Below are 142,579 nucleotides of genomic sequence, written 5' to 3'. Positions count from 1 at the left end.
TATATATATATATATATATATATATATATATATATATATATATATGTATATATATATATATATATATATATATATATATATATATATATATATATATATATATACATATATATATATATATATATATATATATACAATATATAGAAACAAATAAAGAACAAAAAATTGTTTATCAAGGTTTAATTTAGAAAGTTGCAGCAATTTTGCAGTTTTAAGTTTGTTTGTATTGTCCTTGCTGCTTAATTCATGTGGTGTAATCATTGAAGATATATTAGAAAACATGATTAATTTTTGCAATTGAGTGAAATCTTCATGTACGTAAATTCATTAGACACAAAGCGACAATATTTGAAGCATTTTTGTTGATGTTAACGATGGCTTACAGTTAACAAAAATCTCATATGCAAAGGGAGAAGAAAATACAAACCCCACATAGAAATGATCTGAGCAAAATTTGTTGCTTTATAAATAATATTTATTTTATTTATTTATTTGGTTATTGACAATTTTCTGGTTTAGTGGATGTCTCGTTGAGTTGTTCCAACTTGAACAATACATGCCCAGTGGAGGCTCTCTTGGTTTTCTTGAGGAGCAGTGGTTTCAATCATTTATTTAATTATCTTTAAAGCTGTGTACTGACTCATGCACATCAGTCAGTAAACAGCTTTTAAATTGCTTCCGTGCAGGAAGTGAAGAAATCTGTGCTGGAACAAAACATAAAAGCAGAAGTGATAAGCGATATAGCCATGTGTTAAGTTTAGAGCCTTGTACTCCGCTTCTGTTTGCAGTTTTCTTTATCTGGACTCCCTCTCTTTCCTTCACACCCTTCCTTGCTCTGCCCCTTCCCTGCACTTCTTTTAAAGTGCAGTGGAGCACGATGGGCTGTTTCAGGGGGGCTCATGCTACCATGGAGAAGCTTAGCGCGACACAGGTTAGGACGTTTGAGGCATTTTCTTTCATTTCTTTCTTTTTTTTTTCTCCCCCACTTTCTCTCTCCGGTTCACTTCCAAGCTTACTGGGGGAGAATAAAAAGCAGCCCAGATCAAACAAAGAGAGCAAAAAGAGGAGGAAGGACGGCCCCGGTAATGGCTCTGTGAGTGTAACGCTAAACTAAGGGTGAACCAGTAATGACGGAAAAAAGTCCTGGAGCGTGTGGCAGAACAGATGGAAGTATACGGCGCATCCCAAAAGGCGCTATGCTTTATATTGAGACAGAATGTGACACTAACCAAAGGCAGTGGATGATTGTGGAGGGTATATTTTACAAATACAATTTTGGAGAGTGTTGAGTGCATTTTTATTTTTTATTTTTATTGCTTGGTGTGTTTTTAGGGTAGCGTCCCTACCAAATTGGCATCTATGCCCAGTCTTCATTGCAAAACAGCATAAGCTCATTAAAAATGTGTAGGGAGCCTGTATTGACAACAGTTTCCAAATCTTGAATGTTCATCTTGTTGTAGCTTTATTAAAGTTATTGCTTCACTGAAAGGTGAACCTCTGCTTCAGTTTAATATTCACAATGGAGATGTGTCTAGGGTGACAAGCATAGAGCTGGGTTTGTTTCTCTAAGTTTTATTTACAGGACTCACAGTAAAGGGGATTGAAAACATTTGTGCAACTTTTTTTTTGTGAACACTTTGAAACCATGTGTCATTTTCCTTCCACTTTTCAGTTATATGCTCTTGTGATGAGATATCACATCAAATCCAAATAAAATACAATCCGAAACGTTCAGGGAGTCTGAATAGTTTTACAAGGCTTTGTAGATCAGATGGTAGTTGCTAAGTTCATGAGGTAAGAATGTGATCATAGTTGTTTTCTTTCATACTGTTGTTACTAAGGAGACATGTCTCATTCCTGTGCCTATGCCCATGCTTGTGCGACAGGCACCCGTCTTTCTGCGTCTGCCTCTCTCTCGCTCTGCCTGTTATTGTCTCATGTATACCGGTAGGTGTGTGTGAATGAGCAGAGTGAGATGAAGGCTCCACATAGGCACATAGCTCACACACCCTGTCAGACGTCTCGTTTACTCTGTGAGTGGCAGGCGTCTTGCTAAAAAACCCCGTGGCCCGTTTCAAAACAAATGGAAATCAACAAGCAGGGGCAGATTCTCCATGTTTAGATTACTGAGGTCGAGTCAGAAGGGTCTCGCTATTTGCTCCGCACTGATTGTGCACACAGGAGCAGTGGCCTTCCATTGTGGTCATTTAAAATGAGGAGGGGGGCTATTTGAACTCTAATCTCCACAGGTGAAAGCCATTTATTTCTGCACGCTTCGCTGTAAAATAAAATTAAAGCTGCCTCCTTACACAATACCTTTGGGGAATTCCTCGATAAGATTAGGACTGTGCGAAGCGGCACAGACGCAGAAATACCGAGTCGGACTCTGGAGCTGATTGAGATCAGTGCAGAGAAGTTTGGGGAAAAGGCACGTAGCTCACCGCCACATCTGCATGTCTGAGGAAGACGGGAACACCTGGATGTGAGATTCTTTTTGTCTAAGAAAGATAACATTCAGGAATTTTCAGATTATCTACATTCAGTTTTCCACACATTGCTTCTGTTTGACAGGATGCACACACACTGCAACAAATCTTAGCTTACCACAACTACCAATAGATGCATTTGTCCTTCATAAAGTAGCAGCTTTTCACTTTGTGTTTGCAAGCCACTGGCGGCTTAGCCACTGGAGGTATGCTGGCCTCTCGTCCAGCTGTAGTCCAATGCTAATAGAATTAAAACGGATTAAAGGCTTTTTAAGCACGCCTAAGTTATGGCTCTCCTCTGTTGGTGTATTTTAAACCTCCCAAAGTACTGACAGTCAGAAAGCGCATTAACGGCAACTATTAGGACTGAATGGGGGTAAATTGTGTCCTAATACAAGTTTGTGACCCAGGATTTCAACAATTCTTCTTCCCTTGTCTCTGATTATTAGGGATTAGGATCTACTGACTCAAAGAGAAACATGAAAGATCACTTCAGGTAGTCAAAATGCTAACCTTGTGACAAAAGAAAAATATCCTTATTTATTTATTTAGAGAGATTTAACTCATTTCTTTATTATAAATTTGTACATAAAAGGGGACTTTTAATGCTGTACTTTTAACTCTGTATTATCGCAGTTTAGAAATTTTTCACATTTTTATGTTATAACTTCAAACTTCTGTGTGTTTTATTGGAATTTTATATGAAAGACAAACTGTGACGAAGGATTCGTGGTTTTCTAACTAATTTACCTGATTGCTAAATCCACTAAAGAGAATTTTCCCCATAGAATAACATATCCACCACCATCTTTCAGAATGATAGCAGTGTTTTTAGGATGATCTGCAGGTAACTTCAGAAAGTACAGGTCCTTCTCAAAATATTAGTATATTGTGATAAAGTTCATTATTTTCCATAATGTAATGATAAAAATTGAATATTCATATATTTTAGATTCATTGCACACTAACTGAAATATTTCAGGTCTTTTATTGTCTTAAAACGGATGATTTTGGCATACAGCTCATGAAAACCCCAAATTCCTGCCTCACAAAATTAGTAATAATGAACTTTATCACAATATGCTAATATTTTGAGAAGGACCTGTACTCACAAGGTGAAGATTAAAATTGCAGATTTCTCTGGCCGCAGAGTGTTGCCAGCCGCCTATTACCAACCACCCATTACAACCAGAATGACATTGGGAATATTTCCCACAAAAATAGACAAAACACTGAGACACAAGACATTTTGGTTTAACTCACTTGTGTACGTAAATGCAGGCTGCTTCACCTCACATTTATCAGCACACATCTACCATTTAGTGTCTTCCACAAATCAATGAGGATTTAGGTACTGGTTCATTTTCAGAAGGTGGGGTCGGGCTGGCACAGGTTACAGTGGTTTCCAAAGCTGCAACTAATCAATTATGTAATTTTGTTGAGATTAAGACTCATCACATCAGAGTGATTCTTAATGGTTATCCCTGCTAAACTTGAAGCTTAACCTCAAGGTTTTCTTATCTGCTCACAAGTGGATGACAGCGTCATGGGCCATGTCTTACTGAGGCCGTAAGAAAAACAGCTTCAGTTTTGGGGGGATATGAGAGTAAAGGGGCTGAATACCAAAGCACATCAAATTTCCCTATAGTAAAAAAGCAGGAAACATACAATTTTGCATATATTTTTTTTAAGTTATAGGCCACAGTTTACTTCCTCTTCCATCTCCAAGGTGGCTGTGACATGCTCTGTTTTGCATCTCCCTCAGGTTCTTTTAACAGACTCTCTAATGAAGCTGGTTTTGTAGCCACTATGTAGCCACAATGAGTTACACAGGGAACAAGCTGGATTCAGCCAAGTTTCAGGAAATCCTTGGATAAAATATCATGGAATTGTGGGAAAGCAGAAACTTGAGCATCACTGGATCTCCAAAGAGGACAGGAAGTCCACCAAGGCTTAGCTAAAGCCGAAGTCCCGGAAAACTCCAGATTAGTCATCATGTTTGAAGCTTAGTGAATTGGTGACATTTCTAAAGTTTGTAGCACACAAATCAAAGTATTTAAATGAATCAGAGGTCTTTACAAATGAGGAATAAGTTAATATTCCTTATATTACCGCCAGTAGCTGGTTTCAGGCTATGAATCACGTGTGCAGCAGGTCATAGCCTCAGAAAAGTTCTCTATTAATAAAAATATTTGGTTTAAAGCAGTTGAATAATTCTCAGACTACAGTAATCACTAAACATGACAGTTTGATGTTTGTTTTGTAGAAACAACTTTGAAGTATGAGTAATCTTGGATGTGTTGAGCTATTTAAACTGCTCTTGCTTGATTTAGAAAGAAGTTAGTTTGTGTATTTTACCATTAAGCCTAATTTGCAGTGTCATTTCTAGTGTGACCGTAACAGTGTTGATCTGTCTGCAGACATCATCACTATACAAATCACTGCACTGATGGAAACTACTACTAGCTTCAACTTCTTAAATATTACACTGCAGGACACATTTAAATATGTCATAAGTTGCAATAACAGGCTGAACCACACCTTTCTTTAGAACACATCTGTTAAGTTGTTAAATTGTGCCGTACTTGTTTGTTACACCATCATGTTTACAAAATATGACCAAAGAGACAAAGCCATCTGCTAAAATGCTTAGAACTGCCATTGTTCAGTTTCCTGCTGCAGGAAAGTGTCACCAGTTGAACACTTTGCCATCTGGAACTCACACAAACAGACTAACAAGGTGATAACAAGTCAGTGCCTGTTAAACAATAAATTTTAAGTTTTTCTTAAGGTATAAATTATGGTGTTGATGTGTTGTTGGGTGGTTGTAAAAAGTTGCTTTCTTCTTGCAGATTTGATGCTACATAAAACATATATATATGTATTCACATAACTAGCTTTTAAATGTCATACATTCACCTTTGGGAGGATTGATGTGTTGAAAGGTTGCATTAGGCTTATCTGATGAGAGCTCACAACACAGTGTGTTTCTTTTAGCATCAAGCTGAATGGTTTAGAGCAGCTTGAGCTTACTTACCTGCGCCTTGTCTAAATAGAAAACTAACCATTCCCTCCCGACCTGCTCTCCCTGTTAACCACGAAACAATATAAATCCTGTTCACTTTCAGAAACCTTTCCAAGAAACTATAAACCTGACATATAAAGTTGTGACTCATAATCATGGCAAGTGCTGTGGACTTTGACATGACGTCGTGGGGTAAAACAAATTTATTTATCAGGAAGTAAACAAGAGACGTTGTCAGTAGAGATACCAGACCGTTTTGTTTCTGTCATGCAGGCAAAGCCAAATAAGAGATATTTACTGTACGTTGAGCCATAACTTACATCTTGCTGACAGAAGGCTGAAAAAAAAAAAAAAAAAAAATCTTTGGAATGAAAACATCAGTCAAGACGTGTGAGGTGTCTGAGGCAACCGCTGAGAAAAGGAGGGAGGTGTATCCTGGGTTCCAAGGTCAACAAGCTAAACCTCCTGCAGCCCACTGTTTCACGTGTGGTGGTAATATAATAGTGACAGGACACTCATGCAGTGTGTTAACCCCTGCTGGGGGATCAAGAAAACACACAACTTATCAATTGTGCTCCTTAAAAGGTGGAATGTTTATGCGGCTCACATGTTGGGCCTGAGGAGTTGTTTTCACTGCAAATACGGAGCTCAAAGAAACAACAGTTTGTACAAAACCTACAAGATAAGTTAAGAACAAGACATTTGTTTCGAAGGACTCTTCAGATACATTTCCCTGCAAAAGTGTTTACACCCTTTGAACATTTTTCTCAATTTGTAACGTTGCAACCAAAAACTTTAGAGTCTTTTCTTTGAATTTTGCAGAATAACTCAAAGTAGCCTCACAGCTACAACATCACCCAAGCTCAGTCATTTTGGATGGAGGACCATTTGTTTTAAAATCTGGTCACAGATTGTAAATTGGATTTTGGTCTGGACTTTGACTGGGCCATTTCTGACATTCCACGGCAGCTCTTAACCTTTTAGTCTCATTGTCCTGCTGGAAGGCTAACAGGTCTTCCTCTTGTATTTAGCTCCATTCTGTGTCTTATGAAGAATTCCCCCAGCATGTTGCTGCCATCACCATGTTTCACTGTGGAGATGTTTTGTTCAGAGTGGTGTGCAGCGTGAGTTATCCACCACACATGGTATTTTCGCATGCAGCCAGGATTTTGTATTCTGAAAACCTTGAGGTGTGCAGGCATAAATGCTAGACTGCCATAAATAAACATTTGTTTTACTCATGAAGCTAGGAATTTGGCACATTTTGTATTCCATGATGTGCATTTAATGTGCATTAAGTATGCTTTTAGCTTATCTTAAATACTTCGATGAGCACAGACACAGCAGAAAAATATTTCTTATTATCTAAATTATACTAAGTATTGAGCGGCATTATTACAACCCCCAGTAAATCTGTCAAATAACACTATCCATTTTCATCCTTGTCTCTTGCATTATTTGTCTCTTAGTGTTTATTTAGCATAAATTATCTTCTATTTGCTTTGGTTATGTAAGACACCAACTCCGTCAACACCCTGTTGTTGACAGGTAATGATCATGGCTGTGAAAAATCTAGAAGAATGATGGCACTGACAGGGAGAAGGGAACCACATACCTGGTTACCTGTCTAGACACAGAGCAGGTGGTGGGGGAAAAAAATAGCACACTCCAAAGATGTTCCTGACAAATTGACTCAAGTTTGTTGCAAATTATTGTTGCTTACAGGGGCCTGACACTTTTGATCAGAGGTGTTAGTAATAAGGTGGAACAGTCGGCCCTGTCCTGAAACTTAGACACCTAAAAGTGTACGCTTCCGTTGAAGACATTAACCAACTCACCTGTGTGTTCTTACTACACATAAGAAGGTCGGCAGTGAAAATCACCTACTGATCTGTTGGTTGGACTTAGGGTGAAGTAGCCTGAATGTTGCTGTTGTGTTTTCTGCTTTCTTCCTTTTTTGGCTTTTCAGGTCACTGTTGCACACATCAATCAGCTTTAAGACATTTTGTTTATTTAAAATGATGCGTTCAAGTGTGAACAGCTGCACTGAGGCTACCATAAAAGCATATGACGCTGATGAATGTGCTTAAGCCTTACATTCTCCACTGCAACTCTTCTTCCAGTAGGACAGGCTTTTCTCAGGACTCTGTTGCAAAACAGAGAGAACATTGCATGCAAAGAGCAGCTCATAAACAAAATCAGCCAGTTGGGTAATTTGATTTGAATTTCTTGCATACTTTCTCAGGAGCACACTAACAGTAAAGCACATGCTACTGCTTGTAAAAGCGGCTGTGTGTGTGAATCGGTTGCGTTGTGTGTGCTATCGTGTAGGGGTGAGCATGCAGCATTCAGCATTCGCTCCACATATGAGGCACCGGGAAGAGCAAAAAAGGGAGTTTGTCAAAACGAAACTCATTGTTTCTTGGGTATTATCCTTCACAATGCATGGTTAAATCGGAGAGGAAGGATTGCTGTAACAAGACACGCTGGACCTGGTTTTACCCGGCCCTGTGCTGGGACTCAGAACATCAGGAGGGAAAATAGTGAGGAGAGCATAAAGGAGAAACACAAGGGGAAAAGAGAGCAAAGAGAAGACAAAGTGGAGTGGGAGAGGAATTGGGAGAGGAGCCAGAAGAGAGATGAAGTATACAGATAAAAACAGAAGTTGAATTTGAGGCCATGTTTCAAACGGAGAGCTTTGTTTTCTGACAGAGATCCCTCTCAGGAGATGGAGCTGGAAAACAGATTATAGTAATAAAAGCCATCCAAGTTGCACAATGTGTACCTCAGCACCATGTGAACTGAAGCTGTTGTGCATCAAGCTGTACTGTGCTGTGACAGAGCTGTAAAAGCTTAATGAAGCCTTACTGAAGCTTTCTGTTTGAACGCTCATATACATTCTCTCAGGTAGATGGCTGCAAACATCTGTCAGAAATTTTAATATTTAGCTTTGGAAGAGACTTGCTTTTGTTTATTAGCTTTCTTTTTATAGGAAATTCACAGGGGGATCAAGTTGCTGCGCTCAGATGAAGCAGACTCTATATAAGGGAGCTGTGGTTTCGAAAGAACTTTAAGATTTGTGAACAGCAGAAAATGTGGATGAGTTCAGGGCCATAATACTCTGAGAAACACCTCGATTTACAATAAGTCCACAAGAGCTTCTACTCGAGCACCCGTGAAATTAAAACAGGCCCAACTTGGTGATTTACATGTTCAGTTTTGTGGGTGCAGATGAACAAAAATGTCAGTGTGTGTTGGTGTTGGCATGCTTTCTCTGCTGGCAGCGGGTAGAAGTCCTTTTGTGATCTCAAACTGTTAACGCCGGGGGTTTTAGGTTTCCTAATGAGCCAACTGGAGAGACTGGAGTTCTGTAACTATCCCAGCACCATTTGCGTTTCACTAAGCTCCGTTGGTCTGGTGCTCAGAATGACAAACACCCGTTGCCATTTAGCTTTATCTCCCCAACTGCCAAAACCACTCCAATTCCCAGTTTTGTCACTTTGAAGGTTGAGTGATGGTTGAAAATCTGAAACACAAAATTAATGTTAATTTTGCTGTGCAAGCTGTAGCAGTTCTGGAAATTTTAGCATAATACAGTTTCCTTAGTCTGGTTTAATAAGCTTAATCTAAAGAGAAGACTGCAACAAGTAACATTTTTTCAGACATTCTCAGGATTTTAGGGAATCTTCCAGTAACCTCTCACAACCTGCAGACTACTAATTTTACAATTAAGTTATGCAACACCTATGACTTATAAAATGAACCAACTTACCAAGATTTATTTAACCCCCCTGGACAAATACTGTAAAGCAAGGGTATCAGTGAAGGAAATGAAAGCTATTTAGCTATTTTGTTACATAAAGGGCAGCAGTTGTATGGATACACAGTGAAAAATGTGTTTTTATGCTGGAAGCTAAGTGCTAAATGAACTTAATTTATTTAGAGCTCTTCTAGTCTTACTGACCATTCAAAGCACTTTACACTATGCATCCAGTTGCATTCACAAACTGTAGTGTCCAGATTTCAAGACAAATATTGGATTGCAAAACTTGTTTTTCCTCACTCATTTCATCATGTCAAACATAAAAACAACATCAGGTTTGTGCAATAGTATGCACAGCTCTTTTCTATCACAAATATTTTTGGTTAAACTTTAAAATGGTGGTTGAGAGCTCCATGGTTATATTTATTTACAGTCTGGGGTTTAGTTTTATCAGTGTTGGGCTGTCTTAACAATTTGTGGTGAAGCAATATTTTAGACGAGTGGTAAACACCACATTTTGGGGTGAGACTTTAAACGATCTCAAAATGTTTGAGTCAAATCATCAAGAACTTGCATATAAAGTTTTACTTACTTATGTAAGTAAGACTAAATAAATAATAAATTATTTTAATGCTACATAAATAAGTCTGCATTAAAAGGTTCAGTTTAGATTTTGTGCCTAGAAAAGGCTTTTATATAGATTGAACTTTTTCATTTTTTTCCCCATTGCAGATAAACCTGCAGTGAATCTTACAAGGGATTTATGTGACCAACACAAAGTGGTGCATAATTGTGAAGTAAAAGTAAAATACTACATGGTTTTTGAAGGTTTTTAAAAACTGAAATCTGACAAGTGTCAGATTTCATACTACAAATCATCCTACAAATCAATTCTTAATGGACTAACCTTCTGGTGCAATTACAGCTCAGGTTTTTTGACTGTAATTGCATCCAAAAAACCTGCAATTACAGGTTTTTGTCTCAATTATTTCTGCAGAGAAAAGGTCAACTAATTAGAGCTTTTCCCAAATACCTTGAGAAGAGCTTTAGTTATTCCAGAGTTTTTCTCGTCAAAAATAATTGTCCATTCCACTTTGAAAAATTGCTCAAACTTTAAACAGATTGAATCAATGATATTAATGTTCAAGTGTTGCTAGCGATTCTAAATTAGATTTAGGTTTTGACTGGGCCACTTTTACATCTGAACATGCTTAGATTTAAATTGTTCCATTTGATTTCTTTGTATATGTTAAAGCTGTTGGAAAATAACCTTCTACCTGAGGGTCAAATATTTTACAGTCTTTACCAAGTTTACCATGCATCTAACCCTAACCCTTTAATCAAATTGCATTGACCCAAAATGGTTTCCCCTTACATGCACAACTGTTCTAATGTGGTCATCTTTTTCATACCTTGTCTCGCTGAATGACAATAAAATCATCAAGAAAGGAGAATAAATTTCTTTGACCTTCATCACTTGAATTATTTATGCTCATGCAACACGGACACTTGGCATTAGCATTTGGAAGCCTGCTTCTGATATGACCTTGATATTATTATTTAAGAGTCAGAAGAAGGTAAAAGAGAAAGCTGAAGGAACCAAGTGGAAGAAGCCCATGTTGTCAAGGAGACAGAAAAAACCCCAAACTGAGTTACACAGATTGTCTTCTGTCTTTTCTCAGTGGACCAGAAAAGATGCAATCTAAGTGATGCGTACCGGACCATAGAAACTTCTGCTCTATCTTTGCTGTGAGCACATGCACTTGTGGGTGGGTTTCTGGAAAAAAAGAAACAACACTGGACTCAATGAGTACTAAGAGAAGAAATATCTACTGACTATACACATTTCCCTGAAGGGTGTAGAAATACAAATACAGCATCAATTTAATCATTACTGATTTAGATTTGTCCTACTATCTGATAAAACATGCCACAAGCATATACAATCCGTTCTGCTAAACAACATATGTAAGCAGCCACAGGGTTTACATCTTTGACCTTGTTTCTATGTTTCTGACCCACATGACAAGGGCCTCCTCTTGTGTCTGGTGTGTAAAACAGCAAGAAAATTAGAAAGCAAACCGTCCATTCCACTCTGCTATCAAAACATCAGCGGCGTACACTATACACATACCAGTATAAGTTTTCAGTGCTTTCTGGGATTCATCTTCTTGGTGATCTGCTATCTGTGTAAAACTGTGCTGTCATAGCTGACCAAGAATGGCCAAGTTAATATAATTTCCAAAGGTGGCAGTAAAACCCTTCAGGTTAGCAAACCAACGAGGAAGAGTTTTTTTTTCTTTAAGATCACTTCCTGAAAAAGCTTGAGAGAAGTAAACATGACCTTCAGAATATTTGGCAAGATTTCTGTCCTAATCTTGTTCGTACGGATCCTACAGATATATGCGGCATCAGGTAAGAGTTGGAACTTCAGAAATTATGAAATTACTTCAGAAACAACCTGATTTTGACTTGTTTGTTGTTTGATAATGTAATAATTCCTACTGCGTCATGAGATTACTTCCTGTTTTTATTCTGACTTTTTCTCAACCATTTTTTTTTTTTTCTTACAGAATGCAAATCAAAAAACATAACCTGCACTGAAATCCGTGTTGCTGAGGGATTTAGATATGAACATGAATGCCCAGAAGGAAGTGAGATTGCTCTTGAACGAAACAATAAGGTGCGGCTATGTTTATTTCAGCTCCATTTTAGTCCATGTTCTGATTTTAAAATTACTTTTTTCAGAGATATTATAATATTTATCACATCTTGAAAGAGGAAGTGAAAACTATACCCGATCAGGCTCCTTGTATATTATGGGATACAGTGTAACCCTTAAGTTGTCATGATGACCTCATAGGCCTATTGACTTACATGTAATATTTTTGAGGATGATAGTTAAGGGGTTAAAATGTGGCACTGAGGTTCTGGACACTTACTTTTTATGTTTGAATCATTGTGAAGCAGTTTGTAATTTTAACATCTATAATAGGTGCTATATGAATAAATTTACTGTCTTATTTGAAAGTTTCCTTTTTTCTTTCGCAGATGAATTTCGGTTCTGCTGATCTACGCAAACAGTTGTTTAACTTTTTGCCACCAGTAGTGAAAATGGATAACCATTCAGTGATCACAGAAGACTGCCAGGATCTTAACATTACATGCACACTTACTACTGTAAGTTCATTTTAATCATAGCCTTTGAGAATGGGGACTAAGTATCCTAATCAAGTTTATTTTTCTACAGGAAAACCTCAAAAAACTAGCCGGAGAAAAGTGCGTGAATTTCAAATCCATCCCTGGTGAGTTCCAGAAAATACTTCTTATTACAACAAAGTTCAATAAAAAAATATTACACTATCTTTAGCGATGTAATTATAAACATATGACTTCTTAATTTCAAGCAGAGAATTTTCCACCAGGCAATCCAAGTGTGAGTCCTGGGCCACCAATCCAGGATCAAAGAAACCTTGGATGTGAGTGAAAGCAAAATATCTGACTTTGTGTTTCTTCTTTTGATCTGTTCAACATTTTTCCCCTTTTTCTGTCACCTATAGGGATTGCAGTTCTGGTGATCCTACTTGTTATCTTTGGACTAATCTCTCACTACTGCTCGAAAAACCATAAGAGGTGAGTCAATTTCTAAATCAGTAAACTGAATAAGTTTTTTATGTTTGTTTTACAAAAGAAGATCTTTATTTTTGTAAAGCCATTGTCTTAGCATTACAAATGTAACACTTGTAGTAGCTTCCTGAAGGCCATAAATTACAAATTGTGTTAGAAATTTACATTTCAGTTTCAGCTCAAATAATGAAGTCAGGTCTTTTTTTTTTAACTAAACAGGCAAAACATTACAAAACATATCAAAGCGTTTCAAATCTAAGTTTTATTTTCATGTCCATGCTCAGGTTTCACATCTCAGCACAGTGAGGAAAAAACCCTCTGCTGCTTCCTTTTTTTCTTATGAGCATTAATTCATTCTCACTTCTATTAGAATTCTCCTTGAGAACTGCCATCTTGAATCACCGCCGCTGCCATCTGTACTGTATGTCAAGGGAAAATTACTTCCAAACGGCTGCTGTGTTGATCTCACTGCATAAAATACATTTAGAATAAATACAAGTAGGCGCAGGAGTAGGACTGTTTTTCATTGCAACCTGTAGATCATAAAAACCAAATGTCAAATTTTAAAAATTGAGGAGATGGGCCCTAACTGAATCCACTCATTCATATATTTATAACCCAGGGCTAATAATTGATTAGTGGATTTTCTTAAGGAATCAACAAAATGTTGTGATCTTTTTCAGAGGTGTGATAGTCAACTGTCTCCAAAGGTAGGCCATATTCTTAGCATGTTTCACCACTTTTGTCTAAATTTAAGAAATATACTACAATCAGTAATTGCTGTAGTTACTGAAGAAAGGGAATTTCTATCTTTAAATTGAGTTACATCCCTTACCAAAGTTATACTTTACTAGTTCGGTTTACTTATTTTAGCCATTAATGCTTTTCAACTTCCTCTTAAGAAACCAAGAAGGAAGTGGATTCCCAATAGTTCAAACAGGAGATTTAGAGGGACAAAACAATGCTGATGTCAGGTAAGCTGACATTGGAAACTAATTTCAGAGGAGATCAGTGAAGGTAGGAACTAACTTGTTCATTCTGGACATTATAGGAATGGAGAAGATCCACGTGGATGTGGTGAAAATGACCGAGACGCACTTCAAAGTGTTATGAGGTTAGACTGATGCCTTTGCAGTTGACCCCCTTTTTCTTACCTTGTTTGTCAGGATTGACAGAATGTGTCTGTAAGCTCATAAACATCATGGAGTCTGGACTTTAATCTGCTAAAAGCTATTGATTCTTTAGGTGATGCCAAAGCTCCTCAGATACCCGTTTCCTGAAAACGTTCACTTAACTCCAAAGGGATTATTAAAATTTGTCACATTTGCAATTTTGTTTAAACTGATGTGTCACTTTACCTGCACAGCTTCTGAGCAAGCTGTTTATGCATTACTAAATTATGTTTAATATCTGCATTATAGTGGAAACAAGGGATTTCCCAACACCACCACTCCGTCTGATCACAATCCAATGAACGGGTGCGCTTTAAATACCATAATGTGTTTATTATTGATTCCTTTATTTATAGCTTGACAGCCTGACCTGAAAATAACTATTGTGTGTGTCAGCTTTAGGAAGATGAATGAGGAGCCAGGCGGAATAAATGGAACTAAAGGACGAGGAAATACGAGGTATGTTTTAAGTGAACAGATAGTTAGCATCTATAAAATCTGTAAAATGTAAATATATCCAACTATTATTTCACTGTGGCTCAGAATGTGACAGAGAAACGCAAGTAAGCTACAAAGGAATAAGTTTAGCTGCATGTGAGAGGAAAAAATAACAGTGTGAAACAGAATGAAAAGCAAAACGAGATAAAATAGCCGACCATGATGAACAAATCTGAAACATTTTGATGTGGTCAAACAAAATGACCTGTTGTTCTCACACCTTGTTGTGTTTCTGTTTCTGCCTGATAAATGATAATTGGCGACTACCTCACTGTGATCAGGGAGCTGAATGGTGGAGGGGCTGCTGCTCGTCATCACACTGAAGAACAACCACTGCTGCCAGATCAGCGGTGAGGCTCCCACTCGCCGTGTTGTTGCACCTTCAAATGTGTGACCAAAGAGAAACCTAAGACATGTGCCAGTTTTTAGTCTGCCACACATGTTTTCCTGATTTGGCCCTGCTGCTCTTCAAGATTCCAAGAGGGAAATTTAAGTGCTTCTTTCCACCCTGCCAGTATCACACAGACTAGTTTAAACTTTTGAACTTCTTATCTCTGCTTAGAAAAATTCTGAATACCGCATGTCGCTTTTATTTTGCATCTCAAATCTCAGTTGCATTTTGTGTTTGTCTCCAGAACTGCCAAAGGAGATTTCAACAGGTCTTATGTTGCTGTGACGTTGGTGAACGAGCTTAGCTCCAACCTGGAACCAGTCACCAGATGCTCTGCAACACCAGTAAGTCAAGAAATCTTTATATTAATGTTTTAATGTAAAAATGTTCCTGCTTTGTTGTTTTCTACCTAAATGTTTTATTTATTTATTTATTTATTTATTTTTTGCAGGATGCTGACGTGGAGTCAACATACTCTGAGAAACCAACAAATTAATTATAATAGATAAATATGATATACTATATATGTATAATGCATATAAATAATAATAATAATAATAATAATAATAATAATAATAATAATAATAATAATAATAATAATAATATCCCTGTCACTATGTGAGATATTTCCTGACATAACCTTTAGGCTTAAGTTATTTTATAAATTTCACACACACCTTTTGTCTTTGAAAAAAAATCTTTAATAATCAAAAGATGTGTGTCAAATTTGTCTTGGAAACAAATTTAAGCATTTAAATGTTTCTTGTTTCTTTATATTCGTACAATTTGGAAATTGTAACTATCTCAACAACCGTATCAGGTATCTTACCCTGGTTGTCATGGCAATTATCAATATGATTTTCATGCAAGAAAATCTTGACTGTTGAACTTAACCAAAGGAGTGGGTGAACTACATACATGTCAGGAATATGTCACATATGAGGGCTAGAGAAAAATGTATGTCACTATATAAAACATATTATGAATATGTATAGCTAAACTAAAGATATTTTAAAGATAAATATTTTGGTATTGCATTTCAGTTAAACTCAATATCTTATACTCCTGGCAGATTTGAATAGTCGCATTTCTTCTCAATGAAAGGAATAATATTTTAGACCCAGATTCCTGACATAAATCCAATAGGTAAAGATTAGGGTGATGGCAGAGAGGCCCCCAATCTTAAAGACTTGGAGCTCCTCACCAAAACGCAAATTGTAAAAATACCAGCAGAAAAAAGCCAAAAATCTGGTTATGCAAAAAATTCATAAGAATGGCTTTGTTACTGTAACGGTTTTTACAATTGCAAATCACTTTTACCGGCTGTTTAAAAAAAAAACAAAAAAAACACATGAATTAATATTTTAAAATCGATCTTCCTTTTATATTGTTATAGGGGATGTCCGCCTCTTTTACTGTCAGAAACCTTTTGATTAAATGAACATAATAAAATTATTTTACACATAAATCTGCCAGGTTAATAATTATGTATGTATGTACAGTAAGTATGTATTCTGTATCACAGCTACAAATTAATTATACACAATAATCCTTACAAATTTGCCTATGTTGTCATTTTTTAAATTTTTTTCTGATAAATATTAATTTACATTTGTAATGCAAATCCCGCATTTATATATTTTAGATTAATTAAGTTGTGAGGCATTTTTTTGTTTGTGACTGTATCGTTCTATCTCAATTAGTTTTATTTCATCCATTATCACTTTTATTGCTGTAATCTCTTGCCTTTCAAATCTTAAATAAATTTGTTTTCTAATGGATCTCACTGCTTGTTTATCTCCATTATTCACCGTTTTGTTACACTGCAGTTTTTACCACCAGGTGGCAGTAAAGAGTCATGCGCCGTGAAGCACTGAGGAACATGGTCAACACTGATTCGCCTTTTATAGCTTTGATTGAGTTATGCAAATGAAATTGTGTTTTTATTCCGGATTGCAGAAGAATCTCAAACTGATTTCGGATTTCTATCATCACTCACTGGGAAAGTAACAACATGCTTTTGTTGGAGGAAAAAAAAATTAATAAAATAAATAAAATCCCCATCACAGTGCAGTTGATTGGCTATTGTGTGATCCCTCTGTGCAATCAGGGATTGTGTTTGGGTTGGTCTCTGTATTCTTGTACTGTAAAGTGCTCAGGCCTAATCGATAAAGGGGCTGGAAGTGTGCCACACATCACTTGGTAATTCAAGTGTTAAATGCTGTATGTCACAGGCTGGTTGCTCCTGTGGCTTGATGTATGGTAGTAATTACATTCATACACAAACACATGAGGGCTCATGCTGAACTTAATACATCTCCTCTCTATCTCCTGGGATCTGCTGACAGTCGCTGTGAGCCCCGGTTTGTCAACGTCTGACTCTATTTTAAGCTTCCCTAAATGTGCAGTGACCTTGAAAAAGCCCCTTTTTTACTTTGAGATAGTTTGAATGCCAGGAAGTGAGCATGGCAGGGGTTGCAGGCTTTGTTGCTCATGTCGAATTTTTTTTTTTTTTTGCAAGAAGGTGCTACAGTTGCACTGGTGAAAAGAGGGTGATTGAATGGTCAATGCCTCCAAGCCTAGTCTCTGAGGGAGTGTCAGGGAAAGGACATGAACAAGGCTGGCCTGATGCATGGATAGGTGCAAAACATACAGTTCATCTTTACTATGTAGTAAGGTAAAATGTTTGATTGCATGTGGGTTGTTTTTTTTTACATATGTTTGGTTGCAGCTAATTTTTAGACTTCAGTGAATTAGCTATTGATCGTCCAGCTAAGAAATAAAATGCAGTGAGAGCTGAACTCCAATCAAAGAGTGAAGATATGGGCGAAGGAAAGCTGCAATACATATGATTTAATGAGCCATTCCTAACTGATCTAGCTGATCATAATTTTTTATTCTTACCCCGGAGAGTGCTGCTGTGTACTACCTTGGCAAATGGCACACAAATGGTGTTGCAATGAGAAATCAGTAATCTGCACTCACAGTGCAGTTATTAAAAGATTACATGAGGGATCACACCACACAGTATGATTAATTAACCTTGACTGATGCTTTAGAAAGCCGAACACAGCAGAGTAATTATCCCCACAGGTCTGTGTGTACCTATACAAACATATATGAGATGCTCTGAAAGCGCCACGATAGCTTTCACTCAGGGTTATTTTTGTTAAGCAAAGCTCTGCTCAACCTTCCCTTCAGGAGCCAAAAGCTGCCTGACATTTTCCCCAATGTGCTTCTCTTTATGTGTCTATGATCACTTTCCAGTGTGTGCTTTGCACACAGATCATTGTTTGAGTATAATCCTCATCCCTACCACCTGGTCAAATCTGCCTATGCATGCTGTGTGGCTCATAGGCGTGCTGACTCAGGAAGGAAATGAGCTGCTTGGCTTCAGTACGCCATAACCCACGGTATTCCAGCGAACAGCACAATGCAGTTTGGGCCGGCTGAAAAGGCCAATGAATTAAACATAACCTCTGGGTGTAAAGATAACTTTTCAAATCCAGTTCGCATTGTGAGACGGGGATATTAAAGTTAATTTTAATACAGAATTGCAGAGAATTAATTATGACTTTGGGTGATTATTACCTTTTTATCACTCTGGCACATAACAAGCACACAAGCAATTAGGGTGCATCAGCTCGCGACTACATCCATATTAGCACAAAATATTTTACACCTTTAGACCACCTCCAAAAACATCCCTCAAGCATCACGAGTGAATATTATTATATATTTTTTATTATCGTGTTCTGAAGCAAGGTCGCTCTGACCTGCAATAATAGAAACCCTCTCAGAAAACTGTCCCTTTGGCCCAGACTGCTTTCAAAGGAAAGACTGTGAGGAGGAAATGGTCAGTAGTATGCAATCGGATTCAGAAATATATTCAAAATCATGTTAAAAAGGAAATATTAAAAAGGATCTTAAATATAGATCCACATTAAGTTTAAAACTAGGTAAGCACTTGACACTCCATTTATTTAACAAAAAATGCTAACACAGAGCTGCAGAATGTCAAGAATAACTGATATCCTGTGAAGAAATCATCATCATTATGACCTGATCAGCCTCTCACATGCTGGCTGCGGAGCGATTCTAGCTTGGTGCACTTCAATGCCGCTGAAAATCAGTTCGCACCACCCTCTAAAGGTCTAATTCCAGAATATTAATTAAAGTCTGGACTTTGAGTGGGTCATTTGCAACACCTTGTTTGTTTTCTTTCCAAGCCATTCTGTGGGAGATCTGTGGCTGTGTTTGGAATAACTGTCCTGTTGCATGACCCAATTTCAGCTAAGTCTCAGCTGCTGGGCAGATGGCCTCAAATTTGACTAGAGCACTTACTTTTGCAGAGACTTTAGGGATTCAGACTGTTTGATTATAGCCAACATGGAACGACAAGTGCAATGGTATGATGTTTTGTGTTTGGTGAAATGTTTGTTTTTTCTGTCCTCTGGACAATTTCCTAGAATTCGTATAGTTTGTTTAAATGCAACTTTGGAAATACAAGCTGTGCTACTGTTTTCTGTCCCAAATGAAAAGCCTTTCCCTTTTCACTAATTTCCACTATTCTTTATTTGCACTATAACGATCTGTAACAGTTGACCTTCAAACAGAAGCTGCTAGAGATTTAGCTTAGAAGTCTAAATATAGGATGAACTTGCTGTGATGTCCATGGGTATTAGGTATTTCAGCTATCTTGAATGTTCCCAATTAATTAATAATGTTGCTGATGAAAGGATAACAACCGCAGATTGGAAGGAAATTACCTCATAATCTTCCTCATATTGACGAGATGCAGCATTTGTTTTTCTCCGAGACCAATGGTGGCATGTTCCCTCTTTGACTTTGTGTTGTCATTTAGAAAAGCAAACCACCAAAATTGCTTTCATGGAGGCACTTATGCCCTCTAATGATCACTTAATTAAGTGCTTTTGATTAGCATGACCTGGCTGCTACTTACCCATTTATGGAAAACTGAAAGAGTGTGGTTATTTCTCACATCCTGCTGTGGAATTGAATATGTTATGTGTTGTGCAACTGAGGATATGGTTACCTAATGTTATAAACTGAACCAGACCAGATTATTTAAAAAAAAAATGTATTTCTTGGTATGCAAAACCTTAGATTTAAAGAAATCTAAGGTTCGCACCACGCTTACTTTACTTACTTTACTTACTTTTTAACATGATTGTACATATTCACACAAATTTCCCACACACAGAAGACACAATGCCCTAGAAACATTGCTATCTATAGAATCCCACTGCACCCTAGTGCTCATACCTTCTGTCATCATGAGAACAAACTAAACTTATTCTATGCATTTAAGCATTACCTGCATATTTAATAAAGATCCAGATATAATACAAGCATGAACTCATGCCTTCAACTCTGGTGACATCCATTCCCAATTAACAGATTCTGAAATCAAAGTGTAAAAAAACTGATAATTATGTCTGATGACAGGAATAATTATCACTGACAAGTGAAAATCCTGTTTAAACCTTTTTAGTCAGCTATTTTCTGACCCAGATTTTTACAGTGTTCATGAAGCAGGGGTTTCACTGTTATTTCTAAGTTACACAATGTGGAGAATTTTTTTTTTCAGTCATATCTAAATTTAACATACATTTAAATATTGCATAAAGATACTCTGAGTACATACAAAAAGCTGAAAGGAAAAAAAATAAAGAAAATAAGGGAAACAATCCTTTGGCAGCAATTTTTCGTTAAATCTGATAATGGTTGTGCCAACCTTGGTGTAAACGTTTGTGTTAACTAGCAACGCTTTTAGGAATTACTGTGGGGAAAACATGGCCCACTTGCAATTCAGCTTAACTGAATACTTTTTGAATGTAAATATGTTTGTCTAGACTCCAAAATCTTTGTTTCATTCTGGAGACATTTAGAGGCGGACTTGGGTCAGCAGGTGAGCTTCGGATCATAGTTCTGCTGCATAACCCAAAGCGTTTGTGAGTTTATAGTGACAAGCTGCTGACTGGATGGTCTTGCTTCAGGATTTTCTGGCAGAATTCAAGTTTCCATCAATTACAGCATGTCATCCAGGAGTCAGACCATCACACAACCACCAACAAGTTTAGGAGTTGCTATGATGCTCTCTTTCTGAAATACTGTTCATTATCACTCAATTTAAACAGGGCACCTTCCAAAATACTCCATGTCTCTTTAGTCCATGTAATGTTATACTAAAGTTATTGGGCCTCATAACAATCCTTTTGGAGGGGAAATACCTGAGAGTGCTTTATGTTATTTTTGGTCAGCAGTGGTTTCAGTCTTGAAAATCTCCCATGAATGTAGATTTTGCCCCGTCTCTTTCTTATTGTTAGGTCTTGAACACCCTGAGGTCTGCAGTGCTTTAGATGTTGTTCTGGATTCTTCTTTGTTATTCTGAAATAGTCTTTATTGTGCTCTTGGTGTAATTCTGTTCAGCAATATTCTGAAGTGCCTTTGAATTAATTTTAGAAATGGGGCAATGTGTTTCTGTTTATACTTTTCCTAATCCAGGTTGTCAGGTTCCAGTTAGGTGAATTCTTGATATTACAGTTGAGACAATAATCAACTGAGGTGTAGCTAACCACAATCTAGTTGATCACAAGTAATTCATGATTTCACAAGGGACACAATTATTTTTTAACACAGAACCAAGGTGGTGTCAAAGGCCTTTTTTTCTCATTGGAAATTACAGTTTCATTTCAATAGTACTTTTTGTATTTACCCAAGTTTTCTTAGTCTGCTTTTAAAATTTGTTTAGTGATCTGAGACATGCAACTTTTACAAAAGGCAAACAAAAGAAAGACATAAGGGGAAATACTTTTTCACAGCACTGCATATAAATAATCAGTCCACTATTGCATCTGAACATTTTCAGAGGGATGATTGTTTGTTCACAGAGCCTCCTAATGAAGCTCTTTGAATTATTCAAAAATAAAAAAATGTCTTCTTAATGCAGATGATCAAAACTGTTGTGTGTACAACAGAGATGTTCTCCCAAGTCAAGCTTTCAAATCTTTTGCTGTAAATCCAAGTCAGGTCTAAAATCAAATGGGTAAAATTAACATTCCTAAATCACATGGCAAGAGTTTCTGTTGATCATAAATTTAAATGATTAATCTCAAATCCTTATATTAAACTAATGTACCTCTTGAATGTGTTTGGCTTTTCCAAAAAACAGACAAAAGGAGCAAAAATAATTTTAGAAATGCATCTGCTAATAGTAAACGCTGAAAGAACATGCTGAACGTCTGCAAAAGGAGGGAGTTTAGTGAGGTCCCAAAATTAAGCACAGCAGCAACTGAGATTACTATGTATGTGGTGAAAACAGAACAAAACGAGGAGAACGTAAATATCATTATCAGGACGCATTGGTGGGTGCAGGAATAAAAGTATGAAGCACAGGAACAAGAAGACCTGACTGACAAGTTAGCGACCCTCAAGAAATTATTCATATTTTGCTTAGAAACGATCTGGAGGATTATAATCCTGTCTGGGAGACATATCATTGTCATCATCATGAACGTAAAATGTTTGTAACTATTTAATAGCTCATGATACCTGCTGAATAAATCAAGCAAGTCCTTAAACAAGAGAAAAGGCACATCTGTGTCAGAGCTTATTTACTGTGTCCTACTTACTGTAAATGCTGCTCAACGGTAAAAACTGATAAACTCAGTGGCAACAAACCATCACCATACTTTCTGTGTGCAATATTGACAAGCAGTCATCTGTAAATCATGCACTAACACAGAAGGGAGAATAATAGTCATTAAATCAAATGTTACACACTTAATGGCTGACTGTGAGCCTCTGATTGCATGAATCTTTTCATGAGACTCAGGCCTCCAGTTCCAATCAAGTCTTCACACCACAAGTTAAGCCTCAAGTCTTTGTGACTCAAGTGCAGCTTGAGCCTCGAGGCAGATTTGAATTTCCAGTCATTTCTGATCACTTAACAAAGAACCAAGTTTAGATTGTAAAACTGATTATTAAACAGCAACTTTTCTTAACACAAACATTAGTGTTCACGTTCTTTTAAAAAACAACAGAGAAGCTAAAGGAAACACAATTTGGCAGGCATGAAATATCTTGTTAACACCAAAACTGTGATTTCAGAAGGAAAGGTACTCTAACAAAGTGAGTAATCAGTGGCTTCACAAAAAGGAAAAATATTCCAGTGAGAACAGAAAGCGTTGAAGGTTAAACTGGAAAAAAATGTTTTAAAAAAATTCAATGTAACAGACTCAAAAAAAGCTTTCAGACCTTTTCTTTAAACTGTTTCATGACATTCTGTTTCATTGGCAGCAAAATTTAAGGAAATGACATCTATATATCTAATATGCTGCTGCTCTAGTTTTGTAAACATTACACTATAAAACCCAGACCCATTACTCTTCCCACTTCAGTTTATAAAAGTAGTTTAGTGGATGAAATATATGTTATTTATAAATCTGTAAAAGACATGTTTGATCTAGTTTTGACCTTTATGTGATAAACTGAGCTCATAAAACAACTCAAAAGCCACCAGCTGTGTTTGTGCCACTCTATACAGCAAGATTAAACTCTGTCTCAAACCTATTGTTGGTAACAATGTTAACATTTCTGTTGACATTTAATGTAGCCAGAAATCAATGAGAAAATCACCAGTTTATATTTGTTTTTGAAAAACAAAGGGAAAGATACACAAACTCTTCTGTAATTAATTTTATCATGTGGCAGTGGATTTGTTTTCAAATATTTCTAAGAAGTCGTGTAAGTGACCAAACATCATCTAGCTCATTTTCTTAGTAACAATTTGTTGTGGTGAATTATCTGGATATCAGGCATGTCAGCTTGTTTATTTTAATCCAAAAACAAAAGAGAAAATATATTTTAGAGCCAGTTAAATCTTGAGAATGTGAAATATAAATTGGTAACTGTTAATCTTTCCATTGTTTTTTTCAAAGCAGCTGGGTGATTTTTATTATGGCCAAAACAACATATTATTGTGAAAAAACTAAATGCAAACCAAAGGTGGGTGGTACCTGGTTGCATTTAGTTACATTTAGTAATATTTTGAAGTAACACTACTCTTACTTGACTAAAGTTTCTGACTACTCTACCCAGCCTGAGCTACTTCACTGAAGGACAAGCAAACACATTTTAACCCAAAATGCACCAGACGAGTAATACTTTTGCGTCTGGTAAGACCTCTGGTTTGTAAGCAAACTACATTATTCTAATAAAATTTTTCTATCTGCTGAAACTGTTGAGTCATTAGGAGGTCAAGTGAATATACAGTAAACAGTGGACATTGTCACTCAAAGTACTTTGCACTGTTCTAACACCAACTGTAGGTATTGACTTTAAAGGTTTTATGCTGTGGAAAATTCAGATTTGGAAATTAATGTTTATTCAGCTCAAATGTCTTATTTTGTAATATTATTTGCAAATTTAAAAAAAAATAATTTTATTATTCTGTGTATCAGAACCTGCACACAATTTCATATTTTGTCTGTATGATACACCAGTACTTTTTACTAAATATTCTTTTTTCCATTCTCATTTGATTGATTTGTTTGTTGTTCTTTTTTAGATGACTATTACCACAAGTGGCAAATTACAGGTAGGGTGGGTTTGTTAGAGAGTGCTTTTAATTTCATGGGTAGGGTGTTTATTAGACCTCCAGTTATTCTCAGGATATTTTAAAGCATATTCTCAGCTGTCTGGTATTCTCTTTCCCTCTTTTGAGAACACATTTCTTGATGACAGAAATTAAAATAAATCTAACTGCAATAAGATACAAGCCATAATTCTTTTTATTTAATGTTGACATACTGTATGTCTTTTAATATCTGATCTTCATAAGGGTCACAACCACTTGGCTCAATACCTGGCGGGATTTAGTTCTCCGTTTCTAAATACCACCCGACTCATCAGGGCACCTTGCCTTTACACTTTAGGTCATTTTGACAGCATTCTGATGTTGTCCCTGGTTTGTCTTTGCTTAGGCCACGCAGACGGTAATGTCTGTGTGGATAAGGGTCAGCTGTGTGTGCACACAGTACAGTCTGGTGAAATCCCAATCTAATTAAAGACAAATCAATCCCACGGCTGTCTCTGCTTAGCTGCAGCACTTGGAAATCTCTGTGTCAACATCCTGGGATCCTACAGTTCTAACTATTAAAGCGCACATGTTAACTTTGACATTAGCATTGAATGGGAAACGCATTAGACACCTGCAAACAAAGACCAAAAACAAGAGGATGGAGAACGGTGAATTCTCTGTGGTAAATTAGCTCCCACAGAGTTATTATTGTAATCAGAGGTTTGGAGGCTTATGAACGGCAGTGAAACTCCCATTGCGTGAGACACTACCAGACTCTGTCCAACAGCGTGGGCTGCACACCTTCTGCAGCATAATCACTATCATTTACCGGAGCGACGCCCTCCTCTGTTTATTGAAATATTAATCTGGGATAAACAAAGCTTTCAACAAAACAAATTAACACTCACAAAGAGGTGCTGTTCTAATGCAGTCTATCGAGATAGATATTAAAATGCAGATGAGTTTAACAGGAAAAGAAGCAGCGCCACAAGAATTAACGTAAGCAGACCCCAGGTGATACAAATTCCTATTTTCCTTTGAGGGGATAGTTGGGGGTCATCAGTGCAGTGTTTCTCTGCTGAGATCAGCATCAAATACAGCAAATGAAAGATGGTTATAATGAGAAAAAGAGGGATTAAGGTAATGATGGCAATCATTTGTTTCCAATTACTACTACAGCTGTGGAATAACTTGTTCTTGCTCCAGTCCTGCATTCAAAAAATACATTCAGTGGTCTTCATTGCTGTGCCACAGGATCTCCACTTCAGCAGTCCATCACCATGGCAAACCAGACCACAAGAGCAGATCTAATTTTTAAAACCTGTAATCACTGAGAGTTCACAAGTTCAGTTGCATATCCAGGTCATGTTTAATCAAAAGAGTACCGCAGACATTCCCCCTACAGCTCAAGTGATGATACCAGTGGCTCCTTTTTTAGCTTCATTTTCCTCCACAGCCAGTACAATGGTACTTAGGTGAGTAATTAGAATAACCTGAAGAAATAGTAGCAAATCCTTGTAATCCCTTGTCTTTATCTGTCTTTAACCCTCTCTCTCTTTCAGCCCCAGGAGCCGCAGCTAAAAGCTGTCCTTTGGGTTCTCTTTAGAAGTGGGACACTAAGGTCCCAGCCAAATGTCACACTGTGGTAGACGCGTCTGTCTTCTCTTCAAATTGTGTCATCGCACCACATGCTCTTTTTTTAACTTGCTGCAGGTTTAAAAGGATATAGTTTAAAAAAAGAACATAGCGATTAAGTCAGTAGAAACAGAAAATCCAAAACATATGTACACTTCTGGAAAAAAAAAAAAACATAAAAGAAGGCAGACATTTTTAAAAGGTCAAATGGGTTTTAACGATTGACAGGAACCCTTTGAAGCATTTATCATTTGATGGCTAATTTTGCTTCACATCAGGTGGCATATTAGAAATATTCCTCCCAATCAGTCAATCTGGTTTGTCATTTTCATCTTCTAGCGGTACCTCCTGTCTCTCTAGGCACTCTGACTCTTCCCGTCCTCCTCCTCACTCATGACCACAACTGTAAGAACAATATCCGTCTGAAGAGGAGGAGTAATGGCAACTTTCACAGATGAGTATCTCGCCTTGTGTGATTTGCATTCAATTCTTGTCACGGATAAGAAAAGCCTGTTGAAGTTGTGCGCACGATACAGTCTCACACTTAGAAAAAAAAAAAAAAAATCTGACACAGCACATTCACACTTACATGCACACGCACACATGCTCACTGGAAAATAATGAGTTGTCACATAAGGCTCTGGAGTAATGCTGAAACTATCTTTAAGAAACAGCAAAATGCAATATTCTCTGACAGCAAAACAAATGTCATTATTTTACATGCTAAAACCCATGTTAAAAGTATTTCATCTGGTTAAATTTTCCAAATAATACAAGAGCCAAACTGAATCACTTAATGGATGCAGTTGGTCACCACACAACGCTTCGATGTGCTGGTGAGGCACAGAATGACATTTGACAACATCTATCTCGCTTGCCCCACAGCACTATCTCCCCACTGCTTTTGGAAATTCAGCCTATAAAATGTCGAAGGTTAAAAATTAACATGTGATGGATTTTAATCACATAAAAAAATTGTGCCAGTACATTTTTTGTTTGATTTGTTTCCCTTTTAGATATGAAAAATAAAAAATAAAAATCTTCATCACATCCTAATCACTCTCGCTTTTTTGTCTGATTTTCTCTCTCCATTGAATAGAAAAGGAATTTCATGGCAAAAAAAAAAAAAAGAAAAAAGGAAAGAGTGAGAGATTACGGTCCGGGGGAGAGAGATAGATAGAGTGTTTCATCCAGGTCACAAAGCATTTTTATTCTTTTCCTTCAACAATTTGTTGTAGTACAAGAAGTAATTTTCATAGTATTTATTATTTTTGTTGCTTTTGATCATCTGGTGTTTGTATTTACATAATAGGAATAAAGTATTCATGTGTGGTTTTCTATGTACATGGTTATACCAACTGTCGCTCAGTGTGTCTGTGACGTCTGCAGTCCTGTTTGCCACAAGAACACACAGATAGTCCGTTTCACTCTAGGCTCTAACAGCAAAGTACAAGGGAAGTGGGGCAGCAATGTGCACTTGCAGCCCCGGGATTTAGAAACTGAATACTCTCTTTAAACAACAACAAGGCAGTCATTTAACGTTTCAAAGGCCTAAAGCAAACGAACACAGAGAACAGCGGAGAGCGTCGCCCAGTCTTATGGGTGTAGGCTCTCCAGCTCTGGATGGGTGATACAGCACCTCCTCAGTCTCTGTCTCCACCTGTACTCCACTTCTGTACACTTGTGATTCACAGCGAGACTAAATGAAGGCAACTACACTGAATCAGCTCCCACTGGCTGCTTGGAACAAAAGCTTTTGCTCCCTTTTACTTAAATGGAGTATTGTCTTTGCTTTTTTTTTTTTTTGATGTTCAGAAACAAGCACTTCAGGATGCGTGAGTGTGTGTGTGACAGAGAGAGAGAGAAAGAGAACAAGTGTGTGTGTGGACGCGTGTGTGTGTGTATTTGCCTTGTAAATATTCTAGTTTCTGTTCTGGCTCAATAAAAGATATTTTTGGCAACGATGAAGAGCTTTCTGTGAGACATTTTAGGTAATAATAGTGTACAATATTCCCTGTCTGCACAGCTAACTACCCCTATCAAATGATGACTTTAAAAAAAAGAACCCTAGATGGTAAGAAAAGGAAATGAGACAAAATATAAAACAATATCCTCATCTACTGAGGCAGGTCTGAACACATAAATTTCTTTTAACAAAGTTTGAAAGTTCTGAAATATCCAAAGGTAAAGGGGGGAGTGGATTGGTACATTCAGAGTGCTGGACTTGGCCTTAGGGTACCAAAAACTGGGGTCGCACAGAGGTATCAAAAGCTCTGATGAAAAACACCCATCACTCATATCCAGACGATGGGGGAGAGTTGACGATAAAGGCTGCATCAGCAGAGTCAGCTTTGACTCCCCCAGAAGCTCAGTCAGTTTTCTCATATGTAAGTTAAATAAAAGTCAAGAGAAATAAAGGCAACCAAATAAGCAGAGAGTGGAGACACATGAGAAAGAGACCGCTCAAAGGAGGCTTTGGCCGTTACGACAGTTTCCAGCAGCCTCCTTGAGACTCCAGTCACAGGCTGGTGACCAGTTGCATCTGTCCGTCTCCCTCAGTGTGGGCGGGCTCCTGAGCCTGGAGTCCCTCCCCGCTGGGTCTTTGAGGTGGGGCCTGATAGAAGGTCTGCATGGGGGCCCCACGAGAACCGAGAGCAGGCCTCCCAGAGCTGTAGTACAGCTCTTCAGGTGGCTGAGCTGAACGCGGCACGACCTCTAGCGGCTCAGGACTGCTGTCGGGGTAGGGAGAGTCCCGCAGGTTGGTAATGCTGGTGTACAGGGAGTCGTGGGCAGGTGAGTCTGGCGCTCGATTGTCTCCCTGCTCACCACCACTCTGACCACTGTTGCCGAGGCTCTCTGTAAGGTCAGCCGTGTAGCTCTCTGACTCCTCTGGATCACTCTGGTAGAGGACCGACTGGGCGCGCTGCAACAGCAGGGGTTCTTCCAGAGCTTTATAAAGCAGCTCTACATCCTGAGGTGTTCTTTGCCGTCCGTCACTCAGAAACTCATCGTCCTCGTCCATGCTGATGGAAGGCTCTTGTCCGCCTGCAGTTGTTCCCCGACCCACTCCGCAGTGAGGATGTCCCCTAACTAGACTGGCATACGTTCTGTCCCCTGCGTCAGTTCCACCTCCTGCAGGTCCTCCGCCTACACCGCCTCGCAGGTTGTTATGGACAAGCTCAGAGATGATCATTTTCTCAAAGGCTGCGGCATCAGAGAGGTTTCGCCGGGTGCCTCCGCCTCCCAGGGTTTCTGAACTACGAGGGTTGAAAATGGGTGGAGGAGTGTCTCCGCCATTAAGAAAGTCACAGCTGCCGCCACCTCCACCCGCTGGCCCACTTCGCATGGAGTAGCTGTTGTTGAAGTTACCATTTAGCGGAAGGGTCTCCATTCCACAAGGGTCACGGGGCTTAGAAAGTGTACTCTCTGCATCCAAAACAGGCAAACAGATTTAGCATTATTTTTTTATGGTGACATTTCAGATAAATACATAAAAAAACAAAATCAGGGAAATATTAATTATACTTACTTGGGTCACGGAAAGTTCCTATACATCCCAAAGAAAAGCATGTGGAGCGAACAGACAAAATGAGTGAGAGAATCTCTTGGATAAAACAAAAAGAGCCATTTTAAATCTAAGAGAAGTGAAACAACTGATGGCATGAATGCACTACAGTCTGTTTACATCTTTGTCTGAATATTCCCAACTTTGAACAAATATAACAACATCTTCTGTGTCGCTTTCACATATTTCTGTTAGGATAAGTTGGAGAAGACACACACAAGGTATTAAATTTGCCTATATCCCTCTTAAACATGCCTCATAACCACGATGCTTAAATTTTCATGGTTTACTGTTACCTATTCTAGCACATTTCAAGCTTAAAAGAAGGCAGATCCCTAATTTTCAGTGTTTACTTCAAAGAATAAAACATTAAGCTCAACGTCTTTTCCTGACTTTGCTTAGGGCTGTGTTTGAACAGTCTTCTGCATATTTAGACTTTAGACACCCACCACTTGCTTTGTGCTGAAAAGAGCCTTGAATAAAACAATAACAAAACAACCATTTCCAACTTTTTTAAGTGACTAAGTTCTTCAGCACATAAGAAATGATCTTTGGCTCCCAAACCTCCTCAATTTCTACAGGAGAAGCATGCAATGCTAGAGCTGACAGACTGGAGGGAAGACAGGCAGGAAAAGCATTGTAACACACTATAACAAAATGCTTCTTGCTAACTCTAACCAACAGTTTCACACACACATTCAAGGCCTTTATTTAAGTTAGATTAAATGAGGAGGTGAAGTTCAGGGTTAGCCTAGAACTGTAGCGACTGTGCCGTGAATTTTTTCATACCAGAAAAGTATGTTGTGCATTTCCAATCTGTCCAGTTTGCCCTGTAGTTCCTAAGTAACAACAGGGCAAACAGTAAGTGGATTTTACTTGTTCCTAAGTAAAATTCACTGCAATCAATTGCCTTCAGCTTCAACTAAGTGAAATAGTAACAGTTAAATAATAACCTTCGGTAAGCTATTCATCGTCTGGTCGACATGAACAATATACACATATTAGGGGGATTTACAGAGTAAAATTACTTACAGGGTTAGTAGAAACCTTTTTATAAAAAAAAAATTATGAGAACCTCCTGGAAATACTGCAAAAATATGATTTAATATAACACATTTTGAGCTGTTAAGAGCTGTGTTATTTTTTTCCAAAATATCATATTAGCTTTTTGATCTCAGGAACAACAACATCTATAACTCTTGTAGCTACTTTTTATCAGCATACATCCAAGCACCGAGTTGGGTTCTGGTAACCTTGAACCCACCCAATTCCTACATCTTTGAAAATTGTTAGTAAAATATACAGTGGTACATAATTTACCTGAGTTTTTAAATTTTTTTTTTGAAGTGGCAATTATTTCATGAACTATACCCCACAAAGAAAAAAACTATGATTTCTTCACAGCAAAGGAAAAGCCACAGTTGGCTGGAAAGCATAAAGTGTGTTCATACTTAAATTTTAATGGCATAGTTTGACTTTAATCAACGGTCTTCTTTGGTGGCGGCGTGGGTAATTAAACATTCTAATGAAGTGCTCACTACGTTCCCTACTACTCTTTTTCAGAAAATGACTTGGCTGCTAGGCCTGTGGCTATCAGGCTTGATACATTGTACAGAGAGGTCCTAAAATATTTAACAGGAGCTCCTCCTCAAACTTTCACATTAAACCACCAGGAGTGATGCACAGCGGTTGCAAACTAAGTCATGAACCAGCAGCACCAAGTCACAGTTTTCATTTAATATTGTAAATATCTGCACATTTGACTAAATCTGTGACTAAAGGCATCCAAAAAGAGGAGAGCAGTTCCCATGATGAACACACATATGACTGACCGTCATCCAGATGGACCCCCCCCCCCCACAGTGATGATTTGATCCCTTTCTATGGACACCATGATTCGAGCCAACTATTTTTGCTGCTCAGGAACAGGAAAACCTTCCTAAAAAAAGCTGGCAGTCACAGCTGTAGCTAAACTTCTAATCAATTTGTGGCTGTTCTCGTGAAGATTCAAGATCTGACCAGATGGCTGGTTAGGCTGTAGGCACTGTTTGGCTCTGTTCTGCTCAGCCTAGTGAATCCGTCTGACAGCTACATAGTCTGGGGAAAGGAAAAACCCACACACACATACAAGGGGAAGGCTCCCACACACACACACATAAACCCTCAACAGCAGCGAGTGTGCATCTACTATGTCAAACTACTGACAGCAAGAACGACGGCGAGTTGAGCTCATATTGTGCTCTCAAGATTGTCCACACAGACTGAGGTGTTCATGAGGAGCTAACCTGTGGAGTTGAAGACTCCAGGTGAGGGGGGGGTGAAGCTTTCAGCCAGCAGAGTGTTGTAGGGTGATGTACCAGAGCGGGTCTGTAACACCGGGTTTGTCAGAAGGTGGTTGCCCATGGTCGCTGCAAAGCGCAAACATTTGAAAAAATTAGCATAACCATAAACATCACTGTAAATTTACCCTAAATGCATGCACACAGAAACAGAGCACCCAGTAGGTGTGCCACTGAAATTCAGACTCTAATAGCATCTGAAATCAGAAGAATAGTTACTATTTATTCAGATGGGGTTATTTTCTCATGCCATTTCTTTATAGAGTAAAACATTTCGCAGTATTCCCTTCAGTTTTTTCGTCTGCTGATTGTAACCTTTGAGCGAAAAGGAAAGAAAAAAAAATTGAGAGGAAGGGCACTGTTTGGGGGATTGTTTTTCTTTTCTTCCCCTTCCACCTTTGGTTCATGACGATGTAGTCAGATGGGGGGAGAACAGTAATGCATGCCATTATGTAGGCTACGGGTGCAGTCATGGAAACACAGTTAATTTCACAGTGAAATGTGAATGCCACTACAAGACAAATATAATTCAAAGAAATGGCACACTGAGACTGTTGTATAATGCCCATGTATGGCTCCAGCCTGAGGCAACTCGAACAGAAATGCCATGAAATTAAAAATAGGACAGCATGACGGAGAGTCGTCCAAGGCAAAGTGCAACCTTCAGGTCCCCTGCCTACCGTTCATCACAAAGCGAGGAAGAAGGGGATTCTAAAAAAGCAGTGAAAAAATGCACTCACACACAGCTATTTATTTGTCATTTCCCCTCCTGCTACACTTCCTCTGTCCATCTTTCTGGCAGGCTGCACAAGCCTGTCTCCTGTTCATTCTCTGGCTTGCGTTGCTGCGATAAATCCACCAACTTTTTCTCAGTTCCTCGCGCCAGGATTTTTTCAAGCATCACCAAATTAGTCGGGATTAGCTGTCTGTGCGTACCTCCTTATGGGAATATCTTGTAGAGAATTAAAGAAAGTAGCTCAAAGTGTAAAGAAAAGTAGGGCAAGGGGAAGCATGGGATGCTCTCAGTCTGTGTATAATACGTTGTTTTTTTCTGGACAGATTACTATTGTCAGGAAGAGACTCTGGTTCATACGGAAGTGCACAGAAGAAATCAAAGAGATCTTAGATGGCAGCGATAACACATCTCTCCTCCAGACTCAGCCCTGTAATTATTTCTCCATGATACAGTCTTACACTATGCATGTCTCCCCAGATGCCTTCCTCTTTAACTTTCTGCCAAACTTCTCTCAGCCGCACGGAAAATAAAGGCTTCACAGCTCATTTGTTTGTATTTGACAGCACATCATGAAGTGATCCACATAGTACGTCTCCTCCAGGTCTGGTGATTGCTCTATTGCGACAAAAAAAAAAACTCTCCAGAAACCAGCAAACCGAGCCACACAAAGACACAGACTGACATAGACACCTCTCATCTATCTATCTCGCTCGCAACACACCTCGTCCTCACCCCCTGCCTTGCTCCTGTCTCTCTCCTCAATTAGAATAATTACCCCCTGTTCGCTCACACGCTAATCAGTTCATTAAAAACAAAATGGATGAAATTAGCATAGAGAGTGATGGCTGATTTAGCAACTGCCTCAGTGTCATGATCAACACCGACCCTCCCCACCTTAAAAAACGAGTCTGGAACCTGAGCCAACCTAGATCATCTCGGTGCCACTGATTGCAGCTGCAGTGACGCCGCCATTTGCAAAAGGCTGCGATAATCAGCGATGCTGGCGTTTTATGTGTCTTTGTTATGCCGGGCTGAAAAATTCTCTCAACTTTAGTTAGGAGGACTTTATAGGAAACTAATTTAGTCAACTTGAAGGAAGAAGACTATTGGAAGCAGGTTTCAAAGTGTTTCTGGTACCAGTAAGAGTTTTATTTGGTAGGTTAGAGATGCTATTGACTTCAAAATTGGATTACTTTGTAGATTACTTACTCAGGTAAGCTGTGGCATCAAAATGATTCCAACTTTGGATACTAAGGGGTCTAAAGTTGTTTTTAAAAGTACCATCCATACCATGGAGTACGGTTAGCATTACTCCAAATCCTAGTTGAAAGTGAAACTCATCTACCTAATTTGTTGTTTCCAATTTTTTGCTCTCCACTCACATTGAACTTGTATGAATTACAGCCTTTTCTTAACTAAATCAAAAAAGAGGTTGTACATGACAATCACAGCAAATCAGCAGTTTCTGAAAATCTCAGAGCAGCCTGTTGGACAACTACAATCCAATCATGTCATGTGCAATGTCACTTAAATCACTTATCTTCTCCATTCTGACATCTCAATATATATGTTGCCACTCCTGTGGCAACATCTCAATAAATTTAGCCTTCTGAATTTAAAAGGCTAACTTTATTGAGATGTTGTCACATGAGTGGCTGGTTCAATATTTGTTTTGAACAATTAAACAAGTGAGTGAAAAATAGTCTGCTGCTGAAGACCAACTATATGTAGGTTCACCCAGATCTGTTTTTAGCACTAGTGGCCTTTATTCACTTATAGCTTGACAGGAAGAGCAGAAGACGTGGAAGAACATGCAGTAAATGGCCCGGGGCCGGGAATCAAACCTGGGATAGCTGCGTTGAGGACTGTAGCCTCTGTGTATGCTGCACTTGTTTTACCACTGAACCATCTGATACTCTCACCTAAATCCGTTTTGACACAACATCGTGCATTTCAGTTTGTATCAATTAAAAGTCAGTTTAAAGATGAATTTGTTTGTTTCGAGATGCAACTCTTTTCAGTGCTGCCATCATATCAGTGTCAGAGGAATTTGTGTTTATACAACCCTAAAAGGAATAAAGAGGACAGAAGTCAACCACTTCACTATGCCTCTTAAATCAACTGCAAAGAAAATACGTTTAAAGAGAGGCAATGTTCAACGATTTTTTTATGTTGTAATCTTGTTGCATTTTGGCGAGAGTATGTCAAAGCCATTCCAACATTGCCTCAGGAAACAAGATAAACAGGTAAAAAAGCAACATAAAAAGCCTCCTTCCAGAGCAGAAAGAAGCCAAGCTCCATATATTTCAGCTGTTGCTTTGGGACATTACTGACTTGCAGTAGCTGTGAGCATCACCTAACTGAAACACAGCAGGTTGCGAAACTTACCATCCAAAGAGGAAGTCTTTGACCATCTGTTTAAACTTTTGCTGCTAATAATCACTATTTGCAAATTGCATCACTAAATAACCTTATAGCAACACTAGAAAAGCATGAGCACACATTTCATCATCCTGCATACAGGAGTGTGAACACATTTACAGTGAATTACAATATTTTTTCCTCTGCTGTGTCCACTCTTGGTCAGTTCTGTGTTAATGCATTTGTGTTTGTAAGTATTTAAGTGTGAATAATTCAAAGGAAGTGAAAGAGCGAGGGTCTCACCACGGTTGAGCGTCGGAGTGCTGTTGATATCTCCTGCCATGAATGAGGATTCTGTCTGCTTTCGAACCGTGTCGTTCCACATCCTACGGATTCGACTCTGGGGCCAAAGCAGAATGCAGTGAGTGGCAGATGACACACATTTGTCCCATTTACATGATGCAGGCCATAAAGCAAAGGTTAATAGGCCAAATTAAATTACAGTGGTGGCCAGTCCTAATGGCGTACCGTCAGTCTTCTGTCATTGTTTAGAAAACGGCAATATTCCCTTGAATAAATAAAATAAAACTGAAGTAATTATTTTTTGGACCTAAAGAGGAATGTTCAATGGTCAGCACTCAGCTAGAAACTACAGAAAAGGCCCAAAATGTAGGTGTAGTGATGGACCCAACCTTGAACCTGGAAAGACACATAAAGACAATTACAAAGTCGGCCTTCTATCACCTGAATAACATTTCTAGAATTAAAGGGTTCATATCCCAGCAGATCTTGAGAAACTCATCCATGTGTTTATCTTTAATCACATTGATTACTGCAACCAACTCCATGAAAAGCCCATCAGAAAGCCTCGGCTGATCCAGAATGCTGCTGCTTGTGCTCTCATGAAAACTACAAAAATGGAGAGCCAGTTCACCCCAGTTCTAAAGTTTTTACACTGACTTGCTGTAGCTCAGAGAATAGACCTTAAAATGCTTTCTTGTTTTATAAGCCAACTTTGGCTTGGCACCAAAACACACTAAAGACTTTTTGTTCTTGTAGCAACCTTCCAGATCACTCGGGTTTTCTAGTTCTGGTTTCCAAATAATTGTTTCTTTTTTCATTCAAACCAACTTGGCCCTGTGTAAAAGAATAATCACTGTTTTTGTTAAATCATGAATTGCCTATTATAACTAATGATTTTTGTGGTTCCACACACAGGCCTGGTTACTTTCTGACCTGTATAATCAAGAAATCACATTAACAGAACCTTTCTGACAGACTCATTGCCAGCTATTGTAAATGCTTGCTGCCAGGGGTGGCAGAACTAGTTATTAAGTTTAGGGGGCAATTACATTTTCACATAGGGCTTGACTGGTTCGGCTTCTTTTCCCTTAAGAAATTAAATCATTATTTAAAAACTGAGGTTTGTGTTTACTCAGGTTATTTTTGTGTAATATTAAACACTCTGATGATTTGTTAAATTTAAATCCGTAAGGTATGGTCCGAATATGTATCCAGAGGACACATTGTATATACAATATGCTGTAGCTAGATTTTTGTAAATCAGTGTAAGCTGATCAGCTGTAATCAAATCCAGGAGGCTTCGTGTGATCTACAAAGAACAATAGACAAGCATGTCAGACAAAAGAGATTCGGGCTTGGAGTAAAGAGGCGTGCAACTTTGCCACATTATCATGGTGGGTTAATGAGCTCTTGATGCGCAAGATGTGATTGCAGTAGCTGATACAATTGTTGCATGTTATTACATTTTGGAAACGCTTGTTTGTTGATTGTAAAGAATACTCGGCCATGTTTGTTTGTGTCTCATGTGTCTCTCCAAAGATCACAGCATGAACAGGATTTCAGCAACTCCTCTGTGATGGTTTCTGCATCTATATAAATACAGGAGCTTCTAAAGATATCTTTAAATGAGTCATCTCTGATGTACAGCACTGATCTGCCAACACTTTCCTGAAAGGCAACAGTGAAACTTTCAAAACAAATTGTGAATATGCAAGCGGATCAAACAGGATTGTTTATTTGTAATGATGCAAATGGTGATGTAACACTCTTTATTCCCCTGTCCTACAGAACAAATGTATTACCGCGGTGTCATTTTAAATTTATATATCTTGATATATAAATTACTGGAAAAAGTAAGTTATTCACCAGAAAACAATCTGTGAATCACAGGTATTGGTAAATAATCTAACCTCTGCACATACAACACTTTATGTTTCCAAATCGTACATAACGGAGCTCTTTGTAGCATTATTCTTAAATAATGCTAAAATGATTTAGCATTATTTATTTAACAATGACTCTATTGAATAAAATTTTTATCTTTTTTTTAAAAATAAAAAGATTTTTATTCAAATTACTCAAATGAATAAAATAGTCATTTAAATAAAAATCTTTTTATCTTTATACTCCACAGAAAAAAAACCAAATAGATGTAAAGTCATTTTGCAGCAAAGACAGATTTCCTTCGCATTTCCTCAATGAGAAACACAATTCGATTATCCAAAAGGTGTGTAAAGACGTGTGTCGGGGTGGTTTTGTGAGTGAGTCTGTCTGGTCTGCACCTGTCTGTGGGCCGCTGCATGGCGAGCTTGGCTGCCGCTGTAGTAGCGGTTGTTGGCGCGCAGGCCGGAGTTCTTCAGGGAGCCGTGGGAGCTGTTGGTGGAGGAGCGGCTGCAACAGTAGGAGTGACGCAGACATTTACTGTACTCCTTATGAACCTGCAAGAAGGAATAAAAACAACACCAGCAAGGTGAGCGAGTTGAAGGAATGATTCATAAACTGAAAAATATAGTTTCAAAAGGCTGTATGCAAGTTGGGTATTTCATTCAGCAATTTAAAAATGTACCAAATGCAATGCATCTAAGCATGCACGATGAATTTTAATTATTTATGCCACTGGACTTAAGAGTTTCTTTATATAATTATTAATTAAAGTACCCTGTTATTATCTAGGCTTTGGTTGGATGAAGTGACACCAAACTCATATACACTGTGCTTACTAAAATTATATATATATATATATATATATACCTGTATATAGCATGTTAACATTTTCATTATGTAATCAGTGTCATAATCGCTATACTACTTTGCAGAAGAAGTCAAACCCATTTAACATTTTCACTGCACAACCACACACTTTTATTTATTTTTTTATTATTTCATGTTATGACCTACAAAAAATAATTCATATTTCTTAAGTGGAAGAACCACCTTCCAATGCAAACAGCTGCAAGTCGTTTCAGGTATCTTTCTAGCAGCTTGGTATGTTTAAAAACAGACTTGTTTGTCCTTTTCTTTTTAAAACAGACTGATCATGATGCTGCCACCACTATGCTTCAACACAGGGATGGTGTGATGTTCAGTGTAAGTTTTCTATATTTCATTTTTGTTACATCAGATCAGAGCAACTGCTACAGCATGTTTGTTGTGTTCAATGGATGGCTTGTGCATAACTGTAATTATGACAGAAACGTGATTCATTTGAGGCCAGATTTATGGAGTACGTGATTAATACTTGACTTTTGACAGATTTCTTGGTGTTTATAATAATGCTTGCTAATGTTCTCCAGAGAATCAAATTACTGATGATAGGTGACTTCTGAAGGCAACTGTGCTTGCACTGAATTTTATTTTGTATAATTATTATTTGAGTATCAAAGTGGAGGAGGCTAATACAAATTGGCACAATACTTTTGTATTTGTAAAATATTTAGCTAACATCCAGAATATAAAATCTTTCTTTCATTTCACATTAATGCTCTTATAAGTAGGTCTATAATGTAACAATTCCAACAACAGCAAAATATGAACACATTTAAGAAATATGGATATTTTTACTAGACTTTAAGCGATTTGTTTTGTACCTTCTTCTGCAGGGCACAGTGGAAGATAAAGATGAACATTCCCTGGAAGGCATTGAAGGTGGTGAACAGGTAGGCCATGATTACTGTGTTCTCATTAATAAAGAGGAGGCCAAAGGCCCAAGTTAGCCCAAGCAAGAACAGCAGAGCAATGGCCCCAAGAGCCCACGACCTGAGAGAATTGGACAAAAACCGGAAAATAAGAGCTCATCCTAGGGTAGTGTTCAACAGAAATACTGATTCAGGTTATTTAATAACTAGAACTAACTTTATGTTATCCAGACGACTCGAATCTGGCTTGAGTGCTGAAGAATTGCGAATCATTTTATGGAGCGTGATCATGAGGAAAATGAGGTTGAGCTACAAACACATGATAAAAGAAGTTAACAAATCCTGTCCGCAAATGTATTTGCATTGTGTAGTTTCCCAAAATAAAAGGATCCCTCACGAGTACTCTTGATTCGAAAAACTGAAGTGTAAAGAATAGTGTTTGACAAGCTAATACCATAATAACAAATGACACAGGTCCAATGAAGCTCCAGATGAAGTAGTTATCCACTCGCAGCCAGCATCTGGAGTGGCACAGAGGAGAGAGTTATATGCGGCTAAGCTCAGGAACAAACATACAGACACACCAAGTCATGTGCACGCATAAAAACACACACACACTGGCAGGCATGCGCACATTACATCCCTGTCTCAGCGGATTATGTTATAAAGGCTAATAATCGGGCTTCGGCTAAGTGTACTCAGAAAACCCGGTCTGTGGGGAGGCACGAGAGCCACTCACACAGCACTGCATATTACATTTCCAGCTGGGGGAATAACATAATCCTACTTCTCAATCTGCAGGTGCAAAAGGCCTGTCTTCACACGTACGCTTTCTTGGTCCCATAGCTCCTGTAGTCTATGGCTGCCGAGATGCCCACCACCAGCGCGGGGAAGCAGTAGCCGCACAGATAGTAGTACTTTTTGCGTGAGTACTCGCTCTCAAAGACCTCCACGAGCATGAGATACAGTTGCACACCCTCCAGACACATCCAGGAGAAGGCAGCCAAGAAGAAAAAATGGAGAAGGCCAGCAAAGATGGGACAGACGATCTGAGGGCAGCGATAAGGAAGAAGGACGACAGAAGAGGAGAGGAATGAAAGAAAAAAAAAAATTAGGGCGAAGTAAGAGGAATCATTGAGATTAAGACATTTAACCAAGCGAAAAACAAGGAGAGGACAGAACAGGGTCACTATCAGGTACCGAACACAAAAAAGAGGGGAAAAAGGAAAAGCTGCCCCTCGGTGACTGGTACTGCGCATATCATTGAGAGGTAATTTATTACCTTGTCTAGTAAAGGTTTTATAGAGTAAATTAATGACACAATGCCTCAGCTTCAATTTCACAGTAATTCAGTGGGAAAAAAGTTTGTAAAATCACCTGAGTTGTGCTGTAAATGTCATTCTCAAGTTAATTATGCATAGAAACTAACCTGACCTTTTGACTCTGTCTAATTTACAACATATAAGCAAGTAAATTGAGTACTAAAGGAGGCTTCATAACGCCAAAAAAAATAGGACACGTGTTTAATTACCAAGGGGGGAAAAAAACAACAAAATCATGCGTAAAAATCTATAAAAAGGAGGTGAGGTAGGAAGCTCTTTGGCTGGAAAACTCACATGATATTCCGTCTTGTCGATACCGATGAGGAAAAGCAGCTCGGCGATAAAGAGGTTGATGCAGAGGTTCTTGTGGATTGTGTTGCGGTCAGTCTGCAGACCCCTCAGGAAGCAGAAAGTGGAGATGCAGATGGCCAGACACACCAGGGAGATGACGATGCCCACCCAGGTGATGACGAACAGGATCAGTTCGTGCATTCGACCCTAGCGGATTAAAAAGCGACAGAGAAAATAAACAGGTGTAAGGAGTGTTGAAAGGAAAACGGTGGGGGTGTCGGATTAGAAGCAAACAATTTCCCCATGTCACAAAAAAACCCCAGAAAAAAATAGAATGTTGTGAAGGAAGAATAGTGGGACAGGAGATAAGCAGCAGAAACAAAAGAGGGAAGGATGGAAAGAGGGGGAAGAGGAGAGAAAGAGCCAAATTGCCTTATTTAATATTTGTAAATATATGCACAGAGCTAAAATGTGAAGACAAAAGACAAGACATTCTGAAAAAAACATGACATTTAAATTCATGTGAATGTCAGCTAGAAGTACTGGGACATGAATTTGTAAGCTGTTGCCTCCCTGAATGTCAGCGTGAAAGAAGAAAAAGACAAAATTCAAAACAAAGAGCTTGTCAGCCTTGAGAAGGGAACATTATTGTGCATGTGTGTGTGAGGGTGTGTGACTGAGTGAGTGCTAATGCTCACGCGAATGAATGTCAGCATAAATTAACCCACTTCCATTTTAAATGTGTGTCTATGTGCCACGCCCTCGCTGCCTTACATCCGCCTCGTGGTGAGCCATCAGCACGGCGAAGTTGGTGAGGTGGCTGCAGGAGCACGTGGTGTGTGTGCCGTTGGTGTCCAGCAGCCTGCAGCCCTGCGACGACCACTGACCCGTCATGGAGCGCTCAGAGTAGTTCCAAAACGAGCAATTCGGAGTGTAGTAATTCTTGTTCTGCAGAAAAGATGGGCATCAAACGGTGGTCATCAAATGTGTTCATTTTTTTAGACAATCGTAACCTGAGTAAACATAAAAATATGATTTTAAATGACGGTTTTAAATAAGGGCAATTATCCAAAACAATCACCTCCAACAGTATGCAAAAAACCCCCAAAACCTAATAACTGGTTGTGTCGCCTGCTGGCTGCAACGATGCTATCAAGTGTTTGTAATGAGTGTTTCACATCTCTGTGAAGGACTTTTGGCTCATTTCCCTTTGCAGGACAATTTTAATTTAGTCACAACAAATAGTTTTAAAACATGAACTGGTGTATTTGAAGTCAATCAAAATTGACTTCAATATTGATTGACTTTTTTTTTCTTGAGACACTCGAATGTGAACTTCCTGGCATGGTTTTGATTATTGTTTGACTGTAGGAGAATTTTTCTTTTTATGACACATTTAGTTAGTTTGACCTCAGATGTAAAGGCATGCACTGTCTTTAAAAAATTTGGTCTTGTGAGTCATAAAATCAGAAAACAATTTTATGGTTTTCTGAGACTTTTCCAGGCATATTTTTGCTCTTTCTCTCCTTTTTCTGACTTTTAAACAAACATGGGTGTTAACCAAAGCAAATAAGATCTCCAATGCTTTACATGTTTTTTGTCGAGTCACCTGCAAGCTTTTATTTTGGTAAGTCAGACAGCACTTTGAAGGTTCACAAAGTTTTTCACAAAGTCTCCTTTAGTGTATAATTGTGGTTCGCTGAAGTCCCAAATTTTTAAAAATGGCTTTGTAAGTATTCCGGACTGATGTGAATGAATTTGGGTCTTATCTCTCCTTAAATGTCTCAGATCAATGTTTTGCTGTTTGGGATTTGTAATCCTACTTCATGTCTAAAATATTCTATTTGAATAATTTCTTAGTAATCAGGCCTGAATGTGGCCAGTGAAATTGAACTCAGCTTCCATATAATAGTTAACAGTTAACTCATGATTTAACAAGGACAAAAGTCCAGAATGATTTGGATAACATTTCTTCTTCAATACATGACAACAGCATTTGAAAATTTCAGCTTTTGTTTGACGACTTAAACCATTTAAATATGACCCCCCCCCACTCCCCCCCCAAAACAAAGAAATAATGCTACCTGAAGATGTTTGAGCGTGAAGATGACCGGCTGAGTGAGAAACACTCTGCTGGACTCTTTGTTGATGGAGGCGGCGATTACATGGGAGTTGACCGCTAGTCGTTTCCTCTCATAGTTCGATCCCTCCATTTCTATTTTCACCGTAGCATTCTCAGTGGACAAGAAAGATCCCAAATTTTTGTACAGAATGAACACCACTTTTACTTGTCCTGCAAAAGATTACATGAGAGCGCAAGAAATTAATAATAAGGTGTGAAAACGACCATAGTTATTTAAAAAGGGGAGCTGCACGAAACCATGAGGGAGGAAGTAAAATAGAGAAATGAGGGCATGATATGGAAACAGCAGCAAAAATGGCAGAGACAGAGAGCAGAGAGTGACGGAGTGAGTGAAAGGGAGATGGAGAGAGGGAGTTAGTGAAGGTTAGAATGATGGTAAGGACCGTTTCATTTTGACTGGTGCAAGAGAGCGAGATTTAATGTGGAGGGCAATGGAACATTCATCCCTCAAGCATTCACAGATCTCTTATTATTCCATATGAATATTTCATGTGGGTTTGTTTCAATCATTCTAATCTCGTTCCCACTGCAGAATCTAGCGGAGGCAGAAAACAGAGGGAGGGTAGGGATGGGGGGGCTGCTGAATGAGGAGGGGAGAGAGAAAGGATGATGCAGTGGGAAGGGGGGAGGTGGAAACAAGAGAGATGTGACACGGGGATAAGATGGTGGAAAGACTAAGCAAGGCAATGAGGAAAAGAATGGAGAGAGAGTGCTGAGATAGCTGTGCCAAGCTGGGGCCGATTGTAATCTACACGCCTCCCCAGCTATTCTATTAAGACTGCTGTTAAGAAACCATCAAGAAAAGAAATTGTCTCAGCGCTTTTGTTAATCTGATTAGGCTGTTATTATGAACCAATAACTTAGTCAACTGCATGCAGATTGTTTTAAGATTGCACAAAAATGCAAATGAAAACATAAGCGAGTGAGCTGCTGAGGACAGTGCAGTCTTTCAGACGTAGGGCGCGAGGAAGAGGAGGAGTGAAGGCCGCTGACCATTGCGACTGTACTGCTTGATGGTGGAGGCTGACAGCTGAATGGTGCTGTCGCTGGCATAATTCTGTGGGAATGACAAGTCCTGAAGGTCCATTTCTGTGTTGACGACGTGCACCTCCAGATCTGGTGGTGAAAAGACAGAGCCGTGAACCTGAGGCAGAGCTTCACCCGGTGGATCGGAGTCCATCACTGTCCATAAAACAAACAAAACTTTTCTCTCACCGACGCTGGGGGCTCGGTCGGAGAAGCGGTTCCCATACATGTTGTTGGCCAGGAGGAAAGCTCCTTTTTCCAGGACATCCAGGAGCATGGTGGCGGTGTGAGCCTGCTCTGTGCTGTTCATGTCCTGCCAAGAGTCCAGCGCCTCAGGACGGAGCAAGTTGTCCACCGTCTGAACAACCGCCTGGAGCAGAAACATGTCATATGCGTAGACTATATTATCAAAAATGTCTTACTTTTGTATTAAGAGGACTTACAGAAGTCAAAATTCCAACAACAACAATAACAACAGGGTTATAGTGACTACAAATAACTATTGGTGACCAGAACAAGATAATTGCGGTCAATTACAAGAATGTTTTTTTCTGACGAATATTCTAAGACATATTTTTTTACTTATCTAGTGCCCAATACCTATACACTAACAGCTCACGTCATCAACGACAGTATTCATGTGGAAATTGGTTCTAAGAGAAGACTAATTTCCATTTCCTTGAGGCGTTTCATATTGAAGTCAGAGAAAGAAGCAGAAAGTTAAAGATCAACAAATAACAGAAAATTCATTGATTCTCTACTTGATCTTTTTGAACAGTTCCGATTAATCTGTTATCTGTGAGGAAATCTCACAGTCAAGGTAAGAATCTACTAAATCTGTAATTACATTTAACATTTAACAAACAGATCCACATAGAAGGAGTATTTTGTTTGTCTTCTGCATTCATTTTGTGGGTATTTTACTACTTTATTGAGGAACTTTGAGGATTGGTATCCAAACATAGCAAAGGCATAGATACCAATGCTGGTCCTGGAGGGCAGTGTGAAGGATTTTATTGTTTGTATCTTAACTTTCAGAACATAATTCTTTCATTTTACTGTAAGCAGAAGTTAAGGCAGTTAATTCTTCAACTAACGCAGTATAAATGATCTTGATTTAATAATTGGTAAAAATCTGTTGGAAATGGTGATCTGAAATGGCTTCAGAACATGTGATTGATACATCTCTATAGTAATGACAGTAATGATTATTACTTTTCGGTTTTGCGTCACTTCATATCCAATTCTGAGTAAGCCTAATTCTGGAAGACTAATTATCAGGCAGTCGCTCATTAACACTGTTTTTAAGAGTCTGACTCTTTTCTCAGGAAGTGCTATTAGCTGTTAATTACCTATCATTAATTACCAGTTTGCTCCTGAATTTGCTTATCAGTGTATTTGTAATGATTTATTTTGTGTATTAAATGATGCAGTCCAAATATGTTTGATAAGATATTTAACTTACAAGTTTACTATAATTATTTCCTAGAAGCTTACCAGGCTCCTGCAATAAATTTGTTATTATGCCATGTCAGACATATTACCATTCTATTTCACACTTACAATTCATTTAATGGCAATTTTGATGGTTGTATCAGCTATCCAATTTATTGGAGTAGCCTGCTTGATGAATCATGTAATTCTCTTGCTCAGACCTCTCAAAATGAAGGATAGACTGCTGTGTGGAATAAAGAGCATTGCCGTTAAGAAAATGAATCGAGCATCAGAATGCACTCCATTCGTGGCAGAGAAAAAAGGCCGAGGATGTTTGTATGTTATCCTTGGATCAGTGGTTATTATGCAAAGCTACCTTGCAGCAAGTGACACAAAGTAATAGCCCTGTAACATTCGGCACCGCATGCTTTGCATTCATCCTGCACAAACGGGGATCGTAAGACGTGGGGGTCATATTACAGCAGGATGCAGAGAGGTCAAGGCGCATAAAAGACTGGCTGCCGCAGAGTGCTGCATTTTATCATTACAAAGCAGCATACACAATGCTTTTTCTTGATATTAGATAAGAGCTTTCCCAGAGCCAAAGATATTGCATACATATTGAAATCGCAAAGAAGGGTGTCATAAGACAAACTGTTGCTTTTCATAGTGTAGTCAAATTAGATTTTCTCCAAGCGACAGATATTGTACCTTATTGTGCAAGATGATGAGGCCAAGGCTGATATTAAACATATACCTTAAGCTCCATCACAGCACAGCAGGATTATGCTGAATGGAGATGAGTTCTTTATGAAGTGACACAATTTTACAAATATACATAACAATAACACCAGCAGTAAAAAATAAATAAATAATATACAGATTAAGTTATTTTAATGTGTGGAATACATTTAATTACAGTGAATACTGTCTGTCCTTCAGCACAAACCAGAGGTTTTGTAAGTGATTATCCCAGAGAAAGGACATTAATTCTGCTATGGAGCCTGAGGAATTTCATCCACACAAACCCAGTCTGCTCCAGAGTTTAATCTTGCCTCAGTTATTCAAAGTCTCAGAACAGTTTGATTCCAGGCATTTAAAGAAGACGGATAAAAGAAAAATGCCTACCTGGATGTATGCCCGACAATTCTGCTCCCGCTTCTGGAACTGGAGAGAAGAAAACAAAGCTTGGATTTATTCAACTGCAAAAAGAAAAAGAAAGATACTAAAATGTTTAATAGTCTATGCAGTACAAAAGAACCAGAATGTTGCTTTCTACCGTTTGATTTGTGCGTGTGTTCAATTACACCTTCTTGTACCTTATTGTAGTTTCGTCCAGCTGATTCTTTATTTCTGGGCTTCAGGGCTTGAAGCTGGGCGTCCAGTATATCCAGCAGCTGCTCAATCAGCCGGACAGTTGAACTAATATCACCGGCTTGGATCCGGCCTCGCGTGTGGTTCACCAGCTCACTGGCTATATTAGGAGCATTCTCCCCACTCTTTATCTATAGAAGAGAAGGAAATATTCAGATTTATTTGCCAATCCCACACACATAATTCCCTCTAATATTAGGTGGTTTTGTATCCTTTTAAATAAAGACAAACCATGCAGAATGCACCATGAAGTCTTTGTTATTCTTAGACGTTTTTCACCGGCAAATTGCAGTCGCTGCAAACTCGTTGCAGCTCCAATTGATTTTTTTCTGGTAAAGTGGATTCTTCCAATGGCAGTTCTTTAAAGGGTGATACCATTTGTCCTTCAAAGCACACACCCACACGCTTTAGAAATGTTTCAAGGAAATCCATCAGCAATATGCATGGAGAAATAATTAATACACCTAATTTAGCTGCTTTGATCACACATGTGGTTTGGATATTTAATTATATCTAAGCATAAATGCCTGTGGATCGGTATGAGGCTATGAAGTTTAGTTACTGCGCAGAAGTAAGACAGCTGAAGGCAGAGATCGATATTTGCTGTGGCCATAACAAAGCCCTGATCTCACATTTGTGAGCAGGGTTGGAAATTGCAAATAGGAATTCTTATAAGATTTACATAAACATCTGAACATAAACATGCCAATAAATTCTCACTTTTATTTATCATTTAGCAAAAAAAAACAAACAAACTTGAATTCTTACGTGACAGGCAAATTTATTCTGATTTAAGACCAGGCAGAAAAAAAGGTTTATGTGTCGTGTTTTACAGTAAATGTGAGCCAAACTTTGCAAGAATTGTGAAACTGCAGGAGTCTTGGGGGCTTTTTTGCAACAAATGCAGGCTAGCATTAATCTAATTATATTTGTGGGGTGAAAAAAAATTATTAATTAATCACCATGAGCACACGCCTTGTAATAAAAGACCTCTATTTTAATCAGGACAGCCTTGGATGTATGTTAATGTTTTATCATGTGTGGACAGGGAAGGTGTCCAGGGGAGAAGGGCAGAAGAAAGGGACAGACCTCTGACCAGGGATGTGGCTCTGGGTCTCACCTTCTGTGCCACCTGGTTGACCCATGGGGAGGTGCAGTTACTCAGGTCAGGACCCCGTGGGTTCCAAATGACCTGGTCCGCCAAACACTGGAAAGAAGCAATGCCTGGAGAAAAGGCAGGTAGGAGGAAGACGGGTAGAGGGGAATGGAGAGATAATAAGCATTAGGTGACTGCAATTAAAGGGGACAGTGTGAAGGAGAGGGATGAACAAAGAGAGCTTGTGATAGTTTTAGCCTAGCAGAATTAAACACAATTAAATTTAAATATGCAATACTCAAAGTGTTTGAAGATGAATATGAAGAAGGAGGGAAGAAGAGGAAAACAGAGAGAGAAATGAGACTGAATGGAAAAAGGTTAAAAAAGACGATAAAGTCAGTGAACACAGGAGGAAAGACGAAGGGGGGCCTACTGTATTCTTGTACCTTCACATAATATTTCATCTCTGCACACAGTCACACATAAAGAATATCAGGTATGATTCCTCACTGTCGAATAAAAACACCTGATGGAAGTGTGCGCCTTCCGCAGAATCTCATTTCCACTCTGGTGTTTTTGCTCAGTGCGAGGGTTCAGAGGAAGGACACCATGCAGGGACAGAAGCAGGGAGGGGTCTATCTGCTGCTGCTGCTAACACAAATACCCAACATCAAGTCACAAAGACAAGGCGGAGGAGAAGAGGACGGTTACCACATAGGACAAAGAGGGAAGCAAATTGGACGAGCATAGATGATAGAGATAATGGAGCAATGCTTCGTAGTCATAGAGGGATCATAGCAGATGTGGTTTTGTTTTATCTGCTTCTTTCTCGCTCTCGCCTGCTGATTTGCTTCTTTCTCTTTTCAACTTTCTCATTCTCTCCTTTATCGATCACAGAACTGATTCATGATGAGCAATTACATCTGCTGCTAATTTAAAATTAAGATAACATCAAAAAACCAACAAAAACAATTCGAGAGGAAGACTGAGTGAGATATCGTTCTTTGTTTGATTTCTTTTTGTTTTTGAAGGCTAGATGTCTGAAAGTATGGCAAATAATACGGAGGAAAGTGATGTCCGTGTTGTGTGGCCTTTCATTTCATTATGTGCCACTTTCAATCAGCTCTGTTTCTGTGGGAGATGAGCCTTTCATTTATGGAGGACGAGCTTTTATCTGTGAGTCCTCAGAGACGGCGCACACTGGTGGGACCAGCATGGGGACAGAAGGAGGTAGCAGTGGAAAAAAAACAAGCAGGAGAGCACAAACATCCTGACGGCTTGGGAATGTGTGAGAATATATACGGCACAAGGACTTACAAAGATGGGATATATGCATTATGGGAAAATTTAAAACGGAAGTGTGCAAGAACATACAGTGTACATACCCTGTTAAAACCACAAGCTTTAATGGAATTTATAAGGCTCGTATGTGACACACCAGCTTAAAGTATAAATCTGAAAAATTTTATACAGTTTGGAGCTGAATTCTGTAAGAAAACTAGAAGCTGCAAAATGTGTTAATCACCTTCCAGCTGAATAACACCCCAGGTATACAGCCAAAATCACAATAAAATGGTTTACATCAAATCATATTCACATATCACAATGACCCAACTAAAAACAATTGACGTTTTGTTGCAAGAAAATGTGAGGCCATCTGTATTTGTCCAACCTAACTCAGCTTGCAAAAAATAAATTTTTAGAATTGCTGAATATACTGTAGATGCATGACCCACTTTTCAGATATTAATTGGGGGGAAAGTTTGAGCACCTGTATCCTTCTGCTGCACAATTATTATCTACCTTGTGTTGGTCTATAAAATCCCAGTTAAATACAATGAATTCCTTGCCATTTAAAATGCAGTATGAGTGCATTTTAAACAGAAGAGCTACATGCTGATATCCTTACCCAAAGATCCTTTAGGACAGGGACGATCCACAGTTTCCCCTCGCTGAGTGGTTGGCCACTGGATTCCCCGAATGAGCTTAGTTTCACAAAAAGGCCGATCTGGGCCTTGAGGAGCAGGAGGAGGAGGTGGCCGGCGAGTGACAGGTACAGTGGCTGTGATTGGACGCAGATCGGGATGCTTGTTAATGGAACCGATAGGGCGTGAGGTGGGGGCCAGAGGTCGTACGGTAGAGGGACTTGCACTGGAGGTGAAAGCTCTTGATGGTGGAGTAGGGGTCACTTGGGTGGTGGTCAGAGGGCCTGAGAGTAAATTGAGTGGTAACAGAGAGTTTGCGTCTTAATAGAGGCTGTTGATCATTTGTGAGAAATCAAACAACAAATTATACATCAAGGAAATTAAGAAACGAAGGACATATGAATGCAAGATGTTCCTCAGAAGCTTAGTTCAAAAAGCAGTTACTCCATAACCGGGGTGACAAACTATTTTTTAAGCTTCTCAAAGAAACTCTGCAGAGCAGAAAGGAGGCGCCGGGGAGAACAGCATCATCACAATTCAGAGATAAATTAATAATTTATCAAATGCATCAGAGAAGTCACCATCACTAACAACCAAACCTAATGTGAAGATGAAAGCAACACATCACAACTACAAAATCCTAGCAGATCAAACACAGAGTCAGCATGCGGCTCTGCGAGTGCTGCCGCCTGCTCATCTCCACCTCGTTTCTCTCTACGCCTAATCTCAGCTTCTTGCCTGTCTGTATGCAGCTCAGACTCACAGAACATCGCAGCCGTCCCCTCACACGGATGAACTGCCGAAAAGCAGCATGCCACACCCTTTTTGACATTCCAGTTTATCAGGTGGTGATGACTTTTTCATTATTCATGACACATTCAACTTGATATGAGGTGCCACAGCAGTCGTATGAGAAAAAAGCTATTCCATATTATTACTAACACGCTGGTGGATAATTTGCAATCCTCGAAATTCAAAGAAGCATATCTTACATGCACCATCTGAAGAGTTTCTCAGATCAAAAGAAATAGCATGTGGTGCAGACTAAAATATTTAAGCTGTTGCTGAAAGAGCATTTTACAAATTTGAACAAACTGTCTGCGAGACAAAGCACAAGTTCCTGGTTAACGATTCCATCATAGCACATTATGTCACCATATGCTTTCCTTGGAATCATTGCTCACCAGTGGTGGGGTCTGGTGGCCCGAACTCGAGCGGGTAGCGCAGCACGTTGTAGTTATTCCAGACATACAGCTGGTTGTCTCGAGGGTTGTAGTCCACAGAGGATACATATTGGTAGGGGTTCGGAAAAGCGATGTTGACCGGCTCCTCACGCGCACGATTGGTGTTGTAGGCATACATCACCAGGTCTCCGCCTGCTTCGCTGTCATCGTCCTGGTAGACTGAGCGCACCGCGTACAGAACGCCACAAGCCATGAAGGCATTGGATGCCATCCTCTTGTCGAAGCTCGTCTCCCAGGTGCCTTCAAAGCGTAGCGTATAAGGGTTAACCTGCGGGTGCAGAGAAAATTAAAAAGACTAAGTAGTTAGTCAGAGAGCTTTACAGCGTTTTAAAAAATATATATATTGTGACGATACAAACACAAACTTTAATGTATTTTTAGGGGATTTTCCATAATACATCAACACAAAGAAGTGTCTCATTGCGATATGAAAGGAAAAGGCATTGAACTTTTAGGATTTCACATTTAAAAATCTACAGACCACGTCTATATAGTTACCCTGTTTGAGTCAATACTTTGTGAAACCATCTTTTGCTGCAATTACAGCTCCAGAGTTTGAGATGTGTCCAGTTTGCACATATAAAGATTCAAATGTTTGACAACTCTCTTTCCAAAGTAACTCAATCTCAGTAAGCTTAAACGTTTGCCACAGGTTAGTGATTTATTTGTTTGAGCTCTTTAGGAGATAAGACTTATATGTTTTAAAACAAACAAATTAAATAACTTATATTAAAATAGTAATATATACTAAACCAACTCTTCACTGAGGGATCCCATTTTGAGATAATTTTACAAACAAAGAAAAAGCGATGCATCCTGGTATTATCGAGGATGAAGCGCATCTTTTTAGGTCATAATATCTCCAAAGTCAAAATGATTTGTTTTGTAGACCAGATGCAATGTAAAATAAATCAAATACTAATCTTGCTAGCAAAGATATTTCTTCATATGATGGGATTTACAATGTGACCCAAAATATTTCTGATTATATTTATACTGCTCTTTTTATCAGACAGCAGCCTCTCCTGATCTCATCTGTCGGTGCGGGGCTTGTAATCTCAGAGAAAGTTATTCCTCTGTATTGACGATTCGCCAGACCACTCAGATGAAATTTCTGGATAATCTAATCCTACATTTGCAATCTATATCTCTTTCCTCGCGGTGCACCACTGGTCTCCCACCTGGCTGACCACCAGTCGTCCGTTGTTGGATTCAGTGGCGTATATCACCCAGAGGCCATTCTCGTCCACGGCGAGGTCAATGTCCGACTTCCCTCCCCAGCGGTACGGCGACGTGTCATGATAGTTGGCGTTTGTGACAATGGCTTCACCGCTTTTGATGCGTGTACGCAGGTCATACTTGACAATGTTTCTTGTGCGTTCTTTGTTGTAAAATACTGCACCGTCATAGACTACAAAGCCTGTGCCATCGACTCTGTTTGGTAACCTGCAAAAAAAAAAAAGAAGAAAAAAAAGAGACGAAGATGATTAGCAAACCAATGTATGTGGCACAGTACAATGCAGAACCCGCAGTGGGGCCATTCTGATATCCCTACCCATATCCACATCAAAAGCCAATGAATCAATACAGCAACAGATGCCATTTGATCATCCAAGGCAGTGGGAGATGCACTCACTTGTAGGTAGTCGTGGCTCTGTTCTGTTTAAAGTCTTCCCAGGAGGCATACTCATACAGCATGTCAGTGCGATAGGGGGTCCAGGGCATGACATACAGACGATCCCCAGACTGCAGAGGGTCCTTACACCATGCCCCCGCCTGGTGCTCTGCCTCCTGCTGAGAGCTGGGCACCTGCACCCGCAGCAACGTCCCAGGGCACACAAAAACTGGAGAGGAGCAGTAAAATAACAAACAAAACAAAACAAAAAAGAATGAGGGAAAAATGAAAACAAGGCATAGCAATTATGACAGTTATCATGAAGATGGTAGGTGAGGAAGAGAGAGAAAAGAAATGGGGGAAATGACTAGAATATGAAGCAGGATAAAGAGATTGTGAAGGCTAAAGAGAAAGCTCTGAGTAGATAAAAGCAAGTATAGAAATGAAAAGACTATAGAATAGCTGGAGAATGGGTGAGAGAGATGGAAATAGGTGGTGAACATTATCAGATTTGAAATGAGGGAACACATAAAAGCTCATTTGAAGAACTTGAGCATTGTGTTCGAAAAACATTTGAATATGATGAATGGGAGATTTCTGGCTGCAGTCACTGCTTAGATGTAGTCGCTAATTTAATTTATCTTGGCCTACTTTTTTTTTGATTGTGCATTTTCTCTTTCAAAAGGCCTTTGCTTCTTTGCTCTGCACCTGGGTGTTAGAAGAAAAATTATTGTGGAGATTGTTTTATTAGAACTCAAATTTGGATCTCAGTCAAGAGTAATGCCTCCAAGACAAAAACCCCCCCAGCTCATTCTGGGGTAAAGATGTGAGGTTGCATTAGCTTCCCCTTCCTCTGCAACTGCGACTCAGCTTCACACACAAACAGCAATCCCACTCGCAAACAGACACTGAAGCTCAACAAAAAAGTTGGAGAATCCATCCAACAAATAGACACATAAACACACTGCACAGAGACGTCGTCTATTTTGGACTGGTGGAGGTCATCCACTGGGGACTGGTGTAAATTGGCTGTCTGATGTTGTGTGTCCCTGGGTGCGAGAGATGCTGCCAAGGGATCCAACGGGCGTGTCAGGTTATATATGAGGAAACCTGTGGGCATCCACAGCACTCTGACATCACAGTGGTCCCAGCAACAGAAAGTAGTGAGGGTCAAGGGAGTATCAGAATTGGAAGCATTACAGAATAAAACAGCTGAATGATCCCCATGTATTCCATTACCAGTTTATCTGCGTGTCTCGGGGGCTCACGGCTGCAGCAGAACCAGACACCTGCTGGTCACCTCATGACTGAACGCATCCCTGAACTAATTAGACACTGCAGGGACATTTGGACGCAGACAGCACAAACGAAATCGCAAGCAGACTGTTGCCATTCACACAGGGATACCACACAAGCATCTCCGCACACAAACCTACACACACACACACGTACAGTACATATCCTGTCAAACTGTAACCGTTTGAGTGATGGATCAGTCTAGGCTCAAACTGTCTTGAATATTGCATGGATTCTGGCAGAGGAGGAGAATCCCAACAGAGAGGACGGAGGAGTAAATCAAGGCTCCCAGAAATCCAGCTTTCTCTTTGTGTTTTCTGCTGTGCTGCTGCTGCTGGTAGTGGCTGGTGATCTGTGCTGCTTGGTCTCCTAGGAATCAGCCTGCTCTGTCTGAAGGGTCCAACAGGGATTGAGACTGCCAGCCAAATAGGAATCTAATCAGTCAGGCACAAACAAACACTGAATAAAGACTCCTCACGAACAGGAGGCTTGTCATGCTCCATTGTCGGACCAAAATGTTTACTTGAATGTATTGAGACGGGCTAAGGTGTTCGCTCCGAATATGTAATTATGAGTGACTGAATTGTGAAAATTATTAGAGGGTTAAATACTTTAAAGAACGGCTCAAATGGGTGATTTCTTTTTTTTCCTTTTGCTGAGGATAAAATAAGTGGATAAGTGGAAAACGACCAACACAAGTAGGACACTCCCTGAAAAGTACAATGGTACTGTAAATAGCTAAATAAACAGTAAAAAGGCTTGGTATTTAGGTGACCCATAAGCAACACTTTGCCTCAAGGTAGTATGAAGGACGCAAAAAAGCAAACATACAAGCCTACTCTCTATCAACAAAATAAGTACAATGTTTTACCATTTTCAATGCAGGCATTGAGCTACAGCAAAATAGAAGTCAAAGTATAAAGAGTAGCACTTTATTTCCAATTACCTAAAACAAAAAACACATCAATATTTCTATCAAATGTTTAAATGTAATCTAGGATAAATATGTCATAAAAGCAAAGTGTATTCTGGTGCATGAAGAACATAATAAAATCAAAATAAAACTTTAACTAATAAATTTAGCCTAAACCTGAAATACTTTACTACTATAGTACTATGTGACATATTGCTCCTAAACCCTTTCCTTGTACCAAACAGGTTGTATTCTGTACTCTTTTGGCCTCATCAGTTCACTAATACAACAGCCCAGCAGAGACTATCAGCCTTGCTCCTCCACGACCCCCCTCCTGTCTTCCTCCACCTCTTCCCCTACAATCATTGCACATTGGTTTATTCTAATGAACTAGTGGCAGGGTTGGATCGGTGTCAAAGGGGCTCATCAGTGGTGTCTAAGCTGTATGCACAGACCTTGAGACTCACACAAACACTCTTATTCATACATTCACATGCCAAACAGAAAGAGTGGCCACGCTTCACATCCTACAAACCCTGCCTGGGGGGCTTCATTAAGTCTGACCTGCACTCCCCAGCTTTTCCCGGCTGCTTTCCTGTTTACCGGCTCTTCTTGGCTTTCCTTTGCTTCGCCTCCCTTCCAATTGTAACTGTGAAGTGTTTAACAGCAGGAAGCCAGAGCAGCCAAACTCTGGCTGCAGAGACGTATAGTACAAGAGGCTATTATGACCACAGAATGAATGAGGTATTAGGAATAAGGCATTAAGCATTAGGCATAAGTCTTGAGATTAGGCATTATCCTAGTCTGGCTCAAGCAGGTTAGCTTCCGTAGAGCCATCTGGGATTATGTGAGATAGATAAATAGATTAATTCCTCTTTGGCTACGGATGGAAATCTTGGGAGTCATGATCATTTCAGTGAAGCTATCATGAAGCACACACAACACTTTTTTTTTTACCCTAAACCGGCCAAATGACTAATGAAACTTACCTTATCAGGGATTAAAATGCAGGCTGTAGCTATCGTACTCAAGCCTGCCAATTACCACCACACATACTGGGAAATGCTGCCGTAATAATTGACTATTTATCTCTGTAATTCCTTTCCCAGGCACAGGTCAGCTTTAACTTGTCAATAAACGAGGCTCCAGTATGAAGCGATGAAAGCCTGAGAACTTTCTTGAAAATGACAGCAAAAACCTCCCATTAGTGTTTAGCATCCATTTGTGATCGACCGGTAAAAGTGAACACTGACAGCTTTCGGCTAAATTTAGACCTTTCATTTTGGCTGTTGCCTGCAGTCCATGCTGTTTTCAAATTTGATGTGACAGCATCTTGGTGATGGCTAATGCTCCACTTTGATGATCTGAACACCCCCTGCCAATGGTTGGCAGTAGATTTCTTAAGTGCTGTGCTTTTCCTTTTTTGTTGTTTTTCCTTTTATTTTTGTTCCATCTACAAGAAACTGAGGGTTCTTCTGGCCAATGCGATTGCCCAGTCCAGTCCAGACTGCAGTGGTGCTACTCATAGAACTAACTGCTGTGAGCATGCTGCTCTAATTGAATCCCCAACCTGTTACTGGCATATGCAGTAAGCATTCAGCAGGGGGCAGAATGGAGCATGTCAAGCTAACCTGCATCTATGCTTAGACAGTTAATGGGCGTGCATGAGTGTATGGTGTTCTTCTGATGCCATGTGCTGGAATTCATTCACGGATTGGTGTGTTTACGTGTATCTTGATGTTGATTAATGTGTGCGTCTGTGTTGCATGCGTGTCTGCAGTTTAGAGACACAGGAAAGAAGAAATAGAGAAGAAAGCAGTAAGAGGAATGTAAGAATGTTCTGTTGTGTACAAAAAAGAAGAGAAGGGGGAGTGGAGCAAAAGAGAGTAAATAGGTTATTTCCTGTGAAATTAGAATTAGGAGTGAGTTAATTTTCTGAGGAGTGATAAAGAGTGACAGAAGAAGAGAGATATTTAAGGAAAGAAAGGGGGAGGGGGACTCCCATTGTGTTTCCTCTTCCTCTTAGACTATACTGGGTCAGGTCTTAGGAGTAAAATCACAATACAGCATAAACATAAACAGACATACACTCTGGGACACACACATTCTTAGACAATGCATGCAAAAACACACCATCCAGATGCCGGAAGAGGCAAGTTTTAAAGCTTTATCAACCCAAACATTCACCCCAGAGAATACCCTTAACTGAGACCAAAAGCAGACAGCAACAGAAAACAGTATCCTTTGAAATCAAAATGTTATCTACCTCTGTGTGAAGCTGAGTCTGAATGTCATGAAAGTTGATAGGGACATGGCTACTGGGTGAAGATACAGACAACAACAGAGGAACGTACTGTATTCTGGATAAGGCTTGAGTGGGGGAGCATCAACAAGCCTTCCTGTTTGTAACTTTAGCTTCCTCCTTTCCTCACTCCTGCTCCAAGTCTTCCAGAGATTCTGTGTTTGCAGAGAGTCTCCTAAACTGGTTGTGTTTCATATTCATCTCAAATTCATCTACACCTGCTTCACTCACTCATTCGCCTCTCTCTTCCCCAACTTTAAAATTGTATTGACTTTTACATGTACACTGTGCACCCCCTCCGTCTTCCCTATCTCTCTACGTCAAAAAATGGGTGTATGCACTGCCTCGATCACATGACTGTGCTTGTGTGTGGTGGGTCATTCCTAATGAGGGGATGCTGCCAGACTCCTCGTCTCTATAGCAACTGTGTGTTCTCTCTTTTTTTCCATTCACAGCCACTCTTTGTATTTTTTTCTGTCACACAGTACTCTGTTTTCTCACTTATTTCCTCGCACTTTTTGAAATGACACATAGAAAGCCTTTTATTTGAGTCATTGCTTTGTTCTGCATGTTCCCTCATCCAAATTCTTTATGATAATACAGAGATTGTCAACAGTGTTCTAATACTGATTCAATTTCTTGCCTTTTTTGCCTTAGCAATAAACAAATTGAGGCAAGAGAAACAGTACTTTGTCCTGCCAGCACTGATAAAGAGACGATTTGGGCACTGGTAGACTGTCAGCGAGAAGGGTGAGAAAAGGGACAGAAGAAGTGATGGGATGGGAGAGGCAGCTGTTGGTGGCGTAGCCTTGATATGGACTGACAGCAGGTAGGCTGACAGCAGTTCATTGGATTGTTACATCATAACCAAAAGTTGAACATCATCCCGATACACACTTTGTCATTCCACAAATCAACTAGGAATGGTTAATTTTACTAATAACAGAAAACAAAAGTCATTTAAGCAAATTAAGAAAAACAAAACAAAAAACATTCAACACCAGTGGGGGAATGTCTGAAGATTAATATGGGCTGGAGTGCAGACAAAGGAAAAAAGGTTTTCCTTTGAGTGTTAGTGGGAGGAAGCTGGGAGGAAGCATGGTAAATAAATACAATCAGCTAGATGAGGTGAAAGCAGGAGGAACAGGGATTCGTAGCTTCCTACTTCACTACAAGCACAAACAAAATGAGCTGAAATAGCCGCTTGCGGTGGGAGAAGAACGTGGAGATAATGATTCATGTTAATAAAAGCCACAAACACAAGAACAGACAAAGGAGTCCATAAACCAGTTGACGACAACTGCAATGAGACTTTAATTGTTCCAGTGTATGGATCCAGCTATGGCGCAAGGCAGGAGGACAGCTGAGAGGGGCACTGATGTGAGTAAGGGGTTCGGAGACGGTAGAAGGGGTGAGGTCCTGGGGGGGAGAGTAGGGGCTCATTGGAGAGCTAAAAATATCTGCAACTATTGTTGCCTTGACCTTGCACAGGGTCAAGTCTATCTTTTGCACTTTGAGAATCCTGTGATTGAGGTGCTGATTGGAGCTCTTTAAAAGTGCTTTGGCTCGGCTCAGGCAGCATCAGAGAAGCCATTACATGAAGCTGAAGGGCTCCCTATAGAGGATACACCTCCCTCCCCCCAATCCCGCTTCTCTTCTTGGACACAAGAGGAACCAGAAGAGATGGACACTGAAGAAGAAAAGGGTTTAAGGTGTGAAGGGCTACAAGGGGGCACATATGTGCTTACAATAAATAAATCAGAAATGGGGATTGGGTTAAAGAAAGGAGGAGAAAGAGAGGAAAACATCTTCAAAGAGCCTGTGGTCTTTTTTATAATGGCCAGGTGTAATCTGAGAGATAAACCAATTAAGTTGAAGAGAGGGAGAGCAACTAAAAGGAAGGATGGAAAACACAACATAGAAAGATGAGCTGTAAGTAGGTGGGAAGTGGAAGCGAGGTAGTCAAATGTGGTAATTATCATTTCAAAAGAATTAATATGGACAGAATGAGAGAAGGACGCTGAAGTACCTGAAAATGGGATGCTGTTAACAATAATATGAAAGCAAGTTTGTCTAATTACTGAGTTATCCTAACACTACAGTTTCCCTTGAGGTTTCCAAAAACAACAGACTTAATGTTGGTCCTGGAAAATTAAAAAATAGAGGCAAAGATATACAACATGGAGAAAATGAGCGGTCGAGTAATGTAATTGAAGATGGTGATTGTCTTTTTTCTTAAATCTGCAGGGACAGATCAATCTGGAAAGAGTGTTGGAAAATGTGTTTGTGAAATCTGAATCATGAGGAATATCTATTAGAAACTGTGTGAGGAAATAGCAGCAAGATGAATCTAAATATCAGAAATGGATGGATTTGGCACCATAGAAAATTTAATTATGTATGTTGTGTGTAACTTTAGACAGATGTGTGAGGTAATTTTCTCGTTTATCTCTCATAGACACTGGGCTGACCTTCCATTATGCTTTTTTGTGTGATAATTGACATGTGTGGGTGTGTTTTGGTATTCAGGGTGTTGCCATCAAAACCAAGGAGGAAATCTAGAGGGATTTTAGAGTTTTGGTTACACGTCAAAGTAGAAAGGAAAGGGAAGAGGAGGCGTTTAGAGATCGAGAAAGAAGAGGAAGGGATATCAACATCAAACATGACCACTACACAGGGTGCAGGGTTAGGAAGGAATATGGGAGGAGGAGAGGTAGAGGGAGTAGGAGAAGGAAGAGGGAGGAAGGGGCGAACTGTGGTTGTTATGTTCATTGTGGACTTTACCTTTTTGATCCACTTCTATTCAAGCATCGGAAAAAAAGGAGAAAGAAGGAGACAGAGAGATAATATAGAGAGACAGGAAGAAGAAGAAAGGGAAAGGAAAGAGAATGAAAGGAAAAACAGATGCAGGAAAAAAGAGAAAATTGAGATTAAATAAAACGCTGTCCTTTCTCTCACGCTCTGTTTTTTTTTTTTTTTTTAAAGCAAGTTATCGCTCTGCGTTATGGCTGGCTACTCACATAAAGGATGGCTTGAATGGAAAATGAGAAGGGGCAAAATGGCCTGACCTGGGTTTTAATCCTTTTCCATTTCCTTTCACATTTATCAATAACCCCTCAACAACACAATCCACCCATAGCACACACTCTCAGCCCCGTCTTACCACAAAACACCCCCACCCCACCTCCCAATTTCCTCTTGTGCCGAAAGCGCAGCTCCAAGAACCTGTCTGAGAGAGAAACCGACGGAGAGCATCACAGCGTTTTTCTCTTCAGCTGCAAAAAAAAAGAAAATGGAGAGAAAGACAGAGCAAGAGATAGAAAAATGGCAGATGGAAAGGTGGTGATGAAGCTATCTATCTGTGACCAGTTGTCTTCTGAGAGTTTAACATGCCTGTTTTGCTTCCTTCATCTCCATAGTCTACGTCAAAATTTCATTTTAAGAGCTTCTTCTGGCCTTACTTGATTTATAGAGCCAGAGACGCCTGCCACAGAAGCTAGCAAAAAAAAAAAAAAAAGAAAACACACAACCCATCGACCATCCAATCAGTGGGGAGCTGCTGGCTTGCCTGGCCGAGACCAGCTCATCAAAGCAATAGAGAACAAACAACAAGGGGAAAGGGAGGGCTTGACAGAGTGGAACGCCTCAGAAACACAGATAGACCAAGAGACAAAGTTAGGAGTGGGGGTGATGGGAAGTGGGTAAAAACAAGAAAGGGATAAGAGAAATGTCTACAGCAGCAGGCTCATCACACACAAATCAATAGCTGGGTGTGCTGAATCACAGTGAGGCCTCAGCTGGCACAAACAGGTAAAGTCCGGGGTCCCTCGATATCCATCCATGTCAGCTGGGGACTACCAGATGCATGTGCTGAAATCCCAGCTCCGCCCTCTATATTATAGCGCTTGCACCCACTTTTCCTCCGTGTTTGCTCAGGCAAAAGTGCTGTGTGCAAGTGGATCCGCGTTCTCCAAGAACAGACTTGTCAAAAGTCACATGGCTCTCGGATCCCCACTGTGAGCGTGATTGTGGTGTATATGTCATGGGAAGTCTCACATCTCAGGGATTTCTGTGGGATTGTCACAACACCTCTCAGGGTTGCCCGTCAACAGAGTGAAAAAGTGAGAGGAAGGAGGAGAAATTGACAAAAAAAATATATAATAAAAGAAGTATCTGGTTAAAAAGAAAAGGGAAGAAAGAACCATTAGCAGCAGACGGCCCTGCACCTTGGCACCGGCATGAGTAGCATCACCATCCACATGGATCATTTATCATCTCACGCCAAGATCAAACTGGACAAACAACCTCCAAGACCAGGAGACTGTGAGCCAATTTCACTGTAGAAGGGTGAGGACAGGAAAGCAAGACTGCAAATCCTGTGAAACTGTTAGCTGGGGGGGAAAAAAACAAACAAACAAAAAACACGTCATGTCCCCTCCCCCCAACTGTGAGTGCAGTCATTACTTCCAAGGTTAGAACAGGGAGTGACTGACTTAATGACTAGTGCTAGCAACCAGAACTTTCATCCAGAAGAACCCAGCTGTGGAGGAAGTTGAAGGGGGTCCACTGGACTCAGTCATTTGGGAGAGTTAAAACAAAACAGTGCCTTGCAAAAGTATTCATACCCTTTTTGATTTTTTTTCTTCTCATTCTATCGTGCTGCAAATTTCAATCTTTCAGTGTATTTAATTGGGGCTGTAAGTGGCACACCAATATGAATAAGTACAAAATAGTGAAATGGAAAGAAAGTTTTAATTTTTAACAACTAAAACTCTGAATATTTTGGCTTGCATTCTTATTAGTGTCAGAAAGCCTTAATATAATCTCATAACTTATATTCAACACAGCATTCAAAGTCACCTAATTAAAAGATAAAGTACACCTGTGAGTAATTAAATCGCAATATAAATCAATCTTTTCTGTGAAACTGTGAGAGTTCTTTCAGACGGCATTAGTGAACATTTAAACTAAACAACAAAGCAAACAGGCCAGAGATGAAGTTGTGGAGAAGTTTAAAGCAGGGTTAGGTTATAAATAGATATCCTATGAATACCTCACAAATGCCATTCAACCCATCATCTTGGCTCTGGGCAAGGAGAGCATTACATGTCTCAACCATTTTCTTCAACAGGGATGGGGAAGCTAGTCAGAGATGATCAGGGAAGACAGATGGAGATAAATCCAGGGCAATACTGTGAGAAGACCTGCAAAAGTCTGTAAAATAATTGATTCTACGGCCAAAGCTCCCCTTTGTGGATTACAGCGAACCTAAACATGCTGTCAGTGCTACAAGGGAAAGCTTAGATTAAAGCATATTTATGAGGCTAGGGTCCAAAGATCAGGTGTAAATGCTGTAATGGTGTTTCTACAAAATATTGAATCAAGAGGAAACAAAGTGTCCTTTTCAGACATTTTTTTGTGAAAAAAAAGTAACTTATGTAGGACTCTTCTTTCACTTCACCATTAAGCATTTTCTTTTGTTTATTATATAAAACCCCATTAATAAAAAAGTAAGCTTTGTAGTGGCAAAGCTCATTTTAAATTTGTCAAAATATAAAACAAATCTAGCGGGTCTAAATACTTTTGCAGGGCAAAGGAAGCAGTATTTTTCCATGTCTGAGCAAAAAATGCTGACTGCAGAGGTTTTCCGCTTTATTCCAGTTTGTGTCCACAGCCCTTATAAAATAGAAAACGGAACGCAATTTTCTAAAAGCTCAACTAGGAATATATTTTTCAAGTGGTGGAAATGGTGGGTGATACACTGCAGTGGCATGTAGACAGAGAGAGAAAGGGAAATAAAGCTGCTTCTCTGCTGCGGAGAGAAAGAATATAAAATCAGGGAGGTGGAAGACTTGTGTTGACTCTATTTCTTCTATTCTTGGTTGCCTGAAAAATAGAGCGCAAAACACAAATTCGCACAGCATCACACATTCCTGTGAACGTGCACAAACAAACAGAAATAAGAGACAGAAACTCATCAAACTGTCATCACAGTGAGCTGAAGGTTGGATTAAGGCCACTTTGGTTGTTTGTCTGATTCTTTAGCATTCCTCTTTCCAGGCTCTGTTGAGAAATACGTTGCTGCCCTCTCTGCTGTTAATCACTCTGCTCAGTGCTCTCCACAACCCTATCAATTACTCCCACAGCAATGAGTGCAAGTAGAAACACACACTGCAGGCTGCACACAGGTATAATGTTTTTGCTCTGTGAGGCAACTTAGTCGTCTCTGTCTCCTCTTCCAAGTGCTGAGAGATAGTGTGTCTTCTTCAGTTTCTCCTGCCCTCTCCCATCTCTGTTTTCTCTTCTTCGCCCGTTTCAGTCTGTCCTAGAAAAAAAAAAGTCATCTCTTTCCAAGGCCAGAGTGAAGCCTCCTGCTTCTCACTCACCAAACATTTATGAGCCCCACGTCTTGATGGTGTCCCTATACATATTAATAGATTTTCATTTTAAGCTACATCAAAGTGCTGCCTCTCCTTTCCCTGAAAACTTGTCATATTACAATGCTATTATTCTTTCTACTGACAAACTCTTCCCGACAAGTCAACTCTCACTTCCAGCAGCTTTGTGTCCAAAAAAAGCAGTGCCTTGTAATGAATAGGCAGTGCTGAATACATTTCTGGTGGAAGAATCCATTTCATAAAGTGAAACAGTGGGAGAGTAGCTAAATCTGAATGAAATACAGGAGACTATTGCGATAAGGCAAGCAGAGTTGCTACAGTGCTGTATATCAACCAGCACGGTGCATATTAACAAGGGCTAAATGTTTTGGCCTGGCAAGTATGGATGACCCTAAAGGAGGCCACTCAGAATCAATAATGATCTAGCACTGTATTCTTGAGAGAGGGGGGGAACAGGTAGAGCTCCCTTATAGGCCAGGTTTACTATTCACCCTGCGTTAAGACTGCAGTGGGGGCGTCTCACTGCAGTAAACACATGCTGCAGCTGTGTTTATGGATCTGTGATTTCTTAATGGAATCCAGCAGGCTACAGCGGGATGTGACAGTGTGAAATGAGAGTTCAGTTGAGCCATTTTCTCCTGCTCTGTTTCAAATGGCAAAAAAACAAAAAACAAACAAAAAAAGAAACAATGCTACAGGGCAGGAAGTCTCCTGCAGGGCTTTTTAGCTCAATGAGATATGATTTGACTTGTTGTATTTTGCAAAGGCAACCACGCTCACAGCGACCTTACACACATGTTCTGCTGTCATATCTGAGCTCAGGCGGCAGCACTGTGTTGTGTGTGTCAGATCTGCTGTTGCTGTCACCTCGCCGTTTCAGGTGACTGGCAACATGGCGCCTGTGTCACACAAGCGCCACTCACACAGAGGACCCTGTCAAATGCAAAATCCCACTCAGCCATCAACTTGGCTGCACACCATCTCGGGTGCTATGACACACAATCTTTACATATCACTTTCCTCACCCTTTTGTTGAGACAACCAACAAAAAAAAAAAAAAAAAAACATGCGTCAGACTTGGATGGTACCCAAGTGCCCAGCATTCTCAGTCAGACGTGAACGATGGGGCATTACCAGAGCGATTAGTAGCAGCAAATTCAATTAATCTTGACAAATCTCTGCTGAGGCAGAACTGAAGAGTGCAGAGCACCTCCCTCTCCTGGTAATTAAAAGTGGCCGAGTTGAGTGGCGTATGGTGCGATGGTGAATAGGCTTCAGGAAGAAAAGTTCCAGCTCAGAGTTTTAATACGTCAAGTCGTGTTCATAATGTTAGACGAGTCCAGATGCAAAAACAGCCCACGGCCAGAGCTGTATATGAATTCAATTTTGTTTGCATTTGCTTATTCAGAGCATGACACAAGGACGGAGTATATTGGTTGTTTGTATTTTGTCTCAGACATGAAGAACCTTTCATCGCATGGTGATCAGCTTCCAATTTTCTATGCTGCTCATTGCTTGTTCAAAATCAACAAAGGTTTTAACAAACACAAAGGGAAAAAATGCAAGTCAGCAGCTCTCAAGTCATGATACACTTTGATTGCTGGGTAGATAGAGAACAAGCTCCCCTTGAAAGTCAAAGAGAATAATGCAAGGTCAGGATACAGGATGGGAAGGAAACAGGAACAACTGATTGATGATACTGTTACCCTCGGTTAACAATAGATATAAAGCTACACTACAGGACTTGCACAAGTGTGACTGGTGAAGATGGTGACCGTGCTGTTTACAACTCCTGGAAGAAAATAAGAAGAGAGGGTAGAAAGCCCTGAGCAAAACAAGAGCAGAGAGTAAACTGGGTCCTTGGAAATCCACGATTGTTTGGATTTGATTTGTCCCACCTGAAAAAAAAAGAAACCAACAGAGACAGAAGAAGAAATAGAACTGAATAGAAAGACTAAGATTGAATTGAATGGCAGAAAAAATGAGAATAAATGCCAGTAAAGATGATAAAAAAAGGGTTTGGGACTTTGGAAAGCACATTGAAAGTAAAGAGAAAAGGTGAGAAAATGAAGAACAGAGAGAAACATGAAAAGAAGTCAGACTGACTGTGTGGGGTAACAGTCAAAGTGACCGCTGAGGGCAGGAGAGGAAGAGAATGGTAGAGAGAAGAATAAGGAAGTTAGCTGGTCGGTGTCTCCTCAGTCCTCGGCTCACCTCTACCTTCATTTCTGCAAAAAAAAAAGTTGACAACCATCCTTTAAAAAACCAAACAGCATGCGCAGCCTAAAATATTACTTTTAACCCCCAAAGCCAAACACTTCTGCTCTGTAGAGCACACTTCTGCCATCCCCCCTCAGACAGGCAGTCCTGCACACAGTGAAGGGATCAATGCTGAGCGTAATAATAAATGAGAGGGAGAGGGGGAGACTGAGGGGAGATTTTCACATGAGCGAGGATCAACACAACACCATATAATCACAGCCATGTCTGCTCTTTGGGGCTGTGCGAGTGTGCTCTCATCTGTGTGTAGATGCTCACTCAGACAGGAAGAGTAAGAGGAAAAAAGAGCAATTTGTTCATCCCTCCCCTTCATTTCTTTTTTTTTAATATTTTTTGTATGTGTGAGTGTGGATTTGTGCAGCCCACACCTGCCTCAGACTTTTGAGCAGAGCAGCCAGGAAGCCAGCCGTTACCATGGGGACAGTAAAATGTGCGGCACTGCAGGTCATGTGCTCTAAAATAAGCCCCTTGCCTGTTTGTGTTAACATTTCTTTCTGTGAGGTGGTGCAAACACTCAACACACCCTCCTCCCCCCTTTGGCCTGAGAGTCTCACTGAGCCCAATTTTACTTTTTATTGAGAATCAGAGGGACAGCAAAGGTGTTTGGCAGCAGATAAAGACAGAAGCACGCCCCCGGGTTAATCAGCGCGTGAGTTTGGGGCGGTGTATGTTACACCGCTGTGATCACCAATAGGGGCTGACCCCATGTTTGCAGTAGATGTGAGTGAAGTGCTTATCAGACCCGGTGTTGGTGGACAGTCTCCCCCCATGTGAAAATCCCCTTCAGGTACTGGTGCATCAATCTGCTGATGGAGAAAAAAGGTTTAGTGCTCTGTGATCGTGTGCGTGTTTGTGTCTGTGCAATGTGCCAGAGAGTAAGAAGAAAGAGAGAGACAGAGAGAAAGGGAGAGCAGGTGAGGACTTATGTGTGTCTTGTTTTGTCTTTATTGTGTTAAGGAAATCCAGAGAGAGAAAGCGTGTGTGCATGTGACTGAATTGTCACTTCTTGAGAGGAGTTGAAGAGGGGCTAGGGGGGTTAAGGTTAAGATAGAGGTAAGGGTGGGAGGGGTGATGAATGGGGTGAGAGGGGTGGGGAAGCCAGAGGAGGTGACGGGGTCTTAGTACTCACTGTAGGGGACACACTCATACTGGATCTCCAAATACTTGTAGGTCCCTGGGCAGGGGTCTGGGAACACGTCTGACCCTGCGACCACCACACACTGAGTGCGATTATTACACCTGAGAGATGAGATGGACAAGGGGAGGTGGGGAGAGCAGAGAGAGAGGGAAGGAGAGGAGGGGGAAAGCGATAAAAAATGATGAGTGCCATTGTAAGAAAGACAAAGAGGAGTGGTTATAAAAGAAACATCTTCAGGCTCAGAAAGACGGAGGGAATTGTAGGGAAGGGAGTAATTTCACACTACACTAGATCATGTGACAGCTACACCCGAGGGGAGGTGGGAAACGGGCAGGGAGGGGAAAACGGGGAAAAGGATCAAGGATAGAGAGAAGCAAGGGGGGCTGCGGGGTGGAGAGCGGGTGGGTGACGTCAGAGCCTCCCCTCCTGGGGGATTGTGAGTGGGAGCAATTAGAGGTGAGAGAACAGGGAAGGGCAAATCGGGTGGGTGAGGGAGATTAAAGGCAAATACTCTACACTACGAACTTTGTGAAACACTTAATTGCACATTACTTCTACATCTAAACCAAATTTCGGCGTACTCTCTCATGTCTGCACACCCTGAGCAACATAAACAGAGAGAAAAAGATACTCATTTGCATGCACTCAGTGGTTCTCGATATACAGGACTTTTCCCAGCTTTGAGCATCCCTCCCCTGCGCAGGCTTTTTCTCACTTCATATCTGAAATCTCTGCTGCACTCACTCTATCATCCCATCATTTCTGGAAGTCTTTTTCCTTCTTTTAGTCTCTCAATACTCCCCTTCACCCCCCGCTGCTTTCCTCCCTTGCTCTCTTGCGCTCTCCCCCAAGCCTCTGCCTCCATTACATGTGTGATGGATAGCTGGGAGAGGGTTCCCATTGATCTGAGCTCAGAGGAAGAAGATGCTGAGCTCAAACAAGGAGAGCAACAGTGGGAAGCCCTACAAACGCTTCAACAACAATTCCCAAGCTCACGCATTCTCTTACACCCACTCATGCATGCACACAGAACTAAATAGGAGCCAACACTATCATGGAGCTAAATATTTCACGGAAAGCTTAGGTGTTATACATCTATTAAAAAAAAAAAGTATTTATAGTTTGTTTGCCGAAAGGGTTGGATTTCCTTCAAAAAGATGCAGGTGCCCAAACGGTGCAGAGCAGCATTGAAAAACTGGGAATTCTTGAGGGATTATGCTGTGAAATAGTATCTTGTCTCCTCTGCCAATAGCAGGCTCTGACTCTGCACAAACACATGCACAAGATCCAAACAAATCAATACTTACCTCTGTGACATTATCTTGAAGGCGTCGGGCAGGTAACACTGCACATTCTCCATCTGAAAGGGATCGGCATCACAGATCTTGTCATCGGTGCGGCCGTAGTTGGCCGTCTCAATCATGATGACATCGCTTCCGGGACAGCGCAACTCGATTGGGTAGCCTTCACATGCCAGCTCCCGGCGCATCAGACCGAATGGCATCATTGACCGGCTTAGAGCTGGAAAGGGAAAAAAGGACCGCGGATTATTGATTATTCACTAAACCTTAAAACCTTCAAAAGGCTTTTTATTATTCAGCATCATTGTAAATATTATATATATAGTGTCTGACAAGAACGGGTTGAACAAGTAATGATGTAAAATACAAATTATCCATTAATGCCGTGCATTCAACAAGTAGTAATGCACAGCCTGGCCATTTCATTTCCACTTTGGAACATCACAGATCACATATTGGCATTCCGGGGTTTGCAGCCAAACCAGCTTCTCCAGTGAGATATGGCACCACTTGTGAAACAAACTGTGAGAGTTTCAAATGTTAACAAACTCCTACACACAACCAGGCAACAGCTTATGATGCTCATTCCCACACCGCAGAGGGGAAAAAAAAGTGTCCTTTCCTGCATTATTTGTTTATTCCACCTAAACAATGCAACGGAGCTGAACACTGAGATTCAGCCTGAGTTCAAGAGGATGTGATAGTGGAACAAGAAAAAAATAAAAATAAATAAACAGAAAATGAGTGTCTTTGCAAACTTTCACCTTAGCTTTGTATGTCATTTGCATACGTACTGCTAGTAATCAGCCCACTCAGAGGAATGTCAATGTACTGCAGTGGCTCTGAGAGGAAAAGGGTCAGATGGGACAGTGAGGTACTCAGGGTTAATCGCTGAGCCAGACTGAGAGGCATGAAAGAGGGCTGCAAAGAGGCTCTGAGAGAGACACTCGTTGTCTCTCCAGCTCTCCATAACTACGTGCATTTAACTGCTCATGTAATCAGGCACACACACAAAAATAACAAAACGACTATGAACATCTTTTGCGGTGCAGGTGGAAGCAAAAAATCAAATGCAAATAGAGGCACTGTGAAAATTGGAAATTAAAACTGAATCTCGTGACAGTGAATGTGAGAACCTCTGTCCATGGTCCTGAAATGTCTAACCCTCCTTGAAGAGAACATTCTAGGGCAGGGGTGGGCACTCCTGGTCCTCGAGGGCCGGTGTCCTGCAACTTTTAGATGCATCTCTACTTCAACACACCTGAGTCAAATAATGGGGTCGTTAACAGGACTCTGGAGAACTTGACTGCACTTAGGAGGAGATTCAGCTGTTGGATTCAGGTGTGTTGGACCAGGGAGACATCTAAGAGTTGCAGGACACCGGCCCTCGAGGACCAGGAGTGCCCACCCCTGTTCTAGGGATTTAACCTGCATCTGAAGCCATTAGGTGTAGAGCTCTCCGCTGTGTTGAAAGACCAGACGTCTTTGACTGAGATCCTCTTTGCAATGTCAGTGGGAAGGACGTCTACGTACAGACCTGGCTGTGAGCGTACTGTTAAAGCTAGACAGACAGCACTAGTTCTACATTAATAAGGCGGAAGTTCTTTATAAACAGAGCCTTTCATTGCACAGCACCTCCCCCTGTAAGACAGGCTCGGCAGTAGACAAGGACACTGAGTCAGCCTCTCTCCCCTTTTACTGTTAGTGCTAAAATACACAGAGCAAGGCCGCTTTCTCTTCCTGAAACTGAGCTAACACTGCTTAAGTTTCATACGCTGTCCATTCGGGACGAGTGTCCATCTGGGTTAATGTCAGTGTCAGTCATTTCAGTCATGGAACTGTGCAATATGACTCACTCACATTGGACTCGCTCATATTTCTAAATGCCACTTGTTTATGCAATAGGGACTTCAGATCAGTTGTGTAACTAAAGCTATTTGGGCTGAATGACTAGCACAGAAAGACTTCAGATCTTTTATGCCTCGCCAGCATGCAGTGCCAGTGCCAAATCACAAAAGCCTTGATGCAAAAATCGCATACTAATTAAAGCACACGGAGATGCAAACAGCAGGCGAGGCCAGACAAACAAGTCCACACTCAAATGCAAAAACCCACACAAGCAAATTAGCACACACACAGACATAGTGGTGTGCATGTTTCAATCAAGCACACACAGCTCCATGTAAACACACATTCTGAGTTGTAGCATCACAGTGGGATTACAATGCGTAGTGCCAGTGTGTGGCCTTGTTCTCTTAACTACCCTGCAGTGTAAATACACAGCAGTGTACAGCTGGCCAGCAATTAGAACCATATAATACACCAAGAGGAGGGAAGAAATGAAGAGGGCCAGCAGCAGCGCTGGGCCCAGCCATGGGAAGGAACAACGAAGGAGCAACATACAGAGAACAAAATAAAATGAGAAAAACTCTGAATCTCAGACCTACATCATTTTCATGACACCTCCTAGAAAGGAGGAGTTTCACAGCTGGAATTCCCAAGATGTCACAAAACTATAAAACTCTACACAAGCTCCTTCTCTTTGCCCACAGCCACAGCGGCTGTGGGAGTAGAGGTGTGCGGACGTCTTGAGCTCACTGGTTGAGTAAAAAACATCTTCAAAGTAACTTTACAACCTGTATATCCAATGATGACCCAAAATAAAACAAGCTGCCTATTTGAGACTCTGCTGACAAAAAATCTGAAAGAATTATAAATTCGCAAAGAAGACATGGTGTCTCTAATAACATCAACAAAGAGTTTTCCCCACTGCCTGAAGAAGCGGGCATCGAATCTACAACTCCGCATGCCTGTGTCAGTCCAAGCAGACACACATTCAATTTTCTAAACTTAATTAAAATATATCCATTTAGTCCTTGTAAATATATTAAATTGCATCTGTTATCCCATATGCTAATGATAACGTTAAAAGTTGTAGTAATGCTATGACAGTAAGCACAATCAGTTCTGCTGTGTTTACAACATACAGTAGCTTTCTCTTTTTGCGCTGGGAATGGCAGTAGCATTTCACCAGCACTCGTACACATATTAATATTTGTACTAATGGTACTTATAGGTACATGTGGGACTCAAAGGAGTTGATACAGTACACTGCAGCTACTGTCTTCTTTGTTGTTAAACAAAGTCAATGTTGTTAAAGTCAGTAATTCCAGATGTGACATTATTATGCTGGCTGTCCAATGGCCAAATTACGATTCTAAATCCATTTTTTTGCCGCCGTCCCAGTCACTGTGATGGCTAGGTAACACAACATTAGGAGTTAATTGTCCAAAAGATTAACTTCTAATTCAGCAAATTATTTTTAAAACATTATTTTATTAAAATAAAATTACAAGATGAAGAAATCGTAGATGGTAGAAAATAAATCTAATTCAATAGAGGGGCCAGGATACCTGTTGAGGGTCACGAGTACATTTCTAAGTGCTAGTTTAACAAAACAACAATAAATGGAAAATCAGCTGTAATTCAGTTGTTTAGATAAACACAACCAGTTGTGTCAGACCATATCAACAACATTTTTGAATCTTTGTTATTCCTGTCAATTTTCAGTTTACATAAAAATCTGACCTGCATGTTACTGCTTTTGTCCATTTTGATTTTTTTTTCCCTTGGAAGATGGCTCAAATATGATTATCAATGCATGAACGCATAAGAGCAGGCTGTAGGAAAATAGGCAGTCATTGGCCAGTTGACAGCCTGGTAAAAATTCACACACCGTTATGGAGGTAATTTACATGTACACAAAGCATTTTGTGAACCTATTTTTTTCAGCATATTTCTAAGACATCTATTGGGTAAATACATATTTTTAGCCATATCTGAGGATATCCATTATTTAATCTTTATTGGTGGCATCAGCCATGATAACTTGTCTGCTTCAGACAGGAGCGAATCTCTGCTTTGCCCATATTGTGTCGGGTTTCACACCTTCATATTTCACACCTGTCCAAACACTTCCTGACAACTTACAAGACTACGGTTTGATTTCACACTGTAAATAAAGACGGATGCACCTTATATTTATGCAGAGATTTTTTTAAGTGGTGTATCCTCAAACGAGCATGAAACTGTGGGTTCCACTGTTTACATTTGCGCAAGTGTGCTCACATGTGACGGGGTGTGTGTAGGCGTGTGAATGTGAGTGTGTGGTGAGTGGCAGCCAGATGGCCCGAGGCCTAACTCGAGATTCGGCTGGCTCTGAGCTGAGATGAGATGAGCAGAGGATAAGCTTGGACTGGCCATGGGCAACGATTGTCCTTCACTCTGCAGGAATCCATTAAGGTTTCAGAATCTCTTCAAACACACACGCCTACACGCCCACGCACACACACACTTGACCATTTAGCATTGGCAGTCAGAGTACTTAAATGACAAAGACTCTTTCTTAGCACTAGCCATTTGTATAGGTGAATGTAGTTTCTTTTAAGTCACACTGTGACTCATCTAAATGAGTCACAGCATTTGCAATACACACTTAGCAATTGTCACATGTGAGACTATTGAATCAGGCAATTATACAATCTAATTTGCATGGATGTGTCGGTGTGGAAGAGACAGAGGTCACATGCATAAACACACCCCACTGACAGAAGCCTGGTGTTACTCCAGGGTAGCTGGTGTGAGAGCTTCAAGTGGTTGGCTTCAAAGTAGAAGCTTCATACAAATTAAGAGCAAGAGAGAGAACTGATTGGATTTGACTCATTATCCTCACACAGTAATTAAAGCCTGAGGGTTGATAGATGCTTAGACCATTAAACAAGAACATAATTTTGCACAAGCAAGACTAGTCGTTACTCACTCCTTCTTTCCCCACCATTATTATCCACACATTAATATCATGCTCCTGGACAGAGGTGCAAAAACAAAAATGCTTGTAAAGATTTCATACAACTCAAGAGAGGATTACTGCTTCTAGTGTTGTTCTGTTTATTTGTTAGTGTTAGTGTGAAGTTTTTCTGAACTTTCAAAGTTTTCCTACATTTCTTAATTTTCATAGCAGGGATTGATTGGTCGTCTGTGTCACGTCATGCAAAGCTTTTAAAAAGTCACAGTTTTAAAGGCATAAAAATTTTCCCTACATTCCATTCCGATTTCAATTTTGGTTCAGCTCATCCCGTAGAAAGTGTCATAGTAACTGAAGTGTTGTCAGGCTGAAGTGTTGTCAGAGTGGCATAAAAGTTCCTCACTTCCATCTGCTGCTGTGCACTGCTGGTCAATTGCAGAAAGAACACTTTCCCATCACTTACAACACCTTCTGACATTAAAGTTGTGAAAAACAAAGGCAACAGAATTTATGTGAAGACATAAATTCACATGATTCTAAATTGTGACAGAAATTTAAAACAGAAAGGGTGTGATAATGTTCTGTTGGCAATGTATGTTTGCTGCATAAGTAGTCAGAATCGTATAAGGTGAAACATAAAAAGTAAGAAAATTAACATTTAATCCTCTACTTTGTTTCAAATGTCAAAACACCTTGATTTCAACATGTTCAAATATTTGAACCTTGACGGCACCATTCTGAAAGTTTTCTCAATAATGATGGATTGAAAGTGTTGATCTTGGAATTTGTCAAAAGTTCTACAAGTCACAAAAGGAATAAGGTATACCTTATGGAACCCAGTGACCCTGTGGCTGACTTGTTAACTGGAAAACTATATTTTGGGGTAATCAGACTGTCTTTTGCTGCAGTCATTGATATTTGTAACCATTAGCCCAGAAAATAGGAAAACTAGTGCCAGAAGTCCTTTTTTACAGAGGGGTTATTCTAGAACAGAAATCGGATTTAAATGTGATCCTTACCACATACATTTTTAAAATAAATCCCAACTTAAACACTAATAGCTAGTAGTGTAGGTAGGTTAGAAACATCTATGACATACATTTTCATATGCCATTATAATTTGCACCAGCCAAAGACCTAATTTCCTTACAATTTTAAAGGTTCACATGAAAGCTGCCAAGGGAGTACGGTAAATTTTACAGTCACTGAACAGAGCCAAGAAGTCTGTTATAGAAACCCTTCTCTCAATGAGATTTATCCAGACCATTTTCTACCCCACTTTATCAGTTTAGCGCTGCATCTTAGCGAGTCACTTAGCACTCCAAGTTAGTGTAATGACTCGCTGGAGCATGGACTGTCACTGTGGACGAGCTCAGGCAGCGTGGCCAGAAATGTCACATTCAGGCAGCCTTCAAGCTGAGAAGTTGTGACAAAGTGACACTCTGAGACAAACCTAAAGGCCTAACATGATGATGCTGGGGCTGGGGGCTGTATGATCTTGTTGGACACTGCATGTGTGTGTGTTTGCGTCTCTGCGTATGGTTGGAATGGTGGCCTCAATGCTGGGATCCTATCTCCTCTCTGACTCCTTTGACTGCTATAGGCAAAGCAGAAGATGAGATGAGGAGTGACTGTATGTGGTGTCACCAGCTTAACTGTAAGGTTAGACCACAAAGCCAGGCCAAGGAGGCACATGTTCACACGGATGGAGCTGAGTCAAGCCTAAACACAAAAAAAGATATATAGCAAAGGTTATCAGAAACAAACTAGAAACTAGTGCACTGCTACACGCTTTTTTATGGTGGCACAAGAGATCTGGCATAAAAGGAATAAGGCAGATAGGAGAGAAACAAAATCTCTATTGTTCCGATTTGCTCAACACTTCTTCTATGGCCCAACCCGCTAACTAAATTGAATTACACCACAGTCCATAACATTACATCATTCATAAGAGAACCCAACATGCCCCACTGCTAACACACATCCCTGTGCAAACACATACATATCTTAGAGGCAGAAACACACAACCACCAATCCTCATCCATCCTCAACCTCCAGAACTCTCAGTGTGTGTTGACAAACTTTGCTCTGGGGGGAACTAGCATGCGAAAGCAAAGAGATTAAGATGGGCAGTTTAAAAAAAGCCTCTGAGACTCCGAACAACACACACACACGCGCCCGCAAACTTGAGTGGGAAGGCGAGACTAGACGTGCTCATACTGTCAAACCAAATTATTGCTAGTGCTGGCATCTAATTATGCAATAAAATCGCCTCAATGGGGCGAAACAGCATAGCCCAAAATAAAAGTCAGCCTGCCTAAAAAGTAGGAGATTCACCCAGTGGAGAGTATCCTCCATCTCCCCGGAGAGAGGAGCGATGTAGCAGGCCTCGCACAACTTTTCTCCTTACTGTGTTTCCAACAAGTATTACAGAGGGTGAGCTGGGAGACAGTGAGTCAGACCCAGATTCATATAGATTCATGTAAACACTATGGTGAAGTAAAGCTCCAGGTGCTGCAGGAAAACAGCTAGGGGGGAGGTAAATAAATGAAGAGTTGACAGAAGCAGATATAGGAAAGTTAGAAAAATAGTGAGAGAAGGGATAATTGATGAAAAGCAGGAGGAAAAATGAAGAGAGGAATGAAAGGGTGGACGGGCTTTTAGGGAGATTTGTGTGTGCATTCGGAGAAGTTGCAAGCTGCATTTAGTGTTTTGTTAGTAAAAATGAGTGTCAAAGACTGGTTCTGCTGCTGTATTAAAGACTTAATTAAGCTTCTTATATACTAAGAGTGTGTTGAATGTGTGGGCAGTGTCTGTGTGTACTTTTACAAGACATGCATACCCACTAATCATTGTTTTTGCTCCTGTGTCTTCTTCAACCTATTACACATCGAATACCTCAAATACTTATATTACTTTTTATCTGCAGTATAATGCATTTCATGTTTGCTCTTTTTTTTACCTCTACACCATCCCATAATCCCTCATCCAATTTCTAAAACTGCAAAATTTCTCATTTAGCCTATCTAATCATCATCTGTCCACCACTTCATCTAACCAATATCATAATATCGTTTTCTATTTATTCTTTACATCCACCTTCTTAGCTTTTCATTGTATTCTAATCCTTTACTCACTCTTTTACCAGTTTCACTTCTTTAATCTGTCCTTATCCCTCTACTTTTCCTCTTTCTTTTCTTTCCTCTTTGTCCTTGGATGTCAGCCAAAGCTTGCTGCCAGTTATTATGAATTTATAGTCCACAAACAACCCTCACCGCAGTCCACGACATGGTTGATACAGACAGACACAACACCTTGCATTAGGATTTTTGTGATGAGTGCATTTGTGTTGGTGATTACTGTGATTGTGATTGTGATTACTGAGAGCATCTGTAATCAGAACTGTAGTAATAATAATAATAATAACAAGTTGGGTTGCGGTCTAAGAGAGAAATTCAAATGATAATTTTTTTTTACAGAATGTGTGGAATGTAAGGAAATTATGAATGGTTTTATGCTATTTTTATTTAATTTTTGTTGTTGTTTTTATTTAAAAAAAAAGAGCTGTGAAGTGGAGTGTGCATTTGTGTGGTACTCTGGTATACCAAAAATAAAAGCAGTGCATCCAATAACCAAAAGTCAAAATATCAATTCATAGAGTCTACCTGGTAAATCAACATCCAAAACTTGGAAACAACATCTAAACTACTAAGTCCATCATCTGGAAATTGAAAGACTATGGAATGAGTACAGACCTTTAAAGAAGAAAGAATGTCCATCTAAATTAAAATTCTCAGGAGAATATTATTTGCCTCATTTTAGCAACCTGTATGCTGTGAGGGAACAAACCAAAACTACACAACAATGCCATGCCTCCTGACTATTAAATATTCCACAGTCAACTGTTGGTGGTTTTAGGTCAAAGCAATAGCAATTGGGAATCACATCAACTCAGGCACAGAGTGATAGATCAAGTAAAATAGCTAGGTGCGATCAGCAGACACTGAGGCGTATCTCCTGCATAGGTCACCAACTTTCTGCAGAGTCAATAATGACCTCAAAACTTCATGTGACCTTCAGATCACACACCTCCTGTGGCTGATCTCTCTGTTGATAGAGCTTCATCAAATATGTTTCGATGGCCAAGTAGCTGCGATGGCCAAGTCCAACGAAAAGCGTAGCATATCATGGTGTGAAGCATGCTGCCATTGGACTATAAAGTGGAGACACGTTCAATGGAGTAGCAAATTATGCCACCATGTCTGGCTAGCCAGTAAAAGAGACTTGGGTTGGCAGTTGCCATTCTGCATTATATCCAGTGTAAAGTTTGATGAAAAGGATATTATGGGGAGGTCAGTGATGTGTGGTGAGGTTCATGAAAGAGGGGGCACTGACTCTACTGGAATTGGGTATAAAACTCAAAACAAAAATTATATTTCAGTTTTAACCTTAATTCAGTTGTTTGTTGTCTTTTTCTGACTGTTTCTGGTGTTTTCAATGCACAGAAGAAGAGAACCTGGTGCCCATTGTGCCTGGAGCTCAGCAAACATTTCAGTCTTTACTGTGCACAGTAGGGTACTCCTGCACATTTGTGAAGCTAATTTCTGTACAATGTGTTTAAGTAAAGGAATAATTCAGGGCTGAAAGTAAATGAACATTTTCAGGTTTTTAAATTGATTAATACAAAAGCTAGCATATTATGTACTCGTTTTCTTCCATTGTGTACCACATAGTGTCAGGTCATCAGCAAAACTCATATAAATTTCAAGAAAAAATTGTGCTTCAAATGTAACAAAATTTTAATTGTCAATCATCAATCAATTGATCAAGCTTATTTGTATAGCATATTTCAGCAAGAAAGCAGTTAAAAGAGCTTCAAATCATAAAAAAACAAAAATAAAATGTTATAAAAACAACATACTATCAACAATTGAGAAACCAGTGACAAACATTACATCATGACAAATGCCAGTATCAAAATCATCAATGCAAGTAGAATATATTGGTCAATGTTCCATTTATTATGGTTCAAAAGCAACTCCTATTAGGTGGGATCTTAGCCCTGATGTAAAGGAACTCAGTGTTTCAGCTGTTTTGCAGTTTTCTGGAAGTTTGTCCCAGATTCTTGGTGGGTAGAAGCTGAATGCTGCTTTTCTGTGTTTGGTTGGCTTTCAAAGCAGCAATGTCCAATACACAAATACAATCCTTCAATGATGCAAAGCCTCAAAGTTATCAAAAAGATCACAAGAAAAAGGATGTGGCTATCACACAGCTGAACAGACAGGAGCACAGTCCCCTTACTTTTCTGTAGGAGTTTGCTTGTTGTACACAAATCAATATATACAAGCTAACGTGGTCCTGTACACATATGAATACAAGCAAACATAAACAAAATGGTCACAAACACATTTGCACTAACACTGCGAACGACTGAACTAACAAAATGGCACAACCCCCGTGTACAAGCAAAGGCACATGAGAGCGACCTGCGTCATACTTCAAAGGGAGGTGTTCAGAGAATATGCTGCCTCTCCGCCCCGGCATGTCCCTCCTTCTGCCCACCCACCCCCTACTTCCAATATATGTTCAAAGGCCATCCATTAACCTTTCACTCACACAGGCCTCGCTGTGATCTACTGCTCGCAGCCAAGGGCTTTGAAGAGCATAGAAACCCCCATACAACAAGGGCGACGGAGAAGGTAGCAAACGAGGGATGAGAGAAGACTGTAAGAGGTAAAGGAGCGTTAGAGAGAAAAATGACAATGATAAGAGCTGTATGCGAATAACAGATGGTATGAAAAGGGTAAAGAAAGAAAAACAGAGCAGCTGGGAGGAAGCAGCCAGGTTAATCTAAAGGAGGGAGACTGAACAGAAAGTAGGGTAAAGTGACAAGCTGGAGAGGGTTGGAAAAATACAAAGTAAAAAACCTGAGTTAGAAGAGAAAGACATAAAGCTCCCACAAGAGAAATAGAAGTCCGACATAAGAAAGGGGATTTGGGGGAGGCTGGCGGGTTGGTTGGGTGTAGGATATCACAACTTAGGGAGGGGGAGTAATAGCTGAGGTGTTATGGAAGAAACAGAAGAGAGATTGGAAGAAAATGAGAGGTGAGTGTTAGGAGGTGGAAAAGTGAGAAGAACAAAATGTTGTTAATAAGATGTGGAAGAATAAAATGGCTCGAAGACCACACACAAACACATTCACGCACACCCCTACACATGTACACACAAGACATGGAAGAAAAGTTAGACTTTAAAGGAAGTTCTTCATTGCAAAATCCAAATGATTTGCAATATTCACAAACTCCTGGAACAATAAATATTCTTACTTGTATCTAACACACTACTAATAAGCTCAACCCACTTTCATCACATCAGGTTTTGATCAGTACAAAGATGGAAAATAAACTAGTGTATTGGATAAGGTTTTATGTTTATGGTGATGCTGCATCCATATTTCAAATACTTACAAAAAAACCTAACGGCAGGAGCTATGTTGTGTTATTTAGCTTGAAAAGAAAAATCTGCTTTTGAAAATAATTTGCTCACAAAGTAAATTCAATATTTTAACTTATAAATCCTAGAGACACAAGAATAAAGTTGCAGCAGGGAGGAGTTTTGCATATTACTAGAAATCACCATCTGATTTATTGTTTTATTTGAAAAAGGTTTGCAGTAAATTAGTCATAAAACGTAGTTACTGTACAATTTTGCAGATAAAAAGAGAATCATTAGTAAACATACAAATCCTTCGAGGTGAACAAATATATGCACAATTTTAATTACATTTATTAATGTCATTAAACAGAATATAAAGCTGTGCCTTAAAAACTGGAATAGTTGATTTTATATTAAAGACTTATTTTTAATATTTGATATTTTTAAGTTCTGCCTGATTTAGATCATCTAATAACATTAATCCAAGACATTATTTATGAGCAGTGACAGTTTTTCAATGTGTCCAATGAAAAATGCACAACCGTGAGTTTTTACAACATACTCAAGTAATGCAATAAGGTGTTCAATGGACGTAAGTGCACATAGTAAGTTTAAGAGTATAACTGCTTTATTGACTTTTCTCAAGTTTTATTGCTATTATACAGCTGGCGACACAATTCTTATGCAATTGTGAGAAGGTCACAGGGTAAAAACTTTATCACCAGAACAAAAGTCTTTTCTTACTTTCCCTTTTTTTATTTAAAATTCAATACTCAGTGTTACTTAAGGGCAGTGTTTCTGGTCTCCCTGAATTGTAACTTATCTTCTGGCTAGGTATGGGAAGAACAATGCAATTTCTTGATAATAAAATTACAATATCAATTATGATGCATCCATTTTCTTGCCTCTCCTTCATTAAAATCTGCTCAAGTTTGTCAAATTTAACACCTCAAATGTACAGTAGATAAAGTGTATATTTTTGTTCTTTTATTTTTATGTGGCCTCCAATGAACAGGCCACATATATTAATGGTATGCAAAATTTCTATGGACACCTGAAATACAATATTCTACCAAATATTAATATTATGATTCAATGGATTGTGCAGTTCTACTAGGGTGAGATTAATTCTTCATCGGTCACATAATGAATAGCAGCAGCTCATCCCTGCCTTACAGAGAGCAAAATAATACACTGGGATCAGTCTACTTCCAGACATTATGTCACCGACCAAAGACAGTTGGGGGAGCAGGCACTTTGTCGAAAAGATGTGTAAAAACAGCTAGTCCCACATCTTTAAATAATAGCTGCTGTTCAGGGGAATGGGCCAGGGAAAAAAAAAGCAGGAGAGTGGACGGCTAGACAGATAAAAATGTCTGCCTGTGCACTTAAGGGCCAGGGGCCTTTCCACACGACTGATCTTAGAGCAAAGGCTTAAATACAGGGGAGATGAGAACAGATTCAACCAGTCAGCTGGCACTGGCATCAACCTATAACTGGCACAAGCACACACTTGGACCCGCACACCTAGTTGGCTGTGTGTTCACGTCAGACACCCGTGTACAAGCAGTATATGTAAATATCCAGCGCACGGAGTGTTTGCAAAATTACATTTATGGTCTGAAAGGAAGAAAATACAAATTGTCCCATAATAGTATGCCTGCCATCACCAGTGCGCATAAATACGAACCGCCATGTTTACACCAACGCTGCTGCTTTTGTAATTGAAAGTTCTGTGTCAGGGCTTCATCACGTATGGCACAGCTGCCTCCCGTGCCTGCCACATTAAGCAAGCCTAATGGATTTTCACATCAATGGCACTGCGCATCAACTACGGTACATTCTCAAGCATTAAGTCAGTGCGACATTCACTTTGTCAAGGTACAAAGTCCCCTTAAAGTATTCATGCCCCTTATTTTCCCACATTTTGTCATGTTTGAATCAATTTCATTTTAATTTTAAGTGACAGACTACCATAAAGTAGGACATATTTATGTAGTGGAATACTATATTTTTTGAAGTAAACATCAGAAAGCATGATACTTGATTTTGATATCCTGAAATAAATCCCAGGATATCAACCAATTGCCTGGTGAAGTTACTAAATTAGTGAGCAAAATGAATCTGGATGCCATGTAAGCTAAGGAGGAATAATCATGTCCTGTAAAGGCCTCAAGTTTTAGTTTTAGAAAACATTTGTGAATAAATACCATCATGAAGATAAAATAATAAATCAAGATGTCCGTGGTATCTCTGGAGGAGCAGGAGAGATTGACTACTCAGGGGAGAATTTGTTGACAAGAAAACCATTATTTATGCTCACATATGACTCTTATGGAAGGAAGTCAACTTTAAGGATAGTCACAAGAGGTTTTATTTGTCATTTGCAACAAAGGGGCAAAAAAAGACAAATGTTTTGCTATTGGGGCAGAGGACCATTTTCCAGCAGAACGACAATCCAGAACATACAGCTACAGAGCTAAAATTAAATGGCTTATATCAGAGATTTTTGATGTGTTACAATGATTCAAAGTCGATCGTAAAAACAGTTGATAATAGGAAGAAAGAAACTTCCATTAAATAAGTGCAGAAAAGCGCTATAAAAGATTTGCCGCAAAATGTTTTTCTCAGAAGCACTGGTAAGTGTACTGCACAAATTTCAGAATTATTGAAAAAATAAAAAGTAAATAAATAAAATTATCAAGAATGATCGTCATTATTTAATTTAAAACTAATCATTTTCCTTCTCAGTAGTATGTACTACTAATTTGTTCTTCACAGAGCCCCTGTGTTTAGAAGAAGAGTAATGGACTACAGTGATTTAAGTGGAAATATTTTTACGATGCAAGACAGAATATGTGAGAAAGAAGTACACACACTAAGCTCATGCTGGTTAGGGATATTTTTACTAAAGAGCAGATTTAAGAGGAGAATAAATGTGTGAGAGTTAGTGGTAAATATTAGAATGTGCAGCCAGGAGCGAAGTGGGGTTAAAGCCTGGCAGATTAGTTGGAGAGAGCACCAAGGGAGAGCAGGAGTAGACATTAGACAGTGAAGCCATGTGTGATGCTCATGTCGCTTTTCAAATGAGCTTTGATTAGTCTGAGACTGATTTCCGCAGCTCTCATCACATCAAAACCCCGTTCCCTTCCTTTAGGACCTACTTCCCTTGTTTTCTTTTCCATTTCTCTCCCGCTCCTCTGGTCACACTACAATAGAGACAATGAATCTCTGCCAGATTTTTACTGCCAACATTCTGAGCACCACAACAGTGTGGGTGTGCATGAGCATGTGCCATTATTTATTAAAAAAAAATCTTAATTTCATCAAACCAAATGCTGTGCCTGTGCTCCTGAGCTAAATAGGGATGATATTCAATTGATTTATTAATGCATTATTAATAGTCCTGAAGAGCCAGGTCATGCAGATATTTTAAGCTTATCTTCTCACAAATACTCACAGCCATGCACGTTGTACCACAACACAAAAGGAATGGAGCAGAATGTATGCAAATCCAATTTCCAGAAAGCTGCCAAATTAAGATGGAAAGAACAGTACCTACTCAAATTAGAAATGAAGCTTCCAAATCAGAGAATGATGGAGCCAATACTTACACAAGTGGGCATAAACACATTTTAATTTCACTCTCTCTCTCGCTCTCCTGCATATTCTTAAACTCCTCCTTTGACGTTACTCCATGCAGTGACCCTGTCTTGTTGAAGCCCCTCCTCCTCATCTTAGCTGTCCATCACCCAGCAGACTGCTGGCACGGAGCTGACTGAGAGCATACAGCAGATGGTGTGCTGCTATCTGTGTGGTGGGCCACTAGCAGGACACTCAACAGCCCCCCACCCCCCGTCCTCGTCCTCCCTGCAATCTCTGCTCCGTCTCTCATACACATCTTCCGACACGTATACACACACACCCTCCAGCGTTACTTGAGCCCAGCCAGGTCACCTGCTGCCAAGCTTACAACGCCCCACGTGCACACACAGAAAATGCAATATCTCATGGTACATGGCACATTCAAAGAGGTCACACATATGGCACCATTACATGCACGGATTCCCTCCTATTCTCTCGCCATGCTCCACCTCACAGCAAGATGACGAGAAATTTTATTGACACTCTCACATCACTTCCCACCTTGCGCACACATCCTGGCCTCGTCTCATATGAGAAACGGTTAATGAAGTACAGCTTTTCTAGCCTGGTCAGCAAGTCAATACGCTTACAACCTTCATCAAACAGCTAACATATAAATATTACATCCTCATTTGCAATAATCCAGTCAGAGCTGCAACAGGGAACAGTGCTTAAGAGCTTCTACCTAGCATTATAAGGTAAGTCAGGGAATCGATATGTAGTTAGAAACACATTTTGTTTTCTAAAAAATAAATGAATAAGTGAGTACAAGCTCTGAATGCAGAAAAATACTATTATTTTATTTTTGCTTAATTATAGACAGAGTGTTTTCCTATTTGGTCACTGCCAAATGTTTCAGAGTTTTGAACAAGCTTTGATGTCAAAGAAAACTGAAACAGATACAAAAAGCAGTTTTCAAGTAAGACTTCCAATTATTAAGGCATCAAGTAGTTAATAAAACCAAACAGGCCCCAAGTCTCAGATCAGTGAGGTCAGTTCATAAAGAAACAAACTGAGCTGAAATGTTATGTGTGGGAGAGCTCTGCATGACCAATACCACCAGAATATCTGCTCAACGGTTTTTGAACTTTAGTGCACCTAGATTATGCTGCTACATATTGATCAGAAACAGTAAGTCCACATCTAAATAGCTCAAAAACAAACAATTTAAGGGCTTCAAAGTGACCTAGTAAAAGTGAAAGACTTAAATCTGATTCTGATGCTGTAACACAATCTCAATAGAGAGAACTTCACAACTTGGCTAAATGAAAATTATTTTGCAAAGAAGTCAACCGAGAAAAAAATTCTCAGTAGATATAAAAGGCTCATTGCCGCTTATCACATATGATTGATGGCAGTTGTTTCACCAAGGTTTATTGGAAGCATCACTTTTTCACATATGCCCAGGCTGTTTTGCATTGCCCTTGTTTTTCAAAATAAAAAAATCCTAATTTAAAAACATATTTTTTATTTACTATATATATATTTGTTTTATCTGGTATTAAACAATGTTTGATTATGTAAAACATTTAAGTGTGACAAAAAAAGCAAAAACAGAAGAAATCTGTAAAGAAGCACAACGTTTTTCAGAACACTCTAAAACAAATATTATACCACAGAGATAAAAACCTACCCTGAGAGGAAGGGGCAATGTTGCTAAAAGCCACAAAAGAGCTGAAGATGATCCAGATCGCCAGAGCCATGTTTGAAGCTTAGCAGGGAGACAGGAAAAAGGACGGATGCTAAAGCTTGAAGGTGGTCAGCAGGCACGGGTGCGTGGGGTGCCACTTTCCTCAGCTCACACCCTCCCTGACGGTGACCCTGTAGGCAGAAAGGTTAGAAACAGCAGGTTAAAAATCAAAACACTGAAAAGGGCCTACAAGGGAAAAATAGGAGTCATTCTTTTTTCAGTCTGTTTATTTTTTCCCTATACCTATCTGCAATGCTATCTTGCACTGCTTTTATCGGTGCAATATGTAAAAACTCAGGACTGAGTAAAGCTAAGAGGCTCAGAAGTGGCATGGTGCAGTTGACATTGTACTGGGAGAAGAAAAGAGTTGGCTCATTGTGTGATGGTCAAGTGCCTTGATCAGGTGGCACGGGTGAAGCCAATTTGAGCAAGGGGTGATGGAGACAGCTGTTGACACCACCAGCTCATCACTCTGAAGTGTTTAGATACTTTATTGAATCAGACATGCTACATATGTTTGGAGGCCTATTAGCAGAGCTGTATTCATGCGAAAAATAGGTATCCTCCATGTCTGTTTACCGACATGGCCACATATACAATTTAAGGCAGTGGAAAGTGATAACTTAGTCAGCATTGCTGAAGGGCTCACACATCTCATTTGCCTAATGATATAAATCATTTTCTGGAACTTGAGCTCTGATTCTTTGACAGTAGAGCCTGCAGGGGCTGAAAGACAGAAAACCGGAGAGACAGTGTTGTTATAGCTAATACTCCTCCTGCTGAGTTTGCTGATGAAACAGACAGATTGGTCTGCATGTGTGTGTTTGGAGGGGAATTTGAGCATGATTGCAAGGTACATTTGCGTTTTTATTTAATTGCAGGAGGTAATAGAAGTATGTGCATACATCCTCACTTGCAAACTTTGATTCAGCTGTATACTGCACACCCTTTATTTGAGTTTCAGCGCATTGGTTTGCTTCCAAGTGCAGCTTCACTAATGAGTTATGTGGTTCCAAAGAACCTTTATTAAAGCTATTTAATCATAGTGATACAAATAAAAATATTTTCTATTGTTGAGAATTGCATAATAAATTTGATTTGTATTTTAAACCAAATACACATTTTCTAATTTGTGAATGATAATTTAATTCATAGTTTGTTACATTTTCAAATAAAAATTATGAATTTAAACAATTTAGCTATTAGTATTTGTAACAGTACATCCAAAAATAGAAAACCATTGAATCACATGGACATTCCAGAGTTCAAACTGTCCATACAAAATGAAAGAGAGAGATTTGGGAGATTTTAAATATCCCATTGTGTTAGTGCCATGCACAATTGATAGCCATGTTTATCGCTACTATCTTCTGAGTTTGCAGAGAACTTTCCCCCAAAAAAGTGAGAAAACATCCAAAGTTGCAGTTGTCTTGCTCAAAATTTCTTGGTCATGTCAGGGGTTCATTTCAGCCACTTGTTTACAAGGTCTTGTTCCTTTGGTTCTGATTATGTGTCATGACCAGAGGGTAGATTTTGAGCCTTGACAGGTTGAGAAATCGAGACCTTCACTTTTTTACAGTTTTTTTTTTTTTTTACCACAACAGACCGGAGCAGCCCCTGCATTACCGCAGAGTGGGTCTCAGTCTGTTTGTCCATTCCATACTGCTCCATACTGCCATCACTTATTAACAAGATGCCAAGATGCTCGAATGCTTGCACTTGAGGGAGAGACCTACTCTGGCCACCATTTTGTAGGTTAAGAAACTCGGCTTCTGACTCACAGGAGCAAAGGAAACAGGGGGTCAAAAATACTCTCATTACAACAGATGTGCTGTATACAATTTCTAAACACAGCACATCTAGAATACATCAAATCTCTAAACGAATGGTCTAAAACAAAAACAAAACCTTTGTGATGTGTTACAATGGGAGATTTTCATTATAGATATGAATCTTCACCAGCTAAGTGACACTGTCAAGTCAACATGGATCAAAATCTTTGGGGAATGTTTCCAACATCTTGTTGAGTTTTTGCCAGGAAGAATTAAGGCCTTTCTAAACACTAGATTTTTCCTTTTGATAGCAGTTTCTTGTAGGAAAATTCATCTTTTATTATATTTTTCTATATACTTTAGAAATCCTATAAAATACCAAATGTTATATCTAAAAAAAAAATTGTAAATAATTTTAACTGAGAGATTTCTAAATCTATTTAAAGATTTATTCAGAAATAAAAAAAAAGTCAAAACAACTTCAAAAACTCTAAGTTTGGTGTTTGCAACTCTAACTCTGGTTATTATAACAATTATAATAATATTATTGAAATTCCTATGAAAAGCTTCACTGGTCTATTAAGCAAAGTAGTGTAAGTATGTGTAATTTTTTTTTCATTGGATTAAAATCAAATTTGAACTTTTAAAACAGTTAAAAAAATTAAAAAATATTGTGTTTGGGAGAGATTAAAAAGGATATCTATTGGTTATTTTAATCATATATGAATCAAAGAGTTAAAGATATAGGATTAGGAAAACATACCAATTTATATAATGTCAGTGTGCTTGCACTGGAATATGAAAATATTAATGCAAAAATATTTTTGCTAGAAAGCTCTAGCCCAGATTATAAATCTAGAACATACATGAGTAGAATGTAAGTATTACAGTCCATGGAGTCATGGCTGTTTCATTCCACGAGAAGCGAAGACGGAAATTCTTGGGTTACTAAGTGGCTCCTTCCAAATCTACATCATCATCATCCCTGATTTGGTTTTCATTTGAGTTCTGGAGCCCCTCCTTTTTATGACCTTTTCTGATATTTAACCTCTTCCCTAGTGGCAATGCCAGAACGTTCAGCAACCTGCTTGGGTGTTTCTGCACGGATTAATATGTTGAACGCTGTAGAGTACAAGCGAGACAGAAAGAGAGAGAGCTACAGACACTAAACAGGAGGGGGACTGAAGGCAAGCAGAACAAAGCAGACTGCAGCAGCTGTTCTTTACATCAGCATTTATTTCTAGGAAATGTGCGACTCAGACATACACACTGCCGCTATACTAATGAAGATTCTGCTCTAATATGAGTTCATTGTGCGCGTTGGGTGTGAATAATAGCCAGAAGACAACATTTTCAGAGGGAAAGGCATGGAGACAAAGATAAGTGGAAAATCTAAAACAAACAGCAATAGCCGTGCAATATAACACTGCAGAGACATTGATTCTCTGTCAGGTTTTTTTTACTCTAACTTTACAGCTTTTTTCAATCCGATATCAATTTAATATGAGTGTTGAAAAGGTTTTCTCTACAACATATGTACTCTAAATAAGGAAAATATAACTTCTTTCATGTTTTGAGAGAATATCTTCTCCTCACTATGTATATTTTAACACCGACTCTCCTGAGGTCTATGAAGATGAAAAAGGAAAAAAAAATAGAGCAGAGAATGACTGGCTGGCTTGGACCGAAGAGATGGGAACCAGAGAAAAGTGCAACCTGGACAAACTGACTCCATTTTGAAATAATACACAAAAAACAAGCTGACATTACAAAACATCAGTTTCTCTGAGGTTAAAAAAAAGGATGAGTGAAAGAATGACAAAACTGAACAGAGAAATAAGGGGAGGAACAAAGAAACAAAGCCTGATAAAAAGGATAAAAGTAAGAACAAGCACTGTATTGATAGCATTCTGTGTACAAAATGTGAGAAAATAAGTGAAGAATTAGTGATAAAGTGACAAAAAAGATTAAAAAAAAAAACAAGAATTTACTCTTTTTGTTGTTTATGAGTTAGTCTGCCTCTGGGTGAAGGAGTATATGTGGAGGTTAGGTGTATTTAGGGGGCGTGAGATGGGTGTCTTCACCCTTTCTACTCCCCCTACAGAAGGTTGTTAGATGCCCAAGGCCATGAGCTGACCTTTTACACTGATCACATCCACTATTATTATCATCAATGTTTCTCTTCTAATGGAGCAGAACGTTATGTCTCTGTGAGTCCAGAGAGTGCAAAATGGGAGAATGGAATAGCAATTTCAAAGCACCGGAGGAGAGGTGAGGAGGCCGAGCTGAAGAGGAGCAGGGAGGTAAGCAAATGACAGTCAGCTGTAACAACACAAAGAAAAACCTGTGGCTGTCTAAATGGGATGGCGACAGAGTCCCACTTGGCCACACCGGTCTGTCATCTTGTCTCAGATGCTATGCTTTGTTTTGTTAGCCATTAATTTACAGGCTGCCTTGATCCAAAGCAAATAACCTCATTATCCTTTTCTATTGGATCATTACGATAATCACTGAGATCATTAGGGTCTGTTTGCTTTGGCAGACATGGTCATCAACAACAGAGTGTCACAAGTCCTCTTCATCCATGGAGGAGGACTTCAGAAGCTATGTGAGTGTGTGTGTGTGTGTGTGTGTGTGTGTGTGTGTGTGTTCCTCCTCTCCAAGGATTTTTTTTTGTTCATTTACATACTTTACTTTTTCATAACTTTCGCTACGTAGACATAAATACCATAACATTTTCCGGCCTGGAATTAACTGCTTTTTTAATGATTATGGCATAACAGTTCATAAAAATAGAAAAAAAACAACCAGTGTCTTTTCTGTATTTTTTTTAACACATCACAAGTTCAGTACAGTAATGTTCAGAATTTTCTACTTGAAGAAGGCATTTTATCTGTAATTCTACCATGATGCAAATAACCTTCTGCTGGCTTTTAACGTCATTGCAAAATTATATATAAAACCTGATCAGAATCACTCTCGCTGCCAATTTTGACACTTGTGCTCAAAAAATATAGTAGTCATGATAAAAGTATGTGTAATAATAATAAATATTCAACTTTCATAAATCAGATAGGACAAAAAATACTCTGTATGCTTCTAAAAACAGAAACTTTTAAAAGGGGGATGAAACATTTTTTATGAATGGGAAGGACCAAACTTAACAACTTAAGGAGAAATGCATTTATGCATAATGTTTTTACTCTACTGTAAGAAGATAATTTTTTTGTCCAGAATACGCAGGTGGAGCCCTTAATGAAGGGACCCTCAAGGCTTACATATACCACTGAAATATTTTAAAGTACTTTTTAACATTAGCAAGAGAGATCACAAAAAGAGTAAAGAGTTTACTCCAACTGTTTTGATGCATAATTGGAGAAGTTGCTGCAACTCTGAAAGCTGCAGGCTTTCACTCTTGTCTCTGTTTCACCCTCCTTGGAAAGCTGAGATCTTATTTTGATAACTGAATCGACTCTGCATGGGTCTGTTGCTCAATGTACTAACACCGCTGTTTTAAAAGTAAAATATCTTCTAAGAACTTCTCAAAAATATTCATGAAGAGCTTTCAAAACGCTAACAACCTTGCAGGCATTGCAGGATATTTAAAAAGCACACTCTGTTAGACTAAGCTAAAAGCATACAAGGCAATGGGAGGCAAAGCATGGATTACAAAAAACAAAGGCACAGATATTCTGTTGGGAAAACACTTGACTGATTTAAAGACTTGACAGTAATAAATTGTGACGGTCACTTTTTTTTCATACAGAAAAGAATCTCTTAAATCTTGACGATAAAGCGACAGCATTTGCCATGCTATTAGGATTGATGTTTATGCCTCAGATGCTTCAACAACAAATAGTTGGTTCAGTAGCAAAGCTCCCGCTATGAAGGAAATGACTGCCTCCTAGCAAACGACACGGTGAGGCATGCAAAACCGAATGGCAATCATTCACTTACAAATCAGAAAGTGAGGCAAACTGCTGCATTAAATATTTGTAATCAAGTAAAAAAAATCACTTCAAACAGGCTCGTGGTTAAATTGGGGTAAACAGAAAACAGCAGCATTCTTCTTTAATTCAGCACTGCTAAAATTTTATATCACTCACGTCTGAGAAAAATATTATTTCTCGAGAAAACCATCAATAACGAAGGGCAGTAGAGTAAGCCGAAACTGCAAGGGAAGAAAAAAATATCCTTTGCTCTCCCCGCCGGCCTCCAAGTAATTCTCCCTCTGAGTCATCTGCGTTGAAGCTTTGTCACACCTGATACTCTTTTGTACTCTCTGGAGTTAGGTCAAGAGGGAGCAATACAAGAAAGTGTAACAATAAATGAGCATGAGAATGAATGAATTAATTACTTCCTCACCTCTATAAAAGTAATCACCCACAAAATGAATGTAATTATCCTGCTTTTCAATTTAAAATATAGCAAGTATATCGAAAAAATATTACATTACCATCTAAAAGTTGGTGAGTGGGAGGATGTGTTTTTACAGTTAGACCTCCCCGACAGGATGCTGAAATGATTCAATAATTAATTCAAATAGATAAAGTAAGACTCTGAACAGAACATACAGTACCTTGCAATATCCCAGTTTATAGTGATGTAAAAATGTGATTATGGTAAATGATTTAAAATTTATTACACTTGAAATGTGACATGTATTATTATTTGCAGTTCAGCTGGTACGCATTCTTAAATAAGACGTTCAGTATATTGTTTATGCAATATTTCTCACTCTACCACAACATTTTTTTCTAAGACTGTGAGGATGTATCTGAGCAAAAGCCCACTTCATGTGAGTCTATAGATTTTCTGTCCAATTAAGTTCTGAAATCTGACTAGACTCTAGATTTAGGTGTATATTTGGGCTCACTGCTGAAAGCTAAAATGTCTTTTCACTTTCAGCTTTACGGCAGACACCTGAAGGTTTTACATCAGCGATGGCTGAGGGTTGAAACTGTTCATGATTTCATCCACCTTGATAAAAATTCAGCAAGGACAGCTCTACTTTGCCGGGTTAAACAGATTCAGTATAATTATAGGTGTGAACTCAAGAAGGCTAAAAGCGGAAAATGGATCGGCAGGTGCTTCAGCAAAGTATTAGTCTAAGGGTGTGCAAAATGGTGCAAGCGGATTTTTGGGGTCGTTTTACCTTAATTTTACAGTTCCCCGTCTGACTGTGTATCCTGTTGAATTTTTTATTTATTTTTTGCTTAAATCACACTCAGGGTTAAAACAACACAAAAGGCGCACCAGAATAGTCCAACCTGTGGAAAAATATGATATAATGTTGGATAAACTTCTGCTCCCCCAACCGATTCACTGTTATCCTCCAGTTAGGGCTGCATATCGCTAATCTCTGTAATCCTTTTGTGTGTGGCTAGTGCTACCAAAGACAGCATAATAGCATTAGTTATTATTCCCTTACAACAACCTGATTCTATTCCATTTGCATTGATGCTGAGCAGCCCACCAGGTCCCAGCCCCAGTGGGAAGAGAAAGCCCACTGTAATGCTAACACAGAAGCAGTCATTCAGGATGGATAATATTGTTAAGCTTGCAACAACTACAGCAGCACAGTGGGGTCAGATCATCCCAACATTTCTCCATTTACTGGGGTGGGTCAGTTAAGGCTGGAGCTCTGGTGTGGTAGTATCGTGCTTGCTGCAGCAGCCGAGCTGTTTAAATAATGACACCATTGTGCCGTCTCAGTGCAGATGGAACATCAGAGCTCTTGTAATGGCTTGTGTATTAGAGCCAATGTGTTTGATTACTGACTCAGGGAGAGCAGGGATAGGCTGAGTAGTCAGTAGGGAATAAGGCTCCCTCCAAAAGACCAATCCTGGGAAAAAGACCTATTTGAAGAAACAGAAGGAAAGAAGGGGGAGCAAAAAAAGAGGAGGGAGGTTTAATGGAAGCGTCCTTTAAGGGAATGCAAATTAAAGGAGGGAATCTGCCGAGCTGCAGAATACAGTGGAAGGATATCAAACATGGATAGCGTGGCGACTGAAGAGGTAAAGGCAGAGGAAATGGGGCAGAAGTATTGAAAGAGTCACTCTCATTTTTTTATTCAATAGACTCTGATGCATTTTTTTCTCCCTCTCCATAAGCCTCAACCCACACACCTCTCCGTCCCTGTAGTCTTTCCCTATTACTATTCCAGAAACAGTCATAGCTTCTAAACTTGGCACGATCTTCATAAAGCAACCAATCAAGTGCTTGGAAGTTCCTGAGTGAGAGGTACATGAACTAATTAGAGTTCATGAGTATTATAAATGTGGTTAACTGCACACATGATATATGAGTTAAATACACAGGCACTGAACTAAGACTTATTTTCATGTTGCATTAGAAATTTCAAAGTGAAATAATTTAAAAATGGCAAAATCTTAGTTTTGTAAATTCATTAAGTGTAATGTTAGCACAAAAAACAATTAGAGCAGTAAAAATAATTGCAAAACTACTATAGATTATATATTGGAATAAAATGGATTGCTCTGAATGGGATTTAGACCAGACGACAGTATAATCAGATATGATCTATACCCCTATTAAATCATAGGAAATGTCTTGTCAACTGGTACTACATTTAAAGAAGCTGAATTATATGAATACAGGTTGACATTTTCTGACCATTATTGCAAAATTGTCCCTTCATGTTTTTTTGATTTTTATTCTTTCAAGACAAAATGTGGTTTAGAAATTTGATAAATATAACTAACAGTTTAGATGAAGAGTCTAGCTCTTCATCTCCTTTCTTCATCTCCCAAAAGTATGCAATAAAAAATAACCTAAGTTATAACTGATCCTTTGCTATTTTCTTTAAGCTGGACAATAAAAAATTGCTATTTTACACATTTTCCGACTTACCAAATAAAAAATATTTAACATTACAACAGATAAGAATTGCTGCTGAAGATTTTTGCTCTAATACAGGACCTTTTGTTATTTTCCAGCTTCGCACAATTTGTATTTATAGACATACAACCATTACGGCTATTAATTATTGATAGCTGTTTTATCTCTTAAGAGACATTTCTATGTCTTGTACAAACATTTTAAAATGACTGAATCAGATTAATTGAATGAGAAGCCTCTACTTGTGTATAAAGTGCTGCACTCCACTGCTGCAGCACCTGGAGGCAACTTCTTCCTGACCTCATCCAGCAATCCTTGCATTTCATCTTCTCAGAAGAACCTTTCTAAAATTTAAAACAAGCTGTCACAGCGTCAGAACAATTACTATCTTATCACAAGCGCACAGGTCCCGTTGTGCATATCTGGCATCAGCAGTATTTACAGAGAAACCTTCAAATAACCTTTTTGTGCATTTAAACTTTTGTTTATTTCTTTATAAAATATTATTATTAATTAAAAAAACATATTATTTTAAATTGAATATTTTATTTAAATTCAGGGTCATTCAGTCATAACACAAGACTCATTTTAACACCACCTAATTAAATTAGAAAACGGTGAAAAAATTGATTAATATCAGTAATTCAATTCAAGAAGAAAAACTCATATTTTATAGAGAATTATTAAAGTTGACCTAAATAAATGTTTAAATTGCTGTATAATTTTAATGATTACACCTTACAGCTAACTGAATACCTTTAATTCAGCTTCTCATGAAATGAGAATATTACACAAGGCCTAAAAAAGGATTTTTTTAAGGCATGAATGCTAGCCTATTTAAAAGTCTGTTCATGATCTCTGCAGCATATCCACTCAATACATGGTCAGGTGTCCTTTAGCATGAACTGAGGCAATGGTGGTAGGACTGTGGCCTGGAGTGTTAAGAAGTTAAAGTTGCCTTAATATTGCTGAAAGGCGAGCTCCTCTAAAATTCGCTGGCAGATGGAAGTGGAGACTTTGGACTTGAAAAAACTCAGTGGACCAACACAAGCAGATGATGGACTATCCAAATCATCATCATTATCATCATCATCCTAATTCTGTACCCATCCACTCTATTTGTTAAACTATGTCCAAACGTAATGCAAATTTATTTGATCAAAAAAGAAATCTTTGGACCAATGTGCAAGCAGTGCTTTGCAGAACCAACAGTTTGGTCCTTTCTTGCTTTAGTCAACAGGTTAGATGCTTTGGCCATTGTCTCTTTTTCAACACCGGGTTAATACAAGGAATTTGAAAGTTGAAGCCCATTTCCTGACTACATCTGTGTGTGGTCTCTCTTGAAGCAGAGACTCCAGCCAAAGTCAACGCCTTGTGAATCTCCTCCAAGCTGTTGAATGGGCTTAGCTGCCTGATCCTTGAAAGGCTTTTTCTATTACACTTTTTTTCCTCCATTCATTTTTTCAAATATTGTGCTTTAATACTGCTGTGAAAAGCCAGCTTCTTTCGCAATGACCTTTTGTGGCTTATCCTCTTCATGTAGGGTACCAATGACTGTCTGCTGGACAACTGTCAAGTCAGCAGTCTTCCTCATGAATGTGAGGCTACGGTATAACAGCTCATAAAAGCTGTCTAGGTGTCCCCAAGACCACAGCAGCGCTGAGGCTTATCGCCTTTGTGCCATGCAGCAAATGTATTGATAATGTTTTCATGGATTCAACAGGGAACAAAGAAATTTAACATTTACTGAAAACAATTTGATTTTATCACTACGTTCTAACATTTCTAAAGGTGGCTAACTGGCTGGATATTTGGTTTGATTCTGTCAATTGATAAAGGGATGACAGATGGGTTATACAATAAAGAAACTACCTGTGTTGTTGTTTATTTTTTTTAAGTCTGTGCTAAAATTTGCTAATATATATAGTTTTTCTTATTACTTTTGAGCTGTTTTGTTAAGAACAAACTCAACACCGGGGATTGTGCCACACTGGGTGTTGTTGAATGCCACAGGTAGCTGGATTTAGACTTTAACCTACCTCTACCAGTGATGCTTACACTCAGGTTGACATTGTTCCCAGTAACTAATTAAGTAGGAGCTGTTGCTATTGAAATAAAGTAAGCTAAATGAGAAACCATGATGTTCCTAAACTTAAGTGATATAGGAGTCATCTCTACTTTATTTTAGTGAAGCTTTTCAGTGTTGCATGGTGAACTCTAGATTCTGCATGTGTTCATATTTAAACATCTGTATTTTTTTGCCAAACTAAAAGCCCTGTACCAAAAGATTCTAGCATGGATAATGTTACCTCATATAGTCTCCTTAAAACAAGTTATGTTTTTGGATAGCATGAAGAAGTACGAAAAGAAAAAAAAAGCATGCACAAGAACATGTAAACTTTATGCATAAAGACCTCAGCCTGAGATTCCACCCAGGACCTTGTGCCACTGTGCAGGCAGCTGTAAGCCATAATGATCAAAATAAACAAAAATAGGAACATGACATATTCCTCCTTTTGTATAATGCATTAATACACTACAAGAGTTTCACTTTTTGAATAAATTATTGCAATACATAAATTCATGGGTTATAGTCTAATGTACCTAGATGCACACTGCAGGAGAGCAGTGGATGAATGAGAGACTTTGTGGCAATAACCAGCAGGCCTGTGGGTGCTGCAGAGATATCAAGCTCCCTGTACCGGTCTATAGGATCTCCTGTGTGGTCTGTGATTTATTGTGGCTGTGGAGAGCTTGTCACTGTTCATTATTACTGATCCAACAGGAGGCAATGCCACCACCCATCATTGCTTGCCCTGTGATACCTGCCACAGCTGCCAGAGGAAGTGACCTTAGCACCCACCCTGTCTTCTCACACAAACGCTTGTTGCAGTCTTACTCTAATGAGCTCTAATGCCTTACAGGGATGAAGCCTCTGACCCAACACGTTAGTTATCTCTTAATCAATTTCTAAGAGATCACTATTAGAGATATTTGATAAATTAATCCTGTCTACTTCATTTGAGGAGTGACAATATTTTCTGCATAACAACTTCATGATTTGTCTCGCTTTCGATTGTTTGCTTGCTCTCTTCGCTTCGCTATCTCTTCCCCGTTGCTCCTCACCCTCAGTCAGAGCAGATGCGCTTCGTATCAGTCAACCTGCGCTGTCAACTCTGTCAGCACAAGTCGCATCACAAATCAATGAAATGAAATGAATAATTCACGGTAACCATTAAGTCTAAACAACAAGAGTGATAACTGCCTGCTCTGACATTAATCTCATGAGCCACCAACAATGGATTATGATATAACGTGATAATGATATGAAAGTGTACTCTCCGGTGAAGTTCCCTCCCACCCTTTGGACTGATCCGTTCCCAGATGTCACTTGGCTGTGACTGGCAGGCTGCCACCCCGTGAGCCTGTGCACCGCCAAGCCCGGCTAGATCCATCTTCATTAAGGACAGACGTACTGAGTTGTGTATGTTATTATCAGTGTCTATTAATCTGAAAGCTCCAGCAGGGCAAGCCCTGTCTCACTGTTGCACTACAACACCAAACAACAAGGAAAATGCTGTTTCCAAACAAATTAATCTGTTTAAAAAAATGTTTTTCTAATAATAAATATAGAAACATACCTCATCAGTAATAATACATCTTCTCCTTTGATTATGACAAGTTTGGAAATTGGTTATGATTATCTGGAGAAAGAAAATGCACAACTATCTTACTAACCTTTGGATTCACCACAGGCAAACTGTGAGCACCACCTCCTTTGTTGTTGGTGAATAAAATACTAAGATGCACATGGTCGTGACTTGCAGCCTTCACATGCACCCGCTCACACATGTGCACACACTGAGGAGCCCACCGGGGCACCACATGTGATGTTGACCCAGTTTAGATCTGTGGCACAAAGTGGAGCAGGGATTCAGAACAAAAAGAGATAGTGACATTTAAAAATAGGTTGACATTCTTTTCATCCCATTGCTAAGACCCACACAATGGGGGTATCCATTTTTGTGTCAAAGCCAATGTCAGCTAATTATTCAATCAAACACTCAACTTTAAAAATTTGCAATGCTTACATGAACAGTACTTGTTTTAGTCAATGCGAGTTAGTAGAACGTACACAAGTTAAGAAGTTTTACTTATTATGTTAAGAAGAACCCTTAACAAGTTAAGGGTTTTGAGGGGTTTAAAAGTTAAACAATGTGAATTTTGTGAAACAAAGTATGATATGCAATGCTTTTGTTCAAAGCCAAATCAATATGACTACAAAAATATCAAGGCTGTTACCTCCCTTTCTATTGGTAGAATGTACCATAATTTTGATGACTTTTATATTAACATCATATTGTTCTTAATATTCCAGGCTAACAATGTTAAATTCTTGAGTCTCTAATAAGAATGCTATCTATTGGCAGCCATAACATCAGAGCTTCACAGTGGCAAAGTGGCGAGAAAATTATCCACACATTTCAAAAGCTTTGTTCATATTGCATCATGATGCTTCTGCTCTGACCTTTAAATTGAGAGGACATTATTTAAGCCTCTCACGACTGTATTTGAACACTTAAGAAAAGTATTTTAACCAAATTCAGACTCTGTAAATATAGTTTGTTGACCTTTATTGTTTCTGTTCTTGACGTTATCAGACAGACTCCAAAACAATGTAGTGCACGTTGTTTTAAGTCAGTGCAGAATCTCTCTTTCTTTTTCTCTCTACATGTATGTATTTTTTTATTTTTTGACAATTGTATGTTGAGAAATTGTGTGTGTGAGTGATGTATCTAATTTGATAGTAGTGACCCCAATCTGCCTGCCAAGTTCATCCAGCTATCAGATGTGTGGCGTGGGCATTAGGAGATTCTGACACAACAAGCCCATCTGACATGACCCTGTTTCCACAACATAGTTTGAGGTGAATTTTTTTCACTTAGTTTCTGTATTTTCTGTCAAACATATATGTGCCAAACAAACACACATCATATGCATACTTGGAAACAGCTCTGTTGACACAAGATGGCACTAAGTGGTGTCACCACCAAAATAACAAACAAAAGGTGGATTTTATTTTTAGGAATTTTTATAAGCCATACTTATAAATAAACCACATATAAACACATTAAAAAAACCTTATTATAATTGATGTGTTTTTCACATGAGAAACTCAAACTGGGCCCAGCTCTCCCTTATAGATTATATTATATGTGTGTAACTGGTGTAACACCAGTTACACACATATCTCTCTGTTGGGATCCACTATGAATAATGTAGCTATGCCTCTTCCCTCCCTTTAAACATAGCAATATAGACTGAAGGCTTATGCCCAAACCAGTTGTATATAGTTATAGATTATGACTTATAGATTATAGCTCTGCTGTTATTGTGCAGACGCTTGAAGCTGCCAGACAGCAGGATCAGAGAGGCCAGTCCGGCACAGATGAGCAGAGGTATGACCTTATTTTGCACTCTCTCACTTCACACATTTTGGTCCATAAGTACAACTGAAATAACATGATACATGTTGTCTCTAATTTTTGTGAGTTACAACTTTTTCATACTCTAGACAGAAACCTTTTTCTTAATAAACAATCTTTATATCAAACTTTTGAGACTGATTTTGCTTTTCAACAACTCGAACAGGAATACTTGTAAATATAAGCAGCCTTACTGAAAATTAATCCAATTTAAAATATAATCAATTTTGACTACACAGTGGTGCAGTTGGTAGCACTGTTGCCTTGCAGCAAGAAGGTCCTGGGTTCGATTCCCGGCCCGGGGTCTTTCTGCACAGAGTTTGCATGTTCTCCCTGTGCATGCGTGGGTTCTTTCCGGGTACTCCGGCTTCCTCCCACAGTCCAAAAACATGACTGTCAGATTAATTGGTCTCTCTAAATTCTCCCTAGGTGCGACTAAATTCTCCCTAGGTGAGAGTGTGCATGGTTGTTTGTCCTGTCTGTCTCTGTGTTACCCTGCGACAGACTGGCGACCTGTCCAGGGCCATGGTGTACCCCGCCTCTTGCCCAGAACGTTAGCTGGAGATAGGCACCAGCACCCCTCCCGACCCCACTAGGGACAACGATGTTAGAAAATGGATGGTTGGATGGATGGAAAATACAATTTACATGAGCATAGAGAAAAGAACAGAATTAAACATAAGTAAATAAAAATTATTCATAGTGAGATGATCAATTCCATAAGCTGACTGGTCCATAATATCATGATCTGATTTTTTTAGAAGGAAGATATGACTATTTAAAGTGAACTACTTTGTGTGCTATAAACTGCATTCTTGAGATATAAAAGGACAAAGCTGCTAGATTCTTACTTTAAAGTGAAATGAAAAATAAAGTATCCCGCTTAACAGTAGATTATGCAGCAGCCTTTGTGATTTTATGTAGCTCAGCTAAAAGTAAAAGGAAAAGTAAGAAACCAGCCAGCATATTTGCATAAAATAATGCTCCAGTTCTTCCAGAGAATCTGAAACTACAGGGAATGTTTAGCATTACTCCAGGGATGATATGAATTTCTCAGGTTTTTTGTCATCCTCATAATTTGCCTTTCTTTCTTTCTTTCATTACAGAACACACACACAAAGGTGCATAATTTCAAACTCTCATATCCTGGGGAAAGTACCGGTGGTGGTGGTCTGACAACTGGATCACGGGTAGAAGCAGCTCAGAGCTTCAGTCCATTAGGCTATAACAGGTGCTGCTTTCCACTGCCTGCTTCTGTTAATTATCAACTATGTGCTGCAGGAGACAGTTTATGCAGGGATTCACACCAGACACCACACCCATCCGCGCAGGCGGAGGACCCAGAGGGTCTGGCTACCCCTGGGAAGGGGCGGGGACAGGGATATGGGGGTGAGTGGGCAACATTGTGTGTTCTACATCACTGTTTCATGTGACAGGTATGAACAGGGATTGCTGGGACATTGTTATTCCACCAAAAAGCTCATTGTAGGTGGAACAAAATGGTCACAAAGCCGAATTATCCCTAACAGAAATATTCTTTTCTAAAATGGTTCATAGAGGCCCCATTTCTCTGCTCTTGTTTGCTTTAGTGTACAAAAGTAAGACAGGGCTGTCTGTAAGGTATTATAACACACTCTATATGAAAGGAGCTGCAGATTGAAGGAGAATAGGCATAAAAACACACACCCAGAGATGCATTAATTTGTAACTTATGCATAAAAACTTAAGCATAAATTTATAAGTAGTCATACAGATTGGTATAATTACACCTTGAGGAACACCTATCTTCAAACGCGCACATAAAACACCGCCTGACACTACATGTCTGTTTCACTTTTGTTGCATTTTTTCTTCTTTCTTCTGCAGCTTCTCATGTCCCAGTGGGGCTTGGTACATCAGTTCATTGACACATTTTCTTCTGGTCGGCAGTCTCCATGGAGCCTCCTTTTTCTTATGACCTTTCTCCCCCTCTTCACTCTGAGTCTCAAGCGTCTGGTCACTCTTCATCGCTCCCTCTGCCTGCTTTTGTTCCGTTAAAAAGATTTAGCAAAGACGCAGAACGAAGAACACAAAGAGAGATGAATCAACAGACATTTCATGGCGCTCACTGCTGCTTTTCATGTGGTACTGTTTGTACTAATCCACCTCATCACCCCTCCCCCTTTACATATATTTTCAATCCTGGCGTTTCTTTCTTTTCTGCCACAAACACTCTCCCTCCCCCGACACTCCCTTTGATTTGTACCTGCTAGCTTTCTCCCATCTTTCGGCAGTAGTCATCCTATTTTCGCACCTTATCATGAAGTCCCTGTTTGCTTCCTTCCTGTAAATAATTAAAAAGTTTTTTGACTGGGTGAAAATAAATAACCCTCAGCCAATCAAAGATTGCCTCACAGGCATTCTATCAGCTGTTTTTCCCAATAGTAAAGGAGCGTTCATGAGTGCAATGCAATGCAATGCATTTTGTTCTTATACCACTAAAAGATTATGTAAATTATTCAGGTGCCACTTGCTTTTTCAGCACATTTACCCCTAAACTAGTCCTTTTTTATCAGCAGAGAAAACCACTCCTTCGGAAGAAAAAAAAATCAAAACAAAAAAGAAATATTTCTGTGTTTCTACAGACACAGAAAGATTTAAATTGCAAATAGGGATTCATTGACAGTAGCACTCAGTCATAAAGTGAAAAACCCTTAAAGATAATTCAACACATGCAAATGAGCTGATTAGCTGAGTATGCAAATTAATTCATTATTTGTAGCCGGCATTTATATGTTAATTGATACAGAGGTTTGCTGCAGATTAATCATATATATTATACTCTGAGTGTGGAATAATCTACTGTAATGATGCAGATAAAAAGATAAAGACAACAAATAGGTCCCTTTCTATATTTTATTTTTATCTAACTGATCTGAAATATGGCACTGACCCAAATTACAAATTGAAGAAATCTCGGCCTAAAAAGACACCAAAAAAATTATCTTAAAATCTTCATGGAAGCTAAACATCGGCACTGCTTTTCCAGAGCAGATGGGGGTGTAAGCTGTAGCCTATGCTCTGCAGGTTTCAGCCCCCTCTCGTTCTCTCTCTTGCTGTCTCTCATCCCTATTGTCTTTTGGCCTTCTGACCTGTGCAGATCTCACGTTCCTGACTATTCTCTCAGCAAGCAGCCGATCGATAGATGGCTCTGACTCCACCCTGACTCAATAACCTTTCATGCACATCCTCTTCCTCTGAGGAGGGAGTGTTCTTGTACATGTCTGAGTATGTGTTCCAGTAGGGAATGGCCATGGCTCTGCATGTGCAAGTTTGTGCTCACAAGGCATGGTTTGGGGCTTTTTGGCAGAGCTTTTTATGTGTGTGTATGTGTGTTTGTCTGCCAGTTTCAGTCTCTCACCCCAGGGCCTAGAAGTCACAGCAGTGAGAAAACAGATTGATTTCTCCCTCCTATGCACAAACAATTAACTACACAGCGCTCAATTAGACACACGCAGGAGACGCCTCCAGACTAGCCTTTGCCTTGACCCATGATCTGTATCTTGCAAACCAACCTATAGCACTTTATCAAACCAGTGAAAAGCTTTAAAGATGTGGATAGTGATGTGAGTCAGTGTGGTGACATTAAAAAGGTGTTTATTAGCTCTGCTTTTACAAAATTAGTTCCCCATGCTGTTCATCGCATCTTACTGGGATTGTGTCCGAGCGCAAAATGTGCCAAGATTATCTTTAATGATGTCGATGGTGCACAGTTTCATTACCACTGACTGTTCACACACGCTTCCACAGCTTGTGTCGCTAGCTGAGTAAGCAGACTTACGATGCTAATTTAAAAGCAGGGGAATTCCAGTCGAGCGTAGAACTTTCTGTATCAGCTGCCCTTATGTCCACCTTGGGGAGCCATATTCACGTAACACATGTTGATCATCCAGTAAAGGACAAACAAGGTTGTCATCCCCCCGTCAGCTTTCTGTCACTTCTCGTTTTTCCATGTGAAACACTTCAGTGAACATGTCTTTTTCTAAACCTCCCCCCCTTTCCCTGAGCCAAGACATTTGTCAGAATATCAAATGTGTCCTCCTCCTGCTTCAGTAAACCCAACTCTGGATGCCACAGAAAAAAATTTGTGTTATCTGTGCATGTTCCAGAGAAGGGATTGTAAACAATACTTTGTAGTTCATTTTTAATGTTGATATTTCCAGTGTGAGTCAGCTTTTAGGATTTTCAGGACTGCATTTTAAAAAATACTGAAAGAGGTTCAAACAAAATTGATTACTTCTTTTACATATATTCTTTTACATCTATATATTCAGATCCCTTGAACTCAGGGCCGGCCCCAGCCTCCATGGGGCCCTATGCGAAATGTGGTTTTGGGGCCCTCTAGTTCTGCTAACAATGTGGACTGGCTGCAATCAGCAGTCCAATCATTAGGTCATTCACACACCTGCTATAAACATCACCCATAAGAATCTCTGGCAGTGCTGTTTACATTATATACATGTATTACATGTATAATATAGGATATATTTATTGGCCAACTGATTTATCAACCAGTTGATTTCTGGGCGCCAATTTCCTTAATTTTGAGGGATCGTGATTGACTGATACTTACATGTGAAGCCCATCTTATCCCCTAATCTAATCTTCGTCAGCAAAGGTTTAAAAATAAGCCTCTGTCCTCTTCTGCTCTACAGTGTGAGAAGTGTGACTGACAGATCGACCCACCAGGTCAGGTCTGCACGTTTACAGTTAACAATATTCACCCCACTGTTGCCAACACAGTGACTTTCTTGCTATATTTAGCAACATTTCGGACAAAATAAATTCAGATCTGTCTAAATCAAAATCGGCAGGTCAGGCTTTTTAAAGATCCGTAACCAGGGATTGGCCAGAAAACTGCAATTGGTTCAGCCCAACTTAAGATGGAATACATACACACATATTCCTGGGATTCTTTGATTAAATAAATTTCTCTTAAGCGTAACTCCAATAGCTAAAAAATGTCATTCATACCAGGTGAGTCTTTCTCCCCTGAGAATGTAGATTGGCACTGGACTGATTCTGAGCCTTCAAATGATTTTAAAAGAAGTTTAACATAACTTAGAAGTTGATGTAAAAATAATGTTTGTTTTAGCCACAAAATGATTATGCTCAGCAGCAAACAACAAATTCCCAACTACAGCATAGAGTAGCTCTTCGATGTAGCAGCTATGTAGCCTGACGTAAAAACATTTTTGTTAGACAATGTCAAACATTGAGAAGTTTTAATTATTCTTATCAAACGTTAACGAACACGCCGTTTTGAAGCCAAAAATACCTCAGAAATATACAGAGCCAACCATGATGATCAACTCATTTAAAGTTAAAACTCAGTTTCACACAAACACAAAGACCCTAGCATAAATGCTTGGCTGTTGAACTGGACCGTTCCAGGTCGCTATCAAACTAATTTTCTATTAGCAGCTTTACAAATCTTTTACGTTACATTACATTACCAAGGCACAATAAAACAAACCTTTATCTTGTTTTTTTTCTATTCTTCCTCTTTGTTTTCTCTCTACCTGAAGTATAAGTCCTTTTTGAGATATTGTTTTGCTTACTTAACTTCTGACAGGAGCTTTAGACGTTTGGATGCGTTCTGCACATTGCGCGGCACTTCATGTTACAGGAGACGCATGCAGTGCCTACCGTGACCACCAGGGGCCCCCAAGAATTTTTTTTTTCTTTTTATCCATAAAATAATCATTTCTACATACATTATCAAATATATATTATTGTAAAAACAAATCACTTCATAGTGAAATTGTGTGTTTTTGGTATTATAATGACAGAAATTATTACTTATGCCTTGGGCCGGCCCTGCTTGAACTATTTCCCATTTCACAAACAAAGATTTTTTTTTTTTTTTTACAAAAAAAGCTTCTGTGCATTTTTGTTGTATTTTATGTGATAGCCCATCTCAAAGTAGTGCATATTCATGTTTTAAAATGCCCACAGAAAAATCCACAAATAATATAAGAATCCATTCAATCTGACTGAGCTTGAGTTGCTTTGCAAAGAAGAATGGGCAACAATTTCAGGTTTTATCCAAACAAAACTGGTAAAGACACACAACAAAACAATTACTGCTGTAATTGTAGTGAAAGGCAGTTCTACCAAGCATTGGTCCACCTGATGTCATTCCAAGCTTGAGAATAAAAAAATGCAAATTAAGGCTGAGTATGATTTTTGTGTTTTTGAATGACAGAGCAAATGAAAAAGTGACAGAAAAAACAGACAATTCATCAGAGTAAATGTGCAATTGGGTATTAAAATTCCAAAGCATCTCACACTCACGTCTGGAGGCTGTGATGATAACACATGATGTCACCAGGGTTTCATGAGTAGGTATCATCTCTTGCAAAACATACACTTACACACACCCAGTCATAAAAACCCAGTCACACACACGCTAACATTTTCATTTCAGTGTAAGACCACCACATCTGGCCCTCTGCACACAGCTACCTTGATCTTGTACTATTCTTGTTTGTTAAGTTTTCCTCTTATTTCTTGCTTTTAATTTACCATTACTGAATGAAGAATAGGTTCAACATTCTTTGGTGTTTACTGACAAATACTGATCACAAGATGTAAGTATATTAATAGAAGAAAACACAGCAGTAGATAGCATGTTTGAATTTATATGTATGCTTTTCATGCCTATTAGACATGACTTACTGCCTGTGTTTGTTGGCACAGCTGACCGTTTAGGGCTAAATGGTCTGCTGGTCAGATAAATACCAGGGAAACAGACGGTGGATTTAACTGAGTTTGAAAAGAGGAATAGCCTAGTCCTTCTCATATTTCCATGAAATTGCATGACCCAACTCAGAAATGTGCAACAAAATCATGATGTAGTATTGGGCTCTTCCATAGCCCTACAACTTGCTTATAGGGTGACAAACTAGAAAGAGACACATCAAAGGCTGCAGACTTTTTAAGGTCAATGAGGAATCCTTACGCCGGTCTGTTCTGTTTCCCCTCTGATACCCTGCAGAGGGTCTTTTGGTAGTGACAGCCATTCTCATGTGACTTCCTTTTTTCTGTCACCCAGCTATCTGCCATTCCCCTGGCCTGCAAACTGCAAGTGCTGTGAAAGCTGGGAACATTTCCACTATGGGTCTGGGTCACTGTGACTCACTGAGCGCTACAGACCTGACATGCACTTGTGCAGACTGTTTAAAGCCATTCAGACAGAGTCTTAAAATATTCATCACGTTGAAATTAACAGAGCTGTCAATCATGCTTGAACTTGCAACAGTACATTGTCCTTGTGCTCCAACTGTGTGGGTTATAATATCTCCACCATCTGTCTAATAGAAAAAAAGACAGAAATGCCACATTTCCCCACAGGACATTTACATTACAGACACTGAACGCAAATATTATGGATACGAGGCTGGGAAACTACGAATAAGAAGTAGGTTGTATACAGGCCATCAAAGACTGCTTGTCAGAGAGCAGGCGCAAATACAACACATCCCACATTTACAGGCACACAAATCACAACAGCCTGGTTTCAGTTACTCAGCATTCTGGTCGCAACTGTAGTGCATGTCATAATCTGCTGACTCTAACATAGATGTGGCCGTGTAGCTTGCTTAGACGTGGTTTCACCAGCACAAAAGTCTGATATGATTCATGGCATTTAGTTGCCCAAGTTACCATGAGACTCAGATATCTTTTTGTAATATCATCACAGTTGGGGCCCTGATTGGTCACCAGATGGCTGCCCTGATTGGACTCTGGCCCAAACTGTGCAGACTGAATCACTGGCTCAGTGCTACTCTGGATGCTGATCCAGCCCACCTGCACTAACCAGCAAACACGCATAGCACATAAGACACAGCTTTTGCAGGGGTGGGCACGTATACAAGAGGAAGTGCAAAGTCATAAAGGAAGTATAAATGATGTTCAATTAAATATGTCCATTTATAAAACGATTCACTTAACTGCCAATAAATAAATGTTCCACTACTCAAGTTCCTCTTTACCTTTATAATGCCTTGTCAATTGATTTTAAGGTACCCCTTTTTGAAGATTATGGCCCTTTAAAATGTAAGTGCCCTTGTTTAACTTAACTTAAATGACTTTCCCTCTTTGCTTCATGCGTTAGGCCCTATTTGAAGAATTCTGAGCACTGTCCTGGGAGACATAAAGCGTATGGTAAAGCAAGGGCATTCAGAGAGAGTGCAAGATACTTGCTGGGCTATGTGTCCATCTCTAAGTGTATCTAGGCTTTTACAAATCCATCTATTTACAGTTCTTGTTTGGCTTCATGAAGTTATCAGTAACCCTTAAGTTCAAGAATTCTCTTAAATACAGCAAACTTGTTTGTTAGCATCTACTTGGGCCTTGAGAGGAAGTCTGGTTCAGACATAAAAGCAGAACTCCATTTATTTCCTTCCTAAAGGGATGCCTGCCACATGGTTCTCTAAAGCTATCACTGGCACGCATACACACCAAACACGACTCCCCTTGGAATAACTGAAGGTATTTTGTAGAGTCTAACTATACAACACAACCTTCATTTTACTTCTCGTTTCCCAGTTCATTAACTTTTACTCAGTGCCATACTGTAAATAGTTAATCCAGCCCAGGGGGATCTTCTCATGGATGCCCATTCTTTGTTTGATGTGATGTATTCTGTTTTCTATTTGCACCTCTCTGGTGCATTGGCAGACTGATCAAACACTTGCATCTGCAGCTTCTTCAAACCCTCCAGAATTGAAGGACAGAGAAGCATAACCTTCCCATAAGCCCAAAGAAATAGATGCACAACATTTGGCAGTTGGACAGACTCTCTACTGCACCTGTGCCTCCTCAGGCAGATCAGTGTTTAGCTGAGGCCGCCTACTGCCCAAGGGACAATGAAAGAGTGGAAGGATGGACTGAGGATTTGAGAGGAAGACTTGGACACCATTCTCCACCTTCCCTGCCAGTATTGCGGGTCGAGTGCACCGAATGTCTGCTCCCTGGCTCTAACAGACAGCTGTTTGGTAGGCTGCCTTTGGGACACATCCACAAAAACATACTGTGTAGACATGAATGTGAAGAGGAACACACTGAAAATCTTGTCCGACATGGTCATCATCTCCTTTTGCTTTAATGTGGTAGAAGAGAGCACAAAAAGAATGACATCCATGAGGGGAAAGGACTGAAATTATGTTCCCTGGTACTTATTCTCTAGAATATCAAAATGTACAAAGAAATATTATTCTATGCTGTGAGGCAAACTTGAGTGCTACAGCTTAAGACCTGCATCACACTGTTTCCCCCAATGTTGTCAATACAACATTACAAGATTTACCATTTAGAGAGTTGCTATCCCTCCTGGTGCCAAACACTCTCTTACTCTCTCCTCAGATATTTAAGAAAGCTGTTGATCACACCTGTTCCCGCCTCATCCCATGAATGTGGGAGTCACGATAAAGGTAATAGCACTGAATGTGTTATCTGCTTAGGAGCTCTGACGCTATGTTTCTATGGCAACCCTCCACCCGGTTGTTATAGTCATTTTGCTGTCTTTTCTTCACAAGCCTTTTATTTATGTTTTTTGTTGTTTTTACTAAAACATTCTTGGGTTCAGTAAATGGGTCAAGACAACAAAACAATCTTAGAAATCAAGTCTTTAAGTGAGTCACCTTGCATTGTTCTATAAGAGTGTATTTTTCTCAATTTCACTACTTAATGTTAAGGATAACAATGACTTTGATGATGGCCCTCGGCTTCTCAACACCCATGTTTAGAGGACATTATTCACAAAGGAATAATAATTTCATGAATCTGTTCTTCTATGACTAACAGCTATGTTTACCTAATTATGCACAAAACAGGCATTCATCAGGGTGGCACTTTTGTGCCCATGTTTCCTCTTGAATAAATGAACAAAAGAACCTGTGGTAAGATAGTAACATCCTCCGCTTGGAGTCCTGCAGGTAACTGGTGACAAATTGTTGCTCTGATCAATGCAACACATTATTGATTCCTCCTTGAAGACCAGTCTCTTCTTCTTGTCCACATCATTAAAGCAACAAATGGCAATAATGAGCTCCAATGCTCCCATTATCTTGGTACACAGATAAAACCAGATATTTAACCATAACCTTATTTCTCACTGTCTAACAATAAACTGACAAAGCTTTCCTGTTCAGTTAGGAAAACCCAAAATTATTTGTATTTGCTAAATCTCGGACAACATGAAAAAAAATTGAGAATTCATTTTAGAGATTGTTTTTATACTTAAAATGCACCATTGTTTTGGTGCACATCAGCATTTGGCAAAATTGTTTTTTAAGCTATATAACTCAGGTCAAACATTTCCTCCAAGATTCTCACAATGACTTGATTGCATTTTTTCACCTTTATTGGAATAGAACTGTTATAACTTTTACTTATTTTTATTTAACCTTTATTTAATCAAGGAGGACAGATTAGGAACAATTTATTATATAGCTGCACTCTGGTAGAAGTAAGGTATTTCAGGGAAAGTGAAATAAGAAGCTAAAACTGATTAAAGGGCAATAGCTGACACAAGTTTGTAGTCAACTGTAATCACATACCTCTTTTTAACTCTGGCCACACATTATCTATTAGACTGAGAGCAGGGTTTCTTGATGGTCTTTCCAAAATATTGATTTAGTGGTCCTTAATCTACACTGTAACTAATCTATGCCTAGGTCACTGTGCATTTGAATGACCTATCTGCGGAAAAAAAAAAACTTTAAGGCAGATGTGTTGAGAATTTGCTCCAATATCTCATCATAATCTTCTTTTGTTGTGAGGCCAACATTTTATAAAGTGCACCAGTCTGTGTTGGATTGAAACACTCATATAATGTGATGGCGTCACCCTTGTTTGTCAAAGTTGAGATTTGAGTTGTTTTCAGGCTGGCAAACTTTCTCCTTTTTTCCTCCAAATGTCACAGAAGTCATTATAGCCAAACATTTCAATTTCAGTTTCATCAGAGCATAGGTCACATTGCCAAATATAAAGGTTTTTCCATTTGCAAACTGTAATCTGGCCTTTAGAGGTATTGTTCAAGTAATGGCTCTTTCCCTTTTCAGTGCCTTTTCAACTGAAGAAATATATATATACATCAAACCTTTACTCACATACTTGCATTATGATCTTAGGCACATAGGAGACAAAATGTTCTATATGTAGCACCCTTAATTATACTTAATTAGATCATAATGTGTGCAAAAAGGTACAAGAAGGTGTTTAAAGCCACATGAATAATGATTGGAAGAACCCAAGTTTCGGTGCTGGCTGTCTGAAAGTACAGTAAAATGGATATCGGTTCACACAAGGGAGAAATGGAGAGCACCAGAAGGGAAAAAGAGTTGAGAGGGGACGTTAAAGAATGTACACCACGCATATCACTCTCCTCCCCTTTCCTTTAGGCTCTGGGGCTTTGCAAAAGAGAAAAGAATGAGAAAGAGTGAGTGAATATGAGAGCTAGAGATGTGAGTGCAGCCAATCTCTGAGGCTATAGAGGGGTTGAGGGGGTTGTCTGGGTGCAGCTCAGTAGAGACAATTACCATACCCACTCTTTCTTACGACTCCAGTACCGCATAGAGGCAAAGAAACCCTGACATTCTGACGATGTAGAATAGACAGTAATGGAGACATGAGGATTAAAGACAAGGGAGACAGCAACACAGAGGGGAGCCTGATGGGAAAAGACAAAGAGGAGGAGAAATTGGGAGGGGTGAGGATGGTGAATGAGTGCATAAAAGAGTTGTAATTTGCCTAACGAAAAACAAGACTGACAGATAGGGGAAAATAAGTATGTTGAGAGGATAAGAAATGATGCTCCCAGGAGCAATGTTGAAGGAGAAACAGAGCCCATAAGGACAATGAAGGGTCAGAGATGCAAATGCAAAAGGGGAAAAAAGTAGTGTGTGAACTAGAAATTTTTGAACTCATGAGAAAAATGAAAAGGACATACCTGGGAGGTACAGAAATGTGGCAACAGAAAACCAAGGTGGAGCTGATGAAGATGGAGGAAGGGTGAGGAGAGTGGTCTTTAATCAAAATGTTTTTCAATTAATTTTACAATTAAGGCACTGCTCATTAGCTTTGGCACACACAAGAGATGGCGCTACAGTGATACGCATGTCATTAATATAATGATGACAGATTGGTCCTCCTATGGGACTGCTCAACTCTGTGGCAGCTGGGTCCTCCTAACAACATCACCTGACAGGCATGACATCACCTAACCCCACTCAATATGGTTGCCAGTGGGACAAGATATATGGCCTCTACACAACAGCTTCTGAAAAACCCATTTGGCTCCACCAGTAAAGGGCAATGAGATGGACCGAATCTTCTCCTCTCTCCTCCTCCTTGTTTCTTTCACCAACCAAATAAGAACAAGAACACTGTTAAAGATAATAAACTCCAACTTACCTTGAACAAAAACTGCTTAAGTTTTACACGTGTTATAGCACATCGTGCATGGTGTCCTGCAGACAATCAATCAACTGAAGACCAGAAACTGCACACATAAACTCACACACATTCACATATCTCACACTCTGCTGGAGCCTTAGTCTCTTATACACCGTTGTCATGGAAACCCCATTAAGGGAGGACAGTCAGGCAACAACTCTGGTGAAATCAGCCCGTGTCTCTTTTACCTCTCGCTCGTTCTTTCACACACATTCGCACACACCATCCTCTTCTTTCACTGCCAGCAATTTCTATTTGTCTCCCTCCATTACTCTCTCTTCCTCACCCATTGTCCTTCTCCTCCTCTCCTTGCATCACCCTTGTTGAACCTCTCAGCCCATGTCCCTCTATTAACAAGCTGCCTTTTCATCTTTTTCTCAACTCATGCCTCCCACATCTCAGGTGAATGTAAATGTGTCATCTCACCTATCAAACCTTCACTGTGTTTACATGTGACTTTTGCTTGGTCATCATTAACACATTCTACGGACACTCCTGTCTATCTTTCTTTGCTCCTTCTTAAGCAACCCTAAAGACAGAATAAATTTGAGACTGAGTCAGGGTCTTTTTTCCTGCACCCACTCTCAATTAAAGGGGAGATTTACAAGGGAACCAGTCAGAGGGCACCCTAGGAGGACAGCTTTAATAAGGGATCTGTGCTCCACGACTCACTTGACCGTGCTTTCCCACCTTTTTTTCAGATGATGGCTCACCACTTAGCAGCTGTGGGGACAGGAGACAGGAGAAACAGGTTATGGATAACACCTTACTGTCAGTGCCATTAAATAGTTCCCTCACGATTAAAAGCAAGCAAAATGGCAATGACTAATATTGGTTTGAGCATCCAATTCGTAGATAAAAAGATCACATGAAAGCAGAGCTTTATTTCAACTCAGTCACTTAGTTGCATCATCGTCTGCAGTCACCAGCCACCATATAAGGTACATCTGTTCAATTGTTAACACAAATAGCGAATCAGCTAACCACATAGCCACAACTCAATGTATTTAGGCATATAAAGGTGGTGAAGGCAACTTCCCAAAGTTCAAGCTATAATTCTGAATAGCGAGGAGAATTAAAACTTTGAATGTATCATGTTTCTTGGTATCAGAATCTACTAATCTAAGATTTTCTCACAAAATCAACTTTCAGCTTAAAAAGAATCAGTAGAAAAAGAGAAATTATCCAATGACTGGCCTTTGTGTAGATGAAAACGACTTGTATAATGTCAGTTCAGAGGAGAATGAGTGTTTGAAATAACTGAAGAGCAAAAATTGATCAAATAATCTTGTGTTACACCCAGGCTATGCAGAATACCATATCTGAGTGAAAAACACATAGAACCTTAAAGCAGATGGGCTACAGCAGCTACTCAATGGAGTTTGATTTCATCTGTAGCATTCAGATGGCATTCAGACAGCTGAAACATATCAGTGCAACGACTCAGTTCATTCTGGCACTGCAGAGTGAGTTGGAGAGTGTCAACGGACAAAGTGATGTCTGGGCTTCCCTTCTGGACCAGTCACCCTCAAGACCCAAACTTGGATGAGTATAAGACAATGGATAGGAGTCATGGATGCGCAGCTGACAAATCTGCAAAAACTGTGAGATGCTATCCTATCAACATGAACCAATATCCTCTAAGCTAAGGTAGGGGTATTTAGCTCCAGTTCTCAAGGGCAGGTGTCCAGCAGCTTTTAAATTTGTTCCTGATCCAACAGATCTGAATCAATTGGCTGAATTGCCTCCTCAGTAGGCAATCAAGTTCTTCAAAATTCTGTTAATGACCTAATTATTTTACTTAGGTTTGCTGAAGCAAAATGCTAAAGGTTGTGGGACACCAGTTCCTTAAGGAATGGAGTTGAATATACCTTCTCTAAGGAATATGTCAGAAAACCTGGAGAGTTTATAACATGAACAATTAAAGCAGTCAACTGGTCCTATCTAATAAAGTTGCTGGTGAGTGTTTCAAGTGGTTTCCAAATGCTGTTGGCTCTACTGCAAAGCTTCACAACCTCATTAAATTGACAGTAGGTCCTAAAGAATAACGGTTGTTGTTTAGAAACTATGCCAGTTCAGATCGGATTGCTATATAACCACTACCATCCTCCTTTGTACTCATTGCTGTTAGAGCTTCTCCCTATGGGCCACTTGTTTGCCACAAGTCGGAGCATCAAACTGTAACCCTCACCCTTCTTGATCCACTCCAACCCATTTGATGAGCTAGGTAACACAGTATGGTGGAGAGCACATGCAGGGTGCACCCCAGAGAAATAATCTGCAGAAACAACGAGTGAATATGGGGGGTAAACAGCAGGCTCCAGGCTAGCAGCAGTGCTCCTGAACGATGGGACAGATGGCTGGAGAAGGATGAAACATTAGAACTGGAAACATCTGTAGGACAAAGGATGGGGCTATGCTTCAGTGAAATTTAGGGAGTAAGCAGGTGAGATGCGCTAGGATAAATGAGGCAGAAAAAAATTGAGAGCAGAAGTAGGTAGTTGGATGCGAGGCAATAAAAAAGGAAGGAGAAACAGGCAGTCGCTCCACATAGATGTTTTATCAGCCTGTCGAGAGACATTGCTGAACCTCTCTTACAGAGGATGAACTCCCTCAAATCACCTGATACCCCATAATATTTTTTTTATTTCAGAAAATCCCAGAAAAAGTTAAGTCCTTAATTGTCTCTGCATGTATTCTATACTGGCTGGACAGTGAGCTGATGCTAAGTATAGCATTGGGATATTTTTGCAAGCATAATAGCCTGTTGGCTCATATTTAGGTGAGAGGGAGAGCTGGTAGTGAATGAAGGTATGATGAAAAAGAAAAAACAGGGTTTATATATAGCCCCACATACAATCAGCTGGGAGTCTAACAGACATTAAAAACCAATGCCTAATACTTAAGAGTGCATACTGTTCGTGTGCACATAATACTTGACTCCGGGCAAAGATACGATGTTCAGACCAGCAGCATCTACAGCATGAGAATTGCCTCTCAAAATGGAGGGGAGCAGAAAGCTTTGTGTTGCAGCATGGCTGTTATGAATATTTGAAGCAGCCCAATCGCTGGGCTCCTGGTTGTTGCTCAAGAGGGAAACATGGGCGCAGGCACATAGAGTGTTTGGCAATACAGGGAAGCCGACTTGAAGCGGGGGGTGGCGGGCAGCGGCAGAGGCAGCGGCTCATCCTGAGGCTGGCAGCAGGCCGCTCAGTGAATGAAAGCGGGACAGGTCATGTGTGGGTGGGTAGGCGGGACTCTCCTGCTGCTGAGACAGATGCCATGGTTGTTAGGCTTAATTTCTTCTGCCAAGCACCTCCCAGCACTGGCCAAAAACAAACTCAAACGCTTGTGACCAGTGTGTGTGTGTTTATCTGTGACCGTGTGTGTCAGCAAAGAAAGAGCACTGTTTGATTCGGTATCAGCCTGTAACAGGAACACACACAAGCAGAGAAGTAATCGTTTACTGTTCAATCCCGACCACCTTCCTCCCCTTTTTCTCTAAGGCGCTTTCTTAGTCCTATCTCCATTTCTTAGCATCAATCTTCCTGCCTCTTTCTATTCTCTCTCTGTCTTTCTCTCTCCATCTTTACTCCATCTTTCCCTTTGCAGCAACAGTGATTCCTACTGCAGAGAAAAAGAAAAAAAGAGAATGGATAGGTGGGCACAAAGACTGGGCGAGAGACACAGAAGTGAGAGATAAAAAAAGAGCAGTTTGGTATTTGGCTCAGTGTTACATTATTGTCTGACTGATCTGATGTGGACAGGTTACAGGAATGCAAGACTCACAAATCACAGTTCTGCTTCTTCAGCTTCCCATCACGTCACCTGAATGAATAAACACTCAAACTCTAATCCATGCACACAAAATGCACACCCTAACTTGAGCTGGCATCCGCACCTGTGGCCCATCTAGCAATCTCATAATCACTGTTCTTCCCATCTAAAATCACATTTGCCCCAAACACTTGTGTCCACCTTGAGACGTGGCTTCAGCAATACATAATTACCTGTTGATAAGCAATTCGTTAAATTTGTGGTCTTTTCAAAAGGGATCGAAAGCCTTTCACACTTGTTTGTTCATATGGTCTGAATACTCGTTTCTTTTAGCCTTTACTGAACCAAACAGATCTGACTGATGTTAGACTACAGTCACTATATAAATTGCTCCAAAGCCCTTGAGCCAAGACTTGTGGACTTCACACATGAGGGTTATCAAAATGAGCAATATTTTGATACAGTCAACATTAAAAAAACATTAATGATGTAATATTTGTTGCTTTTATCTTCCAAAAATGGCACATTTTGCTGTAGACACACTCTCATCTCCTACCCCTAATTCATTATATTTAGAAAGTTTTGGTTTTGAGACTAGTAACAAATCAAGCAACTTTTTCACTAAAGACTGACATTAAAGTCCTTTTAGCTGTATTTTGTTCTTCTGGGAACATTCCCAATTTCCCAAATGACTCACATGTGGGAAACTATTGTGTGTTCACTCCTTACACAATAGTTCCTCCCAGTTGCAGTTGGAGCTGTTCTTGCATCGTTGCTAAATGGCACAAGTAGAAAGGTGCTGCCGAATGACCTCTTACAGTCAAAGCTGGATTTAAATAGCTGCTGTTCTTTGTCTAAATGAAATCACAACACACAAATAAATTACTGCAATTTTGTTCTCTAGTTAGTTCATTTAGATTAGTAATATACTGTAGATTACATATGAAAAAGTTGAAAAGTATTGTTTTACTGCTCCAAAGGTTTGTTTCATAATTACAATCAATTTGTATTGTTAGTTATCTTTTCCACAGTGTCCTTTTACAGTTATATGCAGAGAACTAATTATGCAAATGTATTACTTTATTACGCAAATACTAGCAACTTGACTTGACTTAATAGATTTTTTTTTTCTTTTTACAGAGGAACAGTTCCTCTCCTCACCTGCAGTAGTTTATCTGATGGCCAAAGTCAGTGAGCTGGTGCTGAAAACGTAATGTTCCTGTAACATGAGAGCCTCTTTAGTCCAAGAGGCAAAAGCAAACATATTGTTTTGGAGGTATTTTGCCTGAGAGGCAGATGAACGGGAAAAGCCAAAGGATTTGGCTAAGCCCTTATGCAAGCTGTGCTACAGGGTGGTGTCTAGATGGCCGAGTAGCTCTAAAATCCTGGCAACACATCTTGAAAACCACCAATCTGAGGTTTACGATGAAAAAGGTTTGAGCAATTTGCTGATATATCAAATGCAGCCGCAGGTACTGATGCACAACCAAAGAAGAACATCCAGCAGCAGATGGTTCTATCATATAAAATCATCAGAACTTGTTAATTCCACAAATAAATCTAATATTACAAAAGTTGACAAAAAAAGAACTGACAGAATTAGTACCAACCAACCTTATCAAATGTAGTTGACAGAGAGGACCAAAAAATATTATGCAAATTTTACAAAAACAAAAACTCAAAAGGGCTACACTAAATATATTGTCATGGATCAAGTCCTTGTTAATACTGTTTAGCAAGTTGTTTCTTAAAATAATTTTACAACTGCATTAAAGGTAGATCCATCATGGGTATGAAAACATGTAGTCAGTGTTATATTGGCTACTTTTCCGCTGTACAGGAAAAAAGAAAACAAACGATTTTAGGTAAGGTATTTTTATAAGTTGACTACTGACCTAATACTACTAATTATTTTTGCTTTAAGACAATTAAAATACTGTCAGGTAACATGTGTCATTCTCATGTAGATGTGCACATGCAGGCTTGCAGCACGAGTAGAAATGTTACATTTTTGTCGCTATCACTGCTGTCACTATTGTGTCCTATTTGCTGGGTTTACCCTGAGTGGTAGTGTGTTGTTTGTCACGCCCCCTGTGTCAAGCACATTACATTTTATATTTTGCTGACTTTTATTATTATTATATGATTATTAAAAAGAGCCGCATGCCTTAATAAAAATTCCACAGCATCGATAATTGCAACAAGTATTTTTTTTATCACTGTCAACGTTGAAGCTTTAGTTTTAGTATACACACATTACTGACACATTAATTCAAAAATTGATCCTGCTTATGTAGAGCTGGGAGGAAAATGAGCTAAAAACAACAGAATTTTTCATCCCCATTGAGATTTAAAAAGCAAAAACACTTTGAGACACAGTTCTCAACTCTCAAGGACAAACACATCAAACTTATGTGCCTACATGGCTCATGATAAATGCAAAGGATCTTAGAAATAATGAAAGTCTGATTTACTTACACACGCAAGCACACCCCCACACACAAACACAACCACCATCATATTCATTTCATCAGCAACACGGCAGGTTTTAGGATGCCGATCCATAAACATCGATTCACACTTCAACAGCTCTTATTCGTTTATCTATTTACTCATTCATTCACTGATAAGTTTCATGTCACAAAAGTTACAGCTTCTGTGGCTGAAGTCTGGTCATTGATTGACCCAAAAAGAATTTTCATTGTTATTTATTATTAACTCAGAGGACTCAAAAATGTCCTCTACTTCACAGAGAAGGCCCCACTTATTTTTTCATCAATCAAAAAAAGTCTCCATCTCCTGTTGTATAATAGACTGAGGTATTGATGTCTTGCAGCCTTGCTGGAACTTCAGGTTGTCAGTGTAAGACTTTCTTTAATAAATCTAACCAGAACTGGAGACCAAGCATCGGGAAAAAAAACCTCTAGAAATAAGTATTGCAGTTTCACATGCATGTCACATTCTGCGATGACCATTGCATAGTACAATAGTAATACCTCTCTCTCACTTTCTCATGCACACACAAAACACGCATTCACCAAACACACAATGATAGAAGCTCTACCCAAGCCAGCCATGCCGTCTGGGTGGTAGACAGGCGACAACGGTGAAAATTAAATTCTATTTAAGGCTAATTCCATTTCCAACCTCGACTGAGTCTCTGAGCTATTGTGACAGTCAAGGAAACCTGTCTCATCTGCTCCATTGCGGGAATTGATGGTGAAACACGATACAGCATAAATAATGGAGCTTGATCACCAAGAGACAGGCCCTGAAGGAGACTACAACAGGGTCAAACATGAACGCTGCAGTCTAGGATGGTAAGGAGGGCAAGAGACAAAGCGACAGCAAGGTGAGAGAGACAAGCGAGCAGCAAAAAGTGAAATGCCCTTAGAAAAGAGATGACACTAAACTGTATTTGTGCATTTATGGCATGCAAATTCTTCTGACATATCATGGGAGGTATTGTTTTGCTACTAATGCTACACAGGGGGGTGAGTCAGGGTTAGACGTAGAACAAACTGCACCAGACAAACCAACCTCATCCCTAAGGTTCTGACATATTCACACTGCCAGTTGCACAGATACAGAAAAATAATTTCTATAAACACTCATTGGTGTTTAAAGTGAACTCGCCACTAACCTAAAATGATGTGAAAACATACAGTTCATTACTTATTACCATTGGAATAACAGCTGTCTTAAATCTAGGTACTTGGCTATATACAGAAAGCAAGCATAGAAAATGTTTCATCTCAAGACAAAATTCTTTGGGTATAATTGCACAGATGATGAAATGAGGTGTTTAAATGTAGAAGCACTTACATGCCAAAGAGGCTAGAAAAAAACACATCTCCAAGACTCATTTAAAATGATGCACAGAAGACAACAAAATGACACATAGAGATAAATATGCAAAACACCATCCACCTACTTTTCTTATTTACATTCATTTCACATTCAACTCGATATTCACATCCAGTTTTAGTGTCAGTTCCAAGCAAGCACTCAGATTTAACCACTTGTGCATGCAGCCTGTATTCACAGGTCAGCATGGTTAAAGCTGACACTTTCTGTCAACACACCCATCACTGACCCCTATTACTCACTCACTTAGTTTCTTCCATCATGCCTCACTCATTCATTTACCGTGACACTCGTAAGTATACAATCCCTGCACAATCTGCATTAGCAGACACAACTACATAGAAATCAACTCCTGGTTTGCTTAGCAATTTGTTCATTTACTCTGGCTTTTAGTTGTTCACAAAAAACATTAATCTAACATCTTTTCTGTGACCCATCTACTCACACTCGTATCCTACTATCTGATCAATGCCACCCCTCCCCAGTAACATTGCTTCTTGCCCTCTGGTCTCTGTTACACACTATCTTTCACTGTCTTTTTCTCTTTTGCTTGTCTCTGTCAAACACTTTTCATCCAGTTTGTACCACCCACTAATTAACCCTCTGTTGACACTGTCCCTCACCTCTCTGTTCACCCTCCACAATTTTCTCCGGCCAAGATTGCTGCCTCCCCTTCTGTATAGATTGCTTCCAATCCAACGTAAGATTTAAGAGCTCCTTTAAGTGGTAATCAGGTTGTCATCCATGCAGCCAAAATCAGAGGCTTGATAAATAAAAGCTCATTTCTGTTGGCTACCAGCTCTCAGTGTTTAAATAGGTGACACTGGAGTGCATTCTAAGCACAGCAGATCGATGCCAGAACCCCTGGGGTCCTCTGAAACGGCGAACAGAGACAAAGCTTAGCGCTCAATAATAACGCAAGGAAGGGCTGCTTGCTCCCCATTTCGAGAGGTTCTCCCACTTGGCCAATACTTCATTCCATCACGTTTTTTGTGTGTGTGTTTGTTGTTGTCCCCTCATCACAACAGGTAATTTTATCCGACAATTTAGCTGAACTGTTAGAATGGAAAGGCCTGAACCCGTTATTTTGGCACGTTACAGAAAAGGTTAAGCTGTTGTGCTGATGGAATCAGCAACCATTCTTATCAACTTTTTCCAACCAGCCCACTCTCCACTTTCTCTTTATCCTATCACATCCTACCATGGCCAATTTGCTGCTATGCCTAATCTCTCTTTTCCAGTTAAACCGTTCAGCATCATTTGAAAAAAGCTCATCGCCATCCTAAACCGTCACCCTCCAGGCATGCCACATCAACCAAAACCTGGTCTACCAATAAGTGCAGACACAGACAGCACAAAAATGGTATAAGCAGACCCACACTATCAATGACCCATGCTTAAAATCACAGCGCCACTCCAGTTTTCCTCAGTACTCTTCCTCATCCACTTACATTCTCCATAAAAGATCTACACTCAGCAATGACAGTAAAAACGTTCATCTCTCCCTCTGTGGCTCTTTTCCCCCACTTTGATTTTCTGTCCATCAAGGGGGCGTGGATTAGTGCTCTCTTGTTTATCTGCTCGTCAGTTTTATCTATCTATCGCTAAGCCATCCTCTGTACAGCGGCAGCCTCAGCACTGCATTAATCCCCTATCAGCCAGCCGGCCATCCATCACCCTGCTGTCTATCACGTCAGATCCATCATCTGCCCATCTGTCTCACACTGCCCATCCTTTGAGTTGATCTCCTCAGAGAGCCTCATGGACTATTCGCAGAGGGTGGACGGGACAGCGGGACTGAAGAGAAATTAGAGGTAAATGAAAACGTAGAGGGAGAGTAAGTGTTAGGATTACACAGTGCTCTTCCTCCTTACTTCCTCGCTCAGGCAATATCCTGCTGAAAGCCCTTTCTCCATATCAATATATGCTTATTAGATGTTTCATTTGTTTCCTTGTAATTTGTTTGCCTTTTTCACTTGCTAATTCTACCCGGTGGGAAAACAGCCAGTGGAGGAAAAGATTGCTGCGAGGGACGAGGGTCATAAATCCCATATAAAACCCTAATGTTGTGAGAAACTCTGGCCCATCCTTTTTCAGCTATGTTGGAGCAGTGAAGGGATATTGTTTAAAGCCTCTGGCTTTAAAACAGCTCAATATCTGGGTTCATCTGGGGTCATTTGTATTTCCATCCATATCTGCCTGCATCAAAAGGTGAGCAAGGGTGGGCACATGAGTGGGGAGAAGTTGAATGTAGGGCAAATGTAGGTACACTTGCAAAGGATGGAAAGTCTGCCCAGATGCTTGTAAGTGCAAGATCTAGGGGCAAGGAGTGTAAACAGGCACATATTAGAGGAACCAGTAAGTACATAGACACATCGCTCCATAAACTGCAGAAGGTAGGTTAGCAAACAGGCCTGTATGTGATCTGAGAACCATATAATTTAGACTAGTCAATAAATAGTCTGTGAGACCAGAGCAAGTGGTTTTAAGGACTAAGGAAAAAGAATAAAAAAGAGTGTGATGTGAATGAATTCACAATTTTACTGTATTAGAAGTAATTGGTCTTTTGAGAAATTAAGTTTAAAATATAATCTTGTCTTTGAGGTACATTGGTGTAGTTTATAAATAACAATCCAATGCTGAGGGATGAGAACACAATACAGTTTATGTCATGGCTACAACCAACAGCTCGAATAGTCAACAACTAGATCTCTAGGTAATATAAGGGGTTGCTTTAGAATAAAAAAAGTTTACAAGGCAACAACATTATCTTTGAACCAATAAGTGGATGCAGGACCATTGATTGTTTTTCCTTGTGTCTGAGCTAAATGAAGGTCAGAATGTTTAGGTTCTCTCTTCTCACTATTTCTCTCTTCTCACTATTATCATGCAAACGTTTCCTTCATGAACTAAAATTCAATTTAGAGACTTTGCTGCTTTTGTAGCAAAAGTAGTAAAAAGTAACACTTTAAAAGTAAAACTGTTCTCTGTGTAAATGCCTGAGTTTGACATTCCTAGAAAGGTCGTCTCTCTTCTGCAACTTTTGACTACAGTAGCAGTTGTCAAACATGGTTGAAGAATAAAAGTTGTAAAAATGAAGACATATGCCATTTAAATAGAACATAGAATGAGCTCCTTTTTTAGTTGAATACCTTTTGTCGGGACTTTCTGGCTTATAAATCCTGGTTAGGGCAAACACCCTAATGAAGTGATAATAGTCTCTGACCAACCCATCCATCCAGTGAGTCGCCAGGAGGTAGAGAGATTCCCATAAGAAATACATCTGAAAAACTGCTTAAATAGTCATAATAACCTGCTTTGGGCAAGCTATGACCCAAAGGCAATTGCAATATTATGGTTTGCAGTAGATAGAATAGAAATGCACAGAGCTTGCATCAGTTTTGCTGTGATGGTGAAAACAAAGCCATGTAAAAGGATATACCATTTCAAGCTGAGACTTGAAAGTCTGTATGCTGTTGCCTAAAGCAATTGTGTTTTTGTATGTCTATCTTAATTTCCACTACTAGTTATGCATACCTTTGAAAAAAAAATAAAAACACAAACAATTTTAAGAAAATCATTCTGAAACTTCATACCAGTGTACACAAACAGATTTATTTCTGACTGTCTATTTTTGACTTCCAACAACAAAAATAAAAGAACAATGAAGATATTGACAGAACAGATGCAACAAATTCAGTCTTGCCTCATTATAGTGACTGCCAGAAAATTACTACTATTAGCAAAGCCTCTGATGGAAATGGATTCTATTGATGCCCTGTGTGGTTTGAATGCTGTTATTTAATTTTAGGAGCCAGTTTTTAAAAGCCTCTCATAAAATACCCCATATAAGCTGTCAGCAGCATTTTGATCTAAAGAGTTATGATATGTAGTATGTTCAATCTAATGTACAAATTATATAATGAATTCAGTGTGAAATGGGATTTATTTTCTTTTTAATAATTAAACATTGCAATACTGAGTGTATTCAAGAAACTGTGCACACTTTATTTGACATTTTAAGTATGAACTCCATTAAAGATATACAGTATATATATATTTAAAGGTTTTGTTGGCTCTAGTGGCCTTTATTTGAAAGCAGTCTGACAGGAAAGAAGGCAAAGACATACGGCAAATGTTGCTAGGCTGGGAATCAAACCAGCAACCACCGCACAAGGACCAAGGCCTCAATACGTGGATCGTGCCTCGCCCCTGCGCCACCACAGCACCCCCATTAAAGACATTTGTTGAATAAGACTCATAATTACTGTTTCGTTGTAACAAATATAAAAATGTAAACCTGATAATCCTGTTGTTTTCAATCTTAGTAGGGCACTATTTAATTATTTTACAATTTAAAAAAAAATATATACTTCTTTATTTCTTGCCTCAGGTTTCTGACCAATGTTAAAATATGAGACAACCTAATCTTGATAAACTGTGTAACATGAATAAAGAAAAACACAAACTCTTTTGTTACTCATATGTTCATGAAAACACCACATTTGGGTATTCAACTAATATAATATAATATAATATAATATAATATAATATAATATAATATAATATAATATAATACATATTGTTACCCAGATGTGATTCTGTGTAACAAGCACTTGGGAACTCCTTATTTAAAGATGGAGAAAAAGAAATGCATGACATTTTATTCATTCAAACAAAATGGTCCTTCTATTGAAGCAGCCACCTCAGTCCTAATTAGACAACATATCATTTTATATTGACTTTCACAATATCACCATGATGGCGCTTTACCTTGACCCAGCAACACACAACAACCCATTATATCCCATGCAACTGCTACAAAATATAAAAACACATGAAAAATGTCCCCATACATTAGGATGATACCCTTGCAGTTTATGTTTGTTGGTATGTGAGAGCACATTTACAAGTGCATTAATGTTGAACATTCATGTGCTGAGGTTGCATGTTATATTTCATTTTATAGCATGCAGTAGCAGTACGCTTTTACATGAAAAAGAAGAGGCATAAATTCTAATTACTGCCATTCCAACAACTGCATGACAGCACTGGAAAATAACAGTTGCACAACCAGTTATGGCAACACACAGGAAGCATAAGATACACAAAGAAAACACCTGCACAGTCCCATAAACATGAGTACAACATTTGTAGTACACATTGAATTAATCAGCTCTAAGACAAATAGCTGAATAAATACTGTAGATAAGCAGATCGATATTTTACACTCAATTCATTTGAGTTCACATAGATGTCAAATTCCACACAGTTCCATAGCACACTGATTAAACTGGCACCACATTAATTCACTAAATCAATAAAACCAATCTGTCAAATAAATCAAGTTGCATGGATGACTGCAGCCAATTGGAGGGCAAGAACACATTAAAATTCCCTTGCTCCAACTGCATATCTATGTCAAGCAGGCAGCCCACTGATTTGCTGTGTGGATTCCACAATTTGCTGAATGAAAATGATTAATCCATGAAACAATAACCAGGGTGCCAAGAAGCCACATGGTAATTCTATAATGATCAAAGACTCAATTAAATCCTCTCCCATTCTGCTCACTAAATGTCTCAGTGGCAGCAAAGAATGTGTGTATCCAGTTTGTATTGTTATTTTGTGTCTTTTTGAATTGGTTAGTGCTGTAAGGTGACCAAGGTCACAACTTACTATTACAAATGTCTTTAGTGGTTTGGTTTATGTCTATTCGATATTAACTAAACAGAAGATTTGCCCAGCAAAAATTTAATTGTCAGTAACATCTGCTGAACAAAGATGCCTACAATCCTGTTACAATTGGTTTTTGACTGATTTTCCAATCACAATGTACTTTATCACATCATGAACCAATCTTTGGATTGTACAAAAATATTGTTTCAATATCTCTCCAGCTTCACATACATATCTTACTGGTTCTTAATAATTTTCTTAGATTTGTAACCCAGGTCTTCCCATAAAAATCATTAGAAATCTACTGATTGGAATCTGCTACAAACCAAATAAGAATAACAAAAGCAATTCAAAATTCTATGATGAGCTAATGATAAAAGTTGAGGATTTATCAGTTACCATGCTTCAAATTCTAAGCAAAAACACTGTTTGCAATATTTTTTGTTTTATTTCATCTCATTCTGAGCTGTGTAACACCAACATAAATGGCAAATTGAAAAACTGCTTTTTAACACCAGTTTTCATCACCATGCTAAGTTAATTTGATAAAACAATTATCTCCCTTCTCAAGAAAGAGCTGGCTGTCCTGTGTACCATGCAGAACAGAGGTTTATTTGCCGAATTTACTGCATTAGTACAATAACTAACGCTGATTGAAATAACACCAGCAGAAGGTTAATATGCCTTAGCACTCATTTACTTATGTAAATAGTGTCAGAGAGGTGATTTTATGATATAGCACGTGTAAGCAGTATTTTCCTGTGGCCTGTGTCCATATGTGCAGAGGAGCAGAGGGCACCAGGATTGGAGAAGTGCACCGTTGGGTAGTCTCAGGTGAGATGTGCAAAGTCCCAACATAATTATAATCCTTAATTAATCCAACCCGGATGTGCTCCCTCTTTCCCTCCTTCAAAGTTCATTGCTCTCTGTGTTTATAGACTCCTTCCATATTAGTGCAATTCCCACTCTCTGTTTAATCTGGCATTTTCCAGGTCTATGTATAATGCTCTGGGAGTTTTTGCAGCTGTTTATGAATACATATGTCCTATTTCAAATCTCTCTACTCCTTCTCCAATCCTTAGTTTTTTTTTTGTTTTGTTTTTTTCTCAGCCTGCTTCCTTCTAACTCATCTTGGAAAACAAGAAAACAAGCGTCTTCTTTGGGTCCCACACCTCTTCTTGCAGCTCGCAGCATGGAACAAAAGACGCACACACACAAACACACACCCACCAGTCCAACACCAAATACTCTAAGGAGTGAGCTGCTGACACAAATACGAACCCACTGGAGCCATCCTCAGTGGAATGAGTCAGGTGAGTCTCAGGTTAACATGGCTGTTTATAGACATGTATTTGCTAATGCTAATGCCTGACCAGCTGTGTTTATAGACACAAAGTGATTGAGTAATTCAGCAGGCCGAGTTGCAGGCAAAGAGAAAAACATTGCGAATGAAGGTGTAATAAAGGAAAACTGAAGTCCTGCAGAAACTGATGAAGGGCCTGCACATGGCACCAAGCTGAGGATAATAAGGATAAAGGTGTCAGTATTGACAGTGGTAGAATGAGAGCACCAGGTGTAAGGAGGAGTGACGACTCCTCGTGCCATTACTGCTCAGACTCCTGCTCTGTCCGTTTTGGAGCGAGCCAATTAGAGGAGCTCATGCGCCACTCCGCTCTAACTACTCTATCAAGCTATCAGAAAAACATAAGGATTGATTGGACAGGCAATTAGGTCAATTGATCCCTGCTTCCTTTCATCTCTGTGCTCCTCCTTTTTCAGACGGACAGGCTGGATGCAGAAAGCAGCTCCAATTATCTAAGGTTCAGGATTTAGCTTCCTCATGGTTCTCTTCATCTTTTCCTTAGTGTGAAACGGCCATTTTCCACCTCCTGACCTTGTCTTCACAAATTCAAACGAGGCAAACTTGTGAAAAAAAGTATACACTTTTTACACACAAGCATATACTGTATATGATATATCTTGGCTCAGATGTCGCACAGAGAATAATGGAATTTCACTATACCAGGAAGCCCAATAAGAGAGACTACATGCAAAAGATGTAGAAGCTTCAAAATCCAGCATCCAGATTAACCATGAGATATCTTCTGACCCAGTATTCTATTGTTTGTTATAGGAAATTACTATCACAATTGCCTATTAATGAGGCGCAATAAAACACCACCAATAGAGAGATAAGCTAATATTACTGTTAATGTCTGATTCACATGGATAGATTTTAAAATTGTCAGTTGATTTTCAAAGCATGAGACACCCAACACATGACGATAAAAATTAACAGATATAACAGCTTAAGTTCTTCGGTATGTGGTGTACACTCACATGACAAAGACAACACACCACACAGAAACATTCGGATATCAGAGGAGAAATCTCTCAAAGCCTCTCAAGATCTAACATGAGAGGGACAAGGAAGAAGCAATGGCGATAGTAGGCTATTTTTGACAGAGAAAAGACAATACTGGGTTTCCACCAAAAAACCTGCAAAGCCCAGTGGTGGAGGAGCCAGGGCAGTCCACCAGCAGCCCACTGTGTTTTTGTGTTAAAAAATTAGTTACAAAAATTCAAAGGTGCATTACCAGGCATCATAATTTAGGAATAATAGCGGCCAATAGGGAGGTGAAGGAACATCGCAATTGGTAAGCACCCCTTCACGCCCATTTCAATGCGTCAACTATAAACCTAGTTTATAGGTTTAACTGTCGTTACTGTCCTTTATACTGGAGTATAAAAAAAAACTAATTAAAATAAACAAACAATGCTTAGTCTGGTAGGTGGTACTTTTCTATTGGTTGTATTGGTACAGCTTGATGGTACTGTGTTCGAGTACACAACCATGTCACTCAGACACGCCTCTGTGGCGAGTCAAACGAGAATTGATTAATGGACAGCGAGCATTGATCTGTAGCGTTTCTAAGTTTTTACATGTGACTCATTTGCAATGTAAACATGGAGTGGAATGGGTCTCCTCTGCTCTCTGCTCTGACTTCTGGCAGTTTGCAACAAGACAACTATGTGAGACTGGCTGCAGTGCTTGGGAAGCAGGAGGCGGCTCTCGGCAACACTCACTTCTCGCTTCAGTTGCTGTAGAGCGATCGGGGCTTTCACATGTCACCATGAAAGGCTCCAATAACACCAAAAAAAGTTGCTAGAATTGTCTCCAGTTTTGGAGAAAAAAAAAATCGCTAGTGGGGTCTGAAAAGCAGTTAATAGAGCAACAAAGTCGTTAAGTTGGCAACGACTCATTCCCTCGTCCTGACCACAACCCCTTTCACTCATCCCCCCTCTTGGCCTTGCTCCTTTGTGTGACATCGTCCACTTTGGTATAATTTTTAAAAAATTTTCTGGGTTGCAAGGTTATACTTTCACAAGTGGGTTACTTTAAGATTGTCGGCATAAAAATCTTGCCCTGTGAACCAGGCATTAGCTGGAAACCTTGAACCAATACCCTTTGCCAAGGCTATAATGAAGTACATTGTGAACGTCGTCTAATGGATATAAATATAAATGAAGTCATGACTATTAAGGTGGTATACACCACAACAGTAATCAATGAGATGTGAAGTACAGTTTACCATGGTTTCACAGCATCACAGTTACAAAAATTTCATACTAAAATGTACAATATGATCTAATTTCTTTTATTTAAAAAGACATATGCAATAATTATTACAACAGCCACCAAGATAATGTGGTGGCTGTTTAATAATATTAATCTTAATATTAATCCAAATATTAATGTTATCCATTTATCTGCTAATTTATTGTGCTGAAGTTGATACAGGGATTTAAGCAAAAATATAAAACAAACACTATCTAAATTTACCTGTAGTTTTTAGTGCTTATTGCAAATCATAACATATTTTTTGTCAATCTGCTAGTTACAAAGTAACACAACTACAGTCAGCTGTTGCTAGATGGTTAATTAGTTGTGATATAAGCTCTGTTATCAACCTTGTAGTCTACTCCTGAACAGAGATGCTGCTCAGAGCTTGCCATCTGTAATTTAAAATATGAAACATTTTACCAAAACAGATGGGTAACGCTCTGAGAGTTTAGTTTAATTTTGAAACCCAAAAATGTTAATAGGGCTAACTATTTGAGTCACCCTGATAGCTGAATGGTCTGGTGTTTTTTCTCTTAATTTTCTCTACAGTATCTATAAAATAGAGACTGGGAATTGAGAAAAACAGACTTCTATAAATCGGTTGTTAAAACTGCAGTTATACACCTTCTGACTCAGTATGTCCTTCCAATCTAAAAGAAAAACTGCAAAAGTGAATGAAACAGTGTTGAGGCTGATTGGACACATTGATTGAGCATCAGTACGTCTTTTCTCTGCTGTACACCAAGCTGTCTCTCAGTCAATAGACACAACCAAAATACACCCGGCACTCAATCCAGTGTGTTGCTACATGGGCCAATCCAGCTAATTTAACACCCACTCCATTTATGAAAAAGAGTCCTCATCGATTTCTTCCCGTGCATGTGCTCTCGTTGCCCCTGTTCGTTTTTCGCCATCCCGGCGCCTACACACGCTCAAGGTTGGCAGCACTGAATTGGATTAGTGTGTGGTAGGGTTCCTGTAAGATGGGCTTTTCAAAACCCACACCTTCAGACTTTCTCCAAGAGTAACAGAGACCACAGAGCTGGTAGGGCTGCAGATACATGCTGCTGCATGAGTGCATGGTCAGATTCATAGACAAATCCGCAACACAAACGCAGTGGGCTTCAAAATAGACACACTTTGCCTCTTGCTTTTCCACCTCATTGCCACAGAAAAGGGATTCTTAGTCCATTAACCATAAACTATGCTTCCTCTCTGCTAATGTACTTCCCAGTCTTAATCCTTTCCTGTTTTATTCGTTGCACTCTCTTATTACTACATGTTTTGCAACCAACATCTAATCAAGAATTTAGGGTGAAAACAGCCAAAACATGACAAATAGCCCTTAAAGACGTAATTGAGTATTTTTGATTACAATAATGAGTCAAGCACTGACCGTTGAAAACCATTTCCAGTGCGTTTGGTTGGCAGTGGTAAAATAGTGAATCACAATAACTGTCTTTAGAATTGTAATGGCTTTTCTGTATGGACAACTCTTATCAGGCGAGTGACAACTCCAGAACTGCCACTGCCAGGTAAGCAGTGCTTCTTCTGAACAGGGAGAGTAGAGAACAGCGATGAGGAACAAAAAAAATGCTGCTGGGTTAGTCAAAGGGAAAAGGTCCGACAGAGACGGAGCATTTCGACATTAGAAAAAAAGAACACAAAAGACCTCTCTTTGCCCGTGCACAAGAGATACGCAGGAGCGCACTACCTCATGGGACACTACAAATATAGACATGCATCCAACCACCACCACATTTTTCACTGCATAACTCCACCCAAATGAGATGGAATAGGCTGAAGCGAGCTCGGTAATCACAAACTGCAATGATACTATCAAAGACGTTTTGAGGGATTTTGTATGCTGAAGGAAAATTAGATTTTGAAGAAAGGTCAAAAATCCACATCTATGTACAATTCAATCTGGCAAAGGTTTGTTGTCTATTTATTACAGTTACAAATACTCATTAGTAACAACAAATCTCTGTAGACCATTGGCACGGTACCTTAAACAGATCAGGATTGGCAAATTGGCATGCAGGACTGGTAGTTTTAATCGGATTTTAAAACTGGCTGGAAACCTCTCATCATCAAAAGGCACCTCTGATCTTAGGACTTTTTAAATAAAAAAAATGGAGTTGGCTTTATAAATCCTCTGCTCAGTCCTGGCACACAAATTTTTACATGAAGTCTATAGTGGTATTCGAAAGAGCATTTGAGGTCACTTCAGCATTCAAACTTTAAAGGCTTGGCGTAATTTGAAATACACTGATAATTATGTAGAAAATATTTCAATTACTCATATGTTACCACATTTACACCACTGTACACTTAAAAATGTATCAAAATATTTCAGTTTAGACTAAGATTATTTGCTTTACATTATTGTTCATTCTCACCTAAAAACTGCACTTATCACAATTTTTTCAAATTAATAATATGAGATATTTGGTTTCCATCTTTTTTTTTTCAGATCTTACGCAGAAATAGTATTAACTGTAGTGCAGTCGCTTGATTAAAGGAATAATAAACAAATATAATTAATATAACTTTGAATTTAAAAATATAGTCCGAAGTTAGAAAAACTTAATTCCGATAACCAGTAAAATACAAACCCAAACTCTGCAGCAAATATGCTGTTACAAAAGCGCATCAGCTATTTACATATAAAAGATATTTATTCTACGCAATTCAATATTTTCTATGAAGGCTTGTACTATTCAGTACATGTCTCTATCTGTGGTACAAAAAAAACTTTTGAAGAATTAAAATGACACCAAAAGCTGTAGTCAGATTCTTTTCCTAACACAAAAGAATCCTGTCATTTTAAATAAATATTGATGCAATTTATGTAGTTTCTGAAAGAGTGGTGAGCATAAAGTTATTTTCTGAAACTTGCTTCAGTTCTGGGTTTTTCTGCATAAATTCTATTAAAATATTAATTTAGTCTGCCTTGAGAGAGAGCTGTAGGGGGTACATAAATATTGCATTAAATTGTAAGCAACAAAAATGCAAAGACAAGATATTAATATTTTTATGAATATAAAAAAAGCAATATTAGTCATATTCATATAAAGATTTATAAATTGACTATTTGTGCGTGCCGTGCATATATACAGTGCATGTACACACACATAGACAAATACAAAGTATATGAGTTAACATATACAGTGAGCTAGTGCATTTAGACCTGAATACTATGAAAAAGTAATGTTTTTTTGTGTGCGTGTGTGTGCGGGCGTGTGTGTTTGTGTGTGACCACTTTCTTTTAATATGGTTATCAAATCCAAGCAGCAAATCAACAGAGGCTAGAAAAACAAACACATAAAGACATAAACTTATTTTTAGTGACCTATAAAGTCTGTGATGACCATTAATGACATGTTAATGTATGAATATTATTCAGCAACAGAAAACTGAGAATAATTTTTCTGATGGGTATGTGACGCACAGACAAGGGGGAAATAAATCCTTCTGTCTTCCTGGGGAGTGTGTTTGGCAGTAAACCAATTCCAAGCCTGCCTTCTTGAATGTCCAGATAACGCAATCAGACAGTTGCAATATTGCTGTTTTACCACCTGAAGAATTTGAATTTCATTCAGCCCCTTCAGAATAGTGGACTTGCCAATTTTTCCCAGAAATTGGCAGGACAAACACAATGCACCCCGGTGAAATGAGGAAAAGGCTTATAGGCTGAAAATAACTGCTTTTGGGGTCTGTCGAGTACGAGTCCTCAAGTTCAATTTTATCATGATGGCACAAAAAAAAACAAATGTTTAATTTCATCATCACTACAATATATGTTGTCGATGTGTTTTATTACATGCCTTAATATTAAATTGGGAATTAGTTCAGAAAGTAATATTATAATATCGCCTCAGTTTTCATGACATGAATAAAAAACATTATGGGGTCGGATTGGATAAAAATTAGATATTATAATGTGCTCAGGCATGAGCCGATGTTACACACATTCTTTAATCTGGATTTTAATTTGGAAGACCGTAGTCTTCAAATACTAAAATCTAAAGGGAGTCAGTGGATAATGATTTTGAAGACATTCTGGATTATTGGTGTGGGATTGAACAGAGCAGTTCACACTTAGCCCTGATGCTTATTCCCCTAATGCTCAATGAGATGCTTAATTTTGTTCCTCATGAAAATAAATGGAGAAGGTTAAAACACAACTGCATGCGTTTCACACTGAGCAACATTCAGTGATATCTAATTTTTAGGTAGTAGCTTACAGATAACAAATAAGCATTTTATCACTTTTACTGAGCGCTATTATCCACCCGCCTCTGTGTTTCGGTCACAATGCAGCTTTTACAGGACAAACTGCCCTTTTAAATCGCAAATAAAGTAAATTCATCAGAATGCGTTTTAGTGCGGCTCCATGGTGCGTTGAGCCCACAGCAAGATTCCCACTTCAAGATTCAGCTTATTCCCAAAACCCAACACGCATTTTAAACATGGAACGGATACATCAATAAACATAAAGTCGATAACTGTCAAACCGTAATAAATAAATAAATAATTCAGGTTGAAGACCTCACAGACGCTGATCGGGGACCTCCGGTTTGTCCACAGTTCATAAAATTGCCGCGTTGGTATAACATGTACAGGAAATTAAAAAAATAAAAAAAAACACTGCTTCGGTCTTACCTCGATTTGTCCAATCTCCGTCTTCTTGGCTGCTCAGAGTGTCTCATTCATTCTGGTTTGTCTCCACAGCTGCCTCCTTCTCCCTTTCCCCCGCTCGGTTATCGCTCGTTTTCTCCTTTCTGGTGCCGTCTTCATGCGGATGCATAAGAATTAAATATTAATAGGGTGCTATCTTAAAGACAAACCGGAATATATAAGGACAAAGTGAAGGGGGGGGGGGGGAAGATCACCAGACCAAAAATATGAGAGCCGTAAAAGAAAATCCTTAAGGATAGAAGCAACTGTCACGAAAATGTGCCCGTCTGGGCATCAAAATAAATAACGACGACACCATCGTCCTGGTAGTAGCAATGACGACCCGCGAGTGACTACGACACTGGCGAAGCCCGAACCGTGAAACTACGGAGGAACATTAACTGAACAGAAGTATCGTGCAGTCCGTCCGCCACTGCTACAAGGTATGAGCAAATGTGCCACCCTCGCAAAAAACGTCTGCATGCGAGCGGAGATCAGACCTTTGAATGTCTGATGCGCACCTCTTCTTGCTTTTTCCCAAACTGTCCACTCTTCCCCCTTCGAGATCACCCGTTTAAATCAGGGTACACAGGCCATATGCGGCTGCCTTGTGCGTCCTGACGCACAGAGCTCATCACTCGTCTCTTTCCCCTCTTTTGTCAGCAGGCAGCGCACACTCTCATCAGGACCATCCACATGGTATGTTCAACCTCAGCAGGTTTATGAGGCCTATTACACTCTAGTGCCTTCGTCACGGTACTGTTGGTAGCCTAAACATTTTTTTTCAACGAAGTTTCTACTACCGAGTCTGAGGTGATGCAGCTGAGCCCCCGTTGCTTGCTCACGTATAAGCAAGCAACGTGAGCAAGCACGCACAGATAAACCGCTGTCTTGGCACTGCTTGGGATTTTTTTTTTATAGCTGTCGAGTTTTTTCTTTGTTGTTTTTTTTTATTTAATTTTATTTTTTTTTTCCTGGGGCTTTTGTCAGGTTTTTTGTTGTTTTGTTTTGATTTTTGAAGATATGGATCAGGAACCTTGAGAGCTAATTAAAATAGCTACTTTGAGTGCTCTGCTAAATTACTTTAAATTCAATAATGTAATAATCCAGAATGAACTGCATGTGGCAAAAATCGGGGTATGGCTGAGATGAAACTCATTCATTCCAATGTGAAGACAATAGAATCCTCAGTAAATGAGTGCATGACAGGCAGAAACATGATTAATTTCTAAAGTCCGAGAATTATTGGTATGCAGACTTTGTGCATTGATTGCCTAGAAAACGAATGATTTTAAAACAGTTTGGGAGCCGGTTCATTGAAGCCATTCAGCAACAGTTCATCTTAACTCCTATGCATGTAGAATTTCAATAGATTTTAACAGCGTTTCCAGCACAACAGCAGTGCTAAGCTCACAAGAAAATATTTCAGACTGAAGTAGTGAGCACTTGGTTGCTGTCACAGGTGGATTTCTTTTTTTTTTTTTAAATATAATTTTTCTAGTACACCTAAGTGAGGAGGCTGAAAACCCAAGATAGATTATTACACTGAGCTGAAGGAGTGTCATCAGTTAGCGCTTCAGGCAGTCGACATGCTGCTGGTGGGTTAAAGCAAAAAATATAACAGTTTGGGTAGTCAAAACTCTTCACTGGGGCATGAATCAGCCACTCCGTGGATACTGCGAGTCATGGCATGAAACACTGCAGCAATGTTGGGCTGTGTTGGAACTTCTTGCACTGGAGGTAAGTCAATAACAAAAATAAAGAGTGTATTTTGAACAAATATATTATTAATAACATTCTAGAGTAATCTTCAAAGATTAAAGTTTTGTATGTCTTTTACAAAAAAAAAAAATCAGGAAAGTCAAGATGATGGCATCATGGCAATTAGGGCTGTAAACATTAATTTAGCAATCGAGTAATCTACCAATTATTCCAACGATTAATAAAGTAAAAGAATAAAAAACATGATAAAGTTAAATACTGGTAAATGCTGACATAACAGCAGTATTAATATTGGCTATCAACGTCGGAGAAAATTTTCATTTGTGTAGCTTAGAAAATTAATCTTACTTTTTAAGTTAGCCTGGACCAAAAAAATATACAAAAATCCGTTATTCAATCTAATAATAAATCAGCAGCCTCACAAAGACACTTCTAAAAGGGTGTCTGTACTACAGGTTTTAAGTTCATGTATTTGTATTCAATTTCATAGATTAACTCTGACTTTATCCTGCCATCTATATCTTTTATGATCATGCTAGCAGCACTTTCGTCACACAAATAGGAACTTATGCGTCACCCATTTGTTGTGACCGGAAACATATCAAACGTATTTTCCATTTCCTTCATAAAGCTACGCTTACCATAAGCATACAGCAGTGTTCAGTCTAGCCACTCCACCTGTATGAATACACCCGCCACGCACTTCGCCGCCTTTTGCTCCGAACCAGCCAACAGACAGCAGCTCCGGGAAAAAGGCTGCCATATTCGCGCTTTTAGGAAGCCCTTTGCTCCCCGAAAAACGATGAAAACCCGGGGTGATTTCAGTGATCGTCAATCATTGAAATCACCCGTGGATCCGTACCAAAATTGAAAATCGGACATGTTATGCTGGTAGCACTTAGCATTCGTCAACAACTCTTAGACGGAAGTGGGAGCATTGCGTAACATTAATAATAGTCGGACTGGAACACGGCGCGCTAAACAATAAAACATAATTTGAAGAAGCTTAGAGGCAGATAATTTGCCCCGAGGAATTTTAATAATCGAGGTACTGGAATCATTTGAGGAGTCCTAACCACCCTAAGCAATGTGAGTTTCTGTGTTAATTTACAATATTTGATGTAATTTTGGAAGTATTGATGCCTAAAACCAGCTGCTTAAGGTGTTGTTTGTTTTTTTTGTTTTTGATTTGTTCTAACATTTTTAGAATGACATTCATAAATAAAAATATTACTAAACGCTGCAATCAGTTAACTAAATTTTTTTATTTCCAATGTTATCAAAAGATAAAAATAATGTTTTATTGTCTAAAGAAACTTAAGTTGTTTGGCTATAAGGAAAATGAAAGAAAACCATTCCAACTGTCGGGTTTTACGGTGTAAAAGAACTGAATTAACTTTTTTATGTATCACAGCCAGGTAGTTAAAGACTTTTCAATTAAGCCCATATTTCTGTATTCAGATTGTTTTTATTATTATTATTGGTCTGATGTATACTTACCGTAAATAGGTTTTATGTTTTGTTTTTCTGTAAGCAGAAAACATTCATAATTAGCAGTGATAAAGGTTCATCTGCCACAAAAAGTAGAGTATGATGATAAATAAGAATAGGAAAATAAGGTTTTCCAATTTGAGATTTATGCTATTGAAAACTATAAGAACCTGTTGACTTTGAGTGTGCTCTACTTGATTAATTCTTTTCACTGACAAGAAAATCATAACAAGACACCTAGGACAGGATGACCACATTTGCAATATATTTTACTGATGCATGAGGGAATTAACTTCTCCACATGCTTATTTAACATGTAGAACGTGCATCTCAATGTATTTAAGAGGGCAAAATTCTGCTCCTTTAAATCCAGTAAATCCATTGAAAAAATTTTGTTTGAAATGTTTGTTTTAGATGAGGGGAATAATAACCTTAGATGAATCCACGCAGGGTCTTGTCTCCAGGTGAACAAATGGTAAGGTGTGCTGCCAGATTAAATTATTTAACTTCCATATCACATGTAATAATTGCACCAGTGCACAGTGCATGTTGCGATTTTTCTCTCCACTCTGAAAATGATTTTGTCAGTTTCTATTATGATGGGTAATGTCACATTCTACTGAATAGGCTCCACGTGCCTGTGCCACTTAGCCCTCTGTCATGCAGCACCTACTCTGGTATACTGCTCTCAAATTTAACCAATTGACCTTCATGGCTGCCTTACTCATAATGTCAGTAAAAAGTAACATAATGTAGTTTGCACTCTGTGAAGGTCTCACACAATATATATATATATATATTCTTTTTTAAGAGTCAGACGATATAATGCAAAATTTGTATTGGTTACATAGATTGTTGACAAATTCAATGGACAGCCTAAATTACAAATAACCTATGGACTACAAATGAATATGGACTAATTTAAAATTTAAAGTCAGGCAAAGTCAGAGGAGTTATTCATCATGCCCTGGTCTCTTAGCAACAACCACAGTGACTACAAATGAGCTGATTGGCCTACAAAACATGGGCATGGACAGGCAGTACAGACAAACAGTACTAATTCTTGTAGCAATTTACAAAAACATAAATGTGACTGAAGAAATACTTTCATTTCTTGTTTTACCTCTTCCATTTTGAATGTTAAATGAAAACAAAAAGTTAACATCTTTCTTTGTTCTTTTTTATCTTCCTTTCCCATCTGTAGTTCGTTCTGTCTTCCTTTCTTTCTTTCTTTCAATTTCTTTAAATACAAAAATGTAAAGAAGGCTCCCTCAAATTTGTGTTCAATGTATTCAGCCAGTGTTCAAACATTATAGCTCACCATCACCACCCATTCTAGTTTACCAGGTTTGCCTCCCCTGCCACCGCATCCAAAACACTACCAGGTGGTGATCGGTTGAGAGCTCCAAAGTCAAAGCACTCAGGTGAGGGCTTGTGAGAATTCTCACTGCTCTCACCTGATGTCACTGTTCCTGGGTAACTCCAGAATAGAATAGAGTCCAGTCCCCTGTCCAAGACTTGGGTGCCAGAGAACCACCCTGTGCACAAAGATGAGTCCAGCTATTTCTGTTTGGCTGCATTGTGATCCCTTTTTTATCTAAGAAAGTGATTCAGGTATATTTACTTATTTACTTGTCAAAATACACAGAGGACTTGTGCTCGAAGTAAGCACTTGTTTTGTTCTGCAGAGTAGAGTTGTTTTCACTGAGAGCAAATTCAGTCAGCTTCTCCCATATTTTTTAAAATCTGAGGTGCTGTTAAAATGCCCTTGTGTTCCCTTGTCTTCTATGTTGTTTTCTTTATAAATCGATGTCTTGCATGATAAACTAGACTTGATCAACAAAGCAGCAAGTGTGCTTGTTTGTCTGAATATTTCTTTTCCTCTGAAAAGGAAAATGTATTCATACAGCTGGCTTATTATAATTTGTTCTGGCTCATGTTTGATTAATGCCACTTTTTTTCTAGGTAGGTCTCATGTTTATGCGGCACCATTATTTATGTAACTCCTTTCTGTATTTGTAACTAGCTCCAATTTTCACCCTGATGAAGCTTTTTGTTTTACGCTGATTGACAAATCACATTTTTGGAGCAAATAGCAAAAGCAATGCTTTCTTCACAGAGCACTGTTTTGCACAATTCTGTGAGAAATATTGATAGTAATGTTGATTTCATCAATTTTGGATCAAATGCTATGACTGTTTATAGCCAAAATTATGGTTTTTAGTTAAATCGTACAAAATTTGCAATAAAATTCCTCAAAATGTATTTCTTTGCACAAAGCTTTGAACTATGTGTACATTACTTTTATGTTAATGACCTGCATTTACAATTGAAGGCCTGCAGGTGAAGGTATTAAATACAGTGGAGAAAAAAAAACAAATGGAAACTGTGCCAAATATTTAGCCCTAACATAGATGGAAACCCAAGAAGGGGGTCAGGAGTCCAGTAAAACTAAACAGATATTAGCATCTGGGTTCTGCAAAGTGTTTGTGTAACTACTCTGCTTTAGTAGCAGCCCGTGAATTCAAGAGTGCTCTCTTCATCACCCTCTTTCCATCAGCCTATTCATGGTAAATGCAGCGTTTGAACATTTTCAAAAACTGCATTTCATAAAAAATAAATAAAAAATACAAATTCTCTTCCTCTCTCTGATTTCTCATTCTCAATCTTGCTCTCTTTTTCTCTTTTTTTTTACTCAATCTCTCCTCTGCTCCTCTCTTTTTGTAGTGCAGTATGACATAGTCCATTATCTGCTCTTAGTACTAATTGGTGTATTAACGCCGTGCTGTGGATGACACAGTGAGACAGAGGAAGAGAGAGCATGTTTGAGAGATTGAAAAAGAGAGAGAAAGGCAGACAGAGCATGAATATGGATGAGGCACAGGCAGGGCGGGAGAGCAGCTCTCAGGGAGGAAGGCAAAGAGTGAGAGAGAATGGAAGGCCAAGGTAAATCTTTTCAGCTACACAAGTGGTTAAGAGCAGCATGGCAAAATGACGAGTGAAGGGGAAAAAAAAGGATCCATCCTGTAATGGCTTGTTGTTTTTTTTATTTATTTTTTTAGCTGGCCTTTTCTGTATCCCTTTCTATTCTGCTCTCACAGTCACCACTTTCAACCCAATTATCCACTCTGCCTGGCGCCACTGGCAGCATATGGAAATGTAAATTACGGCAGAGATTTTTTTTTTGTAAGATGTGGAAGGTAAGCAGCTCTTGAGGATTGGAAGAGTAGGAGGAAGAAATAGAGATGACAAACATGTGGAACTGAGGGGATGTTTTTTAATCCCAGTTGCTTGTCAGTATTGCTACTCCATCAGTTACACAAATCCACCCACAATAGGAAATTTAGTAGACGGAGGTTGATTTTTTTTTATTAACACAAGATATTCAACAGTGTTTTATTGGAAAAAATCATGATTTGTGCAAAGGTCTAAAATGAAATTATCATGTCTGCTTAGCATAATTTACCTACTAAGTATAGTTCAGCAATGCAAAGTTACAAGCTTGAAGATGCAGCAGATCATATTTGGCTGTGAGGCAATGCAATTTTGCTTTCTTTTGAACCATTAAAAACATGGCAGATGGCATCAATAGTACAAAGGATCATTTCTGGCTTTTCTGGTCTAAGTCTGCTCTAGTGTTACATTTTGAAGACTTTTAAAAAACTTAATCAAAAGATTCTCTCACAGTTTGAAGGACATCTCGGAAGAAAATATTTGTGTAACAAAAGCGATTACTTTAAAGTGACTGTGAGTTAAGTAAAGATTGAGCTCAATGCAAGATGTGTGATTATGTAATAAAATAGTTGAATCACACATTTTTTGTTGTCTCTAACAAACACAACCATGCTGTTAATCATTGTCATAGTAAAATCTCGTTTTAATAAGCATAGTGCATAAAATAAAGCAAATGCTTGCATTGTCTGTGTGTCTCTTACCCTATTAATGAACCTAAATTGATGACTGGCGAAGATATATGAACATTTACACTATAGTAATCAGCCATGATATAACTAGCGTGGCTTCCCTAAGTGGTTTATGGCAATGCAGCCCAAGAATATGCAACAAAGTATGACAAAGTATCTCAGAGTTAGTATGCCTGTATGATGGTCAGAGCGTACAGATAGAATTGATACAATGCATTAAGCTGCAGATTCATTCCTTTGATCATCTCTGTAGCTGAAAATTTACATGGAGATTTCTGCCCCCTAACAGCAAAATCAAGTTGTAACATTTAAAAAATGGATGACATTTTTCATCATTTTGATGATTTTGGCATCCACTTTCAGTTTATATAGCTACGTTTGAAGCAAGGGGTGAGTAACATTTCATCAGTATCAGATTCCCACAAAGACTGCTCATGTGTGCACAACAGCCAAACACACACTGGTGTCACTAACCTCTCAATGTGCTGTGGCTCTTTTTAAAGTAAAGTTTCAATCATTTAACCCTGAAAACAGCAGGGTAAATCTTTTGCTCTTATAGGTCTAGGTCAATGTACTAACGGCAGCAAAAACTTACTGTTACAGGATAATGTTTATCCTCCGTCATCAGTGGCCATCCTAATTATCCCGAGCATTAACGTCAGGCCACATTGCAAGGAAGGAGGTGTAGTACAAGGGGGAGGGTGTGAGCAGCTTGTGCACAAGTATGATTGATAGCTGTAAGGCCCTCCTGCTGGCTCGGATTGGTTGTTTCCGATCGAGCAGCGTATTTCTGCAGATGTGTACACTGGGAGGAGGTGGAGAAGTGTGATCTTTTCACAGATTATCTGTCTCATATACACTGTCATGACTTAGTTTTAACAACTATTTTAAAAAAAATTTTAATAAAAGTGTCATGATTCCAGCCCTTTAGCCCTGCCTTGGCTGTGCTGATTGCTCATTGCCCTCACCTGCACTGAGCTGGACCCTACTTAAACAGCTGCTCGTCACCAGCTCAGGGCGAGATCGTCTGTTGCCACTGTCACAGCTTTCAAGCCTTGTCTCGTGTTTAAAAGTGTTTTCTGGTTTCTGATCCTGCCTGTTTTTGACCACAGATTTTTGCCTAATCCTTTTGCTGTTGAAAGTCCTGTTGCTGAACCCTGCCTGTTTCTGACCCTGCCTCCTGCCTTCTGGATTCTGGATTTTCACTGCCTGAGACCCTCCCGTGCATGACCCTGGACCGTTTCACGACTCAGCCTCTGGTTGGTGGATTTTGTCCCTGTCGTCTGTTTGTCCCCTGAGACCCCCACAGATCTCCCCTTGTCCATTCACCCTCCCCTCCCCTGGCTGGACTCCTCACCCCTGTGGATTCCTCGTCCCTGACCCACTAGTGTGACCACACCCTTCTACACCATTTACTTTAGTAATAAAACTTTTTGGTTAACCATCCTCTTGTTGTGGCTGCGTTTTGGGTTCTGGCTGATTCTGCTTTTACCATTACAAAAAGTTACATATTGCAGCTTTGACATCATCAATAATAAAGAAACCAGCAAAAACTACTCTGATTCATTATTTAAGTATCATACACATACAAATATAAACAACTTTTCTGTGCACACTTTTGGCTATTCATCAATTTTCTGTACCATGGGCACCCAACCTACAAACAAAATTATTTACATGAAATGTAAATAAGAAGAAAATAAGTTTTCTTCTGGTCAGTGTACTGCACAAACATAACATTAATATGCCGTACATGAAAAGTTTCATTCTTAGGGTCACACATGATTAGTGCCATGCTTGGATGTTTAACTTTATTATATCGTTATACCACAGCAGTTGCATCACAGAGGTACATATCCTCTGTGCTTAAGGGGTTTTCCAGTCCATGGCCAGGATGTATGCCCTCTGGCTATTGAATAACAGCAGAATCTTGGGAAATAGAGATCAAAGTTGCTCATCTGCACACACACATATGACAGCGAGACACATACAGGCTGATTAGTCAGATAAGCAGCTTCTCAGGGGTGTAGGCAAAATAGAGACGAGTGTTTTGTTCATTATCATTAAGATCTGCCTTTTCCTCTGTTCACCTCTCCACTTTCCACATGCTCATATTCCACCCCCGCAGTGCTGATGAATCCAACTTCTCAAATCTGCAATTTGCTCAATTATTTTCAATTATCCCACCATTGTTGCTACTGTCATTCCCCTTGGCTTAATTTTAAACAGAAATCACTTGTTGATTGACAGAACAGGCCAATTAGAGCCAAGAGAAAGCTTTAACCTCTATAGTAATAACTAGTGATTCCTGTCATGGAGACATTTTATGTGCCCTTTCCACATAGGTGAAGAATTCACCCTGATGCATCCCTTTTCAATG

General features: G+C 39.3%; 2 protein-coding genes across 4 annotated transcripts; one reads left to right on the top strand and one right to left on the bottom strand.

Moving 5' to 3' along the window:
* Positions 1 to 11,359: 11,359 nt before the first annotated feature.
* LOC111611549 lies at positions 11,360 to 16,301 on the top strand. Of its 2 annotated transcripts, none has more exons than XM_023348384.1 (14): positions 11,360 to 11,689; positions 11,848 to 11,957; positions 12,326 to 12,454; positions 12,525 to 12,579; positions 12,682 to 12,753; positions 12,835 to 12,907; positions 13,585 to 13,611; positions 13,804 to 13,875; positions 13,953 to 14,015; positions 14,323 to 14,379; positions 14,470 to 14,532; positions 14,853 to 14,921; positions 15,207 to 15,306; positions 15,414 to 16,301. In XM_023348384.1, exons 1-14 carry the CDS (start codon positions 11,614 to 11,616, stop codon positions 15,456 to 15,458), a joined length of 1,011 nt encoding a protein of 336 aa, XP_023204152.1. In that variant the 5' UTR covers positions 11,360 to 11,613; the 3' UTR covers positions 15,459 to 16,301. The 2 variants fall into 2 exon arrangements, with proteins under 2 accessions (XP_023204152.1, XP_023204153.1); XM_023348385.1 differs by having other exon boundaries at positions 11,361 to 11,689; positions 12,685 to 12,753.
* A 9,615-nt stretch (positions 16,302 to 25,916) lies between these two features.
* adgrl1 (adhesion G protein-coupled receptor L1) lies at positions 25,917 to 133,927 on the bottom strand. 2 transcript variants are annotated; one of them, XM_014469698.2, is made up of 26 exons: positions 133,049 to 133,927; positions 84,756 to 84,943; positions 68,245 to 68,458; positions 66,929 to 67,038; positions 59,906 to 59,920; positions 52,632 to 52,839; positions 52,177 to 52,441; positions 50,936 to 51,263; positions 49,736 to 50,035; positions 47,851 to 47,954; positions 46,676 to 46,861; positions 46,485 to 46,523; positions 44,112 to 44,292; positions 43,890 to 44,012; positions 42,838 to 43,046; positions 41,528 to 41,701; positions 40,757 to 40,960; positions 39,969 to 40,189; positions 39,595 to 39,661; positions 39,358 to 39,449; positions 39,093 to 39,261; positions 37,788 to 37,943; positions 35,506 to 35,602; positions 32,052 to 32,174; positions 29,731 to 29,748; positions 25,917 to 29,627 (listed from the first exon to the last, which is right to left on the bottom strand). In XM_014469698.2, the coding sequence occupies exons 2-26, from the start codon at positions 84,823 to 84,825 to the stop codon at positions 28,720 to 28,722; spliced, it is 4,581 nt and encodes a 1,526-aa protein (XP_014325184.1). In that variant the 5' UTR covers positions 84,826 to 84,943; positions 133,049 to 133,927; the 3' UTR covers positions 25,917 to 28,719. The 2 variants fall into 2 exon arrangements, with proteins under 2 accessions (XP_014325184.1, XP_023204560.1); XM_023348792.1 differs by lacking the exon at positions 59,906 to 59,920.
* Positions 133,928 to 142,579: the final 8,652 nt, after the last annotated feature.

The sequence above is a fragment of the Xiphophorus maculatus genome, chromosome 16 (assembly GCF_002775205.1).
Source record: "Xiphophorus maculatus strain JP 163 A chromosome 16, X_maculatus-5.0-male, whole genome shotgun sequence".
Classification (NCBI taxonomy): Eukaryota; Metazoa; Chordata; class Actinopteri; order Cyprinodontiformes; family Poeciliidae; genus Xiphophorus; species Xiphophorus maculatus.
Note: the sequence above shows the minus strand (reverse complement) of the source record. Positions and strands in the feature narration are given on the sequence as shown.

Coding starts and splice junctions, on each gene's coding strand:
- adgrl1 (XM_014469698.2), bottom strand. CDS start 84,825: ATGGCTCTGGCGATCTGGATCATCTTCAGCTCTTTTGTGGCTTTTAGC. Junction 40,961..41,527: donor TGGCTCACCACGAGGCGGAT/GTAAGGCAGCGA, acceptor TTAATCCGCTAG/GGTCGAATGCACGAACTGAT. Junction 39,662..39,968: donor AGCTATGGGACCAAGAAAGC/GTACGTGTGAAG, acceptor GTGCCACTCCAG/ATGCTGGCTGCGAGTGGATA.
- LOC111611549 (XM_023348384.1), top strand. CDS start 11,614: ATGACCTTCAGAATATTTGGCAAGATTTCTGTCCTAATCTTGTTCGTA. Junction 11,958..12,325: donor CTCTTGAACGAAACAATAAG/GTGCGGCTATGT, acceptor TTTCTTTCGCAG/ATGAATTTCGGTTCTGCTGA. Junction 12,754..12,834: donor GGATCAAAGAAACCTTGGAT/GTGAGTGAAAGC, acceptor TGTCACCTATAG/GGATTGCAGTTCTGGTGATC.